The sequence below is a fragment of the Pyrgilauda ruficollis genome, unplaced genomic scaffold (assembly GCF_017590135.1).
Source record: "Pyrgilauda ruficollis isolate IOZ18807 unplaced genomic scaffold, ASM1759013v1 scaffold12, whole genome shotgun sequence".
NCBI classification, from domain to species: Eukaryota; Metazoa; Chordata; class Aves; order Passeriformes; family Passeridae; genus Pyrgilauda; species Pyrgilauda ruficollis.
In genome coordinates this window covers 1,519,516-1,663,694 of record NW_024510321.1, presented here as the reverse complement: position 1 = coordinate 1,663,694, position 144,179 = coordinate 1,519,516, and the positions used below count along the sequence as shown (strand labels likewise).

Genomic DNA, 144,179 nt, shown 5'->3' with positions numbered 1-144,179 from the left:
GAGATTAATACAGCATAACTTTCTAACATAACACATATAGTATTCATTTTAATACTTGCCAAGAGCCAATCATATAATATGCATTTTTCACAGAGGCTAACCCCAATAAATGCTCAATTTTTTAAAAAAACTCATTCCTCCCTCTCAAAACAACGTTGTGCATAAATAGCATTGAAAGAAAAACATTACAGACAAAGAAAATTGCAGCAAGGGTGATGAAGCCTGATGTTTCAAAACATGAAAAAAACATGATTTCCCTAATTCCTAAGTTCCCAGGTACAAGCTTTTCACATTTATGACAAAACTGATGGCAGTCATGCCTCACACAAAAGAAATAATTGAGAGGATGAAATGGTTCCACTCCAAGTGGCGGCTTTCAGTGCAGTGCTTGAAAACAAAACGAGACAAAGCAGCAGAATTATTACACGGTGATGGAAGAGCATCCAAGTGGCTGTTTGCTGTTAAAAACTCCAGTGCCAATAATGGAATGAAAACATGACATTCTGAGTGAGGCTTTCCACACTCCACAGCAGCATTCCCACTGCCAGGCCCTTTCCCTGTGCATGGGTTGAGGTGCTGCTGTTCTCTTTGCTGGGAGGCTGGCATGCACAATGGGTTTTTTTGGGTTTTTTGCAGGGGGAAAAGCAGGAGGGCACTACAGCTGATGACTTAGGAATTTTTAAATTTTTTTTTTTTTGTATTTTTCAGATCCTGTACTGCTTTAGGGTATAGCTCTAAAACTCCACAGCCTGTCAGCTGTTGTTCTCCCATTTTATTCAGACAAAAACTTCCTCTCTGGGTCTGAAACTCAAGGACTATCTCAGGCCCTGAGAGATGTAAACAGCAGTGAACTGGGGGGAGAAAACTTGGAGTAAATTATGGGGATTTTTGAAGGAGTTTTGAGTGAGTTAGAGATAGGACCTCTGAATTCTTTTTGATGATGCAGTTTATTTTTCTCTTCTACATAGGCAGGAAGGGAGAATTCAGCTCACATCTTCACCCCATGGTTCAGAAGGGCACAAGACTCTTAGTTACAAGACCTTTTAAGGATTTATTCACCAATAAAACACTGACAACAAGGATATTTTTGTTATTGACCCAATCCTTAAATATTTTGCCTTATGGACTTTTGCTATAGTGTAAGCTTTCTTAGCCAACCATCTGATGCCACACAAACTTACAGTATTGCATTCTAAACTTCTTGTTTACCTTTGTAACTACTTTTATTTTTATATCTTAAACTCTAAAACTCTAGAGTTTCCTTTACTTAGCTTAACATGTCTCTGGCTTAAACTCTAAATCCACATTATCCCTTCCAGCACCTCAGTTTGGAAGCCTTTTCCAAGGTCTCAGATCAAATCCTGGGTTTAATTCTAAGATTTGGCTTACAGGCCCAACATTCTGAGCGTTCCCTGCATTTGGGATTCCAACAGTAAATTACTTCATTACCTGAAGCTGTAATTGGAGGATTAACCCCTGGTATGTAAATGGACCAAACTTATAATTGTGTGAAAGATTTGTGACCATCATCTATCCTGGGTGAAGCCCCTGTTGGGACTGCCCAAGGTGAACCTATTGAAGGCCTTCAATAGATACCCACTTTTATTCTCCTAATCTTGTCTGGCCTCAGTTTCAGGTAGCCACCCCAAGGCATCACAGCCCCCCAAACACCTCTGCCAGGGCAGTGTGGGGCACAGCCACCCACCTCAGAGCCCACCCGCCCTCCCCAAGGGTGCAGCTCAGTCTTGGCACCACGTCCAGCTTGTCACAGCCACCCAAGAATTCCCTCCTGGCAGGCACATCCCAAAGGGCATAACCCAGAGGGACAAATGCTCCAGACCCCACGGCCACCAGTGACAAGGACAGCATGGAAATGGATTATTTTAAGCACACAGAGGCCAGCTCAGGTGGCTCCTTCTTCTCCCACACTTGCACATGGGTGCATTCACACCCCTCTTAGTGTGAAAAACAACCTCGTGCTTCCACTGGAGGGGAACACCTCTTTTATGCAGCTTGCCCAGGCTCCTAGAGACTGGAGAGTGTCACTGTCATATTTTCTGAAAACACCTTTCGCCGGGATTTCTTCTCCTGGGAAGCTGAGAAGCCTCAGAGAAAAATGAAAACAATAATTATCTGATTGCTTCTCCTGTTTTGCTGATTTGGAATGTGTTTGGAGATTGTTTACCCACAGGTGGTTATTTCATTGGTTTCTGCTGTGAATTGTTTTAACTTAATGACCAATCACATCCAGCTGTGTCAGGATGCTGGAAGAGAGAGTCTGAGTTTTCATAATCATTCTTTGTAGCCTTCTGTCTGTATCTTTTCTCTATTCTTTAGTATAGTTTAGTATAGTATTCTTTAATGTAATATAATATCATAAAATAATAAATTAGCCTTCTAGGAACATGGAGTCGGATTCATCATTTTCCTCCTTCATCCTGGGGACCCAGAAACAACCACAGGAGAGTGCAAAAACTGATGGGTTTGGGAAATGGAGACACCCACATTTCCTTTCCCAGGTGGTGCCTGGCTGAGAGCAGAGCAGGGTGGAAGAGGTCAAAAAATCCCCATGCTAGGGCAGGATGGCAAACAGAGGGAGAAAGAGGCCAACAGGCTGTTCTGGGGTAGCCTGTGATCCCTGCAGCTCCTCAGCAGGGCTGATCTTCCTGCATCCTGCCCAAGCTCCAGGGAATGAAAGGGTGCAGTGTCCATTCCATTCTGCTCCAGCAAGCTGCAGAAACTTAATTTAATAGATTTCTCTTTCTGCACCTGCCCTTCTCTCTCTGTTCTCACTGAGAAGTTATCACAAGGGCACGGGAGGGCTGTCCACAGAATGATGTTCTCATGCAGCCTTGAGAACTGTTCCACCAGGGAACCCCAATCTCACAATTTCTAGTTCACTGCGCCATGCCACAGTTTGAGAGGGTGATAAAGAAGTGCAGATCTCAAGGAGAGAGATTTTTTGTTTCAGTTAGTGCATCTGACGCTGGTTTATCCTTATTTTTATCTTTTCAATTGACTCACTTTCCACCTCATCCAGCTCCCCTTGTGCTCTCTGTGCTCATCTGCCAGCTGCATGGGGCAGGCAATCCCAGTCTGGGCAGTTTTCACACCAAATAACCACACATCAAGAATGAGAACACAGTTCCTGAGGCTCACACTGGTTTTTGTGTCAGGCAGCTCCTGCAGCTTTTCACCAGGGCACAGATTGGAAATTCTCCATTGTCCCATTCTCAATTATTATAAAAAAGTAGTGGAGAGAAGGCAAATTCTGATAAAGGAGCCAGGAGAGCAGAAAAATTAGCTGCTCTGAGTGATTCATCATCTCAGACCACTGATGTAATCCTTCCCAAATTCAATTACAGCTAATTAAAAATAATTCTCTCATCTGAGTTGATCACTTGTGGTTCCAAGTTCCAGTTAAATCCTGCTGTAACAGCGACCATCAAATCAAACACTCCGAGGGAAACTGCAAGGTCTGCTCCTGATGCAGCCAGGGTTAAACCAGAGCACCCTGAGCTGGCAGCCTGCTGGCACATGGGCTGGAGCAAAGAAAGATGGAATTACAGTCCTGAGCATCCTTTTGCTCTCCCTGTGCCCCCAGCTGAGGTCAGATTGCCTGGGAGAAGCAGCACTCCAGAAACTGCTGCTGCATTTCGCACACAACTTCACACGGAATCGCATCATCCCATCTGTAAACGAGTGCTGCTCTGCAAAGGGCTTCAAAAGCCAACAATTCCTCTTCCCTGCATTCAGGAGGATCATGTTGGAGCCCTGGCTGCTGAGAATTTCAGACTCTCTGTGCTGACAGGCCCTGACCCCCAAGAGAACACTGCATTGACCTGAGGCTGTGGAGAAGCTTCCAAAATGGAATGACAGAACTGAAATTATGAGTCTGTAGTTTGAATGGAAGTGTGTAATACCTCATAGTAGAAAACTTGAAGTTTTAAAATATAGTAATATATAAAAAACAAGTTAAAAGTTTCAGAGCAGAAGCTAGTCCTTCTTCTTCACCTTCATCTCCATGAATTTAAGTAGTATTGTGTAATTAAATAAAAAAAATCCACATTACGAGCCACGAGTAGTTAGTTATTGAGTTAAAAGTAAAAATAATTTAGGTGTAATTTCTTAATTAAACAGTTTATCCTTAAAAAGCTTTGTAAAGAAAGAAATACAACTCCTTTTTCAATTTCTTAGAGTGGAACTCACAGTTTGTGAGACTGTAATATAAACAAAAACTAATAAGCATCTAAATCCAAACAAGAAAAACCATCTCACACATTTAATCCCAACCTTAACAAAAAAAGAAAAAAAGAATCCACAGGATGAGATCTCACCCAGGAATCAGACATCCATGCTCTGCACAGCAGCTCAGGAAGCAGCTAGAAGTCAGAAAGCACCTTCCTCTGCTTCCTGCCCATGGCCATAAGTGTTTAACTCCTGGGAGTCTCTATTAGCAATTCTTTTATTGTGTTATGTGGGTAATAAACCAGCTACTCACTGGCTTTTAGTGACAAGAGCAACTACAGGACTTGCAGCAGCAAAACAAAGCTGCCAAGATCAACACAAGGCAGAACGGCAGTGACAGGAAATAAATCACGGAAGGACACGGTTCAGGAGGGAAAACAATATTGTGGTGTTTTCACCCCCAAGCCAAGCAAGACTTGCTAATGACTGACCTTATTAAAATATTGGAAAACGGATGTTTCATCCCACGGGTTTCAGGAGAGATCCCACTGATTGTTTTCTGGGTGTATCAGGGCACAGAAGTGCGTCTCAAAAATGTGATTTTCCCAGGATGTGTCACTGTTCTCTGACATCTCTTCTTGAAGGGATCAGAATATGCTACCAAGAAGGCAACCAGAGTGGATCTCCAGTCCAAGGAAATGACACTTCACAGGGGGAATTTCCTCTGGCTCTTGCAGAGAACAATTACGCCATGTTGCACATGATGTAATTATACACATTTTTGCCACCTTTTGTGTCCTAATCACTATTACAGTATGCTTGGCAAGGCATCACTCAGCAGCTCACAATCACAGCCTCTGAGTGCATTATTTCATTCATTAAATGATGAAAGCAGCCAAGGAAAGCTGCAAACACAGGCTCTGGTTTCTAGTTTCCAAGCACACCCAGCTGACTGGAGGGGCAGGACTCTTTACTCATTTTAAATGAATTGCCCTCAATTAGGCTACACAGCATCTTTTTGGCATGCTTCTACTACAGCTGAGAAAATGCAAGTATCATTCCCTGGGTAGATGCTTTCTTCATTTCTATGGGGTGTTTTTCTTGGTGTTTTGAGATGGGAAGAGGAGGTTCCTGCCCACTCTCAACATGCTGCGCTGACTTCATCCCAAAGCAGAAACAGAACACGTTTGCAAGGTTATTTAAAAAAAAAAAATAAATTGTGATTTTTACATCTTCCATCCATGTTGTCCTGCTCCAAGCAAGGCTCAGTTTCAAGCCTCTCTCAGCTCTGGCAGGGCTCTGCTGTCAGGACCTCTGTGGGGTTCCTCTCCCCCACAGGATCTCCTGAGGCTGGAAGTGGAGTTGGTCTTCTGCACCCACACTGGGGACAGCACTTCTCACAGATTTTCACAGAACCTGGAGGAATGCTAAAGATTTCAGGTCTCTTTCCTGCATCATCTTCTAAATCATCCATCCTAAAAAGGATATTAATGATTAACACATAGGAAATGGAAAAAAAAAAAAACCAACAAACCCCACAAAAAACACTAACAAGACAGATGGAGAAGGACTTTTAACAAGGGCATGGAAAAATGGCTTTAAACTGAAGTGGGCAGGTTTAGATTTTGGGAAGAAATTCTTCCTTGTCAGGGTGGGAAGGCCCTGGCACAGAGAAGTTGTGGCTGCCCAGTCCCTGGAAGTGTCCAAGGCCAGGCTGGACAGGGCTTGGAGCACTCTGGGATAGCAGAAGGTGTCCCTGCCATGGCAGGGGAGTGGACTGGGTGAATTTGAGGTCTCTTCCAACCCAAATCATTCCGTGATTAAGAAAACATTACCTTTCCCAAATTATATTAAAAATATTGTTGTATAAATTGTAGAATAGAATGGAATGGAATAGAATAGAATAGAATAGGATAATAGAATAGAATAGAATAGAATAGAATAATAGAATGGAATAGAATAGAATGGAATGGAATAGAATAGAATAGAATAGAATAGAATAGAATAATTTCAGCTGAAGGTGATTTACAATGATCATCTAATCCAACAGCCTGACCAATCCAGAGCTGACCAAAACACATATTAAGGTCATTGTCCAAATGCCTCTTAAACCCTGACAGTCTTGGAGCACCAACCACCTCTCTAGGAAGCCTGTTCCAGTGTTTGACAACCCTCCCAGTAAAGAAATTCTTCCTCCTGTTCCATCTAAGCCTCCCCTGGCACGGCTTTCCATGTGAAATTGTTACTTTTTCACTAAAGGATTCATAATTCTCTCAAGCACTTGACAGTCCCTGGCACATAAGGCCAGATCAGCTTTTCTCCTGGAATCAGACTCATTCCTCCATCTTCACTTTGCTGTCAATTTATTGTGGTGATGAAAAAAAGGCAATGGAAAGAAATTCAGTCAATGCCAGTGTGATACATAAAGCATCCAAAAACAGTCTGAGCCAGAAATATTTTAGTTTCCCTGGAGCACAGTGAAGGAGAAGGTGGCACCTGGCTGCATCTTGCCTACAAAGAAGATACAATAATCTTACCAAGAGCCCTGGCAGTGGTGAGGTTAGAGATACAACCAGAATTTGGCCACACATTAGGATTCTGTGGCTAAACCTTTCATTTTTGATATTACAAATATCAAAAATATCAAAATGACATCTTTTCATGTTTTGGGGAGCAACCCCAGCTGACACCTGATTTGTGTCTAGGAAACAAGAATTTTTAAAGAGCCCACACCTTCTGAAATAGTTTTTACACCTCTCCACCATTTTGGTTGTTCAGCAGTTCCACCTTTCCCTCTCTTTACATATTCAACCAGGTGAGTGCAGGCCCTCTTATTTTATATTTTACACCAAAACCAGCTGCTTCTCCCTCTTTCCACATCCTCTCAAGTCTTCATGCAAAGCTTCCTCTGCTCCTCCCAGAAGATATATTCATAGCAGAAAATTGAATCACAAAATTATTCCACTCTTGGTTCCAAAGTGTGCTTCAGTATGGTATAAATTCACTTCCCAGTAAACACAGAGGGCACCATCACTGATGTAAACCACAAATGTTTAGACTCAGTTTGATTCTGAGATTGATTGCCAAAACAGAGAGATGCTTGTAAATAAGGAAATTTAACAAATGTTTCTTAATAAATAGTTGGGGGAAAAAATATCTGCAGTTACTGGTCTGTTAACACTCTACAAGTGATTGATTATGGACTTATGATAATGGAAGTTCATTTTAAGAGCCTCCACAGGGACGTAAATCAACTTTAATTAAAAGATGATATGAAAAATCACTTGTTGAAATATGAGTTTGTGAATAAAATTCAGTGATAAATTACATGGCTGATTTAATTGGAAAGAAAGCGCTCTGCCACACTTAATTCAGCTCTATTTATTTTCACACAAATGTATGCACTGAAAGCATTTTAAGGCTAACTCTGGTATGATTTAAGGAAGGAGAAGTCTCAGTCTGCGGCTCAGTAGTGGCATTCAGACAATATGGGGTGATTTACAGGATTTAAAGTGGGGCTGGGGAAGCACATCTAAAATACAGCAGTGTGTTCTGAAGGATTCTCACTTTAGCAAAGACACAGAATTTCCAAAAGGCAACTCTTCTGTTCAAACATTTGGGCTTTAGGAAGTCTGCAAACACCAAGAGGTGTTTTTGGTGGGTTTTTATTGGATTTTTCCCTTTAATTCCAATCCTCATTCTGTGCTAAATGCAGGCACACCAGGGAGCAGCCCCAGGCTCCCAGAGAAGCCCCTGGTGAATGGGCAGCTGAAAACCCTCTCAGTAGAGAAATGCTTCCTCCTGTTCCATCTAAGCCTCCCCTGGCACAGCTTTCCACAAGAAATTGTTACTTTTCCACTAAAAGAATCATAATTCTCTCAAGCACTTGACAGCCCTTGGCACATATGGCCAGAGTAGCTTTTCTCCGGGAATAATTTTGAGATGTAAATTGGAGGACACACGATACAGGGACCTGTGCCTACTGATCACAGAAATCCTGGAATGAATCAAACCCAGCCTTCACTCCCAAAGGAGCTGATTTTTGCCTCTGCTGGAGGGCCTGGGAATTAACCAGCACGGTCAACAACAGATCAGAGAAAGCAGGGAGCCAAGCTGGTTAACAGGGCAGACGTGACCCTCATTAGTATGGCAGACCCTGGAGTGATTTTTTTCCACAAAAGTAAATAAGACCATCAGGGACTGAGTGGCCCTGTTGTAACAGGAAGGATTCTTGTGTTTTGAAATATGTACAATACCTATTTTCTGCAAGTCAGTCCTCCTGGGATAACTGTGCATCTAGGACCTGTCATTTTGCCGTCCATATATTTCATACTAAACACAGTTTTTCAGTTCGTTCTGTTCTGAGTCTGATACCCCAAAAATATTCCTGAGAAAGTATGCAGTCCAATAATGTGGGTAAATAAATCTTTACATGTCTGGGCAGGACTGTTTTTGTGCTTGATTTCCATTGCCATAGCAATTTGCAGTGGGATGGTTGGTACTGAAAAAAACACTGGCTCAGCAGAGGAGCCACCATAGGAAATAGCAACAAAAGAGCTGCAATGTCAGTATCTAAAAGTAAAAACATAGCAGCACCTTGTATCAAAGTGGTCACCGCCTGACAGAGGTCAAGGAGTGTTTGGAAAATGCTCTCAGGCACAGGCTGGGAATGTTGGAGTGTCTGTGCAGGGACAGGAGCTGGGCTCGGTGATCCTGATGGATCCCAACTCAGCTGATTCTGTCATTCTGTGGTTCTTACTTCTGCAACAAGCTCAGGGTCTTCCATTAGGTTCTCCAAAGAAGCTGTGGCTGCCTAATCCCTGGAAGTGTGCAAGATCAGGCTGGACAGGGCTTGGAGCAACCTGGGACAGTGGAAGGTGTCCCTGCCCATGGCATGGGGTTGGAATTATGATCTTTCCAGTCCCTTGCAACTGAAACCATTCCAGGATTCTATAATTTATTTAACTTGCTGTGGAAATATTTGCATCTGGGCCTTTATGCTCAAAAAGCAGAAAAAGCCATTTGGAGTTCAACTTTTGGAGGTACATCCATGATTTGGAGTGCCAAGAGGAAAAAATCCTGATTTTTTTTAGACTAGATCCATCCATCCAGGTGTGGTCTAGTGAAAGGTGTGGCAGGGGAGGAAGGAGATGCTCTTCATGGTCCTTCCAACCCAAATCATTCCTTTAGCTTTCAGTGGAATATCCTGTTTAGTTGTTTAATTGCTTGGTCTGACCAAAGATGCGTGAGAAAACTCAAATGTGAGCCAAGAAGGTTCCGTTTCATTGATTTTCACTCCTCTTAAGCTGGACAGTAAGCTCCAGCTGCTCAGTCAGCACAGTCCATCTCATCGGATCCCAACTATTCTTCCAGGCTTCCATTTCCAGGAAATGGGGAGACTGGCACCTCCAGGAGGTGCTTCATCCCAAATTTTTGAGGTCCTACCCTGGAAGAGATGGCACAAATCCCTCACCAGATCCCACCTTCCTCCTGCACTGGCAAGGCAAACCTAGCTCAGCCACCCAGAAATTCAGCACCTTGTTCCAAGCCAGATGATTCCTATTGCAGGAAGAAACACACCCAGCTCCCAAAGTCACCTGAGGAATTTGAGGTCTCCTCAACCCACTGGACTCACCTTGCAGGGAGAATGCAGCACCTGCACAGTTCTTAGATCTTCAGGGTCTCTTGGAATAAAAGCCTTGATTTGGTTTTGGTACAGATCTCATGGACATGCAGAAAAGCCCATTATTAGTTCTCCCAGCATGCCCATGGAAAAGGAATACTGAAGTGATTGAACACAATAAAATTATGACTCTGTTAAGCCCACCTGGGCTCCAGGATCCCTTTTGATGGGTTCAAAGCAGTACTAAAAACAGTAAGAAATTTAGCTGGGGGCTGATTTTATTGCAAGGGGAACAAAATGCCACGTGTAGGGAGTAACTGGGACCCCTCACCTGCACATCAGGAAGGGACAGAGAAGCCAAAACCCTGCTGTTTGATTTACAACAGCCATTTTGACATTTTACAGTTGTGAGGAGAGTCAGAAAAATGCTTGAGCAAAATGTAACAATGGCAAGAGACAAATTTCCTATAATTTTGTATGTTACTATTTTGTTTTCCAGTAAATGCACTTATTCTAGAGTATCCTACTGTTTAGAGTCCAAAAATGCTGCCAGTCAAAATGAAAGAGGACAGAGTGGATCAAATTCAATGCAGGGTCAATACTGCTGGAACAAGTAGTTGTTTTGAATGACTAGAAGTGGAAAGAAAAATAGAAAAAACCCCAAGAAGTTGGTTGGAAATTCAACTCAGTTTGCTGATAAAGGGCTCATCGAGGTCTTTAAATCATTATTGTGGATCTCCTTACTTGTGTCCTTCCACTTGTCCTACACTTCTCTGGGTACTGAGGGGTTTTATGTTCCAAGCATCTCCAGTTCCCTGTGCTGCTTCCCTGGAGGTGGCTGGGCCAGAATCTAAACTGATTCTTCCCCAGTGCCCAGCTGAACTTCAGGGAACTGTAGTCCAGCTGAACTGTATTTTTCAGACATTATTCAAACACTTCCAGCGAGACTTTCCTTTTCAAGACCTGATTTAAATCAAGAAATCTTTGTTTTTGGTAGTGTTGCATCATAAAATCAGGCAATTACTCTTGTAAATCTGTCAGGGCTCTAAGTAATTATCTAATTTAGAGCAGTTAAAATAAAAAAAGGCAGGAAAATTCTGCTCTCTGGGATGTGCTGCTTAGAGGAATTAACCTGGGAGACAGGGACGTGCTGATGAAATCTGTTCCATGGGGTGACTTGGGTCAGCAGGGAAATATCCATGAATATATGGCCAACTTGAAATGAGTGATCCTTTGGCTGCAGTCACCCTCCTTTCCTGTCCCAATTGCACCAAATTAGAAAGATTATTGCAAGGAATCAAATTCCTGCCTTCAGCTGTCTAGACGAAGGTTATGGGGAAGACGAAACCAGACTGAAAGGACAAGAGGCAATGGACATTAACTGCACCAAGGGGAATTTGGGGAGGAATAAGCAAAAGCTTTTCTCAATGTGAGGCTGGTGCAGCACTGGGACAGGTGCCTGGAATGTCTGTGGAATCCCTGTCCTTGAGGATTTTCACCACTCAGCTAATAAAATCCTCAGGCCAACTGATCTGACTGGGAAGTGTATCCTGCTGGAAACCAAGGTTGGACCAGGGAGCTCCAAAGATCCCTTCCAACATAAATGGCTTTGTCATTCTAACAAGCAGAGACACAGCTCTGTAATTCTGTAATTCTGTCATTAATTCTGTAATTCTGTACTTACAGCCTTGTGATCCAAGCAAGACCCTTCACCGTGTCAAGCTGAAACCCCAGGAACAGGATCTCTCCTGCTGGGACTGTGGAAATCCTTCAGCATCTGAAGATGACATTGAACCAGAATTTATCAAGGCCATGGGTAGAGCAGGTCTTCAGTGACATTTGCAGAGAATCACAGAATGGTTTGGGTTGGAAGGGTCCTGAAAGACCATCTTGTTCCATCCCCTGCCATGGGCAGGGACACGTCCCACCATCCCAGGTGCTCCAACCTGGTCTTGGACATGTCCAGGGATCCAGGGGCAGCCACAGCTTCTCTGGGCAACCTGTGCCAGGGCCTCCCCACCCTGACAGGGAACAATTTCTTCCTAATAGTTCCTCCTAATATCTTTCTAATATTTCTTCATAATATCCTCATCTAACCCTTCACTCCTTCAGCTTAAAGCCATTCCCCCTTGTCCTGTCCCTACATGCCCCTATGAAATTTTAGGCTTTACTACCATGCTTTCAAATAACTGGAAAAAAAAGAGGAAAAAATAACTACAAACATTTTAGAGCAAGGTGCACACTCAGACACCCTTCACCTTATTCCCCCCTCTGTGGGGTGTTCAGTCAACAACTCCTGGGCTCAAATCTTGCTGCAAAACCAGCATCTGACATCACTGAGAGCTTGTCTTTGACAGTGAAGCTGCTGCTGCTGCAGGAAGCTGCCTTCTCCCCATCCATCAGGGCAGCACCAGCCCTACAGCTCCACACTGGCAGCCATACGTACTCCAAAGCATCCCTATTTTTCACAAAGCAGATGCACAGATTCCCAGCCAGCTCTACTTGAGAGAGTCCCTATACCTCCCTCCATCTGCTCCCCGGGCCTACACAGGCAACAAACTGTGCAGCCTTGTATGAGGAGCTTGGCTTGGTGCCTCCACCAAAAAGAAAAAAAAAAAGAAAGAAAAAAAAAAGGGAAAAAAAACCTCCTCCACTTCAGCTAGGTTTAGTATCTATAATTATCTTCCCTCAAAAAAACATGAACATAAGACCGTAGATATTTTTGATAAAGCTTGAGTGATGATCCTAAAGACAGCACAGGAATACTGTAGAGCCACAAATGTTTCAAAGCTTTCTTCTGGACGTTTGTAATTTATAACAGGCTTCTAATATGGAAGGCATGACTTCAGTAGGAAGGGAAACAGGATGAGATATGCTTGCTAGGGCTGCTGGAAAGACAGGACACAATTTCCATTGGAATTTTACCTTTCCATTCCCCCCAGTGAAAAATTTTTAATGTTTCTCCAGAAGGGCAAATTCCAATACCTTTGATGGCTGGGCAGACCTTAAGGTCTTCATTCAAATGAGATGAACATGTGAAGTAGGAACAGCCCTCAGGCACAACACATTTTAAATCCAAATTTTAAATACATCTGAATTTTGAAAGAAATTCAAGGTCCAGGGACAGTCTGTTACAGAAGGGAAGAACAAAACTGACATTGGAGACAACACAAGTTTGATATCATAGAGGATGAATGCTCTTATCAGCCAATTAACATTTTAATTATAGGTTAACTGCAGGGGAAACATTTGGCCTTGCTTCTTCTCCAGAATCTCCATTAAAAATAATTTTTACTTTCCCTTGCAATTTCACTGTACCTAATTTCAGTTGAATGTTCCTGTTGCAATCAATCCGTGCTCCATTTCCCAATCCAAAACCACTCCTGTGAATGTTTTCACTGAACAATCCTGTACCACAAACAAAACCTCCCCACACATCTGGAAGGGGGAAGCAGAGGCTCTAACAATTAGACATTATCATTAAACAACATCACACTAATGAGAGCAGTTGTTCAAAAAAAGGAAGAGCATTGTTAGAGGGGAATAAACACCCCGGGAAACAGAGCAATCAAAAGAAGTGACACTCATGTTAGCAACAACTGTGACCTTCCAGTCATGCTGGAGTAAACAGAGATTTGCTCATGCATAAACATTAGGAGGGAAACGTGCTTCAATAAATAAAGGATTAAACTTTGACAACACCCACAAACAATAGGAGAAGACAAAGAGGCCACAGGCACCTCTTTGGAAGCACGTGAGCAGCGTTGTTCTCCAGCTCTGTGCTTGCAGCCTGCTCCTGGAAGCCTCTGTCACTGGGAGCTTCAGCTCCATGAGGATTTGTCCCACTTAAAACGTGGGGAAAGTGACAGGTGACATGGTAACATCCCAACCAGGCACCTCTTCTTGAGGCTCACCTGTGCAGCAAAACGTGCCTGACGCAGGCTGGTGCAGGAGAGATGGGGATGAGCTATAAAATTCTACTCCAGCTCAAATAATGTGCCCTTCACGGGTCTCATTAAACTCACTCCTTACTCAAATTCTCTGAATCTTTGTTTTTAAGGCACGGATGGAGGTCCTCACCACCAGAACTGTTGTTAAGAATAGAGAATACAATGGAAATGAGGTCTGCTGGGTGTCATTAATATTTGAGAAGAAAAGCAAGGTTTAGCCAGGCCTGGGCACTGCAGATTTTCTTGCTCCTTCTTTTGAAATATCCAGTACCATAGAAACATAGAATCACAGAATGGTTTGGGTTGGAAGGGACATTAAAATTACCTGGTTCCAATTCCACTGTCAAGGGCAGGGATACCTTCCACTTTACCAGACCTGGGTAGATCTAGTCTAAACCCCAAGATTTTATCCTCTTGGTACTCCAAAACATGGATTTAAGTCCAAAAGCTGATCTTCAAACCTGCAATAAGGTCTGGGTCAGTTAATCTAATTCTGAGTCAAACATATTTTAGAAGATCATGTGGGAACTTGCCATTCTGAAGGTTTGTGGTGCAAAAGCAGAGTAAAATTGTCTTGCTTTTGATGGCAGCAATGCTGAGGGCTGAAAAAGTGGCCAGGACAGCAACCACAACATGTTTTTCCTTAAAAACATCTACATACAAGTGATCACATACACAAGGCCTGCACATTTATGTCTGACTTCAGCCTTATTTTTCAATCCAAACATTAACCATTGTCAATTATTTTGTAGTTCTGCAGCTCTCAATAAACTGAATTTTTTACACAGCCTGGGTACCAAACCCAAACAAGTTTGTAAACTTGTTGTAAATTTGTTTGTAAGCTTGGCTGGAAATCATTCAAATTACTGTGTAACAAAAGGCTGGGATTCCTGCAGGAGCCTGGGACAGATAGACTTTGGCTCTCAGCAAACATCCAGGCATTCCTTTTTTTAGCAGAAGTACTCATAAGAAATTAGTTTGGAGTTCTCAGTGGTGCATATTTGAGGCTCCAGAGAGGATCTGTACACACACAAGAATGTGATTCATGCCAGAGCTGCTCATCCAATCAAGGAACGGAAATGCTGCTACTGCTTGTGGTTCATTTACCCAAATGTTCCCAAATGCCACAAAGGAAATTTAGAATAGTTGGGACCACTGTGACAGGGAAGATATTCCAAAAATGCATGATCAAAATTGTAATGTTGCAGAAAAACCCTGTGCTGTTCTCAGAGTGGAATAAATAAAATAAAAGTTGTGTTAAGTGGGTTCCCAACACCTGCAACTGTTAATGGTAAGAAAAAAAATAATTGAATAAGCAGTAGTTGAAGATCTGTAAAATCAGCATTTTGTTAATTCACTACTGAGAAAATTGTTTAATTCTTGTATTAAATTGCAATTAAACTTTAACTAGCCACAAATTTGCTGTGATATGGAGTAAAAAGCAAAATTCTGTTGAAAGTTTCTCTTTTATTTAGTTAGGAGAACATGAGGAAGCTCAGCTCTTCAAAAAAGCCTCTGGAAAAACGAAAACATGAATCAGGAGCTCTCCCTAGTGTTTCAATATCAGACTGCAGTGAGGAGCTAAAAAAATCCTTCATATTTTACTTGGTGTTTTCATAAATAATTTTAGCTGTGCACCTTGTCTGTATAAAAGCCAAAAAAATCCTTCCTAAGCTCTGATTTCTTTCCATTAGTATTTAACAAAAGCTTCCTCATCTGGCTGTCCCATTTTAGAACAAAATGGACATACTCCAGTGTTTTGATGCACATTTTGGTGTCAATTAATTAATATCCATCCAGTAAATTACAGTTTATTTTGCAGGCTCCAAGGACAGCAGAATTTACCATGGGCAATACTTAGCAAATCGTAAGTGAGGATTTTACTCTAAGACAGAAAACTGAAGAAAGGAAAGAGGGAAAAGCAACAGCTAAAAATCTGAAGCATTTCATGTGGAATTTATACAAAATTCTCAATTAATTCATGACCTGGTTTTTAGAAATGAGTCCATTTACATAAATACAGCCTACATGCAGCTGTCTTTCTAATTTTTCTTCCTCTTTGTGCCTTTTAAATTTTAATTCCCAATAAAATAACATATTTTAGGCAGACAGGTCAATGCCAGGGCATGTAGGGACTAAAAAAGGGGGAATGTATGTAAGCTGAAAGAGGGCAGGGTCAGATAGGATATTAGGGAGAAATTCTTCCCTCTGAGGGCACTGAGGCCCTGGCACAGGGTGCCCAGAGAAGCTGTGGCTGCCCCTGGATCCCTGGAAGTGCCCAAGGCCAGGTTGGAGCACCTGGGATGGTGGGACGTGTCCCTGCCCATGGCAGGGGTGGCACTGGATGATCTTTAAAGTTTTGCCAAGCCAAGCCAACTGAACCCAACCCAACGCAACCAATGCAATGCAATCCAATCCAATCCAATCCAATCCAACCCAACCTAACTCAACGCAACCCAACCCAACCGAACCCAACCAAACCAAACCAAACCAAACCAAGCCAAACCAAACCCAACCCAACACAGCACAACCCAACTCAACCGAACCCTACCCAACCCAACCAATGCAATCCAACCCAACCCAACCCAACCAAACCAAACCAAACACAGCCCAATCCCACCCAACTCATCCCAATCCAACCCAACCCAACTCAATCCAATCTAATCCAATCAAACCCAACCAATGCAATCCAACCCAACCCCACCCAACCAAACCAAACCAAACCAAACCAAACCCAACACAGCACAACCCAACCCAATTCAATCCAACTCAACCAAGTCAAACCCAACCCAACTCATCCCAATCCAACCCAACCCAACTCAATCCAATCCAACCCAACCCAACCAACCCAATCCAACCCAACCCAACTCATCCCAATCCAACCCAACCCAACCCAACCCAACCCAACCCAACTGAATCCACTCCACTCCAACCAATCCCTAGCCAACCCAAGCCAACCCAAACCAACCCAACCCAAGCTACCCCATTCTGTCATTCTGGGATTCCATGATCATGTAGACCAGTCTAGAGGGAAAAAAAAAAAATAACCCATGGTTTTTACACAGCCTGTCCCTTGTAAATTGGCAAAGTGACCTTCTTCAGGAAGAGGACAGAAAGTACCAGCAGGAGTGGGACAGCAAACACTTCAATTCCAAGAGAAGTGTCCACTGGGCTGCAAATTTTGAGAGAAAAGGAAAAGATGGAAAGTCAAGCATTTGAAAACTACAACTTTTTAGGGACAGATGAAAATCCAACCCAACCCAACCCAACCCAACCCAACCCAACTGAATCCACTCCACTCCAACCAATCCCTAGCCAACCCAAGCCAACCCAAACCAACCCAACCCAAGCCACCCCATTCTGTCATTCTGGGATTCCATGATCATGTAGACCAGTCTAGAGGGAAAAAAAAAAAATAACCCATGGTTTTTACACAGCCTGTCCCTTGTAAATTGGCAAAGTGACCTCCTTCACGAAGAGGACAGAAAGTACCAGCAGGAGTGGGACAGCAAACACTTCAATTCCAAGAGAAGTGTCCACTGGGCTGCAAATTTTGAGAGAAAAGGAAAAGATGGAAAGTCAAGCATTTGAAAACTACAACTTTTTAGGGACAGATGAAAAATCTTCTGCTGAAAAAAAAAAAAAAGGCAATTCATCACAGGAGTTGAATTCCTTAATAGTCAGAAAGTCGTTGGACTATTTTAGGGGAAGAAAAGAATTCTTGCAGCATGCAGAGCACTGAACAGCCACCCTACAGACACGGTGGGGCAACATTAGCATTTACCTGAAACAAAACTGCTCCAAAGATACAGGAAATTTGTTCTTTCTCTTAAAAAAGGGACAACAGGATGGCACCAGGAAGAAAAACCCTCAGTGTGCCAGTGCCTCAGTGTTACTGTGTATAAACCAAACTGAACAACAACAATTTGGCATAAGGTGATAAAAATTCATCCCTGACTTCAAAACCCACAGGAGGTGGAAAAGCTTGAGATGGGCTCAGAAATTTGAGGGCCAAAACTTTGGGAAGTAAAGGCCTTTGGTTCATTCTTAATAGTGTTTTGATGCACATTTTGGTGTCAATTAATTAATATCCATCCAGTAAATTACAGTTTATTTTGCAGGCTCCAAGGACAGCAGCATTTATCATGGACAATCCTTAGCAAATTTTTAATGAGGATTTTATTCTGTAGTTTAAGACACAAGAGAGAAGAAAGAAAGGGGAAGAAAAGCAACAGCTGAAACTCTGAAGCATTTCATGTGGGATTTATAAGAAAGTCTCAATTAATGCATAACCTGTGACTAAGGTAGGTGGTTGCTCCATCTTAATTCCTTCTTAAAAACCCCTCAGAAAGGAAAAAAAAATCAAATCTAAATCCCAGAACAAAATCTCTTATTTCTATCTCAGTCAGAACAACTGGGCCTGTAAGAAGAACAAAGATTTACAGAAGAGATATAAGAGCAAGGCTAGTCCACAGTGGGGGCCTGACAGATCCCATCCAAGCCAGCAAAAGCATGATGGGGACATGGAAACATCTTATTCTGCTGACAGTGATATGCACAGAAAAAGAAAACATCTCCTGTATTCTTCTGATTCACATTCTTGTATTAGACATAGCTTGTATCTTGAGGGAAAAAACCTTAAAAGAGAAAAAGGACATTTGAAATGTGACTTGACAGCCAGAGCGGGTGTTCTGTCCCTCTAATTTATTCTGCATTTTGTTTATTTCTCAGTCTATGTGCCAAAAGATGTTATTGTTCACTGCTGGATTGGAGTTAATTATTTTCCTGACAACAGCACCAGCTCCTATTTAAATACCAAAAAACATTCTTGATTTTCCACGCAGACACATTGGCTGGTACTGGAGACAATTCAGGAGCAGTGAAAACTCCCCACAAAGTTTCTGTGGGGCTTTGAGGGGCAGAATGTTATAAGAAAAGAAAATTATTTGAGCCACCAAACTCAGAGTGCTTCTGCTGAGGTCTGTAAGAAGTTGGGGCACTGGGATGAGGTTTACTCAGATGAACAGACCATGAAAAATTATTGGATACAACATTGTAAACTGCTGAATAAAAATAACAGTGGAAAAGTAGAGAAATAGCATGGTGAGGGATGGCTGGATTTCCCTGAGAGCCTCAGCAGACACCAGGAAAATCACCCATAAGAGAGGATGGAATAAAAACAGGGAAAATACAAGAGAAGCAGGCTGTCAGCTACCATGGAAAGGCTGCACAAAGAACGAACAGCAAATCCAGCTGCTAGCAGATGCTGTGGGGATGCTCCAAGCACAGCCCCGCTGTGCAGCTGCATTGATTCCATATTTCCAACAGGATCATGGCCAACATTTGTCCATAACTATTTTCCAAGCATTAAGGTGAGACAATGGTCTCTGCCTCCTGCTCCCCAACACCTTGCATTAGCAAATTGAGATCCAAAATCCCAGAGATTTTGACTAAATTAGGTTTTAACTATTTAAAATGCAATGTTCCCAGGGAGAAGACAACCTGATATTAGGAAATAATAACAGCATTGTACCCAAAAGACACACATGTCATTACACACAGGCTATAGTTAACAGTGATTTAGGATTCCAGCAGTTCCTTAACAACAGGGCTCAGGAAGAACAAGACATCCATCATATTCCTACCTGAAATACAACAATATAATAAATTACACAGCTCCTTCCTCTCAAGGCCTTGGATGCAATTATAAAACTCAGTGGTGGTCAAGTACATATTGTTGGCTTTAATTTCTTCTAAGAAGTTTAATTTTTACCTGTGTTCCATAACTTTTCTATAATAGAAAGCTGAGATTCCCATTAAACCAGTCCTCCTTCACCAGAGGAGCGAGACAAAAAGATGGATGAAACTCCAGATTGAAACAATGCCACAGCTCACAGTTTATGAGTTATGCAAAGGATGGTGATGCTGTATTTCAAACTGTGGCTGGCACTTCTGTGGTTACTTGCTTGCTGTTTGTTATTTTGAAATACTCAGAACTGCATAAAGATGCAGCCACGGCTACCACCAGGCAGTGTAAAAATGAAGGGTTTTTGAAGGCCTGTCCTTTGTTCCCAATCCTCCTAAACTGATGGGGAGGAAAGAATGGTGGGGGGAAAAAAAAGGCTGGTGCCATGCCTTTCTTTTTTACAGAATGAATCAGGTTTTTCATCAAAATAGTTCTTAAGGAAATATTAATCAAAGAAGACTGGAGTAATCCAAACCAACATGACACTTATCAAACATGACACTTATCAGGTCTTTTGATTTGTTTTAATAATAGGGTCTATTAACAGAGGCTATAATAACAATAATAATAATGGCTTTAAACTGAAGTTGCTGGGAGAGGGGAACCTCAATCCATCCCATTCCTCACATCCAACAGAAGATGCTCAGTGTCTGCAGAGGGATTACAATCAGCAGGGGAGCGCCTGAAGAGCAGGGCAATGGAATTCCAGCCACTCAGACAGTGAGCCTTCACCAGGGGTCCTGCTTAGCTGGGACTGACCCTGGATCCCTGGAAGTGTCCAAGGCCAGGCTGGACAGTGGAAGGTGTCCCTGCCATGGCAGGGATGGCCCTGGATGGGCTTTAAGGTCCCTTCCAACCCCAGCCATTGCATGGCTCTATGATTCAACACTGACTAAACTATACACAACAAGATAAACTGAATCCACGTGTGGCCCAGGCAGATCCTGCTGGTTTCACTCAGCACAGCAGCAGAAAATTACCTTGATACTGAAGTGTTAAGAGAGTGGCAGGTATTTTAGTATTTTTTTTCCTTAAGAGTGCATTCTTCACATCTCATTGTGACAGGTTAATTTTTGCAGCACTGATTCACAGCAGCATTCACGAGCAAGAAAGCAGTGTTAACAGCTTTCAAGCATCAGCTTAACATCTCATCCTTGAAAAGCTTTATGAAATTTCCTGCCATATTTGTTTTACTCCTCCAGTAATTTCTACCTTTGATTTCCAACAGTTAAATGAAGGTAGCTCTGATAAACACAGGCAACAAGATGATACTTGGAAAATCTTGGAAATGAAATGGCAGATTCTCTGGAGGGAGGTGCCAGAGCAGGCTCCCAGGGCTGGGGCTGCAGCAGCCTCAAACAGGAAAATTGTGCTCTGCTTGAATCCCTGGAGAATTATATATGTTTGTGGTGTAACAGCATGAAAATTTTACAGGAAAAGAAAAGAGTGGAAGAACCCTTGTGACAAGGAATCCCAAAATCTAATCCCAGATTAGCACTGGAACTGGATCCCCATCAGGGCAATGACAGTGACCAGGAAATGCTGAGTACAGAAAGGTAAAATTTTGGACTGAGAGCAGTTAAATCACCTACACCCAAAATGGGTCATCAGCTGCTCAGGATGAGATGCAAACCCAACACTTCTCAAAGAACCTATGCAGGAATCCACAGGAAATATGCTGCTTTGGATTTAGACTCAAGTGGTGCTTGGAAAACAGTTCAAGTGGAATTCACTGGAAAAGCTGTTTTCTAGTGGTGCTCACAACAAAACTAGGTTGCTGTAGAAAAGAGATGAAAAAAGCACAAGATAAAAAAAATGTGAAGAAATGTAACAATGCAGAAACAAGGCAATTAGACAAGAAAATTATGAGAAGAACAGCTCCTAAAGCAGGAACTGTCACACCTACAAACCTGCTAAAGACTACACAGAATATTGGGTTAGAAGGCCAGATAAAACATGGACCAAAGGGGAAAAAAGAAGAAAGAAAATCCAATTAATTTTTGCTTGGCTCAACAGAGAGTTCAAGAGGCTGAAGGGAAAAGGTCAGAATTTAAAGAAGTTGAAAACTTGCCCACATGCAGAGAGCAGAAAAGCATGAAACAGTCAGATCAAAGCTAAACAAGAAATGAAGAGGATGGAAATTAATTTGAACAGCCCCTTACAGTGGACACTCAACTGCACGGTAAGAAGTTCTTGAAAAGCATTAAAGCAGGAGGCCAGCTAAGGAATCACCAGGAATGTTTGATGGAGAAAATGCAGCAAAAACACTCAGTGGTACTGGGCTCTTGTGACACAGACCTTGGGGAGATTCCCACATCTCTGATATACTTTGTAGTGAATTAAAAATATTGGAGCAAACCAAAGCTGTCAATAAAGCCCCAGAACTGATTCTCGTTCTCTTCAATGTGAACCTGACAAGCTGCTGGCAAGGGCAGGTCACCCACCCAAAAACACCTTCCCTCTTTTAATTCTTTTCTTTTTCAGTGTATCAGCAGTAATTTCTTGTATCCCTGTTCACAGTCAGCACAAACTACTGTACATTTTTAAATAATATGTACAATTGCAAAACTGAAATGGAATTTTTTCCAATCAATACCTGCACTAATGAGCTGAGTTCAAGCAAAATGCATCATTTTGCCCAAACCCAAATTCTGTAAATTGAAGGGGGTGTCACAGCCTTCAGGAGCTTAAGCACCACTTTCAAAGACTCTGTCATTTATTTAACAGAGATCCTTCCCTAGTACAATATTGCCAATCTATGTCTCACATCCAAGGTTAATTTGAGGCTTGAAATGGAGCATTTCAAGTACTGTTGCATTAAATAATAAAGAACAGGGAGAAAATTCTTCATGTGAATAAAGAACATGAATCACAGAGGAGGGAAAATTGTATCTATAAAATGCAGACATACAAAGATCAATCCTTTATATGAGGTGACACGAAGCAAATTTAAATTGAGGGTGAAACTATAGTTACATACAGTAATTTATTTATTTTTTTTAAGCAGCAAAGAATGTGGTTCACCATAGATTCTGGTCCAATCAGTCAAGGTGCTACCAAGCCATCCAGAAAACCTCTGTAAATCCACTCGGGTGCATCTTTTCTGTCAATACACTGAGAACCCCAGAATCCCTGTTGAAACCCAGGACATTCCTCTGACTGCCCTGGAGGACTTGAGACCCTGGTAGGGGGCTCAGAGACCTTGGCACAGAGTCAAAAACACCTGTGCCTTTGATTTTAGCCCATGGAAAAAATTACCAGCTCTGTGTGATGATTTATAAGCCACAAGATTTTAAGTAGAATGATAGTGAATTTGTCACAGGGTGAAAAAGTGGAATTTTGGGGGTTTAGAATGGGGGCTCAAGAGGCAAGATGGAGGAATCTGGGTGTGTCCTATCTTTATCCTTCTTTCTTGTCCTCCGTCTTCTGCTGTTGGTTTAGAGTAGAGACAGACTGTCTAACATAGGTGATAGGTGTTGGTAAATCATTGTAAATAAAGTACACGCAGGTTTTAGTATAAAAAGTTAACACCACCCCAAGGGCGGGCAGTGTGCCACAAACTGACCTGCCAGACAGAGCTCTGCAGGTCAGGGAAAGAATGTAATAGATAAGGGAAAATAAACAACCTTGAGAACGAGAACAGAAGAGTCTTGGCTTCTTCAGTCTCGGTGCTGGGAGAAAAAGACTTTCTAACGCCTTGGGGTCATCTCGACCTCAGAGACCCCAGCAAACTTCCCCTGAGTTGGAAGGGATCCACAAAGACTACGGGAGTCCAGCTCCCAATCCTTCCTTCCAAAGACCTCAAATGACCCAGAACACACACAAGGAACACACACAAGGACACAGACACTTCCAAATTCCACAGGAGAACCCATCTCTGTGACATTTAGACAAAGGAAGGTCAGTCCCAACTCCAGGGAACATAGGCATCACAGAATCATGGAATGGTTTGGGTTAGAAGGGACCTTTACAACTCATTTAGTCCAACCCTCTTGTCATGGTCAGGGACATCTTCAACCAGATCAGGTTGATCTTGTTCAACGTGACCTTGAATGTTTCCAGGGATGGGGCATCCATTTCTGTCTGGGGTGTCTAGGCAATCTGTTTCAGCTTCTCTCATGAGGCCTCAAAGGGCAGTTTCATCCCCTTTCCAAAGACATTTCAGAAGCTGGCCAGGAATCAAACCACTTACCTGCCCACATTAGTGGTGCAAATCATTTCAGAGCTCCTGCCTTGGGGTCTGGAACCAGAACCAGAGGACAAAGAACCACCTCCCTGTCCAGGGAGATTCACTCCTTCCCTTGGCCTTGGATCAGGGATGCTGAGGAGAAGCTGCCAGGCTCACCCAGCCTTTGGGTACTTGCTGCTCCCTCACATGGGTCAAGGAACACCATGAGAACATCAACACAAGAGGCCTGAACGACTGGAGCTCCGTGACAGATTGTAGGGTGCAACGGAGGAATTTAGAAATGCTACCAAGGCACGTGGAGATGGTGTCAGAAAAGCCAGGACATGTTTGTAGAAGCTTTTAAGGACTCCAAGAAGTGCTGCTTCTCTCACACCCATGACTGGGGTCATGGCAAGGCTGCTGTCCAGGATCTTTGAACAGTTGTGGGCATCCAGAGAGGTCCTCAGCCACTGATGAAAGATAAAATGTTTCAGCTGCTTCAAGAAGAGGCCAAAACTTCTCCCCAAGGACACACAAACTGCTCAGCTTCCCTTCAGTTTGTGGGGAAATGATGAAATGAGTCCTCCCAGTACAGATTTCTGCATGAAGGAAAAGGTGGTGACTGGGAATAGTCTGTGGGAAAGGACATGGAGGTCTTAGCAGGCAGCAGGTGATGTGTCCTGGCAGCAAAGGCAGCTGGCAGCATCCAAAAGGAGCATGGCCTGTGAACTGAGAAGAAATGCTGAGGGAAATTATTCACCCCCTTGGCTCTGTGGGGTTTAGATCTCACAGGGTCACATCCCCATCCTCTGTGCAGAGGAAATGTCACACACATTTCTGGTACCCTGATACAAGGCAAATAGAAAGTTCAGGAGTTAGAAGGGGCTGGCTGTGAGCAGCCAGGGCTGTTTGTCTTTGTGAGCCAGGTCAGTGCAGTCTGTCCTGTGTGCTCATGAAGCTTTATTTCCAACTACTCTCCCAGGTAAGTTACTCTCTATTCTATGGCCCTGTGTATATTCAGAGGTCTGACTCATCTGCTTCTTTCTTGTGCTTTTAACTCATTTACCCCCTAGCTCTTCTGAACGAGCTAAGGGGTGAAAAAAAGAGACAGGCAATAGAAAAATAAGCAACTGTGGACCAAAAAAAAAAAAAAAAAAAAGCTTTGGCAACAACCACCCAAACCCATGGAGAAGAAGGTGAAGAAGAAGGACCAGCCTCCACCCCAAAACCTCCATCTTGCTTTCTATCTATTACTATATTCTAAACACTTACACTCTGAGTTTCCCACACTGTGATATCACACCCTTCTATTCAAACTCCACACCCACAATCCCAGTTCTGTCATTCCATTTTGGAAGCTTCTCCAGGGCCTCAGGTCAGTGCAGTGTTCTCTTGGGGGTCAGTGCCTGGAAGGACAGAAAACCTGAAATTCTCATCACCCAGGGTTCCAACACAAGGTGATCAGCCAACTTTCTTGTTCATCACCACAAATACCAGCCAATTCCTTTCCTGTACAAGTCAGCCACTCTCCAACCCCACTATTTACAAAAATGCCTTTTGTTCACAACAAGTTGATGGATTTGACATTTAAATTTCTTTTAATGCATTTCACTTTCTGCTGTTACATACAATGAAATGTTCTGCATTTCCACAAAAACCCACAGGAACATTAACTAGACATTAAATAGAGCAGGAACATTAACTAACCTTAAACAGAGCATAAAACATCAAGCTTAAGTGCAATTATGTCCTCCAAAGCACAGAGCAGAGAACAAAGGAGCCGACAAACTGCAGCACACACCTAGCTGTGTATGCTTACACAAGCTATACATAATTACTTTTGTTCTAATTGCTTTGCATTAGTATCAGGCTTTATTGTATTCTAAATTCTCTACCAAAAAGTTGCCAGCCAGCTACAGGTGTCTCTTAAAAGCCAGAGCTGTTATACTCATTGAGTGTTACCCACTTTGGAAAATAATGGTATTTACAGATACCACAATGCTCAGAGAAAACTTTAAAGAGTCTTTCCAGACCTCCCATTTGCTGGATTGCTGGAACTCTTAAATCACTGGAAGTACCTCCCTTAGCCCCTAACCAGAAGAATGTTTTTAGACTGCATATGATCAGCAGCTGGGGATGCTGAACCAGCCAAATTGTCCTGCAGCTGCAGCTGCTGAGTGACAGGAGGTGACCCCACGTGCCTGCCGTGACTGCCTCCCACCCTGGAGCAGGGACAGGGACACTTGTGAGCTCCAGGACTGATTAAAACCAGAAACCCACAAGGCAGCCCCAGTTCCTGTTGATTAACAGACCTGCACAGACAGCAGTGCCACGTCCCCAGAGTGTGGCTGCTGTGCCCTTTGCTCAGAACAGAGATTAGGGAAATGTGGGAAATGTGCCTCAGGAATCCCTCTGCAGCAGCTGGGAAACTGGAGCAGGTGGGATGCAGCTGGTGGGTTAAGAAAAAAGGGATTTTCTTCTCAGTGAAACCATTGCAAGCTGGTTTCTTGTCTGTGGATTACAGAGCATCGTGCTGCCAAACAGGGCTTGCTGTCGCTGACATGAAGGAGAATAATCAAATTTTAGCACCACGGGGATGAGGTGGGCAGGCACCTCTGTGCCTCAAGAGCATCACACCTTGGCAGACGCTGCTACCCAATGCAACCAAAAACCATTCTGAAGGCCTTGGAGAAAGGGAATCTCAGAGAATGGGAATCTCATCTCCAAAAAGTCATGCAGGTGGTTAATACCAAGACTGGAGTCCACCACAGCAGCTCTGCAGAAAACTGAACGCCTCAGACTCAGCTTAACTTGGCAGAAGACTCAGATCTGATGACAATCTGCACAACCTGGCCTCCAGGAGGTCCTTCCCAGGGCAGGGATGCAGCTTGCCGGGCTGGAGGCTGAAAGAAGCAGTGGGCCACAGCCCTGAGAGAAATGAAACAACACTGGGAACACCCACTGTGTTCCAAAACTTTAAGTCAGAGATATAATTGAGCTTAACAACACACCTGGAATTATTTGGGGGGCTCTGAAGGGACACAGCAAGCCAGGTCAGCTACACTGCAGTGAGAGCCTGCGCCTGACATGATGTTGGAGCAGCAACAAGTTCAATACCTAAAACTCAGCCTGATCCTCTGTTCATCAGAGGGGTTTGGATGGAGTCTGTGCATAATTCATTGAAAAAAGTGGAATAAAAGACTTGGGAAGGCTTTATAGGCAACTATTGTGCAATATTGTCTGTGAGGGAAGAGTAAAACACAGAGTAAAACACTCAGATGGAAGGGCTCAGTTCAAGGGGTGAGACAGAACAGCCAGGAGCACAGCAGGGGAAATTTGAAACAGACAGGGAAAATTACCCACACAAGAGGGGCCAGATTTTGGAAGAAGTTGGCCAGGCTGTGGAATCTCAACACCCAGAGGCACAGGGTACTTTAATCAGCTCCTCTGGCCCAAAAATGGCACGACAATCTCAGCCTTGATCACATTACATCACTGGCTAATGCAGGTATAACCTGCAAAGAAAGGCTCCCACCCCAGACCTGCCAGTGTGAGAAATTCAGCTTTATTTAGCAGCTGCAGTACATTACATCACTGGCTAATGCAGGTATAACCTGCAAAGAAAGGCTCAGCTGATCAGTCTCCCACCCCAGACACTGCCAGTGTGAGAAATTCAGCTTTACTTAGCAGCTGCAATATTTTTTCTTTTTTTTTTTCTTCTTTTTTCTTCTTTTTTGTCCTTTTTTTTTTTTTTGGTGGGTTTTTTTTTCTTTCTTTTTTTGTTTTTTTTTGTTTTATACAGCTTTACTCAGAGAGCGCCACTTTACTAAAGGCACACACACGGTTAAAAGTTGAATTAGCACATGACTATTTGACTACAGATAACTATGTATAGTTCATAAAAATAAAGAATGAAATCATCATAAATCCGCTCCCTATCTCAGAGCGGTTCTATATAAATTAATAATATATAATAATTATTTCTATATAAATTAATAATATATAATAATAATTATTTCATATATAAATATATTAATAATTTATATTTTATTATTTGTTGTAATACAAATAAAATAAAATAAAATGAAATGAAATAAAAATAAAATAAAATTCCTAACTATATTAGGATATTGGTCATCAATAATGTGAAAAATGACCAGATAATATTGGCTTTTGCATTTATACATTAGCCTATGCATGTTGTTAGTGATTATAACTATTTAGAAGTAGTACCAATTATAACTCCTTTTAGCTGCATTTAGTATAATGTAATCTATCAGCTTAAGTCTGCACTGTATTGCTCATAGAAATAGGAGTGTAATGAATATAATATCTATGTATCACTTATGGAAATGATGAATGTATTGTGTTACAGACCTGTGCAAAACATAAAGAAAAACAAAAAGGCTTTTGTGTAACTAAAACCTTTTGTGTAAGGCCATGCACTGACCAACCTGTCCAAGGGATGAGATAACCCTGACACAAACCAGAGAACAATTAGAGAATACCATGTTAAAATTCAGGAGCACACACCAAAATCCTGTCAGAGGATGGCAAACAGCAGGATGGAGGCACAAGAAGAAATAAAATATATCGATCTGACACACAGCATGTCATGCAGATAAACCAGAGTGTAAAGAAGTTGGAAAAAGGGGCTCCAAAAACATCAGAAAGTTCCAAAGAATGTTTGAATAATGCATGAAGCACATGAATATGCATGTATGTCAGCAATGTAAGAGTATAAAAATAACATTGTCTGTATATACCAGTGTGTTCTCTGGCTGTTGGCCAGGAGCACCCCAGCTGGAAATATTGTCCCTTTTTTATCCTATTACAATAATAGTAACAACAACAACAACAATAATAATCATCATAATAATCTATAATTATTATTTATTTAATTGTCTATACAATGACTATAGTTAATATAGAATTATATAATAATTAATTATAATATAATTATAGAATAAGGAAATAAACAATATATAGAATTATTATAATAATTATAATGTAGAATATATAATTATAATTAATATAATTTTTATTATTATTATTATTATTATTATTGTTATTATTATTGTTATTATTATTATTAAACTTTTAAAAACCCTAAGCAGTGAATTCTATTTTTCCCAATTATAACTTGCAAAACAAAACTTAACACATCAATACGAAAAACAAAAACTACATTTGGGATTTACAACATAACTTATAATGGAATTCTTTTCTTTCAAATTTGTTTTTTAAGTTTCGTTTGTTTTTTGGGTTTGGGTTGTTTTTTTGTTTGGTTGTTTTTTTCTGTTTGGTTTTTTGTGGGTTTTTTGTGGGGTTTTTTTGTGTTTTTTTTCAGTTTTGGTTTTTGGGGTTTTGGGTTTTTGTGGGTTCTTTAGGTTTTTTAATTTGTTTTTTTTTTTTTGTGTGTGGTTTTTGATTGTTTTTGGGGTTTTTTTTGTTTTGTTAAAATTTTTTGTGGGGGTCTTTTTGCGTTTATTTTGTTTTGGGTTTTTTTTAAATGGGTTTTTTGTTTTTTTTATGGGTTTTTTGTTTTGGTTTTTGGGGTGTTTTTTGGTTTTTTTGATTTTTTTTGCTTTTGGTTTTTGGGGTTTGTTTTGTTTGGGTTTTTTTGTTTGGGTTTTTTTTTGTTGTTTTGTTTTTGTTTTTTTTTGGTGGGCTTTTTGGGTTTTTTTTCCCTTTTTTTGGGTTTTTTTGTTTTGTTTTGTTTTTTGTTTTGTTTTTTGAGCTTTTTTTTTTGCTTATGTTTTTTTTGGCGATATTTTTCTGTTTTTTTTTTCTTTCTTTGTTGTTGTTGTTTCTTGTTCGTTTGTGGTTCTTTTTTTTTTTCCCTTCTCCACAACTTCCCTCCATCCCAAATTTCTCTCCGCCTCTCCCTCCCTCCCTCCCTCCCGGCCCGTGGGAGGAGCTGTCCCCGTTTCCCGTTTCCCGTTTCCCATCATTTCCCCGTTCGTTTCCCTTCATTTCCCCGTTCCCGATGCCGCGGTCCCCCCGGCATCGCCGCCCCGGCCAGCGCAGCATCCCCGCACCCCAAATCCCCTTCTTTGGCCTTAAAACATGGACAGCGCCTTCGTGGAAGCCGTGGCCGCATCACTGGTGAGAGAGTTTCTCAGTAGAAAGGTAAACTTGTGCGGATTCCCTGCGGGCTGAGCCCCGCCGGGCACGGCAGCGGGGAAAAGGGGGATTTCGGGATGCTCGGGGGTTTATCCCGACCCAAACGGGGAGCGGGGGAGGCTTGGGGTGAGCAGCCGGACTACATCTCCCACAGTGCCCTTTTATTGCCGGCCGTGGAGCTGCTTCCTGCTGCTCGGGGGAAGCCCATCCTGACCCACGCCCGCCTTCGAGACTGGGAATTAAAACAAGAAACTTGATTTTTGGTTTGGCTTTTCTTGTTGTCTATTTTTTTTTTAATTAAAATTTTCTTTCTTTTTTTTTTTGTTCGTTAATTTCTTGTTTTTGCTGTGGCCCTTCTGTTTGCAAGGGGCATACAAAGCCTATTTTTTAAAATATTTATTTTTTAAATTAAGGCAGAAGGTAACAGTTTTAGAGAAACTGGTAACATGCATTTTTTCCCCCCCAGTTTTCAGTAACACCTCAGCAGAAACCCCATTTTTTGGCAAGGGGGAAAGGAATTGAGGTAAAGGGAGGAAAGAGGCCATTGTACCTGTCACAACTTTTAATACTATAAAGCGAATTTTGGACTACACAGGCATGTGGGGAGTGTGGGATTGGGCAGACTGGAAACCACCTTCACATTTCCATGTAGCAGCACCTATTACTTTGTATTTATCTTCACTCCTTAGGAAATATTGCTGATGTTGGACCCCCTGTGTCAGGAATGAGTTATATCAGAAATTAAGCAGCCACTGTCCCATTAAGTGTTACACAAACCTCAGTCTCATGTTTTGCATCCTGTATCCAAATTCACATTTTCAAAACAAGGGGTGCTGATAATCCTTTTTGCTTCTGCTCCCCCCCAGATCTTTCATACACATCAGAGCCTGCAGGGATAATGATCCTTTATTTACCACAACTTGCCCTGAATTTCATAAATCCGAGCCAGACACTCTTGTCAGCAGAAAAAGAAATCCTTTGTTGTGACAGTAACCCTCCACAGAAGGAATCAGGGCTTTCTCTCTCAAAATAGTAGCCTGGTGCTGTACCACTTAAATGATTTTGGGATCCAACTCACAATAAATCCGTGTCTCCCCCCAGAGAGTGAGATGCCCGTGGGTTTTGTCTCTGAGGTGCTCATGGGTGCTGACCACAGACTGAAAGTTGAAGTCTGAAGACCCCAAACCAGCTGGTGCCGTGGAGGTCTGACTGATTTCCAACCTGAGGCTGCCTGGAATAACTTCAGCTCAGGGCCTTTCATACACACCATCAGTCCTAGGAGGCTGTTCAGCCGCTGAAGTCACCTGCATAGAGGTTTTTGGCTTTTTCTGCTCAGCAATTTCCATCTCACGTGGCCACCTCAATTATTCTCACATCCATGGGCTGCTATAATTCAATTTTGTACCATTACAGCACAGGTTCTGAGGGTTACCTGCTTACAAACTGCTGCCACCCACAAGTTTCATGTCACACCCAACAAAACCCAGAGTAAAACCTTTGGGGTTTGACGCTTTTCCTTCTCAGGGTTTGAAGAAAACCATCAGCACCATGGACCGGGAGCTTCCCCGCTCTGCGCTCAGCATCAACAACAGGAATGAGCTCAGGAATGTCCTGCACCTGCACTCCCTGTACAAGCAGAACAAGGTGAGGGAATACCTGGCACCATGTGGAAGTGTCCTTGCACGCCCATTTCTATTTGCAGCTTTATATGTGGCACAGCAGATGGAAATTACACTTCTGGTATTTATTATCCTTGGAAATGCAATGTAAACAGTTCACTCATAACTTGAGGCATCACAATCCTTCTGGTATCTTCATATAAAGTCTATAAATTCCACTTCAAAAAAACCTCTCCCAGTGTAGAAAAGGTGCATCCTAGCACACTTTCCACACTTTGGAATGTTTAGCTAAAATGAGAGTCAGAAATCACCGTGACAGGTTGCTTTTTTGTGTCCTGCTTCCTTCACTTAACACAGCAGTACCCTTGAGCTCTTGACCTTCTCTAGCTGCTGTCTTCCATTTCCCTGGATTGTTTTACAGTCACTCCTGGGATACACCCTCAGGTAACTCTAGAAAACAGTTAAAATGTTCAGTAGCTGTACACTGTAAAAATCATGTCCTGCAGCAAGACTAGCACAGTGTTTCAATAGTCACCATAACTTTATTGTTGAATTATTCCCTTTTCTGACCCAGAGCTGGGGCAACTGAGAGGTGTTTTAAACACTTTTATTCCATTTTCAGTCTCATGAGAAGGGTGAGACAACAGAGATGTTATCATTCACACCATCACAATCAGAAGCCAACTATTTCCTAATTACAATACATTATAAATGTTTCTTGGCTTATCAGCTTTAGCCACACCATGTTGTAAATGCCTCAAAGCTAATTATCTAAAATTATCCCTTGTGGGTCTTATTACAATGTATTTTTCATAGTTCTGATTCTCCAAAGTACCCAGTCTTATTTGCAAGGCCATCCTTTGAAGCTTGTTCCTGGTTCCATTCCTCTCTCAGCAATGTCTGTCCATTCCATGGCATTTCTAAGTCAGCATTTCTCATCTCAAGGTTTGCACAGAGATGCACACGCTGTGTGAGCCTTCTGTCAGGCTTTGAGAATTCTCTGCAAATTAATTTCCCCCACTTTCTCTTTTTGGCCAGGCAAAGGAGAACCCACTGAAAACACTGCTGGAAATTATTACTAATTACTTTCTGGAGCACCGTGGCACTTCCAGGAGCTCTGGTTCCAGCTCTGCTCTGGCAGCTCCTCAGAGCAAGAGCTCAGCATCCCACCCACCCGACCTCCTGGATGAGGAGCATGGCAATGCCAGTGCTCTGGATGAGAGCAAAACTCAGGCCTCCAGGTACAGTCTGATTTATTTCTCTTTATTTCTCTTTGCCCTGTGTATTCACTTATTTTTTCTTGATGAAGGAAAAGTTTGTTAAATGTTTTATCATTTATATCTTGAGCTCAACTTTGTTTTGTTAGTTATCCTCGTAACACCAAGCTTAACTTTGCAGATTGTTAAAATTTCCTGTGCAAGCCACCCTTCAAAAATGGTCTTTTATCTTCCCTGCCAATTATGAAGACTGATAACCTCAATTGCATCTTTCAGTCACTGAAGCATGTTGAACTAGGAGATTTCATGCCTTTTACATTGGAAGTACTCAAATTGAAGCAGGTTTGGAGGTAAAACAAGCCACCTGTGCTCAAACTATGAATATATTCATGCCTTACATAGGCAAAAGCAAGTTTTGCTGTCTTAAATTCAGTGTTGTTACAAATAGTGTAGGTTCAGACCTTGCAGAATACCTGAAAATGGCATGTAACCAAGTTTTTCATTTATTGGTGCCTCAGAAAGGATTAACAGTCCTGCACTTCCATAGAAAGCTTTTAAAATGGGCACAGAAGTGTAATTCAGCTTCCCAGCCTCCACCCTCAAGGAATTAATCAGGTTTTGTTCTTCCTCCTAAATGCAACATGCTCAAAGCAGCCAAGTCTGAGCATCAGTGCATGAAAAAAACCTATGAAGTCATTTCTTATAGGGGAAGAAAGCCAAGATGTTTTAAGTTGAGCTCAGAAGCAACACTTGAAAAGGAGGCAGTGCAAAGACTTTTTTCCCCTTTTTTTCCTTCCTGTGTTTGTTTTTTTAATCCCTTTCTCTTTCCCTTTCATGGATCTCTCCCACAGGGGAGTCCCTGACACTGGGAGGGCACAGCAGTGCCCAGTGGTGTTAATGTTGGAAGGACCTTAAAGATCATCTCATACATCCCAGTCCACCATCCCAGGCTGCTCCAAGCCCCATCCAACCTGGCCTTGGGCACTTCCAGGGATCCAGGGGCAGCCACAGCTTCTCTGGGCACCCTGTGCCAGGGCCTGCCCACCCTCACAGGGAAGAATTTCTTCCCAATGACCCATCTACCTCTGCCCTGAGGCTCATCCTCACCATCGCCATCCTCTTTGAGCGAAGGAAAACCAGGGATTGCCAAGGTCAGCCAGCCAGTGCCTGAAATCAGTTTTAATTTCAACCACCTGTGTAACTTTTAACAGTGCTTTCAGGGGTGGAGGTTTAACCAGACAGGACTCTGCTCTGCTTCCTTATTAATGAGTCTGCTTTGCTTCTCACTTTGCTCCTGGAGGTTGCTGTCAGTGTCTGTAACTTAAAGCAGCCTCTGAGCCAGCAGCCCTTGGCAGTGAGGGGTTGGGAGTAGCAGTCCTTACTTTTCCTGATGATTCCAGAGGCAGGTCAGGCTCCCTTCAGTTTACATACATGATGCCTCAGGTTTTAGCTTTTATATTTTCAGATTCTGTGCTGCTTTAGTGTGTGGGTCTGAGCTTCACATCAGGGCATGGTGAGCTCTGTGCACAGAGCAGGGAGACAAAACAATTCCTGCTCCAGCTGGGCACCAAGGACAAATGATCCAAATCTCAGCCCAGGAGCACAAACCCCGTGGGCTGGAGAGAGAAAAACAAGCAGGATGGGAGTGCAGGGGCTGAGCTGGAATTGGACACTGAACTGCAATGTGCACATGGAGCAGAGCTGATCCCAGGGAGAGACCCCGTGAGCGCTCGTGCATTTTGGGACCATTTGGGTTCATCTTGGGTGCAGCCCTGGCTGGGCTCTTGTGCTGCCCAAGGTGGATCCATGGAGGAGATCCTTGGAATAAATCCCTGCTTTATTCTTTAACTCTGTCCAGTCTCTGTTCTAGGTCAGCCTGCACAAGGCATCACACACATTATACACAGCGTGTCCTCACCACATGAGACACACTCTTAAAAAAAATGGGTAAATTAAGGGAACTTTTTTGTAGTACAAGTTTCAACTTACAGAGTTGTTTTACAATGAATTAGGATGGAGGAAAACATCCCAGAGGGAAGAACAAGTTCAGGGATTTGTTTCCTTGTATTAAGGAAGGTGAGTGTTTTTGAGTTACACAGAATTTATAAATTTATAAACAGACACGGAACTGGGAACTACTCAGTAAAATAATTTCCATCACAAAAGTGCTTTTTTTTTTGGACTAAAATAAGTATTCTACAGCTGAACAAAGAGTGAAAGGTGTCAGTGGAGTCAAAGTTACAGGAGAACAGAGGATGTGAGCAAAAGTGTTGAGAAATTTTCATACAGATGGAGACGGAACGAGAACTGCTGGGTGTAGCTTAGGACCTGTGTGATACAACAAATAAATTGTACTTTCTGCTATGGTGCACAGTCATACAATCACAGATTGGACTGGGCTGGATGAAAGCTAGAAACTCATCTCATTCCATCCCCTGCCATAAGCAGGGACACCTTGCACTGTCCCAGGCTGCTCCAAGCCCCATCCAGCCTGGCCTTGGACACTCCAGGGATCCAGGGGCAGCCACAGCTGCTCTGGGCACCCTGTGCCAGGGCCTGCCCACCCTCACAGGGAACAATTTCTTCCCAATATTGAATGTAAATTTCTCCTCTCTCAGTTTGAACCCTTTTTACATCCAAATAAGTAAGCATGGGATGGTGTTACCCACATTATAACCAATTGTGACTCATCATAATGATGGCATAATGTCCTGAAGTCCTACATATAGATGTTTAGGTGAAAAGTGACTGCATTTGTTTACCATTTTGAGATAAAAATGTAACTTAACTTGACAGCAGTGCTCTAATTAGCTGGTTTTATTAATTTACTTGTGCATAACTTTGCAGTTTTAAGCTTTTCCTCTTTCTTCCCTCTAGGTATGATGCTGAGAATCCCCTGGATAAAATCCCTCCACCCAGAAAACATCAGCACAGAAGTGAAAAATGCCACACAGGGACAACCCACAGCAGTAACCTACCCTGTGCTTGGGACAAGAAGTTACAAGACAGTCGAGAGGATTTAAAAGCAGCTGTGATTTCTGAGGAGCTGAAATCCACAGGGAAGGAGAAGTCCAGGCCCAGGGCTGGTCTCATTGCCAGAGGAATGATGGCTGGACCAGTGGCAAGTCCACCAGAGGTGATTCCCAACACTTTACAAAATGTTTGACTTGCCCATGGATTTTATATCCAGCCTGCTGGGATAAAAAAGTCACTTGCAAATAATGTTCAAATGGCTTCTGCATGTTAATGCATTAAATCTGCAGGCTGAAAAGAAGGGGTAAGTTAGGGAAATCCTTCTGCTTCATTCAGAATTTCAGATGTAGCCACTGCAGGCAACCACCCCCTGCACGTCTGTGATCTCAGGTCACTGAATTCCTTCATAAATCTTTCCCATTCTTGAAACCTCTTGACAGATTTGGGTTTCCATTTTCCGATGAAAATTGCTTTGTTACATTCACAGTGTCTGTTCTCTGGTTTTTCCAAGACCCCACATTTAATCAGTAGCAGTTTGGAACTGAAAATTGCTTTCAGTTGAAAATATGTTTCTGAATTGATCAAATCAGACAATATTCCACCAAGAAGTGCTTTCAAAGCACAGTTAAAATTTTCTTGCCTATTTTTTTTTCCTTTATGCTTCTTTTATATAACGACAGGGACTTTTCCAGTGTAAAATTAAGCTTGTGATTATGAGAAATAAAAATATTTAACTATGACATTTAGGTAGTACTGAAGAGCATATGGAAATTCAATGAATTAGTTGGATATTTGTAAATATCTCTGATTTAGACGTAAAGACTAGATACCTATAGTGGTAGATACCAGTAAAATATCTTATATAGCTTGATTTTCTGAGCTGGATCCAACCCCAAAATTAAGTTCTTAGGAGGTAATTTGTTGTTGTTCCTGGTAAAATCATGGAAAACATGTTTTAATGGTAGGTAGCATCTTTAATACTGGTAAAATTTTAAGTGCAAGTGTCTGTCTTATTTTATTACTGATATTTTAAAAAATCTGATTTACCCTCTAAGGTGATTTCTAAAAATGAATGAATAGGTCAGCTCAGAAATCAGTGCTTGAGCTTTCCTTTGGTTTTTGTGTTTATTTAAAGATAAAGGTGAAATTTTAATCTGTGGTTTTCCTGGCTCTTTCTTCCAGGATCCCCAAAAAAGGAGGCTTTCCAAAAGATCCACGAGCATCAGCAGCCCAGCCCAGCCCAGGGGTGAGGAGCACGAAGAGCATGACCTGAGTGTGCCAAGCCCTGATTTGCAGGAAAGCAGAGCATCTCCAACAAAATCCCCCCTGGAATTTGCATCAAGGACTGTGCTGAGCTCACACAGCAGTTCTCCCTCTGAAAAACCAAGGAACAGCCCCAAAGATCCAGAGGACTTTTTTTCCAAGCTGCTGTCTGAGAGGGCCAAGACAGAAGAAAGGAAATCTCTTCCAAGCTCTGGTGCAGACAGCAGTGAAAAAAGCCTTAAAGTGAGTGCCCCTCACAGACATTCAGGGGCTGGGAGAGAAAAGAAGGAAAGATCCCTCAGGAAAACTGAGAGTCGGTTGTCAGGCCACAGGTGAGAGTATTTCTGGGGGTATTATGCTAAAACAGAGTTTTTATTATTTATCTGCACTATTTCATACTATAAAAGTTTTCAAAGTGTCTCCCTCAGAGAACTCCAAATACATATTTTTGGCTTTTCTCTCTCTTATGTTCTTAATTGATGTTTCTTTAATTTTTTTTCTCTTTCTGGATAAAATATAAGAGTGGGATGCATAGCATTTTTTAAATTTATTCACTAACACTGATGTTTTAAAATTATTATTGTTATTTTGTTTTCCAGTTTAATTTCTTATGGAGATACCATATATTGAGACCCTATTGAGAAGGAAGCAATTATACATTAGGTATAAGTACATTTATGAGTTAGGGGCTGTGGGAATTATCAAACTGGGGATCTGCTAGAGCTGCAGATGGGCCAGGAGTGGCACTTGATTCCTATCTGGAACCAAAAATTTGCTGAAAAGAGCATTCCACAGTGACAGCATTCCACATTCGTTTAATTTGTAAAAGATTAATGTGTAATAGGCCAAAGTACCACAGTCTAAAGTCTTAAAACTCTGGTTTTATACAGCTTGACTGATCCTGTAAGGTAGTGCTGATCCTATAAGGTAGTGCTGCCCCATCCTTCCCACTCTCAGGATGATTTTTTCCTCACACTCAGCTTTAATTGAGGTAGAGAAGAAGGCTTCAGTGGCCTTTGGCAGCTCCCCAGCAAAGCTGAGACTATTGAGTGTATTCCTGATAATCAATGAATGAACAGTTCATTATGGATGAGCCTCAGAGGTGAGGTGGAATTCCCTGGATGGAGTTCCCTGGGAGGACTCTTGCTAAAAACCAGTGAAAAGTCTGATACAAACCTCACTTGTCAGCAGCTGGGTCCTACGTGGGGGTCACAACAATCCCAGCCAGCACCACAGCTTTGGGAAGAGTGGCTGGAAAAGCTGCCCGGTGGGAAAGGGACCTGGGGGTGCTCCTGGTGAACTCAGCCAGGAGTGCCCAGGTGGCCAAGAAAGCCAATGGCACCTGGCCTGGGTCAGCAGTAGTGTGGCAGCAGGGCCAGGGACTGTCCCCTGTACTCAGCACTGGTGAGGCCACCTCAAATTCTGGAGTCACTTTTGGGCCCCTCATGACAAGAAAGACTTTGAGGTGCTGGACGAATCCAGAGAAGGGAGCAGAGCTGGGAAGGGGCTGGAGCTCCAGGAGAGGCTGAGGGAGCTGGGAAGGGGCTCAGCCTGGAGAAAAGGAGGGTCAGGAGGGACCTTGTGGCTCTGCACAGCTCCTGACAGGAGGGGACACCTGGGGGTGTCGGGCTCTGCTCCCAGAAACAGGGACAGGCGGAGAAGAAATGGGCTCAAGCTGTGTCAGGGGAGATTTAGTTTGGTTATTAGGGAAGATTTCTTCACTGAAATGATGGTCAGGCATTGGAACAGGCTGCCCAGGGCAGTGATGGAGTCACCAGCCCTGGAAGCGCTCAGGAGCAGTGTGGATGTGGCACTTGGGGACAGGGTTTGGTGGTGGACAGGGCAGTGCTGGTTGAACTTGATGATCTGAGAGATCTTTTCCAACCTAAACAACTCTGTAACTCTGTGGTTCACTCTGATGTGTTTGGACACACTGACACTTCCCAACCTTTGGAGGGCTGGGCTGGAAGGGGGGTGACCCTCAGGATGTGCTGCCATCCTGTCTGTGCTCCATCCCTGCAGGCAGGGAGGGATTGGGAGCATTTCCCTTCCCTCCCAGAGCTGCTTTGGTCTCGGCAGGAGCAGGAGAGGGAGCCCTTTCCTAAGCAGAGCCCTCTCCAGAGTTCATTCCTGCCCGGCAGTGGGAGCTGATCCAGCAGAGCATTGGGATCCCTGCTGAGCTCTGAGCTGCTGGAAGCACCCACAGCACCCAGCAGGGCTGCTGGGGCTCCTGGAGGTCAGAGGGAGGAATAGAGGCTCCAAATAAACACCCACAATGTTAGGTCTGGCTCTTGCAAGACTTTTATTTCTCTTCAGCCAAATCCTTCAGGTTTTGGTGAAAGTGATTGAGCATTTTAAAGAATGAAAAATCACAGTGGTAATGCAGTGTATTACAGTGGTAATTACCAATGGATTGCAGTGGTAATACAGTGAAAAATTGCAGTGTAAATACAGCAGGTATTTGACTGGATCCTCTTCCATTCTCTGTTACTAAATGCTAATCTCAGTATTTAAATGAGCAGGAGAAAACCTCTATAGGATTAACCACAGCTGGCTCATTCACAGCATCTGCAATTCTGGTTTTGTTCCCCATAGAAAACTAAAGATAAATCTTACTCTTCCTTCCATTTACTTTACTTTTTGATTCTCTTTTCTCCCATGCTAAAAGTGCTATAACAGCATGCAAGCTGAAGGCATCCTGTGTAAACATGAGAAAAAATTGGAAGTAAAACCACTGCCAAGCTTTAAAAGAATTCCTGGCCATAAAATATTCTAGGGAAAGGCAGATCCACGGCATTTTGACTCACACCTTTTAATGAAAGAAATTATAGGGGTCAATGATGGTTCTTTATTGCCATGATTGTATTTTTTGCCAAGCCATGAAGGGTTATTAAATAAAAAAATATCACATGCTGTAGAGGTTTTATACCTACCCAGATTCTGCAGGTGGGTTTTATTTTAGAATTGTTGTTTTTAATTAATCCATGAGAAAAGCAACATATAGGTGGCAGCAAATCTTCATTTATCCTCAGCTGTAAGCAGCCAGCAGCCAGTTGAATTTCTCAATTCACAGAGTCCCACAGCACCAGGTTGGAAGGGACCTCAAGGATCACCTGGTCCAACCTTCCTTGGCAAAGGCACAGTCTAGACAAGGTGACCCAGCACCCTTTGTGCCAAATCTTAAAGGTGCCCAGGGTTTGGGAATTCAAAACTTTTCCCTGGGGGATGGTTCCAATGGCTGATTGTTCTTTTGAAAAATTTTCCCCTTGTGTCCAATTGGAATGTCCCCAGGAGTAATTTGTACCCATGGCCTCTTGTCTTTTCCATGTGATTCCTTGGAAGAAGGGAGTTTCCATCTTATTTGGAGCCGGGCTTTAAATGCTGGGACGTGGTGATGTTGTGCAAGCAGTGCACACCCATTTATACAGAAATGTATCAGTAATTCCTCCTTCTCAGCAATTTTATTTAACTTAAGAAATTAAAAGTGGCATTTATGTCTCAGTGCCACTTCAGTGGAGAATTTGAAACCCCTTTCAGATCATTTTGATGCTCTTGTTTATTGTTCATTTTCAAAGGAGTATTCCCCTTTTTTTCTTGAGTCTCTGTTCCTCTCATTTGTTTGCAAGGCCAAATACAATGTGGATTTTTCACTACTGTCATCGGTTGACACTGGCACAGTGCCACACTACTTTATTTATTTTTTTAAGAGATTTTTGAAGGAAATAAAAACCTAAATTTAAAAGTACCCAGCCCAAGTGACTGATCCAAGATTCCACCTAAAAATTGCTGTGTCTGTGGTTTCTTAAGATTTGTAGGAACTTGGGAGAGATGATGTTGAGAGAACATCACTCAGGTCACAGGCAGCAAATTAATAAAGACTTTCCTGAGTCTTTTATCCTAGGTAGAGCCTGGAATGGCTGCAAGGAAAGGTTCTCTGCTTGCTTTAATATCTTGAGGTAGGGTTGGGCCAGGTGACCTCTAAATCATGCTGTGATTCTCCTTGGTGCTGAATTCCCTACTGCAGGGGAATGTTTATCATCAACCTCAGCACACAGAATAAAGAGTGAGTGGAATGGAATTCATGTTCTTTAGAAATTGTAAAGAAATAAATGGGTGTTGAAGTTGATGACTGTCCTTGCATTAAAAACTTTCTGTTGCTTTTCTGGAAAAAGCCCACGATGAATAAAGACTTTTTGGGAAGGTTACATGGGGTTAGAAGGTCAAGATTTCCCCATTTCACAGCTTGAGCAAACAAAATTGGAGAAAGGAAAGAAAAACCCACTTCAGAACAGTTGAGAAACAGTTCTTTTGTCTTGACTACAGAGGCGTGCTGCAGTTGTTGCTCCTGCAGCCCCTGAAGTGTTTTCCTAATTTTCCCTTAAGTCTATCAGTGCAAAGTGGGGTGGTGCTGTGGAAACCCTCCAGTTGTCAGCTGAATAATTTTTGGATGAGTAAATCTGAGCTGGCAGTTCTGCAGTGGGGTGCAACCACCTTTGGCTGAGTTAGAGGGGCAGATTTGGTCTGTACAACTCCATTTCTCTTCTGGTAGTTACAAAGAAGAGCGTGTGATGCTTGAAATTCTGGTTTTCACATAGAAAGCCAACCAACTTCCCTCCCCCAGTTCCACGAAAAACAGCATAAAATTAAAATCAGAGCACTGAAATCAGCAAAAAAGGGTAAAACTTGACCAAGGGAACAAAAGGACTTTGCAGTCAGGACCTGAAGTTAAGGATATTTCCTAGGAACTCCAAGGGAAGGGCTCAGAATCAGAAAGGCACAAAGAACTGGGAGTATCGTGATGTCAAAACAAAAATTTCCTGCTGCCATTAGTGAGCAGAGGGATGCAGCAGTGAATCCCATTGCCCAGAGGCAGAGATGTGTGCAGCTCCAGGAGCAGGGAGGATAATTGATTCTGCACTCATCCTTCCATTGTGAGCAGTCCCCTGGATTACAGTTACCTGATTGTGCCTGGCCACCCGTGCTGGCTGCAGCCTGGCTGTGCTGCTGCTCTGCTGCCTGCATTCTGCCAGGGCAGAGGGCTATTCCAGACACCAGGGACTGGGTTATGGCTGTGGAAGTTGGATTCAGGTGCCTTGTTCTAGCTCAGCCTTCTCAAGGCATCATTTCCAGCCCAAAGCTGAGTCCCTCCCATGCTTTGTGGCTCCACCACCAGGAAAGTGCCAGTGAGCTCAGAGCCACGGTTTCTCCTCCTGCCACGGTCTCTCTGCTGAGTTCACCACAGCTGGGCACTGTTCAGTGCTTCCCATTCCCAAAATATCCCTCCATGTTTGGTAAGAAGCCTTTCCCTAGCAGTGCCCTGTGTTCTAACATGGATAGGGTTGGGTCAGGGAATTGCCAGAGACACCAAGTGGAACATTGTTCATATTTCATAGTGTCTTAGAAATTATGGATGGAAAAGAACTTTTAGGGTCATTTCTTTCTATGGCAGATTAATCACTGCTATGTATATTTATATTTGCTGAAATACTTTTTCCAGGTTTTGTATGCTCTGGTCTTAAATGACTCAGGTGACACCTCTCTCCTGATAATATATTCACTTTCTAGCAGTTCCTGTTATAAGGAATTTTTTTTTGTTGTAGTCACCTTCCATTTGCTGTGTTTTGCCCTGATATCCATAGCTGAAGTTGATTTTATGGCTGATGTTTCTATTCCTTGCTACATATTCACCTCTGTTAAAATACTTTAAATATTTTTCATGTTCCATAAGGCATTTTTTGTCTGAAGCTTGTACTGTCTGCTAAATATTTTTATCTTTGCTGCTCTGAACTTTTGCTGTTGTTTTTCTCTTAGGTTTTACTGATTTGTTTTATATTTCCCCCATGTATTTAGGGTGTCTCTAGCATTGTCACACTGTGATTCTCAGGGCAAGAACTGCCACCTTCTGCTCCTGGCCTGGTCCTCAGCATTATAAAATCACAGTACAGGTGAACCCATTGTGTTAGTGAGAATTCTGCTTTTTCTCTTTCATATATTAAAAAAAAAAAAAAAAAAAGGCCCTGAAAGCTTCTTTATACAAATAGGAAATCCCTAGAGGAAAAAAATACAGATCTTTAAACAAATTCCTTAAATCCTTAAAAATATATTCAGGGTTGTTTAGCTGTTTTGGTTTTTTATTCTTTTAGATATCTGACACTTTCAAAATATTATTGTATAAACATTATAAGGACCACAATGCTTTCAAAATATTATTTTCAAAGTGTTGTGGTCCTTAAAGGATTGATATTCATGCTCTCTGTTATTAACAGGAATAAAAAAGCTTATTTTCCATGGGAAGACTGAGCCAATACTTGTCAATTATAGATGGTTGAGTGCCTAAAACTGTAAATATCCTCTCCCATCTTTTTATCCTGCATCATCCCCAGCCACAATCTGGGCTGATCTGCATTAGGAGATTGGCAGAGAACATTGGCCATGAGTTTCTGAGCAAGTCCTGAGCAGGATTTGGTGTTCCCTCAGTCAGTGTAAGCAGCAAAGCAGAGCACAAGCAACCCAGAAGGTTTCTGGACTGCACTGATAATTTCTTGACAGTTGAATTCAATCCTGTTGAAGGTTAATATGTGAACGTCTCATTTCATAAGGAATACTAATTAATGTTCCAGCTTTAATGCTATTTTTTTAAAAATAAAATTGAATTTCCAACTGAAAGGAAAAATAGTTCCAGCAAAGTTATGTAATGTACATTATTTACCCAGCAGATTTGCTTGGCTTCAGTCATTCCTACTGTGCATTTTGGTGTAAAAGTAGATTTTCTAGGAATATTCTGTATTGTTTGCCTGGTGGGCTGCAATATTTCAGTGTTACTCACAAAATCGGTGTGTGGGATGGGCTAGCTCTGTCTAAAATAATGCCTAGCAATTTGGTGAGTAATGAAATTTTGATCCTGGGAGGTGTTGAGCAGTTCCTAAAGATCCTCACCACCTGGCTAGCCAGTTCTGTGGAATGAGGGTGAGCTCCCACAGCCGGGTCATTTTGGGCTTGATCTCATTTAAAACCAGCCAGAAAGGCCCAGATTATTCCAGGATTCTCAGTGTGTGTGTGTGTGAGCAATGCCTGAGGAATCAAATCAGTTTTTCCCACTGTGAGAGGAAGAGGATGCCTTGGGCTGGGGTGGCGTTTCTAGAAAGTAGGAGCTGAGTCAGAGTTCCAGACGAAAGAGCGGAAAGGAGCGCGGGGCTGGAGCAGCCCAGGAGTAAATTACATCGGTGCTTTTCCTTCCACCTTCGTCTGGGGTCTCTGCATTGTCCTTCGGTCACACTTTGCATCATCTCCAGTGCTTGGAGTGGATTTGGAGGCAGGAAACACAGCGAGAGCAGTGCTGGAGCAGCCCAGGAGTAAATTAGGGTGGCACGTTTCCTTCTGCCTTTGTCTGGGGTCTCTGCCTTGTCCTTCGGCCACACTCTGCATCATCTCCAGTGCTTGGAGTGGATTTGGAGGCAGGAAACATGGTGAGAACAGTGCTGGAGCAGCCCAGGAGTAAATTAGGGTGGCACATTTCCCTTCCACTTTTGTCTGGGGTCTCTCTGTTGTCCTTCAGTCACACTCTGCCTCATCTCCAGTGCTCTGGAATGGATTTGGAGGCAGGAGCACGATGAGAGCAGTGCTGGACCAGCCCAGGAGTAAATTAGGGTGGCACATTTCTTTCTGCCTTTGTCTGGGGTCTTTGTGTTGTTCTTCAGCCGTGGTTTGCATCCTCTCCAGTGCTTTGGAATGGTTTTGGAGGCAGGAAACACGGTGAGAGCAATGCTGGAGTAAATTAGAGTGGCACATTTCCTTCCACCTTTGTCTGGGGTCTCTGCCTTGTCCTTCAGTCACACTCTGTATCATCTCCAGTGCTTGGAGTGGGTTTGGAGGCAGGAAACACAGCGAGAGCAGTGCTGGAGCAGCCCAGGAGTAAATTAGGGTGGCACGTTTCCTTCTGCCTTTGTCTGGGGTCTCTGCCTTGTCCTTCAGCCACACTCTGCATCATCTCCAGTGCTTGGAGTGGATTTGGAGGCAGGAAACACTGTGAGAAAAGTGCTGGAGCAGTCCAGGAGTAAATCAGCTTGGCACATTTCCTTCCACTTTTGTCAGGGGTCTCTGCATTGTCCTTCAGCCATGTTCTGCATCATCTCCAGTGCTTGGAGTGGGTTTGGAGGTAGGAAACACAGTGAGAGCAGTGCTGGAGCAGCCCAGGAGTAAATTAGGGTGGCACATTTCCCTTCCACTTTTGTCTGGGGTCTCTCTGTTGTCCTTCAGTCACACTCTGCCTCATCTCCAGTGCTCTGGAATGGATTTGGAGGCAGGAGCACGATGAGAGCAGTGCTGGACCAGCCCAGGAGTAAATTAGGGTGGCACATTTCTTTCTGCCTTTGTCTGGGGTCTTTGTGTTGTTCTTCAGCCGTGGTTTGCATAATCTCCAGTGCTTTGGAGTGGTTTTGGAGGCAGGAAACGTTGTGAGAACAGTGCTGGAGCAGCCCAGGAGTAAATTACGTTGGCACATTTCCTTCTGCCTTTGTCTGGGGTGTCTGCATTGTCCTTCAGCCACACTCTGCATCATCTCCAGTGCTCTGGAGTGGGTTTGGAGGCAGGAAACATGGTGAGAACATTGCAGCCACACCTTCCTGGAGAGAGGCACCAAACTCTCCTGGAGGGGTTCTGCTCCCTTGCTCCATGGGGTCAGCCTGGCTTTGACTCATCCAACTGGCAGCAGAGGAATGTCTGTCACACAAAACGGGCTCATCCCTGGGGAATATGGATTTAACTCACCCATGGATGAAAAGAGAGGTCGTGGTTGCCAAATCAGGAGTGAAAACCTTCAAGTGCCCGGAGTTGTGTAACACCTTTTGTAACATAATGCTTGGACCGGAAAAAAGGGCCTAAAATAAAAGTTACAAACTATTTTTTTTGTGTGGTGCCAATGGATTTATGGCAGCAGAGCCCATGGTGTAACATCTGTGGGGCTGCCGTTTGCCCTTTTAGTATTTTTCCAGCACTCCATAGGAAGAGGCACTTTGCAATTACTGGAAATGACAAATGGCTTCTGTATAATTTCTTTATTTTTGGAAAGGAGGTAAATCTGGAGAAGTCCAGCCTGTTGCCTGAAATGCAGTCATTCAGCTGAGAATTTGCATTAGAGGATCATGGAGGTGTGTTCCAACTCAAACTATTCCATGACTCTGTGGAATTACTTGCTCCTTAAAAAAAATAATTTGTGTGCAGGTAGCACAAGGAAGTTTTTTTACCCCTATTTACCCCTCAGATTACTTTACCAGGAGATAAAATCTCTGTGGGCTCACCAGTAACCTGTTTTTTGAATTCACCTTTTTTTATAATAAGATATAAGAGAATATCCCATCCTCAGTGTAAGCTTTTATCTCCCAGTTTAACAGCTGATATTAGTTTTCAGGAAGATCATTTATATTGTTACAATGGTTTGGACTGTTAAAAATCTGAGGTTTCTGGCAGGAAGTGGAAGACCACAAATATTCCACATCCTTAAAAATTAAATGGCCTAAGAGTTGAAGGCCCAGATGAGTGAACAGAGCACTCTTATGGATGGTGAACAGAGCAGGGGGTTGGATTCATCTCCAGTGATGTGAATTGGTTGAGTGCCAAAATCTGGGAACCTTTTCCTGTGCTTTATGTAGTGTCTTGTGGGTGCTGTGCATTTGTATTTAGCGGAATTTTATCTCTTTTCTTTTTTAAATTTTACTGATTCTTGTTTATTTTGCTGCCAGCAGTTTAGAGCAGCTGAACATAATGGTGAGCTCACACAGGTGGTACTGAGCTCCTTGGAAATTCCAGTGGGAATTTCACACTCCAAAATCTCTGGTGGAGAACAGTAGGAACAAAGCAGCTCCATTTTTATTATAATTCTGATTTTGTAGCTGGAGATAAATATTTATTCACAGCCAATGGATGACATTTGTGTTCAGGTGAGCCCAACTTATCAGGCACTTCAAACCACCTTGTAGCTCAACCTCTGATTATAGTAATTCTTTCTTTATATACAAACCTTCCCAACAAAGATTGTTGAATTGTCACAGCTAGTAAAATTCAGCAGGACAAATGCAGACTCATGTGTGAGGGAATCTATTTCTATCAGAAGTGACCACTTCTATTAGAAATTACCCTTTCAATGCCAAGTTTCTCATTAACCTGTTTTATATCTGTCAGTGTTCACAAATCTATCTGTCATCTCTTCACCAGCTAATTTTTCATATTGTAAATGTTCAAATCAAATCCAATGCAGGTCTTCACTAAAAAGGAAATTAGGGGAAATTAAGTGCATGAGCCTCTGTTACCTTTGTCAACCAGCTTTGCCAGCATGATAGAATTTATATTAAACCCTCATGACAAGACCTTTTTCCTGTAGAAAAATATTGATTGTGATCATGTCCTTTGTATCTTTACAATTTCTTTTAATAAATCTGATGTTTTAATTGTGCCCCAAAGCAGTGACAAGCTGCACCATACAGAATGGCCTTTTTTACCCTTTTGCAAACAGCAGTAGAGGCTATTTTTTAATTATCTACTCTGCAGATTTTATTCACTATTCCAAGAATATCAGATATGTCTGCCTATTCTACGTCCAGTAGAAAAGCTGTTGTGATCTGGCAATGAAAATGGGTTTTACCACCACAGTCACCTTAAAGCCACCAATGTTTAATTTTTATGCCCCTTTGCTTATTTGACCTCTTGTGAGTGTTGGTGTAAATAGGAAATGGTGGAATGCACATCCATTTTTGTGCCAAGGAGCTCCCTCCCAGTGAGTTCAGCTCTTCTCTGTAAATCCATTTTCCTGCACTGCTTGGAGGCCAGAGAGGAATGTTCAAATATTTAGAGAAAGTACTGTATAGTATGTTTAGAATGAAGCATATTTTCTTCCTGTCCCATTTTCCTGCCATGATGGATGACTTCCCCCTTCCCTAAGTGTTCCAACCAATTGGTTTGACACCTACAATAAATTTTCCTGGAACAGCAGCCCTCTGCTGAAATGGAAATTGCAATAAAAGTCTTGGCTGTTTTGAGAAACACAAGCTCCCCTCAAGGAGGGGAACCTCCACCTGCAAAAATACCCCACTTAGGCAGAAAACACCCAACATTAATCTTGGATGTCAGTGCTTTCCTCAGCTTGATGGGAATTCTCAGCCTTGACAATTCCGAGCACTTTGCATCCCGGGCTTGGTTCTTCCTGGAATGGGTGTAGAACCAGCATCTCTTAGACTTCCCAGAGAGAATTAACGCTACAAAAACTGGTGCCAGGAGAGCCACGTGTGAATTGTACCATGGGTGGCTGTATTTTCATTTAAAAATGGAAACTGTAGTGCTGCATTAAGTGTCAGGATCACAGAATCACAGAGTGACAGAATTACAAAATCACAGAATTCATGGAATCACAGAATGGTTTTGTTGGAAAGGACCTTAAATATCATCCTGCCATGGGCAGGGACACCTCCCACTAGACCAGCTTGATCCAAGCCCTGTCCAACCTGGCAGTGGAAGATGTTAAAAATCTTTTGCAAAATTAGATAGAAATGGATTGACTGGGAAGAAGCACTAGAAAAGCAGAGAGAATAGTTTGCAATCTCAGGCAAAACAAAAATGTGGCTTTTGGTTATGCCTGAGTGACATGACTTGGCTGAAAATTATCTTATGGTGAATTTATTGTCATTAAGACCCTTTCCGTGACCAGGAGAGAGGAAAATAGTAGCAAGCAGCTATGGGAAGGGAATCTCAGCTGAAATTCATGTCAGGAAACACCAAGGGGAGATCTGACTGTGTTGTAAAATACACCACAATCTACTCTATTCAATTCTGTATCACATAAAAATACAGTAATACTCAGTGGGAGCTCAGGGCTGCTTGTGCACAAATTTGCTCTCAGTCCTCTTGTATTTATTGACCTGCTGGGCCTCCCATTTATTTTTACCTGAAGTTCCTAGAATGTGGGTGATTCATTTCCATTCTGCCTGGCCTGAATCAGGGCCACCCACATTTCATTGCCTCTGTCCTTTAACTTATTTATAGCTAAAAAGAGAAGTGTTTCTGTTCTTATAGTATCAAATACTATCTGTGAGAAAGCTGCCAAAATGCCTTTAAACTGGGCAAATCCTGAGTGTGATATGTCTGTGTTCTGGTTTTATTATTTCATACTCTGAAAAGGAAATTAAGCTCATGGAAAGTATGTGACATGACAGCAGTTGTTGCTGTAATATCGTGCATACAAAGAATGTTGCTGAGGAAACTATTCCATTCTATTTTTGAAAGGATTGTCAGTGCAATTTCTTTTTTTCCAAAGCAAAAGTCTATGATACAGTATTGCTTTTCTGGGAAAAAAAAGAAAAAAAAAAGTCAATTTTTGCCATTTTTAGAAGCGGTTATTCAAAAGCGTTCCTTGATTCTGAGTTCGTTTTGGTGTGATTTCAACAGGAAGAATAAAACCCATTTCATTTCCAAAAATCAAATGTTTTATTTCAGCTCTGACTTCACAGCCAAGTTTAAATGCTTAGTCCTTTTAGCAGTTATTCATAAGAATTTTACGCTATTAATTGTGTAATATACAATTAAATCACAAGAGGAGTTGAACAACTGATCCCTCTTAATGGATTAAAAATACACCCTGGTAAAGGAACCAGTCTAAGACCTATTACCACTTGTATTATTTGGGTATTTCAAGTAGTTTAATGATTAATTTGAATCTTACCCTGATCCTGTCAGGGGTTTAAATTTTATTTTATGATCTGATCTCTCATATCACACAGATGAAATGAGATTGATGCTGGAACAGGACTGAAATCCCAAATCAAACACAGGGTATTGCTCTGTGCTGGCTGCTTTTCCTGATAAACTCCTGGAGTGCAGCTTTCTTCCACTGAAAAAGACTTTTCTCCAACACCATTTCTTTCTTACACCATATATTTATTTTATATATAAAAGCACACACACATTTAAAATTTATATCCTTGTGTGGGAATGCACCCTATTTCTTATTTATTCAAAGACCTTTTCTCATTTAAAATGAACATTTTGTCATTAATTTCTTGATTAATTTTCATGTAGGAAGTCTCCAACATCCACTGGCTGTAAAGAAGACCAGATGAAAGAAGTCCTAGATTTGGGTAAGTTCTGTCAAGTTTCAGTTTGGCTTTTGCCATCTTTTGTATTGTTCAGAGCAGCTGTGGCCAAATAAATAAAAAGGAGTGGCTTTTTTGTAACTCTTAGTTGATTTAGAGCAATTTAATTTGCTATAAACTTCTAAATAGACAAAGAAGTCAGTAAGAAATGATCAGACAAAGGCTGGGTTGTGTATTTTTATCTGCCCTTTCTGGCTAAAACTATTTTCCTTTTTATAAAGACAATAAATGTTAATTTTCATGTTGATGAGCCCCTAGCACTGAGTGTGCTGGGGAAAACAATTCTTTCCATCCAACACTTGATTCTTTTTTTCTTTCAGTTGATGTTGAGGATGAAGAGACAGCTGGAGAAGTCAATAAAACCCCAGATCTTTCAACACTCTATATGCTTCAAATAATATCAAAGGCAATTGATATTTCTCTTGCAAAAGTAAGAGTAATTATGGTAAAAGTAAATAGATTTGTGAGGTTGTTATTTGAATTTCTTTAGCCAAAGCTGCAGTGGGTTGCTCTGTGTTGTGTTTTTGAACATGTGCTGTGTTCCTGAGTCTGTTCCTTGTCCAGGTGACAGAGTAATTTAGGGATGCCTAAATTCAGAAAAATACCCTCATGCATCAGCCCACTTGAAGCACAGATAATAGCTTTAGTTAGTTAAGCTTGTATTATTTCTTTAATGCCCCTAGTCAGTTATTCATGTGCTTATTCTCCAGTCCTTTCAACTGACCGTGGTTTCTTATTCCCCTCTCTGTTTTTGCCTTTTTTATCTCCCCTGTTTTGAGCAGAGATGAAATTATTAAATACTTTTCCTTCCCATTCAGACAGAGGAGAAAAAAACCCAGACCAAATAACGAGGGTATCTTCCAATTTAATTTCTAGATCAATGAGCTTAGAGTAACTCTAGCAGCCCTGAGTAGTTTTATTTTTATTTCCTGAGCTCTGCTTTAGCATGAATGCAATTTATTCAGTGTGGCTATTGCTGGTTGTGGTCTGCAGTTGTTCAGGGCCAAGGTCTGGATTTGCACCACCTGAAATACAGAAATCAGACATTTAATTAACATTTATCTTGTACAGGGTCCTTTTCTCCCTCAGGTCACCGCTGGTTGCTCTTCCAGCTGTTAAGTTTCAGGCAGTGCACTGGGATGCTTTCATGGGAAACTCTGCCCCAGACATTAGACATAAATATTTTCCAGTGCTGAGCAGCTCCCAGCATTATGAGTGGAAGGAATATGGCAGGAAAAGGAAAATATTGCTCCTTTTCATTGGGGTGTTGCTATTTACAGTATGGATAAAACAGAAGAGGATGGTTGTACAGTTAGTCATTACCCTTCCACACTCCTGCCTTCTTTTCTACAAATTACTGTGTTTTGGATTTATTTTTAAATCAAGAAATTTTTTTTCTTTCTTTTATAGGAATTAAAAAATCTTCTGTTTGGCTCCAGTCTTTGTTGCTTCAGTGAAGAATGGAAAATCCAGAGTTTTACATTTAACAATATCCCACAGCTAAAATATGGCATTGTACAGAAAAAGGTATTGTAAATTCCTTCCTGACAGTGATCTTTGCTTTTTATACTGACTTTACAAAGGCTGTGTGTTTCAGCAGTGAAAAAAAATTTCTTTTCTAAAGATTTTTCTTTCTTTAAACTGTGGTTACCAGTGGATGTTATCACCTTGTCAGGTCATGATGGGAGACTTGAGATGGATGGAGGAAAATGTGAAAAAACTGCAGAAAGTGTGCAAATGTGTTTGTGTGTGTGTGATAGGGAATTATTCACAGGGAGGAGGAGGAGGAGGAGCCACTGCAGCTGAAAGGTAGTGGTGGTTAAAGAATAAAAGAGCATAAACCAGGGGTGGAGTGTAAGAAAAAAATGACATGTGGGGCCAAACAAATTAAAGATGAAGCTTCATCTGACTCAAAATGAGATGTAGCAAGAGTTGCCTGGAAAATGACATGGAGATTTTTACTTGCTGAAGATACTGGGGTCAGGTGATGAGGTTCATTCCTGAAATAAAAGGAAACAAACACCTTGCAGGCTCCCTGGGACACTGGCACTGCTGGTGGGCTCACCTCTCCTGCAGCCACAAGATCCCAGCTCCTCCCTACAGCGAGGTTTTAATCAATTCCCTGGCAACATCCAGCAGGTGGACACATCTGGAATGTCCAGCAGGGGGACACATCTGGAATGTCCAGCAGGTCCCTGTGGTGACCACAGCTGTGCTATGACTTGAGCCAGCCTGGCCAGCACGTGCCCAATTGTGCAAGTTTGGCATCACAGAACATTAACAAGAAAGACTTCTCTCCCTAAGTGAACTAAAGAAAGACTATTCTAGAGGTGGCAAACTGACTGAAAATTTTAAGTTTTGTCTCTTTATATTGTCAGTAAGAAAGGAGAAGTTGTAGGGGGAGGGGAAGTGTCCTAAAAGTTTTGTTCTGATTCTTATTACTCTTTCTTTTAGTCACTGTTCATAAATTTTTCTTTATACCCTTTCAGAGTTTTGAGCCTGCTTTGCCTTTCTCCTAATCCTACCTCACAGCAGGAAATAAGTCCATTCTAGCACATTCTAGTGAGTGCACTGGTTCTTGGCCAGCACTAAACCCACCACACTCATTGGTACATTGGCCGGGAAATCTAAAATTGGCAAACCAAAACCACTGCACCAGCCCAGAGAGATTTTTTGGTGCTCTCTGATCCAGTGACTCCTCTGAGCTCTCCCTTTCAGCCCTGCCTGAGCACCTGGCTCCCAGACAGAGCTTCACCCCTCTCTGCTCTGTGGGCTCACCTTGGTTTCACAGGCTCAGCTCAGGGACCACCCTCGTGCCACAGGGTCGTGGAGCTGCCTCCAAAATCCACCAGATCCCTTGGAAGAACAGATCCTCCCCTGCTGCTTGATGCTTTTGTGCCAGCCCTGGGGCAACATCCAGCAACATCCAGCTAGGGGACACCTCTGGAATGTCCAGCAGGGGGACACCTCTGGAATGTTTGAGCCTGCTTTGCCTTTCTAATGTCCATCAGGTGGACACATCTGGAATGTCCAGCAGGTCCCCATGGTGACCACAGCTGGTAAAACCACCGTGCCATGACTTGGGCCAGCCTGGCCAGCACGTGCCCGATCCAGAGAGATTTTTTGGTGCTCTCTGATCCAGTGACTCCTCTGAGCTCTCCCTTTCAGCCCTGCCTGAGCACCTGGCTCCCAGACAGAGCTTCACCCCTCTCTGCTCTGTGTTGCTCACCTGGTTTCACAGGCTCAGCCCAGGGACCACCCTCTTGCCACAGGGTCATGGAGCTGTCCCCCCAAAATCTGTCCAAGTTGAGATGGTCATGGTTGAGATGGAGACAATACAAAACAACACTCCATTTTCAGAAGGCTTCAAACCCTTTTTATTATTGCACGCATGCTTTTTATACATTCTTACAAAACTAAGTTTACACTTCACTCATTGGTCGGAAGAGACAAACAAAGTGTTCATTGCAGGTTTCTCTTATTTATCCTTCTCTCTTTCCTGGTTTCCATGGCAATGACCTTGGCAGGAAACTCTTTCAGGGACAAACATGGATCCTCCCATCAAACTTCTCTCTGGCTCACAGAAGCTGCTGCAAAACCTCCTCCACAAAAATCCACCAGATCCCTTGGAAGAGTGGATCCTCCCCAGCTTCGTGATGCTTTTGTGCCAGCCCTGGGGCTGTGCACCTGCTCCTGGGGTGTCCACACAAGGTCTCTCCCCTCAGGAGCAGGGATCTGAGGAATTCAGTAAACACTTGTAGGCTCCTTTTTCCAAAACACTCGTTAAAGCCTCTGCGCTGATGCAGAAAATCTTTATCTGGCCTGGGAGAAGTAGACCCTTACACAGAAATGAGAGGAAGAGAGGCTTTGAGGCAAGGACAATGGCTAATAAACGTGTCATTAAGATGTTTAATTAACTTACCTCATCTAGTTAAACATTTCATTAGGTTGGTGATCTCAGAAGAAAGCTGCTTATCTCAGAAAGCCTAGCGGAAAAAGCAGATATTAAATCTTCATTTGAACTCCAAAAGAGCCATGGCTCTGGTGGTCACTGGCCCACAGTAAATGTTATTTTGGTGTTTCCAGCCTGCAGAAGGGATATCTCATCACTTCCAGCCATTAAATTCCCCACCAGGAATTCCAGTGCAGGAATGGTGTTTTGCTTAGATTGTGCCTGTTTCAGCTCGTTCATATATTTCCTCCTCACTTCCAAAATTCAATTCAGCTGAACAACTGTTCATTTCTTTCTTATGTTAAGCTTTTGTGGTGCTATAAGAAGACAATCAGAATAAATCCTGTAATTTCTTTTTTGACTGGGAGGGTCTCCCTGATAGACTGACACAAACCTTGCTTTTTTCCTTGCTGTATTTCAGATTATTCACTCATCAGTTACTTAAATAAATCTAGAGAGGCAGAGTATGTATAATACAAATGAGAAATGAGAAGGTGTCAGTATGTAGCTATTCTAATTTCCTTATTGCATTTGCCTGCTGGTCCCCTTCTCTTGGTGCTGCACTTAGGACAGTCAGAGAATTAAACTGATCTTTTAATCCCATTGTGTGAAAACACCAGGGCTGGCTGCCCTTCCCCTTCTTCTGCAGGGTTTGAGAGGAGTTTGGAGGGTGGCATTGTGGTGTCTGTGATGTCAGCCTTGTGTCCTGAATGTAGCCCAAAACCAGCTATGAATCCATAAAATTTAAAGTTAATATGGCATTTCTTGGTATTGCGATTTATTACCTCTGAGACTGATAATTGGAAGGATTCAGACTTTCTTGGTTTTCTTTCTCTTCCCCAGTGAGACAGAGAAAGGGAGGATCTGAGAATCCACAAAACTGAAAGTTAATATGACATTTTTTGGTATTGTGATTTTTTTTTCTCTCTCTGAGATTGATAATTGGAAGGATTCAGACTTTCTTGGTTTTCTTTCTCTTCCCCAGTGAGAGGGAGAGAGGGAGGATCTGAGGTGCTGTACTGAAACCTGAAACCTTTGTTTAGTGCTGCAGGTGGAACTCCAGGTTGCTGAGGGGAGGTGCAAGAGCAAGGCTTGTTTTCAGTCCTTGGCAAACTCTCAGATTTGATTTCTCTCTGAAAATTAAACTGCAGCTCAGTAGGGATCAGGAGGTTTTTAGTTCATCTAGCTCAGATTTTAATAAAACCCCACATTTCTTTTGACATTACAGATGTCTTGCTGTTTTCAGGAAAAATAGGCAGGAACCACAAAAACACTTAAAAACCCTGATTTTCATTGGGTTGTACAAAACCCCAGAGCCACAGAGAGCACAGTGAAGTCCTGGCTGGAGAGAGAGGGATGAAAGGATGGCTTTGGGCTGGGTGGGAGCTCCCAGGGTTTTCCCCAGCATCCAGCAGTTTTTTGCTGATGGAGTGTCCCATTTTCCCCCAGGGTGGCCCATGTGGGGTTCTGGCTGCTGTCCAAGCCTGTGTCCTGCAGCAGCTGATCTTTGCAGACACCAACAGGAACAAAGACACCCGGTAAGGCCGTGAAACTTCAGGGATTTTGCCTACAGAAGTAAAATATATATATATATATATAATTTAATTATAAATAATATTTTTATTATTATTAATTTTATTTCTCTGCTGCAGCCACTCAGGAGCCTTTTGAGTTTGAACTTAGTGAACTTCTTTTTGTTTCAGAGAGACAGAGAGAAAGAAAGCAGCTTCTAATTTACTTGTGTTTGCTTCCCATGGAACTGTAGGAATGTACAAGTTGGTGTCTTATTTGTGTAATTGCTTGTGATTAACCCAAGAACCTCTAGAAAAACCAAACAGCTTGAATTGAGGCCAATGAAAATTATTTGGCCTCGAGGTCCTCATGGAAATTGGATTTCAAACAAAAAAGTAATCAAGGTTTGAAAGACCATGAAGTTCATCCAGTGTTCGGCACTAAGAATCTCAACGGGGTTGAAAAATTAAAGTTGTAGTGATTTTTTTTTTCTTGTAACTGCTTTTGATCATTCCTGTTTAGACTCCTTAATGGAATTTGAATTTATATTCTGTGTATTTTCCACTTGCTTTAAAGGAATTTTGTTAGGTGTTGCTGCTGACAAGGAAATTGCCTGGGCTGCTATAATAATGATGTGCTTGTCACGTTGCTAAAGGAACATGGGTTACTGAATTAAATTATGGAAAATAATGCCTCAAAAATTACTTTGTTACCAGTTTTCATGTATTTGCCTCTTGTTTTCAATAAGACTTTAAGTCCTTTACAAAAGACAAATTCCACAAAGCCTCCCTCTGCCTTAAAGGAACAAAATGTTTTAATAGGGAAAATTAAAAAAAAAGGTTTATGCTGCCACCATCTTCTTTTATTTGTGACTTCCATTAGTCTGATTTTGATTTAGTCTGGAGAGAAGCTTTCATGCTGAGATCCTTCATTACCTTGCAATATAAAAGTGTTCCTCTTGTATTAAATTTTGGCCTTAAATACCCATTTTTCTGCTTGGATGTGTGTAGGAAAATGCTGTGGTGTGTGTTGATATTCCTTAGTGCTGTCTGCCTTACCCTTAATGTAAATTCATTGTTTGGGCCGTTTTTCATCAATATTGGAAAGAAACAGGTACCTGTAGAGCATCATTATTTTTCTTCAGCATCCAGGATGGGAAGTGACAGAAGTTATCCTGAAAAAGTTTTAAGATTCTAATTCAGATTATAATGAGGGCAGATTTTTCAAGGTTCTCATCTACATAAAAGAAAAACCTCAGAAACTTTCTTGCAGGGAACTCAGTGCATACTTAGATTTTATGACCAGGAATCTCCACAGAAGAATTATTTCTGGCTGTGAAAACCAAGAATTTCTTTCAGCTTTGAGGACAGCCTTTGATCATCTGCTCCTTGGTCCCTTTGTGTCTCGGGTCATCCTTAGTGAAAACAGAGATGATAATTTCCCTCTTGCTGCATGGTTCAGAGATCATACATGAAATAAAATTATGTGGCACCCAAATAAGTGGATGGAGGCCAGGTTCTTTAAACTGGGTGTCCCAACCCGTGCCATCTCCAACAAATCCTGTTTACTTGGCAGAATTTGCCTCTCCTGTTTTCCTCCTCTTATTATCCACATGGTTTTAAAAGATTTTTGGTTTTTATCCATGAGATAAACATACTTTTCTTATGCTGTGTTTGCCATGGGCAGAAGCTTTCAGCAGGTAGAAGGAAAGGGAAGTCTCTAAGCTTCAAATGAGAGGACAAATATTCCTTTCTAACTCTAACCTGGATTTTCAAATTATCAACCACTTCACAGGAAGTGTTTGGTTTCAGGCTTCTTCAACACTCAAGAAGTAATTGTCATGTCTCCTTCTTCCTCTGCTGCCTCTCTCAGACACAGAAATTACTTGTGATTCCCATGAATTTCTGGGTGTCTGTATTAGAACACAGGCAGAGATAACAGAAAGTTGTGATTGTAATTTTTTTTTTTTTCACTTGAAAACGCTCACCAATTATTTCCCATATCTCACATCCTTCAGAGAGGGAAACATTCTCTAAATTAATATTATTTTCAAGGCAGACCTTGAACTTGAAAGTCTGTTTAATTTTTTTGATGTTTGGTGTTTCTTGTTTAGTCTTTTGAGTTATTAGATCTTTTACTCAAACAGTGGGAACAGGTTTTTTCCTCATCTCCCATGCTGGTAACACTCAAAAACTGATAAAATCTGAATTTCAAAGACTGCCATTCTTGGAGCCACTAGAGACAACTCCAGTTATGTTCTTCCCAGGGGCATGAGGTTTTTGGCCACTTCTTCAGTCTCATGGATATTGGGTTTATTCTCAAATCTGACTCTTCTCCACTCTGGGACTTTCAGCCTCCTGGTTCTAAAATGTTTTAGGTCTTGATTTTGGGGCACATGTTATCTTAAAAAAAAATGCAAGCAGCATTTGTTGCAGATAGTACTTAGGAGAAAGGTTAGTAGTGGGTAAAAACATCATGGTGTAGATTTGTTTAAAAGGGTTAAAAAGTAAAAACTTCAGAAAGAAATGAAGTATGAATGCCTTTAGAAACTAAAAATCAAGTTTAAAACATAAAACAATCGTGTTGGAGAATACTGAAAGCTTTATTACATATTTAGAGATGAATTAGCTTCTCTTGTCCATTATTTGCTAATATGATATTGTTCCCTGAAGCATTTTCCTGCTTTTTTTGTCCAAATAATTAAAAATATGTTCTGTGGAAGAGGAACTCTTTCTTTTAGAAGATCAGGGTGTGATAACAGATCTGTGCTTAGCCAGTTCCTGTTGTTGATCATACCTTATTTACTCTTCTCTTGATTTTCATCCATTGCTTTTAATGATAAAACCAGTTTTATTTTAATCATTCCTTATAAATCAGACACTGCCTTAAGTAATAACCTCCTGGAAGTGCAGACTGTGAATTTCATCACCTAAATTCACCTGTATGACAGGAGCAGTGTCACAGAAGACAGGGACATGGCAAGTTTACAGTTATTTATAACCCTCATTAGGTGCAACATAAACTCATAGAGATCCCTCAAAAAGCAGCACAGAGCTGTTAACACTTGACTTTGGTCAATTGGTGAATTAATTTGGTCAATTTGGTCAATTAATGCCCTTCCAATGCCTGTTTTCCTTCTGACTCGACAAGAAACCCACCCAGTGTGCCCAGTTTGTTCTGCAGCAATCTAAAGAGAATTCTTCTCCCTACTTCTCCCTTCACTGGGTCTGATTATCTCCAAAAGTCCAAAGCACTTTCTTAAATGCCTGAAATGAGGTTTCTCCTCAGAGGATGGTTCCAGGAAGCCCAGTGGTGACATCAGTGGCCTCTCCCTGTGCAGGTGCTGAGCAGCTTCAGCGCGGGGTGTGCCCTGGCTGCTCTCGTGCTCTCTCATTCCCAGGGAAAGGTGGGGTTCAGCTCTACCTTCACCCCTGCAACGTCTCCCCAGTGACAATGCCTCTTCAACTCACAGCATTTTTGGCCATCCAGGTTGTCTCTTTCTCAGCTGTGGAAGAGCTGAGGCACCTAAATAAAGATTTTATTGACGCAGCTCACCGGAGGCTTGTTATTAACCACGATAAAACTCTCTCTAAAGATGCTGGTGTTCTTTTAAGGACAAACCTGCCCTGAATCTGGTTTCCCTCACATTTTGCTGCTTTCTCTCTCCTTTATTTCCTGGACTGCAGTTGTCTCCAGCCCTCAGAAGCTCACAGGACCAAGTGCCTCTCCCTGGCTCTCGCTGACATTCTGTGGCGTGCGGGGGGCCACGAGAAAGCCCTGGTGGCACTGTGAGTAGGAGAAGCACTTTTAGTCACTGCACACTGCCCTTGCACCTCTATCTGTCCCAAATCTACCTGATTTACAATAGAAATGCTTTGTAAGCTGCATTTATGCCACCTAAAGCAGCCTAAGGGGCAATGCATAATGTAATTTCTGCTGCCCCAGTAGCTGGGACAGAATAGACAAAACACTTTGAAGCTGCTGTGAAAGATCCTGGATCTTTATTTAATTGATGGATTGGATTTAACTGATTGTGGGGATCCTCCAAAATCATCTTATTAAGAGTTATTTTTCCAGATGCAGCATTCTGCTGCTGTATTGCAGGATATTCCATTATGGCTGGAATTAAGCTCCTTTTGCTGTGTTGCCTGCTTGGTTTATGCAATGCAATAAATAATGGTTTAGGCTGCTTGTACACAAACCATCCAACTTTTAGATCCCTAGCTTTGGCTGCACTGGAACCTAAAGGAGATTTTTAAGTGAGTCAGATTTTGTGGTCATAATTAATTTCCTTTATTAGATCAACTGAAATAGCTGCAAAATAACAGAGAGGCCTTGGGACACAGAAATCCTTCATAAACCTGAAATAGAAGCAGCAAATTCAAAGACATTTCAAATGATATTTCACATATTTTACATCTCAAACCTGCTTCCTCTGTGGTATTTTACATATGTTCTTCTGCTTGTTTGAATGTCATTACTCTAACAATATTTTTCAATAAAAACTGTCATTAACATCTTAAACTTATATTTATCCTCTTTCTTTTTATGGAGAAACTTGTGATTCATGTTAGACTGAGAGAGCATAGCACAAATAAAGTGTTTGTTTCACTGATAGAAGTTTGATTTGCAGTGTAAACTTATTTACAAGAAATCTTGTTTTAAAAAATCATTAAAAATAATAACAATGCAAATCTTTGGCACATCATTCAGCTGATATAACATGTTGATTTCTCTTTAATGCCATTTTCTTCCTTTTAACATGAGTTTTGTCTGAATATCCCCTTCAGGCCATCAGGAAGACAGCAGTTCACTCCCACAGGGAAATACAAGGCAGATGGAATCCTAGAAACTGTAAGGCTCTGTGTGACTGCCATGCTCCAGATCCTCTTTCTTGCTTTCCCTGTTTCAGTTCAATCAATCTGATTTCTGTTTCTCTCCTAATGTTTTAAAATCAGATTAGTTACGATCCAAAACCCAAGAGGAAATAAAATCCCATAGCCTGCCTGGCTCTGAGTTGTCCCAGTGGCTGTGGGCAGCTGGGCTCTCTGGAATCCTTTTTTTTTTAACCTTTATTTACCTTCCAAACCTAAAAACTCTGCCTGCTTTTAATGACACACACTAAAAATGAAAGTGGCCCCCTCCAATTGACCGTGACCATGAAAAGGCTCTATTTTCTTCTTGTCTTACACAGGATTCTTTGCCTTTTTTCCCCCCTCCAGAAGCTCCAAGTGGGAGAACACTTTCCAGTTATGCCTTGTTTCCACCTGAGGCTCTCTGATGGCTTTGCAAGCAGCGCTGCCTCCAGCCAGGCTTTAGCGGTTGCAGGAAATGTTTTTGGCCTCCTACACGGGGGAATGGATGTCTCCAAAAATCTGAGGATGGAAAAACAGGCAAAGAGTATTGAAGTGAGGGCCTCGATCTGTGAGCTCTCCTGGATTTGGTGTTAAATAGGAATACTCACATTCTGTGGGTGTGGTGAATGCCTCACCAAAAAGGTTCAAACCCCTGGGCCTCCTGCCCATCCTGTGTCTTCTAAAGCTGCAGTATTCCTCTGTCCTAGGGATTGTTTTTCATTGCACAGACAATGCTTAAAACTGAATCAAAGCTTCTGTTCAAGAAACTTAAAAATCATCAAAAAGCAGCATTGAAAAATTCAGAATATATCAGGTTTTGAGGTGTAATTCTATGAAAAGTGACCACAGTAAGAGTTAGATTTCATTAGATCTTTATTTCTTTTTGTTAGTTCAGATCTTTCCAGGCAGTTTGGAAGTTTTGACTACTTCATTTCAGCTTTCAGGTTATAAAATGGAGTTGCTGTTTTTGAAGTCACCATTTTTCCTTCTTGTAATTCTTCCCAGCTAATGCTTCACAGTGCCACAAGATATGAGGACCTGATTGTATTTCTACAGCAGAATATTCACCAGGTATTCTGTTTAATTATATATTAATTAAACAAATTATGGTTCAGCTGCCAGCCTTTGTGTCTGTTACTCTCACACAGTGTGTTCTGAACTGTTTCTGCCACTCCGTGGACATGTTTTGCATTTTAACAAACACAGCAACAAATTCAGCTTTAGCAGAAATCACAGCAATTCCTTCTGCCTTCAGTTCCATTTGCATTTCTGGAGAACTGGGCAAAAATATTTTATACACAACAAACAAAATAGCACCAAAATCCTAGACAAACAAACAAAATAATACCAAACTAACACCTTTTCTTTTTCAGTTTGAAATTGGTCCCTATGGCTGCATCCTCCTGACTGTGTCTGTCATCTTATCAAGATCCATCAACCTGTGAGTGCCTCTCTAGCCTTGTTTCATAAACTGCAAAGTGAGCTGGGAAAAGGAGAAAAATCCGTGGTGTGCTTCAATCTCTGGCCTTTGTAATCTGTCCTGGTGTTTGCCCTGATAAATATGGGGGTGTTGTGCAGATTCACCCACCTAATCTTGGCTTTTCTTGTTGTGTACACACACTTGTGTGTGTGTATAATTACATATATATCTATATTTATATGTATATGTTAGTGGTCAATCCACCACATCTGACATCAAATGCTCCATCTAAACATTAGGTATCATGTCTGAAGATGTTTTTTGTTCTCTCTACCTTGACAGCTCAAGCAAGACTTATTTAAAGGGTTATTTATTTCATATAATTCTGATGTCTTAGATAGGGGGGAATAACCTGTGATGACTTCCCCAGTCTCTGCCAGTGATAAAAGGAAAATCCAGAATAAAATGGGTGAGGCAGCTCATTTTTAGGTAGCTGTGAGGAATGTATGACAAATCTGCTCTCAGTTCATTGCTGTCATGAATATTCTGATTTTAATTCATGGGAAGTCCTCAGAACCTCTTTAAAAACTCCCTGAGGCTTGCCCAGGCACAGTGGCATTTAATTGAGTTTTTACACAGGCTGAAGGTGTTTCTGTGCTGCTGTGAGTGTCAGTGGGTCAGGATATAAAGCCAAATTTTCACGGGTGTGAAAAGCCCCAGGAGCAAGGGGAAGCTGCTCCCTGCCAGTTTGCAATAAACAAGTGACAGGGAGAGAGCAGCTGCACTTGAAAGCAGCACGAGGCTGATTTATGGAAGCTTTTATTTCTTACAGCTCTGCATTGTTTTGGCAAAAACCAGCAACTTAGTCCAAATTTGAGATCCACAATCAGTTGCTCACCTGCTGGGATCCCAGCAAGGGTTTGCAGATTGAGGTTTGTTTTTTTTTGTTTTATTGTAATTTCTTCCTTTCTTTTGCTTATAGTAACACTGCAGCCCTTGGCTTGACTCCACTTTTGTACTCTAACACAAATTATGTGATAATTTCAGGACACATGCCATTTATTCTCATTTTTCTGAGCTGGTTACAACAGAGAGGTTCAGATTAGTAAAGTCACTTGTGCAAGTAATGATCTGTAGATTCATAATTGCTGCTGTCTGCACTGCTTTGCTTGCTATAAAATGATAAATTTTCTTTAATCATTTAAGCAAGGATATATTCTCCCTCATCACCTCCCAGTTCCTACCAGCTGGATTATGACAAGGCCAATCAATCATCTTTGTTTTTATTTGTGGGAGCTGTGTCTAAAGTGAACATGACAATTCCTTTGGGTGCCTGTTTGCATTTTAAACTATCTAAATATTTTTACAGATCTGATCCAGAATTTCAGAAGGGTTTATGAAGTGCAGTTCTGTTTTGAGAAATTGCCATGATTTTCTCACAAAACTTCTTTCTAAAGTACTGTTTCTCCTCTAGCTTGTACTGTGTAAGACACTGCATTAGCACCATTTTTTACAAGAAATAGGGATTTTTCTGGTTTTAAACACAATTAAAAGTGGTTTTAGACCTTTGCACAATTTTTTTTTTTAGAAGTGCAAACTGAATTTTGTTTATGTAATCTTCAGCAATCGATTTAGCTGCCTATGTCACCTTGCTTCTCTTAGCATATTAAAAATATCAAGACAAATAACTCAGTGCTGATATCCTCAAGAAATATGTACCATTCAGAGAGTGTTACCAGCATGGTAAGCAATTATTTACATAACTGGCATAGTTCTGGATGAACAGCTGAAGACAAACAAGAGTTGGTTTAGATAATGGAATTTTAGCCAGTAATAGATCTCCCTGGGATTGTTCTGCCCCAATTTTTCTTTGGTGGGTTTTTTCTTTGGTATTTTTTTTTTTTTTGACAGAAAAATCAGCAGGTTTTTTCAACAGAAAACCCCATGGAAGTTTCTGGATTTTTGTATGCATATTGTAATATCAAGACAAATAACTCAGTGCTGATATCCTCAAGAAATATGTACCATTCAGAGAGTGTTACCAGCATGGTAAGCAATTATTTACATAACTGGCATAGTTCTGGATGAACAGCTGAAGACAAACAAGAGTTGGTTTAGATAATGGAATTTTAGCCAGTAATAGATCTCCCTGGGATTGTTCTGCCCCAATTTTTCTTTGGTGGGTTTTTTCTTTGGTATTTTTTTTTTTTTTGACAGAAAAATCAGCAGGTTTTTTCAACAGAAAACTCCATGGAAGTTTCAGTTGTCTGGACTTTTGTGTGCATATTGCGCTGAAAAGAAAAAAGATTATTTAATTTTAGTTGAGGAGCTGACAGCAGTTAGATTTTTCCAAATTTGAGTGTAATTATCTGTCTTAATGATCTTTATTGCCCAGAGAGGTTGTGGATTCCTCATCCCTGGAAGTGTCCAAGGCCAGGCTGGAGCACCCTGGGACAGTGGGAGGTGTCCCTGCCCATGGCAGAGGTGGCACTTTGGGCTTTAAGGTCCCTCCCAGCCCAAACCATTCCAGGATTCAATTAATTGTTTACTTTCTATGTAAATATTTGCATTTAGGCCTTTAAACTCCAAAAAAGAGAGAAAAAAACCCCATGATTAATTTGACTTATTTTTATGTCTAATTTAGAATGACATAAATAATCTCTGGAAGTGCTTGGTTATCTCCCCCATAAAGTGAGAAAATCTAAATAACCTACTCATAAAGACATTTTACACTGTAAATATCAAGTTGTGAAATAAAATCTGCTTTTTAGTGACAGGTTAATGAAAAATGGGAGGTTAAATGTTAATAATGCAGAGCATTATACATGACAAAACCACTCTTACAACTGTACTCACCTAGTGATGGGCTTTAAATAGGCTGTTACAAAAAAAGGAGAGAAATTCTAGCACCACCACTAAAAATTGAATTATCTGAACACATCAGTTTAATTTTCTGTGATAGACAAGAGATAAATCATGTGTTGAGAGTTGAGAACGGAATAAAAACACATTAATGGATTCATATAAATACATGATCTTCCATATTTTACCTTGCTTGTTGTCCTGTCTCTCCAGGCCAATAAAGTCACATTAGTACTAGAATAAAGTGGAAGACAAAAACAACAAAAACAAAGTTTCCCTTTAATTTGCACAGATTAAAAAAAAAAAATCTTTTTTCTTCACCAACAAAGAGGAATAACTTGGAAGTAATAAAAATTCAGGCACTCATGACAAGGTTAAATACATTATTCCTCAGAGTCCAAAATCTTGGGTGCTCTCAGGGTAGCACTCAGGCTTTGATGTTAAAACAAGCATAATTCTAATTTTTTTCCACAGCATAAATAACTTTCAGTACTGGGAGATGAGGAGGCCAAAAGTATCAAGAGGTTCAAATAAATTTAGAGCAATTAATGGAAGGTGCAAGCTCCAGCATCCCTAAACCCCTGGCCTTGATGTTATCCCCATGTCCCCCATTTTTGTGTTCTGCCTTGATGTTTCCTGCTGCTTTTGCTGCTTTTTCGGTCCAGCTCCATAATTTTTACATTGTTACAGATCTTCCCCTGCAAATGGAAATTCCAGCTTTCAGCCAGGTCTGCTGGGCAGTTGTTCTAAGATCACTGGCAATCTGAAGCATTTTTATTTCAGGGGGACGCATGCCAGGAAATGCAGGAGTTTGTGCTGCTTTGTAGATTTTGGGTAATGAGTTTTTCATGCTCTGAGCACTAATGATCATCACTGCCTGAGCTGATAACAAATGGCCAGAGAGGAGTGAGAATTCCTGAGGAAGTTGCTGAGAACGCGTTGTTGCTTCTGGTACAGGAAGGAATTCTGGTTCCTAACAATTGTTACCTGTTTTTTTTTTTATTTTAATTTGTTGGGTTTTTTTTTAAAACAACCAGCAAAAAATTTTTTGAAAAATCATATTATAGCTGCTCAAGGGACTAATCTTTCTGAGTGTGCAAGGTGTGTGCTGGGATCTTCATGCTCATGAGAGTTGTAGGATATTTTCCATGCATGGGAGTGGGAATGAGCTCAAAAGTTGGGCTGGAAGCCCCCACTGAGCCTCACCACTGAGTGCAGGGAAGTTGTGAATATTCAGGAGTGGTTTTAATGCCAACTCAAGTGATCCCTACAGTCTGACTGTGTGGATTCATGATCACAAAAATCTTTTGTTATAAGCTCTTTTAAGACTAAGCTATCTAATTAAGAAATGACACAGATTATTTTCTTTTTTAACCCAATAACTGATCCCTCGAAGCCTGCAATGTGGACTTTTCTGCCCAATTACAAAACATCACTCAAACCTATGAAGAAGAAAGAAGAAGAAGGTAAAGAGAAACAACTTGCCTCTGCCCTAAAACTTCCATCTTGCTTCATATTTATTTCTGTATTCTAAAACCCCAAACTCTTAAGTTTTCCACCCTGTGATATTACACACTTCTAACCAACTACACACCCGTAATCCCAGTGCTGTTAGTTAATTTTGGAAGCCTTCTCCACAGCCTCAGGTCAAATGCAGTGTTCTCTTGTGGGTCTGTGCCTTTAAGCACAGAAAGTTTAAAATTCTCAGCATCCATGGTTCCAGCATGACTGAATTTCCAGCCTGCAGTGGGAGTGCAGCACTGCTTTCCCTGCTGGGTGCTGCCTCATCCTCCCCAACCCCTGGTCCCTTCCTTGCTGTGCTTACTCATGCAAAGCCATTCCTGGAGTGGGAAGTGGCTCCTTTGGATGCACTCACAGGATCCTCAGCTTTCTTTAAATTCCAACTCCTCACCAGCCCTGTTCCCACATTTTTCCTCCTCACTTAAATAACTTGTTATTTTTAAGACAATATAAAACAACACACTCCATTTCTAGAAGGCTTCAAAGTTTTTATTCTAGCATGCATGCTTTTTATACATTCTTAAAAAACTCCTTAGTTTACACTTTATACTTTTGGTCACGAGAGACAAACAAAGTGCTCATTGGAACAGGCAGTTGCAGGTTTCTCTTATTTATTTATCCTCCTTTCTTTCTTGGTTTCTGTGTCAATCACCTTGGTAGAAAATTCTTTCAGGGGTTAACATGGATCCTCTTATCCAGCTTCTCTCTGGCTCACAGAAGTCACTGTAAAACCTCCTCCACAATAACTTAACTGCATAAAATCATCATTACTGGAACCCAGGAGAGCAAAGAACACGTGGAACAAGAAAATTCCTCGGGTGGAAAACCAGTGTATTGCCATTTTCAGGCTACCTGGAGACAATGCACAGAGCCTGATCTGAAGCACAGGCTCGTTGTGCTGCTCACAAATCAAAATTCCTCTGTTTGCATCATTTTTGTGGACCTGGGGATTCTTTCTCAGTTACTGGTAGCAGGTCACGTGTCACTCTCCAGTCAGGATTGGCCACTGGGTCTTTTTTTCATGTTTTCTCTGAGGTGTTGCTGTGAGAATAAGTAAAACAATGGCTTTAGTTGTGGGAAAAATAAAAAAGGAGACTGATTTTGCAAGTCAGGAGGAGGCTGTGTACTTCATTAAGGTTGGCTGCTCATAAACCTTGGAAAATACACGTCAACATCTTCTTCCTTGCTGTGATCCCACAGCTCTATTAACTGCATTTCTGTAGCCCTTACTGCTCCAGAGGAGGGTGGTCAGACCTGTTTCAGAGTTATTTGTGCTGTTCCCATTTTGGTGTTGGGGAATTTTGGTTGTTTGGAGTTGGTGTTTTTGTGCATTTCTTTATTTGATTTATTTATTTCAATAGCCAGTGTGCATTTCAAAAGCCAGTTGTTATTGTCACATTATGACTCCTTATCAGTGTAGGATTTCTCACACCCAATAACTCTGTCCTTGATTATTACCAATTAATCTCCTTCTCTGAAATCTCTTAATGAACAGTTTTTCACTTGAGGGAATCAAATTATTAAAATTATGTTATTCTGTGCACTTATTCTTCATTCCTGTGGTACTATTTTACCTAACTGGAGAAGTTAAATCTCCTTAATCTGCCATTCTGCTCCATCTTTGAAATAAAAACATGCAGAAGCACCAAATCAGGTTAAATGTTGCCCATTATTATGCCCTTTACCATGGTTAAATATATCTGTTTATCATCTTGGGTTTCCCTCTGTAATCATTTATCTGGTTGCAAGCAATCTTACAAGAATCTTCCTCTTCTGGCCCATTGGCAAACTATATATATATTTTTTTTATATATAATTTTAACAGTTCTGTCTGCCTTACTCATCAAGAGAAGTTTTTATTTTATTAGTTTTTATTCTATTTCTATTCTACTTATTATTTTTAGTAGCAGGAAATGATCATTACTGCAGTAATAATTTTTTTTTTTCTGTATCTTTTCCTATATCCTTTCTGTATCATTTACTGTAAAATAACCTCAATTCTGACACATTACTGGACTTTAAATCTCTTTCAGGACTTCGAAAAGGAAAGTGATGGCTCATGAGCTGTGGGTGGAACAAAGGGTCCCCCACCCTCAATCCACTTTCCTTTGCTGACACCTTTTCCTGTGCCAGAGCCAGTCTCTAATTTGGAGTTCCCCTGAGACTCACCTTCTCTCCTGATGCTGAAGAAAAGCTTTCTGTGAAATATCCTCTTGGCTGGGCCAGGGGGAAAATTCCAATTCCAGCTTCTCATGAGGGTTCCCATCACTTGGGGCACTCTCAGCTCTTGATGGAAGTAGGTTTTCCTGTGAGCCAGTTTTCTGGGAAAACCTTTTTAAAGGTAGTTTCCCCTCCACTTGAGGGTGCCTGGGAGAGCAGCAGCAGGGGGAAGTTGTATCTGGGAGCAGTTTGCACTCAGGGCTTGCAGTTATGTAACATAAACAGGTGTCACCGTGGTTTTTTACAGCTTTTGGTGTTTGAAAAACACAGGGAAGCTGCTGGTTTTGAGGGGAAACAGCTGCCAATTATGTTACAGTGCTAAAAAACAAGGAGCTGGACACAAAAAAAATATTTTAAAAATGTATTTAAGAATCTCATAGCTCTCCAAGAGCCATTTGTGATGTTTCAACATGAGAAAGTCAGGTTAGATTTACCAGGAGCAGGGGGAGGAGCAAATAGGAGAGAATTTGTGGGATCCAGACCTTGGTGGGGAAAAATTGAGCCCTTTTTTTTTTTTTGGGGTGAATGAACTTCTGTGCCTCCTGCTCAGTGGGTTGCATGCAATTCCTAATTTTAAGGATCTTCCCTTCCTTTGGGGTTCTGTTGTGGGAATTGGGCAGAGGCCCTTGTAGCCAAAATGTTCACTGGGCAAGAGCTGCTGGCAACATGAATCAATTAATAAATGCAGAATAATGAATGCAGCTGCTGAAGGTAATAAAGAAGGGAGTTTGCTTGAAGGAATTTAATGTTTTTCCTTCAAAAAAAAAGGCAAGAGTACAGGGATGATCAGTGACAGCCTTAGCAATATTTGTGGGAGGATGTGAGAGCAAGATTTGAAACTTTGTGCTTTCAAAAAGGGAATAGATTGATGTGTGAAATGTCACTTTCTAATAATGCTTGAGAGAGAGGGGACCCAGGCACAAAAGGTGGTGGGAAAAGGGGGTTTGGAAGACAAAATAAAGGAAAGGAGAGTGGGGTCTCACTCTAGAGAAAGGTGTAGGATTTGCCAAATAAAATGTGAATATAAGGAAGCTATTTAACACTGTAAATAAGGAATGTGACCCAAGTGGAAATGTGACCACAAAGGCAAAGAAGAGGAAAGGTTGGATTAGGTTTGAGGGTGTTTGCTGCACTGGAGGACAGGGAACAAAGGTTAGTGGTAAAGAAAAATGAGTAAATGAGATTCAACTGAGAAAAAAGGGGCAGAATCAAGAAGACAAAGATGTTTTTATGCTGGTTTTGTTCGTTATCTTGATAGGTGAGGGATTGGGGAACTGGGAAACAGTGCCAAAAATAATAAATGGGGGAAAACGTGGAGTTTGCCCACTAATTGAGACATGTGACTCCTGTTTCCCTGGTCAGGAAATTCAGGAATTTCAGCTGTGTCACCAGCTGGGTTCACAGAACAGAAGTGGAGAACTAGAGGCTGAGTGACAGCGAGTTTGGTGTGGATGTGCAGCAGGAAGGTCACTTGTGGGAATAAAAACAGATTGCTCCCCTGAAACATCCAGCCCCCTGTGGAACTGATCAGGATAAATCAAAAAGCCGAGGGACTGAAGAAAGAGAAGATTACTAGCTCATTCTCTGGGGAGTTTCTTGACTTCTTGAAATAGTGCAGAGGAATGAGAAAAGTGTGGTGAGCAACAACCTTCTCTGTCATCAGTGGTCTGAGTCCTGGTGTTGGAAAATGGAGAAAAAATGTGGTTCAGATGAGGTCAGACGTGAGGAAATGAAACAACAAATTATTTCCTTATCTTATTAATACAAAGATATCAGGAAAAGATGTGAGGTTTCTGTGAAGAGTGGAGGTGGCTGATACCAGGAATAATGTAAAGAATGCTCCAGGTCTAAAATGTTATTCTGCCTTTCAGTAAGGAGAGCAGCAGGTGCAAAGCCAGCATGGCTGGTTGGAGTTCATGCATAATAACTGCATCAAATTAGTGGCAGGTGGAATTTAACCTGAAAAAGTGATGATGGCTACACAATGGGAAGGAAAAAATACACCGAATTCCTAAATTTATTCAGCACTTTCAAGCTTTCTCTTGCTGTGCCAGACTTTATGAATGGACCTGATCCTAAAAGCTTACCTTTGTCATGTCTTATTTAAATATAGAGTAACTTGACTTGCAGTTATAGAAGCAAATGGAGAATTGGTAGTTAAACTAAAAAAACCCCAAAAAATAAAAAAAAAGATAATAAAATTAGTTAATGGGGACCTAATAAGAGATTTTTATTTGATATGTCAAATGAAAAATCATTTACTGATGTGAAAATAACACATCTTTTAAGAATTCTAAAGATGATAAGGAAAGGGACTCAGAAAAGTGTTGTTAGCGTGGGCAAGGTGACTGATGGAGTTTGTCAATGATCAGTCTGGGATTAAAATGTTTTATTCCCCACATTAATATCAGTGATGAAGAGGGAGGTGGGGACTCGTGTGATGGTCAGAGAATCTGATTTTATTGTGGACTACAAATGCTTATATACTGTTCTAGGAAGGCTAGTGATGTTTACTACATGATTTAAAACATGTTAAAGGTCACATAAACAAACTTAGACATTTTAAACATCTCCTGCTTGCAGAAGTCTTGATGTAATTTTCTTTTTTCCAGTAAATCTGTCTGATTTGATTTCTTACAATCTTGATTTAATCCTCAAAGTTCTGTTTGCTCTTGCCAAAGCATCCTGTTACCAAATCTCTTATGCTTATAAAGTCCAAAGTACTCTCTGCTTTGTGTACCCCAATATCGCCCCCTTTTTTTTTCCACCAAAACCACTCTTATAATGGCCTTACTAATTAATCTCTGCACACATTGAAAGGTATCATGATTAATACAATTATTATCAAAAATTATCACATACATACCTATCTTAAAAAGAATCTTTTAGTTCAAAAACTCCAGCCATTAAAAGGCTCAGACTTGATCTTTAAAAATTAAAAACATTCCTGATGGCAGATGCAGGGGGGGCATCACTGGATTTAGAAAGGCTACCAGAATTAAAACTGCCTCAAAAGGTTTGATTCTTACACACAGGGCTGATAGGGAAAAACTTTTAACATTTCTTTGTGCTCAGAAAGGTTAAAAATTTCAGGGCTTTTTTTTTTTTTTTTTTTTTTCCCCCCCCCCCCTTTTTTTTTTTTTTTTTTTTTTTTTTTTTTTTTTTTTTTTTAATAACATTTGGGACACTGAGATGGAAGAAGGGAGTGGTGTGCTGCTGAAGTGACCTGATGACTGAAAAGCTGAAAGGCCCTGTCAATACAGAGAACAAATCGTGCTGTAAAAAAAAGAGTTGGCTCAGCCTCCTGATGAGGGCAATAAAAAAGGAATTTATTTTCACTACAGAAAGTGCAAGGTTTTGTAAACAGAGCCTGCTCACTACTGTCCTGGGGGGTTCATCAGCTGTGAATGGCAGGATGAGGAGCAGCAGAGCACACAGTGCCTCTGAGCCAGCAGTAAAAAATAGCCTTGGATCTGCTCTGAGGGTGTATCAGAATAGTTTTAGGAGGTGTAGAAATGTTAATGGATTGTGCAAGGCACTGATGTGTCCTTAGAGAAACACCATGGCAGGCTGGGTTCACACAGTAAATCTGAGGGAAGTGTAGGAAAAGCACAGACCAGGGAAGAAGGACTTTGTTTTATCAAATTGTTCGAAAAGAACAAAAGTTTTTATGTTTTCTAGCCTTAAAAAAAGCAAATTTTGAGGTGGGACATAACTGTTTCCTAAAAACTGGGATGGTGGTGGTTGTAAATAAACAAGGAAGGCAGGGAAAGTGATTTAATTTAAAGATCAGTGTTAGTACAGAGAGAAAGTGCATCAGTAAACCTCATCAGAGTGTGACCAGATTCCAGGGGCCTGAGCTACCACTGAGAAGAGCATGGAAAGCTGAGAAAACGACCAAGAAATGTGAATTTCTGTGAAAGAGAGTAACTGGGATGGCTGGGTTTTACCTGCCACAGGCAGAGAACATCATCTTCTCTTCTCCCTCTCCACAATTCTGCTTTATCCCAGTGTGGTGTGTGGCTGTAATCCACGCCAGGGCTGATATAAACATGGAATATTCTTCTGGGGACAACCTGAGATTTGTGGGTTTAGCTGCCCCTTGGTTCCATAGGACTGCTCCTGTAGGATCAAGGCAAGGTTCTGCAAGCCTTGATAGGGAAAAGACAGGAAACTCTCTTAACAAATGCAGTGAAGGATCATTCTGCTGGAATATTCTCCATGGTTCCAGCAGTAATCCCAGGATTTCCCAAGCTGCCAGGTCACTGAGTTTATTAGCCCTTGATGAAACCTGCCCTCCACGAATTTCTCTAAACCCTTTAATCCATTTGGCCTCCACAACCCCTGTGGCAGTGCAGAAATGTGTTTTGTGAAAGAATTTTTCCTTTTTTTCTTTTTTTTCCCCTTGAATTTCCCATTAAGTTTAAGGAGTGGTGTGGAATTCAAGTTTTGAAAAGTAGTGAGGAAATTTTCCTTAATCATCTCCTTACCTTGGAGTCCACCAGTCGTGTCCTGATGGAGTGAAATGATCCTGGTCTCTGCAGCCTCTTCCCACAGGAAAACTGCTCCAGTTTTTTAAATCTCCTTCCTTCTGACCATCAGAAATTCCTCTGACCCTACAATATCTAAATGCTCAGATTCTGTTGAGCTAAAATCTGTAGTAAGCTAACTTAGAGAAATTGAACTTTTAATTGGTTTATCCAGTTGAGGAGTCTTCTTCAAAGAATGGCTTCAGGGTGTTTTTATTTCTCTATCAACCTTATTTCTCACTTCCCAGCTTTTCATCTAAAAAAATTAAAAATTAGACTCAGTCTGTCTTCAGTGCCAGAATATTTATGATTTATCCCTCCAGTCCTTGGTGGCCATGGCTAGGTTGTGCCAGGCTCCTTTTACTGTGTTCATCAGATGGAGAAAAGGAATTTTCCTGAAGTTTCTTCCTCTACTTTGCAAATTACCTGAACAAGGTCATCTAAATTTCCTTCAGGATGTACCAGTTTCTCTCCATGTGCACAAATTTAAAAAATTCCAGGGGGGTTGCCTGTTTATGTGTTCATCTTTAGGTATAAAAAATCAGTGATATGAACCCTGCCCTGCAGTGATTGATCAGCTTTTTCATCTTTCCAACCATGTTTTCTCCCTTTTTCCTTTCCTTTAGAGAATCAAAGCATTTCAGAAAGTATTTTTTTTTAAATTTTATTTTAGGGAAATAAAGGATGTTGATTAAAAGACTGCAGAGGTGTGGAAGAATTAAGTATGATTCTACTACAAAATGGAGCAGTAACAAATAAATTGTCAGATTTTGGCCAAATTTTAGCAGGTTACTTTCACACATTCAGATTATTCAGGGTCAATATAGTGAGACAGATACAGATTTAATATCTTTGCTTGTTCTGTCTCAGGAGGATGTTGCATTCAGTCAGAAAGATAATTTCTTTTAAAAAATGAAATAGTGGGTTGTACATGCCAATGGATGAATCATTTTTCCCATCAGATCTATCCCTATGAAATATAAATACTTCCCATATTTTGTCAGCACAGTAGAGCAGCAGAGCTGATGAATTAACCTGCAGACCATTTTAAGAACTTTGTGAAATTAGCAGGTATGTGGCAAAAGTGATAAATAAAGAATGAAGCCACTTCCTTGCTTCCCCTGGTCTGAATCCCAAACAATATTTTATTTTTTGGTTTTTAGGGGGGCTCTTCCCTTCTTCTTTGAACATTAATTTAAAAGCTTTGCCATGTGCCAGTATTAAAAAAAAAAAAAAGAAATATTCTGGAACATTTACACAATAAAGCAGTCACCCATCCTGTCATTTTCCATATCCCCATTGTAATTATTTGAAATCTTTATGCTTGAAGATGAGTTTTTTCTCCCTGCCAGCCCCAAATCTATTTTGGGAGTAGACTTGTAATTGTGTGTTTGTTAATGTGACTGTCTGTTGCCATGAACAAAGTGAGGTCACCAATTTTCTGTGGCAGCTTTGCCTCAGAGTTCAGGACTGTGAACCAGCCAGCACTTACTGAAATGCACTCTTTTTTCTTTTATACTATTTTATTATTTTATATTATTTCTCTTTTATATTATTTTATTTTGTTATCAAGCCACGTGATACCTATGGCATGAACTGACTCACATTGTGGTAGTCTGGGATTATTCCTATTACAGTTTGTATGGGACATTTGTATTCAATATTTAATTATTTTCCATTGAAGACTTGTCAAGAATTTTTCTGGAAGTAAATTGAGAGTAAATATATGTCAAGCATTTGAAAAACATTTATTTCACTTAGTTTTTGCTAAGGAAAAGTTCATCTGATTGCAGGTTATGTTATATTGGAGATTCCAGTGCTGAAAAATTTATATTTTGGATTTGTATTTATGCACTTTTAAAACTTTATTGAATCCATGCTGATCACTGAAGTGTATTTTATCAATGCACCATCAGTGCTAAGGTTTATAATGACATTAAAGTTTCTTCTTTCAAATGGTTGTTTTGTCCATCTGTCTTTAGCTTTTAGATTTTTTTTTTTTTCTATTTTTATATCCCAGAATGGATTGATATCTAGGCAGATTTCTAATAACTGTCTGGAAGTCAGCAAATGGTGTCAGTATGGCTGTGACAATTCAGAGCAGTCAAAGGTTGGCTCAGAACATCTGTCCACCTTTAGTACTTAACATCCTCTATAAACACATTAATTATAACTTGAAACCAACAGTTACAACCAGGCTGAAGATAAACACAGATTCACCAACAGAAGCATGGAGAGGAAACTAATTTATAGTATATAAAGATATTTTCTGGAAGGACTTTCAGGCATCCCTGCCTTAAACCCAGCAGCATTAAAAACCATGAAAATATAGATATAATTCACACCAGCTGTATTTTGGTGATTTCTGTCATGAGGAGATTTCTCCAGATGCCATAAATTAAGTTTTTACTCTGAAGCCACCTTACAGATCTTTTGGTTTCACCACATAATGTTGTTCATTTTGTGTGATAATAATGTGAGAAAAATGTTTGCTTGCATGAGGACTGAAAGGACAGTGAAGCCTCAGGATAAGAGCTCACAATTACTCTTTTTTCGGGGAGAAAAAAGGGTTTAATACAAATAATTTTTAAAAGAAGGGCTCAGAGTGAATAAACCATGTGGAGCTGAGTTTTGCCGTGCTGTTTAAGTTCTGTGAGCATATTAAAACACCTCCACTTTCTGTACATATTTTGGAATCCAAACTGTCTTCCCTGGTTTCATGCAGGCATAAAGCACATCACACACATTACAACTAAAACTAAAAACCAAGCTGGGAGATTTACAAGTGACCTGAAATTTAGCAAATTCTCATTGTCAACTTTTGGATTTGTGTCAGCACAGGGAATGATTTCTTCTGAAAACTGCATATGCAACACAGGCTTGATTTAAAATCTTTATCCAGGAGAGTCAAAAAATCAGTATCTTGCTTTCTGCCTGGATAATTTTATTTTTTTAAACAGATTTTATAATATTACCAGGAAAGACAAACCCCACTGTTCTGCTCTAGCAGCCAACATTCTCCTACCCATCTCTCCAGCTGGGATATGAGCTATCACAACACTGGAAAATAGTGATAATACAGCACGAGAAAGGAATATTTACCATTTACACTGTTGCTTTTTAGTGTCTGTTTACTGATCTGTGATTCTGTTACAGCAGCACGTGGCGTGTTGGGCTGTAAATTAAAAAGGAATTCAAAATCCTTGTCTGATGATCACTGGGATTATTAAAAGGCTCCTGGCTTCAAATTAATGGGTTTTCTTTCTGTTCTAAAGTGATTTAAAAACTACAAATGGAAAATTCCATGCTGGGGGAGTCATATTAGTGATAATGATTTATAGATTATGTCTGCATTGACATCTGATAGCCAGCACAGCAGAACGAACAGACACTTCAGATTTGAGTGTCCCAAATGAACGTCTCCGCACCGCGGCAGAAAACACCCACAGAATAGTGGCCATCTGATATATTTACAAATCACGAGGTGCACTTGCACCTGAAACACCACAAACACACCTGCAGAGAGGCCGGGGAGCCTTTGGCAGGTGGGAAGAGGAGCCCCAGGCGCGTGGAGCAGAGGTGTAAATCCCGCGTGGAGCGGAGGTGTAAATCCCGCGGCCGCGCGCCTGACGTCGGTTTCCTCAGCAGCGGGGCTGATGGCGAAGGCAGATGTTGTGCTTCTTCTGCAGGAGCTGAGATCCACCTCCAGACTCCCAGATTGTTTGTGCCTACAGATGGAATTAGAGCTTCCTGCCATTGTGTGTGGCGTATGTCCCCTCGTCCCCGACTGACGCATGTTGGACATTCTGCCTGCGGTGCTGGCGAGATGAGGCCGTTGCTAAAACTGAAAAATGGCCAAAATCCAAAGATTTTTATCATCCCATCCATGCCTTGCAGTGGTGCACAAGGGAGTTTTCCATGTCACGGGCACACTTTCCCCAGCCTTTCCTTTGATTTCACACGAGCAAGAGACGTCAGTGGCACTTTGTTATGTCTGACACTGACTTGTGAATTGTCTTTAAGATATGTGTTTTTAAAAGGGATGGAATGTGTTTTTACCAAAGGGATAAAATGCATTTTTCAAAATGGGAATCGTGGTTCTGTGACTTTTTTCTTAATTATTTTAAATACTTCTAGGGCAGTAAACCTCAAAATTGTATGTTACATTCAAAGAAATCCTGTGAGAAAATAATTATCTAAAGTGTAGGAATTGTGATTCCATGACTTTGGCTTTCTTTAAATTATTTTAAGCACTTTTAGGGCAGTAAACTTTGAAATTATACGTTACATTCAAGGAAATCCTATGAGAAAATAATTACCTAAAGTTTGGGAATTGTGCTTCCACAACTGTGACTTTCTTTCAATTATTTTAAATACTTTTAGGGCTGTAAACCTCAAAATTATATGTTACATTCTGATTTTGGCATCCAAAGAAATCCTGTGAGAAAATAATTATCTAATGTGTGGGAATTGTGATTCCATGCCTGTGACTTTTCCAAAATTATTTTAAATACTTTTAGGGTTATAAACCTCAAAATTATATATTACATTCTGATTTTGGCATTCAAAGAAAACCTATGAAAATATAGTTATCTGAAGTTTGTGATGAAGACAGGAAATATCCTGACTTTTTACTTAATAAATACATTTTTAATGGAGCATGTGTGTCAATGTTAAGGGGAAATTTCCAGCTAGCTTTACCCTGACCACATCAATTCAACTCCTGATTTGTCAGAAACAAAATATTTTCATTTTAAAACAAAATTAATTGTGTCAATTGCCAAGAAACATGGATATTTGTATGCATAGATTTGGCAAGACAAATGGGAATGAGGAGCCTGGATATGTGTAGAATAACTAAATTTTAATTGATCATTATTCAGGCATTCTCTCCACCTCAGTAGCAATATCAAAATAAGGATGGAGTCAAAACAATTGACATCAACATATTGGATACTGAAGGAAAATAGCTTTTTTATGACCCATAGAATTAATCAGTGGGTTTTATTGCCACAACTCCCCCAGAACATTGATTTTCCTCAAATCTAGATTAAACATTTATTCATGTATAAAATAATGTTTGCAATTCCATTATATCTGCAGAATAAAAAATGATCACAGTTACAACCTTTATGGTTTAGGCCATCAACCAATCACTAATTGAGTAATTCCAGGAGTTATGAGATAGTGAACTTAGTTTGGGGACACATTACTCCATAATTATGGGCAATGCAGTTTCACTGACTTTTCTCTTTGGTGTCACAACATATAATTAGGGGCCACACAGCACCATTATAAATGTGTGCACCTAGAGGGTTTTGGTTTTTTTTTTTCATTTTTTTCATGGACAATGTAGTGTATAGATTGTATGGATATATTACAAGTATTTATGATAGGAGCAGCAAACAGCAGATCTTATCTGAGTACTGGAATGTGTTGCCCAGGTACTTTGTGGAGTTTGTCTCCTTAGAGAGATTCAGAAACCACCCAGATGTGGATGGAAAAAAATTGGCTACAGGTACCAGACATGGGGTGGACAAAGGGACCTCCAGAGGTCCCTTCCAACCTCGCCCATTCTGTGATTCTGTCACACGAACAGTGCAGCAATTCTAATTTCTAAAATTCTAACTGATGGTGACAATGACTTATTTTCTTCTCTACAGCTGTTTCCTTCAAGCTCTACCAAACTTGGTCTTCCCACAGGTTTAGTTGAGATGTTTTTTTTTTTGTTTTTTTTTTTTTTTGCCATGTAAAAAATCACCTTGTAAGGACTCAAAAATTGCAAGGCTGTATTTATGGTTGGGAAACAGTTTGGTTTTGTTTTTCAATAAGATTTAGAGATGTTAGGCCTAGTGAAAAGATGCAGCTGTATTGAAATTTAATTGGTTTTAAACTTGTGTTTTCCTCTTCAGGGTGCGCAATGACTTCGACGTGCTCACAAACCGCCTGATCGGCAGCCATGGCTACTGCACCCAGGTGAGCTAAAGGTCCAGTTCTGGGGATGTCCTGTGCCTCTGCTGTGAACTGACCTCTGGGAAGAGATGGATTTCTTATTTTTCAGTCATAAAGTCATGGAATCACGGAATGGTTTGGGTTAGAAGGGACCTTAAAGCTTATCTTGTTCCAACCCTTCCAACCTTCCCCTCTCCCAGCTTGCTCCAAGCCCCATCCAGCCTGTTCTTGAACATTTCCAGGGATGGGAATCCACATCCTCTCAGGTCAACTTGTGCCTGGGCCTCACCACCCTCACAGAAAAGAATTTCTTCTTAATATCAGCTAAACCTACACTCTTTCAGCTGAAGGCCATTCCATCACTCCATGCCCTTGTGAAAAGCCCCTCTGCAGCTCTTTTGCCGCCATTTTATTAATGGGGGAAAAATGATTTATGAAAATAAATTGGTGGAGATTTATGCTATAAAATCTCCACCAATTTCCTTTTGTTTTTTTTCCCTTATTCCCATATTGTCAAGCACCTTCATCCTTTTTTCTTTTTCCTCGTGTCTTGGGACATTGTTGTCTTTGCTTTCGGAGGTTCTGCTTTGCAGGCTGGTTTTTTGGCCTGCATGTGCCTGTACCTGTGTGTCCATGTCCTCTCATCTGCCTCTTTGGGACTCCTTGGTTGATTTCAGTGCTGAGATACTGCTGTGTTCCCTCCCTGCCCTCCAGAAAAGTGCCTGAGGTTCCATGTCTGATCCTACAGCTCCTCAGTGATCCCAGGATCCCATCTCTTGCCCTTCTGGCTGCCAAAGGCAAGCTTCATGCTCCTCTCTTGTTGCTAGAGGACTTTTGTGCTGTGACCAGACAATGATTCCTCAAGAAGGTGGTGCAACATCAGTGATGGTGAATAAGAAGTGCTAAAAATATTATTAAAAGCCTATAAACTCTGGGGAATCCTTCAGGAGAAACACAGAGCTGTAATTGTGTGCAGTGTTTTTAAAACCAGTTCCAAACTGGCCGTACCAGAGTTATTCATGTCTTTGGGCATGGTAATTTGCAGTATTTTTTTTTTCTGGAAACTTTCTCTTTGTAATTTCCCCTCCTGGTTTTAGCCATATGTTATTTATTAATAGGGAGCTGGTTCACTGCTGCAGCACAGTCTGCTGTTAGCTCTGTTTTCATGCACCCCAGCTGGTCCTGGTGGGATGTTAGCTGAGAAAAATATCCAATATCTCTGTTCTTGAACTTCAGGCACACTCACATGTGCAAATGCCACCCACCCTCTCACAGGTGTTTAGCCTGTGACACATCCCTGCTTCAACTGGAGAGGAAATAATAAATAATAATAATCAATTAAATAATAAATCAATAAAATAATCAAAAATAATCATTATCTCTAGGAAATATCAATACCTTGGTGATCAGGGTCCATATGGGTAAATGTCTTACTGAAGGAGACTTAATTTCATCCAGAAATAATCAGTGAGAAAGAATCATAATTTAACAAATCTTATCCAACATACAAAATACATCACTAAGCACATATAGAAATGTCATGTAGTACTGGACAGGCTTTGAGTTTATATAAGTCATGCTGTACTTTTCATTGTAGAGAAGAAGGGAAACAAAACATTTTCATTAAAAAAACCCCAAAACAACACTTACATGAGGTGTTTGAGAGTTGGATGTGAGAGTAAATAAATTATCAGCAGTTTGCGTCCAGAAGGATGAAAATTGAAAACTCCTCTAATATTTGGACTTCAGCAAAGCTTTCACTACTGTCTCTCACAGCATCCTGTATGCCTTGAGAAGGCTGACCTAGAACAGAGGCTGGACACAGTTAAAGAATAAAGCAGGGATTTATTCAAAGGCCTCCATGGATCCACCTTGGGCAGCACAAGAGCCCAGCCAGGGCTGCACCCAAGATGAACCCAAATGGTCAAAAAAATGGACAGCCAGTCATGGGGTCTCTCACTTTTAGAAGTAGGGAGTGGTCACAGCCCCAAGGCTGCCAGAGCTCCAGGAGGATTTAGACAAAGCTGTCAGGAACAGGGTGGGATTGTTGGGGTGTCTTGCAGGTCCAGGAGCTGGACTGGATGATACTTGTGGGTCTCTTCCAACACAGGATATTCTATGATTTTATAATTTCCTCATTTTACTTTGGGAGACTTTGACCAAAATATCTGGAATCTTCTTATAATCAATTTTAATCCTAACCATAAACCTAAAGCCAATCCATAAACTGGGGGTCATGCACATGTGTAACTTCACATCAATTCTGAATCAGTCTTGTGCTGATCAACTACTGTTTGGTTTTTGTTTTCTTTGTTTTGGTTTTTTTTTTTCCTTTATTTCAAACATGTCCCAAACAGGAATTGGTGAACTTGCTTTTGACTGGCAAAGCTGTGTCCAATGTTTTCAACAATGTGATTGAGCTGGACTCTGGGAATGGCAATATCACCATTTTGAAAGGCATCACGAGTCGCAGTGATATTGGTTTGCTGTCCTTGTTTGAGCACTATGATGTCTGTCAGGTATGCTTTCCATTAAAAATGTAATTAAAAAGAAAATAATTACTTTTAAGATCAGCTTGGAGTAAGTAAAGCAGCAGAGAAATTACTGGCTTGGTTCAGTTTGTCTTTTCTGTGCTGTAGTGGTGGTTCTGTTACCAGTAAAAAAAAAAATTAAAGACAATTAAAATAGCTGTTAATGCAACGGAATTGTTCCATTTAATTGCTTTTGATAGTCATATTTTAACTGCAGTCATAATGAAAATTAAAAGATAGATTAAAACTTTCAAAGGAGTGACAAGTATTAATTTACTTCAGGAAAAACCTGTGTAAGGATTTCACTAGTTCTCCATCAACAGGAGGACATCTTTCCTGAAGGCACGTTCTGTCATAAACAGCAAATCTTGTGTTTGATCCAGGAATATTATTTGAAATTCTCTTGCTTTTGTTAGATACTTGTAGCAGCCCCACCTGCATTTGCAGCAGCAGCACCTCTATAAATTTTGAAAGTGATTACCAAAGGATGTGTTTTTACTGATCTGATATCTATGTGTGACTGAAAACAAAGCTTGATTTTAACTCCTTCCCATGTGGCTCAAGTCAGCTACATTCTCCTGCTACTGGAAAACCACAGATTTTGTTAATTTTAATTAACACAATCATTTACATTATTCACAGGATTACAAAAGGCTTGAATTCAGTCAAGACAGCTTATCAGTGTACCCAAATCAGATTAATTCAGAACAGAGTGGACTAAAAATAGATAAGCTTCTGTGTCTAGTTCACACTTCTTTTTCTTTTCTATAAACATTGTGACATTTAAACCCTCAAAAAATGGTTATGCACCACTCCAGCATTTTTTCCATTCTCCAGTGAAGAAAATGACTCGGGAGTAGCAAAATGGTAAATGAGGTCAGGGCAGGTAAGAGCTATTTCTTACCACCTGCCCTCTAAAAATAAAATAAGTTACCCAGAGATTCAGACACCATTTTCCACTTATTTTCCAAATTATATGGTAGAGGGGATCTCTTTCCACTGCTGGGCTCTTGCATGGGAGCTGGACTCATGAGCAAGGATCTGTTTTTCCAAGCCAGTGACTTAATCAGTTCCAGAAACTCCAGTAGACACAGTTTCCTTTTTTTATTTTTAAGAGTCTACACTAGTTGGGCATCTGCTGCAGATGGTCCTGCTTTTTATTAAGAACATCTGGGTGTTCTCTGTCTTTCAGTTCAGAGGCAATGTCTGCTTAGGACTGGGACAAAAGTCAGATTCTGGTAGATTTTGGCCCAAAACTGGGGAGTCTCCACTGTGGCTTCAGCATGAGGGGCCAGATTCTGCTTCCTGTTATAAAATTTAGAGCAGTTAAGGAAAAAGAAATGTCAGTGGCAGTTTGCAGAGGTGGAACTGAGAATAGAGTTTGTCTTTCAAAGTGACTCTTTTATTCCTCTCAACATCCAATTACAGTGTGGCTCTGAGCTGGTAACTGAAGCCAGCCATGGAAAAGGACTGTCACTTTTGGTTGAGTTTATTTTTTGTTCCCAGCAGTAAGAAAATCCTGAGTGTGCTATATGGTGAATCATAGACACTGGAGTCAAAAAACTCCCTTTAGGTCACATCCAGCCAATCTCTCAGGGGATAACTCAGGATATTTTTGTGTCCTGTTATATAGCAGAGTTTCTTTTAAAAATCTGTATCCATGAAGTTCCTGCCTTTTTGTTCAGATGGCCATTTTTTCATTGATTTTAGTGCATATAACTGTGATCTTACAGTTCTGCTCATCCATCTCTACTCTAAAACATGAATAAATGCAAATACAGATTTACAGGTTCTTGTGAATTTGGAGATTTTCATATCTACTACACAGCCTCTGTTTGGAAATACTATTATTAAATCAGACTCTTCATTTACTTAGTTTCCTCTAATTATAATTTTGCTCATAATCCAACCTGCCCCCTAAACAATTGATCCCCATCCTCTGGGCATTTGCAGCTGATGTAAGAGTGCCTCCCTTTTTCATCAGCACATCCTGTCCAAAGCTTGTTTTTATTTCCCTGCTCTAGACTTGTTCCAATTTACCAACACATTTAGGACGGGATATTCAAAATTTCAGTCTAGATGTAGTAAATCCACATGGAAGAAGACTTCTCTACCATTTTATCTAATTTTTCTACTGTGGAGCATTTGTGTGTAATCCACAACTCCCTTGGCGTGGCTTCTGACTTGCAGATATTGTAAATTAATCCTCAAACTCCAACAGTGGCAAATCCAAAGAAAATGATCCATCCCTTTTCTTCCAGCCTGGAGAATCCCTCTGTTCCCCATCCATTCATCTCCTCCAGTGGATCCTGTGTTATCTTTGCTGATGAGAAAAACGTGTGCCCCGAGTAATTTGTCTGGAATTGTTCATGTTCAGTCATCACTCTCAGTCCTGACGTATCACCAAACTCTGTGGAGTTTTTGCAGTGTAATTACTTGCTGCAAATTGTTTCACAATGACAGATGGATCCATTCCATCTGTTTCATGTGCAAACGTTTAGTTTCACAGTGAGATTCTGGATTTTAATGGGGGGAAAAAGCTAAAAGTCCAATTCTGCTACTTTTCAGCAGGCAAGTTACACATCTTGGTGTTTCTTTTCTTTGTGCTAAGCAATATCAATTCCATGTGATCTTACACATTTAACTTAGAAGCCCAGATTGAAATTATAGGTTCCCTGGGATTTATTTAGGGCAGGTCAAGCAATGAAAACATTTCCACATGGAATTGCTGGGAGTTTGCTCTGTCTGCTGAGCTGCAGCATGCAGCAGTTCAGTCTCAGGGAAGCTGAGTGGTTTCTCAGCAGGGACAAGACCTTGGAGAAAGGGATGATTTGAGCACAGTTTTAGCACTCTTGGATGAGAAAATCCCTGTGTTTGGGTCAAAGCCTTTGGCCTAAATACCACATTACAATTGCAGGTGAAAAGGCTTAGAATGATGAAATTTTCCTTTCAAAGTGTTTTGAGATGTTAAAAGTAGGAAGAGATGAAAGAAGAAACTCCTCATGTTGATGCCAGGTCATTAAATAACAGCGAAAAAGGGAAAAATAATCTGCATTCTCAGGTAATAAATTTAACAGATTATTATCATTATTATCATTCATAACTTGCTAATTCTTTAATAATATTAACAACCAATTAACAAACACCACAGTGCTAATCAACATGAGTAATTATAATAATAACAATAATATATAACATTTACATGCCATTTCCTATTAGCAGATCTGTGCTTTGCAAGAGTGGCAAGTGTCATTTTCACTTTACACAGAGGACTAATGGGTGAATAAAAGTCAAAGTGCTCATCCCAGTGAGTCACCCAGCAAGCTCCTGGCTGAACTGGGATGAGTACAGGCTGGATCTCTCATTTTAAAGGCAGTGTGGTGCTGGCTGATGAATTTCACCATCTTTCTGAAATGTTTTTTTTTTCAAACTGCTTTAGGTATGTGCTGTTGTATGTGAAAAAATGGAAATATTCAAAGTTATTTGTCACTTTTGAGCCTTCTCTCTGATTTGTCTTTGTTTTCACCAGTTCTCTCCTGCTTTAAGTTGTCCTGTCAGTTAAAACTCCTGTTGTCTGACCTCCCAAATTCACCCTACTCTGATTCCTGACTGTCCCAGCACTTCAAGGGACCTGGTGCTTTTTAGTTTTTGCTTCTCTGAAAATGCGGAGGGCATTGACAAAAAAGCTGCACACATTTTCCCTATTTCCTTTCAAAAAAACCAGAGCAAAGCAACTGAAACAAACAGAATTTATTCATTAAAATTCCCCAGATGGGAAATATTATCTTTGGTCCTTTTGAAGAAACCACTGTGTGCTATGACAAGGCCTGAATGATGAAATTCAGCATACAGGCTCTGTCTCCTGGCACCTCACCTGTGTTTTTGCCCTCCTATAACCTTCTTCCCAGGGAAATGTGTCCCCTAAACAATCCCTTTTTCCCATCAGATGGGCTGGATTCAAGCCAGGCCATTGGTGGGGTTGTGGAGGGGAAAGTTTGGAAAGAGGGTTTTAACCACCTCCTCTGAGGAACCAACCACAAAAACACACCAGTGCAAAATGGAAACTGATGGTTGGCTTCAATTTTCCATTTATTTTTCAGGAATAGGGGTAAAAGTTGTGCCCTGTAGGTGCAGCAGAGGAAGCTGCTATTTATGTAAGACTTCACTGAGAATCACTGTGGGCAAAAACATGGAGTACATTCAAATTTGACTGAAACGAGGCTGACAAAGCATTGGTCTTTGAGAAAATCTGTTCTTCATTCCTTGTTTTTACATCTCCCTTTCTAGCCTGGAACTGAAATTTTCTTTAATGAAACCCTATTGTCCTCTGAGTTATGGCCAGTTGTTCTCTCAGAGGCCAGTCACTGTTGCTGGGGTATTGGGATTGCTTCCCTGTCAACATCCTTCCAAATGAAATAGAATCACAGAGTTTTTATTTAAGACAATGAGGATAACAAAGCCCACATGTTTAGAAGAGCTCTGCGTGCTTTGCAGACAGGTAAAGCAGAAAATGAGAAGTCAGATATTTCCCACATGTCTCTCTAGATTATAAACACCTGCATTTGGATCTGGATTTATCCCATCTCATTTAGGTGCTTTTTAGGATGAAAATGCTTCAGGTAGGAGTTCAGCCAACTCCCTGCATCACTGGTGAATGGGAGGGTCTGAATTTCTGACAATACCCATCTCTTGCTTATTTGATTTTACAGCCAAAGCCCGAGGGCTAACTTGCATTAGAGGGCCTAGAAATAAATGCAGAAGTGTTCTGTGGGCTGAATCCTGCCCTGTCCTTGTCATTGCAGTGATGTAACTCCCTGAAGTGGGCTGTAAACTTTGTGTGTAGTGAGGAAATGGCAAAACGCTGAAATCTGAGGGAGGGTCTGAATCTCCCTCAAGATTTCTTCATTTTTTTGGGACATTCCAGAAAAGCAGCTGAGTGGGACAGGGCTAAAGAAGAGATTTGAGGCTGCCTGGCACCCTGAGGTCTGTTTTCCTTTTCCTTTCCACACCTGCTGCCTTTCACACCATGGCAGTATAAGGGAACTTTAATCAGAAGCCAGTGCTTTCCAGGAGTCTCTTTGCTTTGGGAATCCTAGGATTTAACCCACATCTCTTTCTGTTCTTCTTCAGTCATGTCTTTTTTTTTTCCCTGTTCATTATCAGAAAGATTTCCTTTTCTAAAAAAAAAAAAAAAAAGAAAGAAAAAGAAAAAAAGGATCCAAAGCTGCAGAGAAATTACCTAAGACTCCAGTGTAGCAGTAGTGTTTGCTATTATTTTATAAATCTATGGCTAAAAACTCTTCAATTTCTGTCTCATCTGGCATAGTGCATACTCTGAATGTCAGATCTCATAAACAATAATTTTAGTTTTCTCAATCTGATGGAAATCCAGTATTTGGCAATGGCAATGACTTCACCCTCACCCATAATTAAGTGTCCCTTAATTATCTGCAGCGACAGCAGTGATGTGGCTGAGCTGGTGTTTGAGGGGTGACCTGGGTCAGTGGGGTCACTGCTCCCCAAGGGCTGCTGAAAACGTGGCTGGTTTTACACCACTGACACTTCACTCTGGGCACCCCTGGAACACTGCTCAATATTCATTCAGAAAAGGTCACTGCAGCTGTGGGGAATAAAACACTGACAGGACAAACAATGGGCTGTTGCCTATAACTCTGAAAGCTTGGTGTAATTATCTTTTTGCCTGTCAATCCTACCAGAAATTCCTCAGTTTGGCAGAACCCAGCCCTCTGTGGAACCATTACACGCTGTGATTGCTTCTCAAATAAACATCTGTAGCAGCTGCACTCAGGGAAGGAAACATAAAGCAAGGAGTGATTGATTATGACTAGAAAATGAATAGTAAAGTCCTACATGCAAGGAGGTTAAATTATGTTAAGTGATAAAACTCCTGGAGAAAAATGCCATCAGATCATGTCCAGTAGCCCTGCTTGGTTTTGCCATCACATTCTCTTGTTGGTTTGTTTTGGTTTTTTTTTTTTTTTTTTTTTTTTTTTGGGTTTTTTTTTTTTTTTTTTTTTTTTTTTGGTTTTGGTTTTTTTTTGGTTTTTTTTTTCTTTTTTATTGGTTTTTTGTTTGCTGTGTTTTTTGTTGTTTTGGTTTTTGGGGTTTTTTTGGTTGTTTGGTTTGTTTTTTTTAATACATATGGCAAAAGTTTGCCTTGTTCAAGGGACAAATTAGGGCAGAATGGTGAGGTACCATCCACTCACTCTGGCAGATCTGTTGGGATAATTCTCCAGCAATAAATACTTGTCTGTAGGCTGAATTTCACCATTGTGTGAATACACAGAGATATCAGATGGAGAATGAGCCCTTTGAAGGTGCTTGCTTTTGAAAAGTTGATGTTTCCCAAAGATCAGAATGGTGTTTCTGAAATTTGTGAGCATTCCTGAGGGTTTTGTAAGGGAGAGGATCAGGGTTAGGGAAGTCTCCATTGGAATTGAAGAAATACAGCACGAAAGGACACCTCATTCATTCTCCCCTTACTTTCCTTTTGCCTGAAAATGAGTAATGAGGCTGCTGGAAAACCAACACTTGAATAGTGATAAAAACACAGCCAGTGAGCTGTTATTAAAAACAATATTTCCTAAAAAGAGTTCAAGTCACATATGCCTGATTTGTCTTTGGAATTCAGCCCTGCAGATGTAGGGATAACACTGGAAGGAAGGGGTCTCAGTCAGCTCTGTTCTCTGCCAGGCTCTTGTTGGATGACACAGCCACTGCTGAGTTTGAGGGGTTTCCTGAGGAGTCAGAACACTGGGTGTTCTTCCCCGTCCCGTTTCCAGGATTTATTCCAGTTTTTTTTTCCAGGTTTTATTCCAGGTTTTATCCACTACTACTGCCACCAAGCAGGCTAGTCGTGCAGCTGAGGAAGCCCTCAGGCCTCACCAGCTGGAGCAGTCTAATGAGGGCATAATTCTGTGTATGGGAAGGGTCTGGAGAGTCAGTCCTGTGAGGAGCTGCTGAGGGAGCTGGGGGTGGTGATCCTGGAGAAAAGGAGGCTCAGGGATGACCTTATTGCTCCCTGAACTCCCTGACAGGAGGTGTGGTGAGGTGAGGGTCAGCCTCTTCTGCCAGGCAACAAGGGACAGGACAGGAGGAAACGGCCTCAAGCTGCACCAGGGAATGGTCAGGCAGGACACCAGCAGGAATTTCTTCACTGGAAGTGTGGTCAGATGTTGGAATGTGCTGCCCAGGGAGGTGGTGGGGTCCTCATTCCTGGGAGTATTGAAGAAACCGCTGGATGTGGCACTCAGTGCTCTGCTCCGGTTGTCGAGGTGGCGTTCAGTCAGAGGCTGGGCTTGATGGTCCTGGAGATCTTTTCCAACCCAAATGACTCAGTGATTCTGCTCCACACGACAGCTGAGGCTTGAAGAAGCAGCCAAAGGAATCCTCACAGCGAGGGTTGTCCTTACTTTGTCAGCAGCATGGTTCCATGTAATATTTTGTACAATATTTTCTGCATCTTGGTGTCAAAGGCAGCATCAAATCCTCAGCTGGTTCAATTGATGTGACCAAAACAAAGACTTCTCCCTTCTTCTGGGAGAGGAGGATTTGAGCTACAGTATTTTTAGACTCTCTGAGTTGTCTCAAAGTTCATGCCCTCGCTGCTTTCTGCAAAGATTGTAATTGAAAACTGCACATTTTTGGAGAATGTTCCTGCAGCCCTCAATCATCTGAACAGCTTGTCCTGGCTTCAGGGGGATGGTTCATGTGAGTGAGAGCTGGAGTGGACGTGGCTTTGAAAGTTCTGCATCTCTCTAATCTTTCTCAAATGTTCTTTGATGAAGCTGGGAAGTTCCTTTTGCAGACAAACGTAGGAAGAACACATTTTTAGGAGGAGACTGGCTGTTCTTTTTGGCTTTGACTTATCTGCATATTAAAATATGCATGTTTGTGAGACTGAATCTTTTCATCTGTGTCCCTCTAATTTGCCATCTTTTGTTGAAAATGCGTATTTTCTTTTTTGATAACTCCTGTTACGAGTGTTATTGGAAGCTTATAAAAAATTCTTTGCTTCTAAGCCAAGAATTTACATAAAAAGCAAAACTGTTGTATAAAAGGCTGTTTTAAATAGATATTAGCAAAGTAATGAGTCAGGGAACAGTTACTTAATTAGCTGGAGACTTGTTATCTAACATCAGAAGAAATTCTTGTTGTGGAAGGCAGCTGAATTTGCACTTGCAACACTTCAGATATAAATTCTAAATGTCCATCAAGATGAAAACACAAACTGCTTATCACTCAGGGCGCTGGTTAGAGTTTTGATTACAACAGAAATAATGTTGGCTTCTGCCTTTTGGTTTTTGCCCTTTGCCCCTGTGCCCAGGGTGAAGAACTGAGGGCTGCACTGTAGGAGCTGCATCCACAAAACTATAGCTAGAAATCATGTATGAGAATTTTTCTGTTTCATTTTTCTTGTTAATTTTTTTCAGTGAAAAGCAAAATGACTGAAAGCAAAATGATTCCACTGAAAGCAAAATGTTTCATTTCAGATTTCAGTTTCCCTAAGCAATTTCTCAAAGGTACAAAACCCAGCTGCAGTGCTGCTGGTATCCCCTTCCTCCATCCCTTATAGATTAAATCTCTTGAGCATTCTCGTTTAAAAATCTATGAATTAATAGATGTACAGATGCACATATTACATATTCTCTAAGAAAATACATAAGTTTTTATGTACTTTCTTAGAGAATATTCAGGTTATTTATAAATACACTTTCAAAAGAAGGACTAAGGCTTAGAAAAGGCTTTGGTTAAAGTTTTATTTTCCCATGAGCATATTTCATTTTTAAGAATAACGAAGCAAAAAAATGCTTCTGTTATTGCTTTCTTCTGTAGCTGAAAATACATGTTTGGACTGTGAACTAGGAGGTGATAAAGGGAAGGGAATACATTGCTTTCTTTACTCAACACAAGATTTTGGGCTCAGTTGAGTTGCCCAGGCAGGGATGTCTCAAGGCACCTGAGATCCTGTGAGTCTCTTACCTGATTTCCAGTCACTGTGGAATGACAGCACAGCCTCCCTGTGTTGTATTCCTGTGGTTTTACAGCTGTTGCAGAGGACATGATTCCTGTTGGTTCAGCTCATCTGGATTCTGATCTTTTAACTGTAAGAGCACTACAACTGCATTTTATTACCTGCCACAACTCAAGGCCTAATATTTCCTTAATATGCTCCATGATTCACCAGAGCTGCACTGGTCTGCTTCATCAACAGCCTCTAATGAGCCTTCATTAGTGTTTGTAAACTAGAATAAATAAATGATCTGCCAAGTTTTATGTTTTCCACAATGAATTGTTTCTCCCCCGAACCCCAGTGACCTTCTGCTATTTTGTATTTTTCCTCTAGGTTGGCTGTTACTTGAAGACCCCCAAGTACCCAATTTGGCTGGTCTGCAGTGAAAGCCACTTCAGTGTGCTTTTCTGTTTGGAGAAGGATTTGCTCAGCGACTGGAAAACGGGACGGAGGTTTGATCTCTATTACTACGATGGCTTGGCCAACCAGGATGAAGAGATCCGCTTGACAGTGGGTATGAGCAGCTCCCTGACTCTGCATTTCACCTCTGGGGGGGCAGAAATTATGCTCCAATAATACAAACAGTGATGGTTGCAGGCAGTGAACGTGTGCTGTTGCCTAATTTCCATAATTAGTTTTGGTGATTCATTATATTTCACAAGGAAGTTTTGAGGATAAGTTCCTGGAAGGGTTAACAGTGAGCATGTGTCACTTCATACACACTGGCAAAAATTCCAGTGGCACTGATTCCCAAGGAACAGGTTGTGGTCTCTGGCTTATTCATACTCCCAGTATTACAAAATATATTTCTCTGCTCCCATTCTCCTTCACATCATCTCACAGTAGCAGAAAGTGCAGGTCTCCAGTTCCTCACCCTAAATGCCTGTAGGAAAATGAGCAGAGAGGGTGAGGAAACATGAAATCCTTGCCTCCAAGGCAAGAAGATGCCAGTAATCTGCTAAAAAAGTTTAGCCTCTTACCTGCCTGGGAGCACAAGCATCTTCCAACTTGTTACACTCCTTCTGTCAGGAAACCATGCCAAATTACACAGCTGCTTTTACAGTAAATACTTGTTCAACTGGAAGGCAGTTGGATGAGTATTCTGATCCTTAGAAAGCACCTACTTCAACACATTCTCCACCACTAAATCCCTGTTTGCTAATAATATCCTACTCACCTTCTGTTTTCTTTCCTTTGGTACATTTATACAATCTTGTCTTTGATTCTTTGATAGCCAAATTCCTTCTCAATCTTAAGGAGCCACTCTACTGCAGTCTACTCTTTAGAAATAAGTTTTCTCTCTTCCTTATTTGCACCAACATCCAGGTTTTTGCACAGGGTGCTTGAGCCCACGTGGCAAAGTTGTTTCTGTGCTGGGAGTGCTGGGGGTTTGAGCCCCTCACAAGATTTGCTAGTGAGTTCAATCATCTTCCTGCCTGTTGTTTATTCTCTTACTTTAAAGAGAATCCCTGTCATTCTATCTGCAGGGGTCACATGATATATTAGCTCCAAAAATGATCAATTTTCACAGGACTGTGGTTGCCAGCTGGTTCCCACATCCCAGATAAAAGTGACATGGATGAAACGGCTCAGCACAGGACTAGAGACACGTTTTTTCTATTGTGTTGTACCACATAACATCTGGTCCAAAACAGGTATCCTAATGTGTCATTCCATCACCAGGAATGTTTTCAAAATCAAGAGCTTCCAAGCCCTCTAAGATCCCTGGATGATAAATTTCCCAGAGCGCGTATAAATTTTTCCATTTGCCGTCCAACCTGTCATGGCATTCCTTTGTGCTTCTCCTCAAAGCCAAAACGTGCATGGAGTTGTAGATATCTCTTTGTTGAGGCCATAGCCCCTTCCAGGGATGTGTCCCAGTAAATCCTTTGTTATCTGTGAAATTCTGCAAAAGGCAGTAAAAATGCAAATACTTTCATCATTCCACAAAAGCGCTGCCCTGGTTCTGGCTGTGCAGTAATCCCTTGCTAGGTCTGGAGAAAACTGTAATTACTTTACATCCAAAAAGGTAACACTGGCCAAGCATCTAAACCCAGCACACAGGAGCAGATGGAAATATCAGAATGCTAAATATTGCTGGTATTTCCCTTGTGGAAATCCCAGCAAGAGGTGATGTTTAGGCAGAATCACCTGGAGATGCAGCATGAGGAGCTGGGTATGTCTCCCTGCTGCTGGCTAGCAAAGTTGTTTGCCTTATTTGAGCAAAAAGTTGAATTCCTTAAAATGGGAATCTTGATTAGGAAATTAAAAATTAACATCAAAGTCACATTTCAGGAAATATTGAAGAAATTGTGCTGGGCAAGAAAGGCAAAAAAGAAGAATAGAATTACAGTTTGGAAGTAGCAGCTATTGCTACTTTATATTGAGAATTTGTTCTGCTTCTCATACTTAACCATTTGTCAGAATGTAAACAAGAAACATAAAGTTCCTTCATAAAAGCAGGTTAATGACATCAACATACCATCATAAAGAGAGGAAAATAATAATAAACCTTTCCATTGGGGTAGAAATTTTGGATAGGCAGAGAAGAGCTGTAACAGTGCTGGCACTCAGTTTCTCACTAATTAAGGGTAGAATATGCATATTCCTTTTGTTTTACTCTTAGGTACACCTTCATGATGCTTTCTTTCCTGTTTCTTTGTAGAGAAACACTCCATTCAAACCTTTTCATTGGAAGAATTCAAGTCTAAAAGTGACAAAATTCATCAAAGTTGACCTGAGTGGGAAAAGCAGCCACACCAAGTGCCTGTCCTGCTAGCAGGGCTATGGTCAGGACAGTGGCTTAGGTTGCACCTGGAGAGGTTTAGAGAAAAATTTCTTCACAGAAGGGGTTGTCAAGCACTGGAACTGCTTGCCCAGGGAAGTGGTGGAGTCACCATTCCTGGAAGTGTTCAAAAAACCTGTAGTTGTGGCACTTGAGGACACGGTTTAATAGTGAACATGATGGTGGTGCTGGATTTACGGTTAGACTTGATGATCTTAACGGTTTCAACTCTTATTATTCTAAAATTCTATGTTACAAACTCTTCAAAATTATTATAAAAAAAGGCTCTTTTAAACTTAAAAGATTCCTGTGTGCCTCTAAGTTCCTCAGGATCTAGATGAAAACCACCAGTACTTTATGTACTTTTAAATATTGCCTGTTCCTCTCCGCTCCAACCCTTGCAGTCATCCAGAGTTTTCTGCATGTGTTTGTACCCATCAGATCAACACACAAGGGAGAGCCAGGTCCTCTCTGGGACATGAGAGAGCCAGATAGATCTGAGACTGGCAGCTGTGAATGGTCAGGACAATCCCCTCCCATCCTGTCTCCATCAGTCTCACTGAAGCAGACCCAAATCCTGCACCCTGCCTTGGCATCGTGCGCCATTGGCTGGGCGACAGAAAAGGAGAAAGAAAGAAAGAAAAAAGCAAAAAACCTGGTCTGCTGCAGTTTAAATGTCTGCCTCCAAAACAGGAAACAGCTGAGCAGACTGACATCCAAGCTGGTGGCAGGATGTTTTGTCCCTGGGAAGTTCAGCTCTACTTTCACTGTTGACAGATGCCGTGGCTCAGACAGTGACCTCTCTGTTTTCCCCGGAGCACTGTGATGGCCTCTCCATCCCCAGGGAATGCTCCCAGCCTGGGGAGGCTCCCTGGTGTCCCACACAGCATCTTCTTCTCCTGTCTGTGCATTGCTTGCTGAGCAGTAAAGGGACAACCTTCTTTTCCAGGGTGGAATAGTCCTAAGCCAGTTCAAATTGGACTTGGGGTTTCCTGTTCAAGTGTAGCACCACAACTGTCCTTAGCGTTTGAGTAACAAAATTACTCAGTAATTACAACATCAATTGCAAAATAAAAGCCTCGTGACAGCCCTGCAGCACATTATTTCATTTTCTGATCTGTGGTTTTCCTTGAAACCATCTCTGTATGAGCAATCCAACCTGGCTCAGCCACGGTGGTCAGTGGTGGATGTGGCAGTGGTTGGACTCAAACCATCTGAGAGGTCTTTTCTGTGGGGTTCTGCAGGAAGAAAAGGTTCCCCAGGCACTAACAATGTCTGTTTTGTCTCTGCAGACACAACTCAGGTGTGCCCTGAAAATAAAGAAAATGATCTTACTCCTCCACTTGAGCACTGTATTAGGACAAAGTAAGTGAAATTGCCGTTTTTCGTACAGATACCTTCAGTTATTGACACAAGTAATATATGTGAGGAATGTAAAAAAAAAATATTTCAGCAAGTAAAGCTGAAAAATTAATACTTAAAAATCAGAAAGGAACTGAATGGGCCAGGCTGTGATAATGTATTTTACACTTTTAATTGTGTGCTATTGTAATTAACATTGAACTGTCTAAGGTGTTCATTCTTAGAGGAACCTTCACTTCCATCACTAAGAACTGAGTGATCCAAATTCGATCTGAGAGCACAGCTTGGTTGCAACTAAATCTAAATCTAAATTTAAATCTAAATCTAAATCTGAATCTAATCTTAATCTAAATCTAATTCCCAAAAGTGCTTGATTGCAGAGGTATAATGAGAAAAGGAGACAATTTATTCCATTTTCATCAGTCTTTTCTAAGAACAAAAGGGGGGACCTGGGTGTTATTTTCAATGCATGAAGCCCCATTGAACAGTCTCAGTTTTCTGTGGAGAGCACAGGATTTGTCAGGTTTTGTGCAGTCATTCCTGACAGGCCTTAGCTCATGTTTTCTCCTTACAGACAAGGGTAATTCCTCTCATGCTGGGATTTTCATGGCCATTTTGAGGCCTGTATAAGCAATTCATCCAAATCATACTGAAGTTAATGGGAACATTTTCAGCTCAGTGAGACATGAAAGAAGCAAAATGGAGAAATTTAACTGGGCAGAAAAATTCAGCTTTATATCAATTCCAGCACGGCTTTGGAAGTTACTATCTGAATATCTCTGGAGCAAGAAGTGAAAGCCTCATTGTCAGAGACCATAACATTTGTTAAATCAGCAAGCCAGGCAGCTTCAGGTTTCTCATGCAGTTTCCCTCCTGACCTTGCTACAATTTGCTCTGGAAAAAAAAATAAAGAAAAGAAAAAAAAAAAAAAGGCAGAAAATAAATAAATAAGAACAATGTCTGCCAATGTGTTGATCAGAAAATCACTGAAAGGTAGAAGAGGCATCCTGCAAGGTGACAGCAGTGACATCAGTCCAGCCTTCCTGCACATACAGATTTTATTGATTCCTCATTTCACATCAGCATGACTGCAAACTAAAATAAATAATGTATAACCTCAGAAAGCTCCACAGGGAGAATAATGCATGCAACTACTTCAAGTCTTAGAGTATCTTCCATTCCTGGCGTTGTGTCAGAGTTATACAGTGTTGGTAGTGCTGCTGTTTGTTTGTTTTAAGTTCCCTGCTTTCATCTGCTTGAGAGGTAAATTACCAGCAAATTCCAGTGTCAATTTATTTTGTTTGTAGCATTCTCAGCACTGTCTGATTTACCCTGGGCAGGCTGGCTCCTTGTTTTCAATGTTTTGCTTTTACTTTGAGGGTATTTATTTAAGTGTGGCCTTGCTGCAAAAGGTTTTTCATGTTAAATTTTTTCCTTTTTAAGAACTTCTTTCAACTAAAGAACAGCATATAAGGAAAAGTAAGAACCAACCCAAATAACCAAATTTTTAGCAATTTAGGGAATAAAAAAATGAATGTTTTTTTATGATACAACTGTGGAAAACTCCCCTAAACTAATTTTTAATAAATCAAAGAGCTGTTGCTTATTTTGATGAAGAATTCATGATGAAGACTTCTCTCTTCAAAAAATGCAGGATAATTTCTCAGGCAGAGTGGAGAATTCCACAGTCTGGACAAGCAGAGCTGAGACAATAAGCTATCATTAATGGGTTTTATTGTTAATTGAGAGTTTTGCTTCTATTCACATCCCTCAGTTCTGGTTTAATCCATGACAATGGATTAAATTAAATTGATTAATTAAATTAATTAAATTAAGGCCATTGCTTACCCCAATATCTGAGCACCACCATCCTGTAACACATCCTGATCTTTGCTCTCTTACTCTCTTCTAAAGGGAAAACTGCACTGGGAATAGACTGGTTTTGCATTTAGTTAATAATAATAATAATAACCATTATTATTAATAATATTATTATTATCAGAAGAGAAGGGTTGTTTTCCTTCTGCAGGAGGAGGAGGCTCCTGTTTTCAGTCTCTGTTGTACAAAACATCACAAGAGTTCAGTTCTGAGTTCAGAGCAGGGAACCCTTCAGCTGCCTCTGGAAGGACCAGTCACCAGCAAGTACCAGTGTAACCTGCAGGCCCCCAAAACAAGGACAAGTAAAAGGACTTTTCTTGTGGCTCTCAGCCCCAGACATCTGTGGCAGCAGTCGGATTCTGCCCAGGGATGTCTGGAATGTGCATCCCTGGCTTGTTTTGGAGATGCCGTGCAGACAACTTATCCTGTTCTTCCCTGAGGAATACTCTTATATCACAGTCCTGATCCTCAGCACTGGAGGAAATAACATCTGTTAGCTCTGCCTGAGGGGGACCAAACTCTCATCTGCTGTTAGAAGCTGAATTTAGCAGGATTTTTTGTTAACCCTCTGTGGTAGTGGGGCTGTGGGATCCATGAGTTCACCTGTTGGCTGCGAAGGGGAACACCCAAAGGGGATTTGGTGGATAAGAGAAGAGCAGAAGCTGGGCATTTCACCCTGAATTATTGATGTGCTCCAAAACAATACCAAATTGTCAGCACAGGAGATGCTCACTGAGTGCTATTCCAGACTGAGCATTGTTCAGGGCCTGACCTGTTCCTCTTCAGTTCCCGTTAACTGCATGACCCTTGGGTGAGGTTGTACTTGAGGCAGGTGGGTCAAATGTAGTTTTCCTTTTGCTAATCTGATAAATTATAATTGAATCAGCAGCTAGAAAATGCCTCACATTGCAATTGCACTGTGGCAGGATAGTTTGGGGAAGTAATCACTTTCATTGTCCAGGAAGTTTTGTATCTGTAAATAAAATATTATTTCAGCATCTGTGAGTGAGATTCCTCACTCTGACACCTTTTCTTGTGCAGATGCAAGAGGGGGGAAAAATTTTTGGACCTGTCTCATAGAAGCAAACAGCCAAAGGCTGCTTTTTGGTCTAAAAAATGGTTTGAAAATAAACCCAGGAGATGAGGCTTGTTCTGAAAGTAACCTTCAGTCCTGCTTCAAAAATTATGTTCTGTTTAAGCTCTTTATGGAAAGCCAGTTTTAAAAAAGGCCAGTTCCTCACTGCACAATGATTAACAACAATTTTACCAGCAGCAGAAGTGGTGTCAGCAAGGTGAGCAATCCCACAGGGCACAGTGCAGGCTCATTTGGTGTTTTCTGGCCTCTGTGGATCCCTCTCAAAGCTCTAATCACCCTGGTAAGATAGAAAGTTGCACCTTGGGAATATTGTACTCAAAGATAAGGAATGATCTGATGGCATTACCTGACAAATCCAATGGGGCAGAAGGTGGCAGCTGTTTTTTCCATTTGGTTGTTTAAGGGTGACATTCTGACAGGGACAGCTCTCACCTCTGGCAAATGCCAGACTTAGGTTGAGTAACCCCAGATGAAACAAATTCTGCTTTTAATTTAAGATGTGGGGTATCTCTGCTGTGTATTCCTGCTCTGTTTTCCTGGGATGGGGACAATCTTTCTGCAATTTTCGATTTTAATTTTCTCAGCAAAGTGAAAAACAGAAGGAAAAATTTCACTACAGCCCTCAGATGGTCACTTCCTTTGAGACATTGCCCTGAAGACTGCAAGAATTCAGCTTTTGGTTTTGTTTTACACTTAATTGGCTAGCTCAGCTCAAGGGCTGAGCTGCCATACCCTTGCTGACACATCCTGTCCTCGGTGACAGAAAGAATGTGGCACTGGCAGCTCACTGTTCCCTCCACCCCCTCACCAATGCCTTACTGCTCTGAAACAGATTTTCAGAACAGATATAAATACTCAGCACTGGGAATGCAACAGTTTAGTTCCCAGAAAATGTGGACCTGCAGATGAGAAAAGCCATGGCCAAGGGTGAATCCGTGCCATGAGGGGTGAGCTGACTCACGTCAGGGAGGTGACTGGAGAGCACCATCCTGCTTTCACCAGGTTTTGGGTCAGATCCCTGTCTTTTGGCATGGTTTGAAGACACATTTTGTGGCAGTTTCAGGATTGATGCCTCCTTTGCTTTCAGTCACATTGCTGAGGTGGGCAGCTGAGCTGTGGTAGCCAGTGCAGAGCCAGGAATGAGAAACGTGGAAGGTTCCAGAATAATTCTGTTCTCAGTGTTCATCTTCAGGGTCATTCTGAAGGAGGAATAAGGGCAGAGAAGAGCAGAACCTCAGCACAAGAAAAGCAAAACATCACCATTAAAATGAGCCATGGAGTGCTTGGAGGAGCCAAGCTCAGGACCAAAGTTGCTCAGTGAGGGGATCCAGGCACAGGATCTCAAAGTCAGAGTTCCTAATCAGAGCTAAACAAAAATAACAAAATAAGCAAACTGCGTACTGACAGCTGAGAGTGAGTATTTTTGTTATTTAGCCTGGGGGCCCTCACAAACACCACAATCTTGGGCATTCCCTAATTATTCTGTCCAACATGATGGTCTCTGTTGTGAATCAGCTGCTGCTTTGTTGCCCAGAAAGGCTGGAGGAAGGGTCAGGACAGAGACCTCCAACCTTGGCACCTAAAATTGGGGTGCAATTCCCTCACTTCTGCTCCGTTCCCTTTGGGATGGGATTAGCCACCCCAAACAAGTGCATCCCAATCTCTCTGAGCTCCCCTGGGTGGTTCAGGGGTGTGGGTTTGCCTTTCCAGTGATGAACTGATGGATGTAAATTATTTCATTTCTAGGTGGCAAGGAGCTGTCATCGACTGGAATGGCACAGAACCCATCTTGTGACTGATCTGACCTGCACTTGATTTGGGAAGACCAAAAGGAAATGACTGAATGAGCACATTCCTATTCCCACCAATACAGGAAATAGGGCAGTTTGAGATGAGGAAGAATGACAAGGTTTGCAGGCTGGCAGAGTTTCACCTCAGTCACCTCGTGCTTCAGATACTTTGCTTTTAATATAAACAACACTGACGTAAATTCCTTGTCACTGCCCTCAGCATAAAGCTCCTGAGGGCAGGCTGGGTTCCCACCACCAAATCAAGGTTGCAGATGAATCTCTGAAGTCATCAACGTCCCCTTGAGGTCTCCTGCTGGATCCACTCTGCATCCTGCAATTGTTTGGAAGCATCTGATGGGAGATGCTGAACCCAGATTTCTCTCACTTTACAGCCTTCTCTGTTCTGCCTTGTTCTTCCTTGAAAAAAGCTCCAGTGCCACTGTAAATCATCATCCAAGGCACATATATTCACCTAGTTACCTGGTATTAGCAAGCCTAAATAGGTTGGTGGCCATCTGGGCTTTTTGGGGACAGCCTGGCCTATACCAAGTTCTTGTTGTGTCATCAATTTGCAGAAAGGATTGTGGTTGTGTGTTACCAAAATAATCCCATTGATAGTTCCTACGTGCAGCTGGTGTGTAACAGTGCCTCATGCTGATATAGCTCATTTTTCTTTCTGGTAAGAGGCAGCTGTATCAGTATCTTTACATTGATGCCCTTATTTCTACACAAGGGTTTATTCACACCCAGATCTGGGATTTCCTTCTCCATAAGTACGAGAAAACAGAAGAGTTGTTAGTTTTGAAATTCAAACGGTGCCTATCTGTGGTAGGTACCATGGTTAAATAAAATGCATGTGCTGGAATGAGGTACTGTGGAGAGAACTACTGAGGTACTGAAGCCACAGTCTGATTAATTCTGCTTTAGCAACACTTTACCAAAACTGGGGCAAGTTACTGTACAGAAGGTTGGAAGAAATGCCTCAGGGAAAAAGGCAGATAAATGGTGTTTCTAGAGGTGTTCCTTTCTTGAGAGTGAATATTTCATGAGAGTTCAATAAAGGACTTTTACTTCCTGATGTTTATTGTAGCACCTTCTTCCTAGTCAGTGTGGAAACTCCTCTGGGTCCTAAAAATGAGTGTAAAATTTCCAACAAAAATTCAGTGTTGTTCTGGGTGTAGGGTGCAAACTGACTGTGCAAATGGAGGTCTCAGGGAATTAGCACTGGAGTTAGATTTGAAAACTAACCTGAATATAAGTTACAAAGGAGTGCCAGAAAGGTTTAGATGGCCTTTGGATGAAGATCTGCCTCACCCTTTGCTTCTTATTTACATCAAACTGTCACAGAATGGTTTGGGTGGGAAGGGAAATTAGAAATCATCTGTTCCACCCCTCTGCCATGTGCAGGGACACCTTGCACTGTCCCAGGCTGCTCCAAGCCCCATCCAATCTGGCCTTGGACACTTCCAGGGATCCAGGGGCAGCCACAGCTGCTCTGGGAACCTGTTTCAGGTTCCAGGGAAGAATTTCTTCCTAATATGCAATCTAAACCTGCCCCCTTTCAGTTTAAAGCCATTATATGCAGTAAAGCATCTCAGGGTTGCAGTTATTTTAATTTTATTTATTTCAGCGTAATAAAATCTGTTTGGTTTATTTCACATAGGTGAACTTAAAACTTTGTGAGATCCAGATCTCCCAAAGAGATTCAGCACCAGATCCAGCTCATTGCTGACTGCTGGCTCTGCCATCCCTGTGTACTTAGGGATGTTTGTGCTGTCAGCTGCAGCTGGATTCAATACTGTCTTTAAGACACCTCAGCTTGAGCTTCAGTGTTTCTGGCAAGTCCCAAACAGCCAAAGATCCCAGATGTAAAACCTTTTTTCCCCCTCTTTGAAATTTCTTTATTCTATAGTCCCCACATTGTTTCATGAAGAAAATGAAACCTGCCTGACAGGACATCCATAACAGAACATTTTGAGGGGTGCATTTGGACAGAAAATACCGTGGAGATGACAAATGTCAGAAGATATTTGCAACCAAAAATTTCCTTTCTGGTTTTTCCAGTCCAGTAAATGCACACCATTTATTTCAAAGCCTTAAACTGTGTCAGGTTGGAGATAAGGCACAGATAAGGGTTGGTCTGGGGCAGGAGGAGCTGCTGTGGGACAGGCAGATTTGATCTGGCTGGAATCTGGATGTCTGCAGTGCAGAGGTGTTCAGGGGATCTGTTCTCTGTCCAGAGGAGGGGAGATTCCAGGGTGTGGTGGAGCTTTGTTTTAGGATGACACAGTTGTTCCTACAAAGGGATCCCAAGAGGATTGTCTCCAGTGCATCACATGAAGATGTAAAGATTTTTAGGGAATGAGAAAGAAAATGTGTTTGGAAAATGTGGTTTTTGGGTTCTTGTGAAGGGTAAACAAAAATGAGGAGAGGCCCTGAACTCTGTCCCTCTTTCTAAAACAGACTCCAAAGAACTTTGAAGATCCTTCATCACTGCTTATGGAGAATATTTTTTTTGTTAAAACAGATTTTTCGTACCTGTTATCTGTCATTGTGTCCTTGTATATTTGTTTGCAAAGTCCACTGCCCACCTGACAGCGAATTAACTCCAGATTCACCCAGGCCCTCACTCACAGAGGAGGAAAAAAAGAACGTGAACCACCTCCCCAAGCCCCCAGCTGGGCAGGGCACTTCAGCACTGCTGAGCTCCTTGCTCCAGCCTTGCTCCTGGACCCTGGGAGCAGCAGGATCCTTCTTCTCTGTGTCCTCACCAGGCACAAAGGAATGGCTCCCTGGAAGGAATCTGCAACCAGAACACTCATTTAGATCTAAATACTCTCAAAAAGTAATGCCAGAGCATTGCCTGGTCACTGCCTGCATCAAGATTTGCATGTTTTTATTCCATGTAAAGCACCAGAAATTATGTCCCTTAAGACGTGACAGGGCTTTTTGTGACAATCACATGAGGCAATGCAAAACGTTGTGTGGCAGTGCAAAAACCTCTGCACAGATCTGTGTAAAAACACATCCTGTGCACAACGTGCATCCAATTTTTAAAATTATATTTTCCTCTTCATTGTTTCTCTCTTTTCATTTTTTTTTAATTTCCCAAACAATGTGTCTCCCTGAACTGAACAAAGCAGGGATCATTTGATAATTGAGCTTTAAAAGGCACCAGTGATGTTGGCACTTAGGTCTGCATGGTGTCTTCATTTCATTCCCTTTTCTTCTGTGAAATAAAAAAAAAGTGCACCCTGTGCTGAAAATTGACCCCTTAACTAATAACAAACATGGCTTATTGTGTATGGAGATGAATATGGAAGCAGAGTTACTATTTTGGCAGGGTGTCATACCTACCACCTTTTTACAAAATGTTTATTTAGCTTTGTCTTGTACAGGGTGTCTCATACAAACAAAACGTTTAAAGCAATGGTCAGGCAAAAGCCCAGATTTCCTCCTCATTTTTTAATAATTGATTTGCTGTGGAAATTAATCTGGGAGATTGAGTTGTGAATGTTTCATGGGCCTCATCAGCTCAGTGGAAAAATAATGGCAGGAGTGAAAAATGATGGTTGTGGATAAAAAAATACACAATTTTATAGACCTTCTGATGTTTGTTTTTTACATGGCTGTCCTTATTCTGGTTAAATCTGGGAGAAGTTGAAGATATGATGACTGATCCCATGAATGAATCCCTGCAGTCACTGTGGGTTTGGTTCCCAGGTAAACTAAAAATGACAATTTGAGTATCTTGCTTTCAAGTTTTCATTTTCCTGGGGCAGAATTCTATTTGTTTGTGTTTGCAATGTATCTAATGGGCTAATTCGAAATGGCAGGAAATGGTCACTTCAGTAATCAAGGAAAGCTGAAGAGCTTGGAAGAATGACACCACCATAAGCCAAGTTTTCAACTGAATCTGAGGATTCAGTTGCTGAAAGTGAAGTACTGGGAGAAGACAGGATTTTTTTCTGGTGCTGGTTGAGAGCTGCATTAAAAAACCAAAGACATCAAACCACTGTTTTTTCCTGAAAATACTTGCAACCATCTTTTGAAGCAGTAAAATAGTAATTTTTCAGAAGGTCTACGTGATTTGGGGTATGATTGCAATAACATAATGTACTAAAAAATATGGATTTCAATTCTTTTGGTAACTGCTTCATTTTCCTATCCCAGGGTAAGTTTACTTTGAAGGGAAATGCCCTGAATTTCACATTGTCAATACGTGAGGTATGCACAATTATGTTTTAGATGACAAAAATTTAACCTTCACCAAAGTTTGTCCTGTGATAATTTCTCTCTTCAGTTTGTGTTTTCAGAAATGTCAAAATTAAGAATCAAGCATCAAGGCCTTAATGTGCATAGCTTTATTTTATTTTTTTCCTCAAAAAGATAATGTTGGAAACAGATTTTTTTATGGAATGAAAATGGTTGCTCCTGCATCCTTGCATGATCCCATCTGCTGCACCTCCTAAGGAAAAGTCCCTCCATGAAGGACACTTTGTGTACACTCACACTCTTCATTGATTTGTTTTCACTGGCTATAAAATAATAAATTCAACACCAGCTCTGAAATAAGGAAGCACTTCCTCCTTAGCAGCCTTGTTTATAAAACTAGAAAAGGAAAAAGGGCTTAATCAGGTATTTTATTTGTCATTTCAAAGAGGGTGAGGAGGGATTGTTAGTGCAGTGGAAAACAATTCTAGCAGATTTTGTGACATCCCTCACCAGTAGTGGCTGACTGTATCAGCATAATCAAGGAATCAAGCACAGATTTTACAAGGAAAACACTGGGATTTTTCTAAGATAAATAAGTCAATATTGTTTGTTTCATCTGCTGTGAGGTTTTTTTCTTACATTTCTTAATTTTTTTTTTTTTTTTTTCTGAAGGGGTGATGGGTAACTCCAGCTGTTGATCCTTCAGGAAGTTGTGCTTAAAGACACAACTCAAATATCCATGCAATGATGGCCCTGAGACTCTTCCAGACCCTCACATTATAACACTTTCTCTGATGTCTGCCTCTTGGCCCCAGAGTGAGTTTCAGGTGGTGTTTCAGTGTTTTCCATGGCACTGTGCACATCCCATGCATTCCACGTCCTTGCTCTACACTGATTAAAATGTCCTATAGCAACCCTGGATCTGGATGCCTCGATTTTCAAGGGCAATTTGTGAAAAAATAGAGCACAATGAGTTGGCTGTGGACAGCCTGAGCTGAGGTGGAGCCTTGCAGAGATACCCAGAGGTGATAAATCTGCAGGGTGACTTTGATATGGCTCTGAAGCTGAATTCCAGCTGAGCTGGAGTGAGTCCAGAGCAGGTCCATGAGGATGGTTAGAGGAATAAAACACTTCTCCTTTGAGGAAAAGCAGAAAGATTTGGCGTTTTTCAGTCTGGAGAAGAAAAGGCTTAGAGAAAGGAAGACCTCAAAGCCCCTTCCAGTGCCTGAAAGGGCTCCAGGAGAGCTGGAGAGGGATTTTGGACAAGGGCATGGAATGACAGGACAGAGAGAATGGCTTCCCATGGCCAGAGGGCAGGGATGGATGGGATATTGGGAAGAAATTCTTCTCTGTGAGGGTGGTGAGGCCCTGGCACAGGTAATCCAGAGAAGCTGTGGCTGCCCCTGGATCCCTGGAAATGTCATCATCATCATCATCAAAATATCTCCTCACAGGTGTTTACAGGGTGGACATCTCCATCTAAACCAGAGACCCAGGAATATCTTGAAAGCCACTGGTGGGAAACAGGCACTGGTGGAGTTCAGCCACCTGGCCTGGTTTAGGTGCTACAGAAGGAATTGCATTTTTCTCTTCCCTGCCTGCTGCTCTCTGGATCTCCACAGGTTATACTGATTATTAGAGGAGCACAGGATGACTGATTGAAATGAACCCCACTGTGTGTGAATGATAAAGCCTGAAAAGAAGGAAGTTGTGTTTATGGAGCTTGGCAGAACAAGTGAATGAGATGATGGCTCAGAGACTCCTCCTGCCTCCTGCACCACCCTCACCTCTGGCTTCCACTTCACAGATTTCACCTGTGAGACAGAGAATCACCTCTGTGGAAGAAAACACGGGGCTGAGTAGCAGGAATTTGCCAGCTTTTGGAAAAGGAGTTGCTGATAAATCAGGTTACCCACGTGGGCACACAGGAGCCATCTCAGAGGTGGGACCTGGAAGGTGTCCTGGACGTGAGAATTTGTAAGCACAGATTTCTTGTAGAACAGCACTGGGGCTGTGTCACAACCCTAAATCCTGATAAAACACCCAAGATAGCTGTACCTTGTGTGGGTGTTCTGCTTACTTCCTTATCATCATCTTATCTTTTGGCAAGGCCTTCCGAATTAATCTAAGAAATATTCTGGGCATTTGTAAAAAATACTCCGTGCACTGGAATTCAGCAAATATTTATTAATTGACAGAACACCGGCAAAGAATGTGTAACCAAAAAAAGAATAAAAGTGCTCAGCTCCTCTCTGTAAAGTACACAAAGGATAGGAGGTTAAAAGTTACATTCCACAAACATACCTTTTGCTGAGCTGTACTTGGTTTGGTGAGTGGTGTGGATGGGAGCCAAGGTCTCCAGACCCTGAGTTCTGAATCATTGCTGCAGGAAGAGTGGAAAAATGTCCCTTGTGGCTGAGGGAAGGGAGCAGTCCAGGATCCATCTGTGCAGGTCTGTGGGGGCAGTTCCCCTGAGGATGGATGGGTTTCTGCAAGGCTGTTTCCCAAGAGATGTGAAAATCCGAGCTGAAGATCACAGGTAGGGAGCAGCCATAGGTTGTGGATGAGCTGTGAACATGTCATGGGTCACATTAGTGGAGTTTTGGTAGGTATTAAATCCCAAACATTATAAAAGCATTGTCATGGGGTGGGGGGTGGAAGGTGTAACAGTAAATTAATTTTAGTATCTCAAGTAAGAAATGAAAGTCCACCTTAAACATTGAGCATGGAAGATGATACAAATTGTTTTACTCTGAGGTACATCACCAATCACTTATTTCTGTGTTACTCAGATTATTTTTAATTTGTGATGCAGTTTTAGGCCTGTGCTTCATTTGCCTTATAGACCATTAAAGTCAGGAGAAAAACATATCGAGGGCCAAGCTCATTCCAAGTGTAGATCTGGAGATATTCCAGCACTATCTGGACACAATCCTGTGCCACGAGCTCTGGCGTGACCCTGCTGGAGCAGGAGGTTGGACTCACTGTGCTCCCTTCCAATCTGACCCATTTCTTTTGAAATCAGCTAAACACTGCGTTCAGTGGGCTCCACATTTTTCTCTTTCTGATGGAAGATCACTCCCTTGCGTGCTGTGCCATCTTGGCTGAGGAAAACCTTCATGGTCCATGCCTTTAAGTTTTATTGTCAGTGACACATGGCCGTATTCCTGTTTTGAAGTGGCTGCAGCACGCTGTTGATGCCATCTCAGATCTGCTGTCAAGAATTGTTTACATTTGGTCAATGGAAGCAAAAGGGGAAGACTATCACAATGGCAAATTGCAGCTGGTAAATGTCACTCCCAGGCAGGGTGACAAATGAGTAATGAGTGCTGTGCCATGGCGTGTGAAGAAAGCCGGTCTTTTACGAGCACTTCAATGCAGAGCAGTTTTATTATGACTGACATCCTTCTCAGGGCTGAATTCCTATCACCATATCCTTCCTGAGTCTCTCTTGCTCAGGTCAGTCCTGTGAAACAATCCAGCATTTCTCAAATTGTTATTCCAGTTTGCAAACCTGGCAAACACAGCACGAGCAGCAGAATCTGCTCTGGGTTCCTTGGGGTTGGTTATCTGTCAGTAGTACAGGAATATGATAAGTGAAAATCTGAAAATTAGGCTTTTGGAATTTTTTTTTCACTATGAAATATAGCTCTGGATATGCAGCTGTTGAATCACATCTGAGAGAGAAAATAGTTTTTTAATAGGTGCATTTAAGAAATGCATAAAATCACAGAATCACAGAATTTCCTGAGCTAAAAGGGACCCGCAAGGATCAAGTCCAACTCCTGGCCCTGAAAAGGACACCCCAAAAATCACACCACGTGTCTGTGTGCATGAGTAGCAGGGGCCACAAAAAGAGGAATTTGAACTATAATTATTATAATTTTTAAATTTTGAGTAGAATCTATAAAAGCATACAATAAAGCAATAGTGCTAAGGCACACAGAAATTAATTTTTAACAGAACAGTGAGTGAAAACATAGGGAAATATCATGATGAGTGAGAGGCTATATTGAGAGCTATGAGGAAAAGCTAAAAGAATAGGGATTATCCAGCCTGGAGAAGTGACTTAATTGCAGCCTTCCAGTAGCACCTGAAGGGAGCCTGCAAGAAGGATGGAGAGAGAGGATTTACAAAGGTGTAGAGTGACAGGACAAGGGAGAATGGCTTCACCCTGAAAGAAATCAGGTTTCAACTGAATATTAGGAGGAAATTCTTCCCTGTGAGGGTGGGGAGACCCTGGCACAGGGTGCCCAGAGCAGCTGTGGCTGCCCCTGGATCCCTGGCAGTGTCCAAGGCCAGGTTGGACAGGGCTTGGAGCAGCCTGGGATGGTGGAAGGTGTCCCTGCCCATGGCAAAGGGTTGAAACTGAGTAATCTTGAAGGTTCCTTCAAAGCCAAACCATTCTATGATTCTGTAAGAGCCTCCTCTAACAGCACCAGGCTGGGTTTAAATTCTTGTAACAACTGGTGCTCTCTAAATATACATTGCCCTTGTGCCTCCTCCTTTCAAGTCCTCTCAGCTGCTAAGAGCAAAGAAAGGCACTTTGTAACTTGAAGTTTAAAAACAGCATTAATTTTTACTCTCTCCTTGTTTTTTTTCCACTTCACATATTCTATGTTTAATGTGTAACTGAAATAAAAACCTTCTTTATTTTGTGGACAGCAAAATGTAAGCACGGTGTGCAAGGAGAAAGGTGATTTATGAGGTTTCCAGGGTGCAGGGAACAGGTGACGTTTGCTTATAGGAAAAAAAAAAAAAAATCATGTTCCTAGCTTAAAAAAATAATCAAGTAAAAGTAAAGCCATAGAGAGAATATATGTTATCTACAATCGTTCCAGAAAGCATTTCCTACAGAACAACAATTACAAGTCATTGTGAGTCCCTTGGGAACAGCAGTCAAAAACATCAGCAGTTAATTACTAGAGCTTCCTAAATCAACCTTCTTTGGCATGACATGAAGTGAATGAGAGCAATAAAAGCAAGGAAGTGCATTGTGCTTTGTCCTGTCCAACTCCTGTTCGGACAGGCGTAGGTCACAAGCACTAATGTAACCAGGCATGAATTGTTGTGTGTTTTTTGGGGTTTTTTTTTTAATATTTTAATTCTTGGCCTTGGGTTAAATTAAACCTTGGAAAGGCCAAGGTAAAATGCAGAGCCAGGTCTTGAGGCTGCGTAAATCCTCTGAGTTGTGCCATGGCCACACCTTCAGAGCAGAGCCCCTGCTCCAGTAAAGCATCAGAGTATGGGAAAAATGTGTCCTGGAGTGGCTGGTGAAGTAAAGGGAAAATGGAACAATCTGTTCTTATTGGGGCTCTCAAGGCTGTATATTGGGGTGCTGCTAAATTTTCTGATATGCAGCCCAGGCAGGTGGAACTTTTTGCCCCAAGTGCAGGTTCTGTGGCTGCTGGGGTGAGTCTGGAAGGGATACCCTTAGCTATGGAAAAGCAAAAATATTTCATGTGGACCCTGCTTCAAAATCAATTTTTTTTGCTTTAAAACCAGCCTGAAAGATCTAGAATATTTCTCTGATAAAGAGAAATATTCTAGATCTAATATTTCTCTGCTGGTTTTTACCAATCTCCTCATTCCTGCCCTTCTGTCTCACAGTGGGGTGGAGAAAATGTTTCACCAGCTGATTTGGTGAGTCTTCCTAGGAAAAAGTGCTTTGAGTAGGGATGTGAATGGGGCACAGCTGTCAGCATCACATGTCTTTGGCTCAGAGTGAATGAGAAGGAAACTCAGAAATAAAACTCGTGGCTTAATTGGAGGGAGGGAGCTGCAGGGAAAGGCACACACCAACAAATGGAGCAGAAGCTGTTTATCAGGAAGAGGTTTATAGGATCTCAAATCTTCACAGATGTGGGTAAGGAGAAGCTGCTGATTGATATAGGGTGGCTGAAAGGAAGAGAGCACAAGATGTTCACCAGACAGGGCTTCCCAGACCTTGGGAAATTTATTTTTTTTTGATTAGCAGTTGTGCAAGTCATGCTTGGTGCCATGGAAGGGCTGGCAAGAAAGAGCAATAAACCAGGCAGAATGTTTCCCTAAGCCATTAGCATTGGTGATTAACAGCTAATCACCATAAACCCAAAGGCTCATCAAGGAGCTGAGGAACTACAATTAGGTGGAGGAAACCCCAATATTGGTGCCAGTGGGATTTTCTGTCTCAGTCACACTGGGGCTGGTGAGCAGCTGAGCCCCACTGAGATGTCTTGGCTTGGCCAAAGGAATGCTCCCCGAGGGGATCCTGAGAGCTGTGGGGTTTACTGCCCTCACAGGAACAGGGATGCAAGGGAGGAGCATTTGAAGATTACATAAAACTCACAGTGAGATGATTTTACAGGAGCTGTGAGAGTGTGTGAAAGTTATTATAGGATATTTAGAGAAGGACCAACCAATGTGGCTTGGGGAGGAGCAAGTGTGGGAAAACAGAGAGATAAGGGGATAAAAGCTGTAGAACATGCAAAAAAAACCTGGGCTGGCCTCTGCTCTTGCTCAATCTGCCCTGTCTCCTTTTTAAACTCCATTTCCAGGTATTTTCCTGGGCAAGAGGCCCCCACAGGTTTGTGTGGGGTCTTAGGGCCAGCAGCTGGAGAAGGGGCCGTGGCTCACGGGGCTGCTGTGGCCCAGGAACTGGGGAGAGCAGGCTGTGAGGGTTCCCTGAAGAGCTGCACTCCTGCACACGTGGATGTGCCTGGTTTGTTCAGGGAACTTCAGCCGAGCTGGAGACAAGGGGAGAGGTCTGTGAGCTGGGCCTGGCAGAGGCTGCAGCCCTGGGACAGACGCTGGAGGGGCCAGAGGGTGGCAAGTTGGTTGCTGGAGGGTCTGAAGGTGTCAAGCAGCTTCTGGGGAGGTTGTGGGGTGTGTACACAACACACACATGACCTCACAGCAAGCAGGGCTGAGGGATGTGGAGCTGTGGCCACCTCACATCCACTGGGATCCCAAATGCCTCTGACATCCGTCATCCTGACCCATGGTCCCCCATCGTCATCCCTCTGATCCTCACTGAACCTTGGTGCTTGTGGTGATTGGCTTTCAGTCATGCTGTGAGTCCCCAGGGGAGAGACCAAGCTTCTGGGTACCTATTTCAAAATATAAAAGGGGAAATAAATTTCATGTTAATGCTTTTGTAAGGTTTTAACAGCTCTAATGGACAGCTGCAATCCCCCGAGGACTCCCTGTGCTCTGAATCTCTGGGATGGGAACTTGTTGCTGCATCAACAAACATTCCTGAAAGGACTTTGGATGTTCCTGTAGGACATTGTGTGCTGACTTCAGCAACTCAGGGAAATCTCCTTTGCTCCTTCATTCCACTGCAGATATATATCAAAGTCACATCACCACCACTCTTGGTCTGGGGGAGCTTCAAATTTCCTCTTCCAGGAAATCATCTCTATCTTTTTGCTTACCAAACAATCCAGATGATTTTTTTTCTCCTGTGCTTCTACAGATCTGGAAGTGTTTCAGGCCAGGCTGGAGAGGGCTCGGAGCAACCTGCTCTGTGGAAGGTGTCCCAGCCATGGCAGAGGTTGGAACTGGTGATCTTTAAGGTCCCTTCCAACCCAACTGTTCTGGGATTATGTGGGATTCCATTCTAATTTAATATTTCCTCTCATCTTTTCCATTGTAAAGGTGAACAGTTATGAAATGCCAAACCAGTGTGCTGTGCCCCACATCCAACCCAATCACATCACATCCAATCACAAATCCAAGATTAAATGCCAGGTGTTTGAACCAGTTTTGTTACCAATTTCTAACTCCATGGCACCCAGTGAAACTCTAACACCAGCTTCTTCTTTGCTGTGAGTTTTAATGGTAATTGGTATTAAAATATTCTCATTATCAAAAAATATTCAACATCTAGACAGATACAAGCAAAGAGAATTTGTATTGTGGATAACTTTGATCTGTGATGAAAATCCAAAGGCAAACCACTGCCAGAGCCTTACAGAAAATGCAGATCCACTCTCTTCTGTTCTTTATCTTCAGAAATATTTCATGCTTAGGTGTGCTTACCTGCTCTTCACCAGTGCATGACCTTTATTTCTATCTGTGGTTTGCGCTTTTCAGTTTATTGCTAAGGATTTTAAAAAAGAAATGATTTTTTTTTAATGAACAAGCTCATTAACTGATCTCAGTCAGGGTTTCCTGGGAAAACTCATGGCTAATTGTGCCTTTTGTGTTATTAAAGTCTGCAAATCATACACAAATTTTAAGTGTGAAAACAGAACTGGAGAAAAAAACTATTCAGATCAGGAAAGTGATGATTAGCCAGGAGATTTTATCTGGGCTTAAGTAAAAATCATAGCTTACCTATTTCTTGTAATCACTTTTATGTTCAAAAACAAGTGTCCCAGCTGAAGCAAAGCTGCATTTTGTTTACTGCAGCATGGGTCTGCTTTCCATTTTATACCAAAAATGGGGCAAAACAAGGGAAAGAGCTTTAATTTTCCGTCCCCTCTGACAAACATAAAATTCTCTTGTGCTGTGAGAATGTGTTTGAAGAGCTGCTCTGGTCTGAGCACCCCTGACACAGATTGATACCTGAATATCAAACACTGATTGGTACCTGAATATCAGAATTGTGCGAAATGCTGTTTTCCTATTGAGGTAAAACCTGTCCATTTTAGTTTTATCCTTGAAAGGTTTATTGGAGCTCATCCCCTGCCACAACTTTTAGGGCCAGATGAATTGATGGCCCGTCCTGACCCAGCTTTAGAGTTGCCTTGGGAATACACAAAAGCAGAGCCCAGCACACATGATGAATCATAACTTCAGAGGCATTTTCTCCGTGCTCTTTCTGAGTTTGCAGAGTCTTTAACTGCTTGTTTCAGCATCAGGGTCGGTGTCATTTACGCACGAGGAGCCCTTTATGATCTCAGGGCTCAGCAGGCTCTTTGCCAGTGGGGATTTTTGAGCAATCCCAGGGCTGTGTGTAGGAAACGGCCTCTGGTGACATTTCTCTGCTTTTGGTGCCAGTGCCAACCTGTGCCAAGATGTTTGCTGCTATAACAAATAAACTCAGCCCCAGTGCAGTTGTCCTTTGTGTAAATTAGAAATGAGAAGGGTGAATGCTCCAACATCCTCCAGAACTGGAGTTTAGAACTGATGCTTTATCCAAAATGAGCAGCACTTGGCAGCCCCAATTCAGCCTGCACATTCTTCTGAAAACACCCATGTTGTAAATGACATCAAGTTATTATTAAATTAAAAGTGACTACTTAAAATGTCCTGTCTTCCCTTCTCTAATTTGAAATTGAAATAAAGAATATAATGACATCAGCAATACATGATTGCAATAAGAGAAAGGGAAGTTGGGAGAGGAAAGAAAAACCTTCAAAACTTCAAGCAAATTCAAATAAAATGCCTTTATCCAGTTGTATTTTGTTTACTTCTGTCCTAATATGCTTAACGATATTCAGGGAAATCTTTATTGACCAAGTTTAATTTTTCAATTCCTATTTCTTAACAGCATGGAGTTTGAGAACAAAACTGACATCTTTGTACCCCAACATGTAAAAATAAAAAGCAAAATTCCCCTGTGATTTTGAGTCGATACTGTAAAATTAGAAATGAAATAGTTCAAGACCAGGTTGGACAAGGCTTGGAGCAACCTGGGATAGTGGAAGGTATCCTTGCCCATGTCAGGGGATTGGAACTGGGTGATCTTCAAGATCTCTTCCAACCCAAAACATTTTGGGATTCTCTCGGAATTAATCAGGGAACTTCTGTCTTGCCTTTAATACTTTTCAGCATCTATCAGTATTGTGTCTTAAGGGCCTTCTGTCCCTACTGGCGCAAGATGTTTAGAGTAATTCATAGCAGGCCCTTACAGGCCCAGACATTCACAGAATCACAGAATCACAAAGTTGGAAGGGACTCCCCCAGCTCCTTCAGGGGTTCCTCTCAGGGTTTGTGTTCCAGCCCCTCTCCAGCTTCGTTTCCCTCCTAATTTCTAATTCCCAGCTAACGAATCTGACTGATCTCCACCCATCACTTCTTTGAAGAGAAAAGTTTTAGCATTGGATTGAAGGAAACTCAGTGGGAAAGATAATGTATCCCTTCAAAATGATTTAAAAGCGAAACTCCACTCCTGTTGAAATCAATATGATGTGTTTTCAAAATGAAGAGCATGTCACTAAAAATCAGCTTTGAGGTATCTGGAATCAAATACAAATCCATAACTGAGAATAGCTTCTTGATTTGGTAGCTTCCAAAGCAAAAAATAAATAAATATAATAGTCTTAAACCAACTGACTGTGTTATTCCATTGGGCTGGCCTATTTCAGCTGGAGTTTTATGGCGTGGTGCACTTTCAGTGCTAAGTCAGTGATGGATGGTTCCTCACAAAAATAATCATATGGTCTTTTTCACATTAATTAACTGGGTGAGCAATTACAGATTCCCAGACAAAACATAGCCTTGACTTAAACAGAAAAATTCTGTTCACTTAATATTGAAAAAAAGAAAAAAAAAAAAAAAAAAAGTACAACCATTAGGCTGCACAAAGATCTTGTTTTTTATCTGTTCATTTGGGTTCCCTGTCAGGGAATAAATGTCTATACCCATGAAGATTTTACCAAAGAAGGAAAAATGCAGAGTCTTTAGCCAGGTGAAGATAATCAGTCAGGACCTGACAACTGAAGGACTGTTTACCAAGGTTAGCAGGGGAAAAAAAAAAAATTAAGAAAACTTGGAACTGAAACAACCGAATCACTGATTCAACAGAAAGCAGGGATGTGAAAAAGCAGTGGTGCTACCAAGGAAAATGAGCTGAGAAACCAGCCTGGGCTGGGGAAATGGGACCCAGGAGGGTCATTAGTGCCTAATCACTCCCTCAACATTCCCTGGGAAGCACTTCTTGCAGTGCATGCTCCTCATCTCCTTTTTAGGGAAACGGTGTGGAGTGGATGATCCCTGAGCCTTCTCTTGCCAAGGAGCCAAAAGAATAATTTCTCTGTATTTAATCAGCCTCCCTGGCCTTATTCTGTAAGAGTAAGAACTGAGAAGGGGCAGGAATTCATTGCACGTGGAACGCTTTAATACTGGAATCTCCAAGACATCCCAGCTTCCTGCTTTTAAAAGATATTTCTGAAAGCTTAATCACATTTTTATTTGGTTTTTACAATTTTAGAGCTGTCAAGGTAAGGGGAGCTTTAGGGACTGTTGGTATAATGACAGAACTCCCCTGCTTTGTGACTTTGTGCTTGGAAACAGCAGACCAGGTTGAACCCATTTCCATTTTAACCTCTATTGGAGAAGTCTCAGTTATGATATAGCTGCCTTAAGCTTTCAGTAATGTCCAGAGACATTTTATTTTCAAAAAATGATGCAGAATTCACATTTCCCTCTAATGACTGAATCATTATGATGAGCCAATCATACCCTGGGCAGTGTGGGCAGCAGATTGAGGGAGGGGATTCTCCCCTTTTGTCTCCTCAGGTGAGACCCCACCTGCAGAGCTGCTCCAGCCCTGGGACCAGCACAGGAAGGACGTGGAGGTGCTGCACAGAGTCCAGAGGGTGATCAGAGAGATGGAGCAGCTCTGCTGTGAGCAAAGGCTGGGAAAATTGGGATTATTCAGCCTGAAAAAGATAAGGTGTCAGGCCGACCTCATTGTGCCCTTGCAGTGCCTGAAGGAAGCCACAGAAAAGATGGAAAGAGCCTGGAGTGACAGGACGAGGGGGAATGGCTTCAAACTGACAGAGAGCAGGTTTAAATGGGATATTAGAAATAAATTCTAATGAAGGTGGTGAGACCTTGGAATGCATTACCCAGAGAAGCTGTGGCTGCCCCTGGATCCCTGGAAGTGTCCAAGGCCAGGCTGGATGGGGCTTGGAGCAGCCTGGGACAGTGGGAGCTGTCCCTGCCCATGGCAGGCGATGGAATGAGATGATCTTTTATATTGCTTCTGACCCAAACTCTTCTGTGATTCTGTAAAAGCAGCAAGATCTTGTTCACAGATAGCAGGGTCTGAGTGTTTGGCTTCCATATTTTGAATCCCAGTGTCCCAGATTTTTCTTTTCTAAAAACTTAGATGGGAGTAGGTAAATAATATTCAAATTCATACCAAATACAAAAAAAAAAAAAAAAAAGTACTGGAAACTAATGGTACAGCAAGCCCAGAAGAAGCCTTAAAATTCTTCCTTTTCCATGTCTCTCTGCTGATATTATGTCATAACCAAAACTCAGTAACCACAATCTAAACTACACCATAGTATCCAGCACAGATTATTCTTGTCCATTACTGGCTCCACAACAGTTTGGAAATAAAAAAAAAAATAAAAATTCCCTTTTTCTTCCCATAAATCAATGGTAACTTCTCATTAGGTTTCATTTTACATGTCAGAATAAAACTTGAATGAGGCTCCAGGGTGCAGTCCCAGGCAACACTTTAGTTTTATTAAAATTATTTACATCTGTTAAGATGCATATGAAGATTACTTGATTCTTTTTTTTTTTTTTTCTCTTTCCAAAATACTTGGCACTCAACCTAAGTGATGGAATTTAGAGTTCTGACCCTTAAGACTCCTGTCAGCAAGCTGAGGATGCAATTTGCTTTGGGGTTATCATAGCTCTGAAAATACTGAGCTAGATTTAACCTGGCATTTAAATCAGTTTGCAATCAAATAGAAAAGCAAAAAAAAGTATAATGGCTTATATTTTTTAATGTAGGCATCTGAGATTTTTGGTGTTTTTTTCATCTTATAGATCAGCACTGTTGGAACATTGGAGGGCTTTATAGAGTATTTTCTTTTTCATTTACCCAACAGGTTTGGTCAGAGATGTTGAAGACTTTTGCTAGATATTTCTGGAGAGATATGGTTTGGCAGTTACAGAAGATCTTAGAGGGAGGCCTGAAGCTGAACAGAACTCTGTGTGCAGAGAAGATCTGTCTGTTCCCAACAGGTAGTTCTTGTCAAGGACCTGCAGGTTCAGCTCAGGTGATCCCTCAGAAGTTGATTATTCGGGTTTGAAACTTAAATGTCCTGGAAATCAGCCCAGAATCTGAGTTTAAGGACAAAACAAAATAAATCAAAACAAATCCAAACTTTCTGGAAGTTACTTCTGAGGTGATCGCCGTGTTCTGTGAATTTAAAATAGAACAAAGCTGGCTTAATTGTGTTGACTGGGTCTGAAATACCACGAATCCTACGCCTTCCGCATAATCCTGGCAGGTTGGTGCTCTGTCCGGGCCAAATCTCAGTTGTACCAAAGAAGGAAAACATGTAAGAAAATGTTATTTCACGGAATTAGTCAATTTTTCACATGTCAGGAAAGCTACAGATGAGAACTGAAGTGAGTTTTCATTTGTTCAAAAGTGGATTATCATCAAAAGAACAGAGCAGAAAGAAAAGTCTATTTTCCTCTAGAGCTGATTTTATAACTTGTGAATAAACCTTTGACAACATTTCAGTTTATGTTGAGCTGGTTTAAATTATGTGCTCAAATTTTATGCAATATTTGGCTTCCAGAAAAAGAGAGAGCATAAAAGTGGGAGATAAATTGACAGACAAACCACAGACTCTGCCTAGAAGTGCAGAATGTGCCTTGTGATTTCTGTCAAAGGTGTTTATGAGACCATGTTATGTGCAGGTAATTGCAAGAATCTGTCACTAAATTCACAAAATGACTAATTAAAAATTCTGAGCATTCCATCTGGGTTTGGGGAAAAATGCTCTTTTAGATAAAGTAGAAATAATACTTAAAGAAAAACGAAGCAGCAAAAGCAGAACAGATTGTAAATGAGAACTATATCCCAACAGAACTCCAGCAAAGAGTGCTACAAGCAAACCTTCAGCCAGACTGCATCTCACAAAACACTTTCCCAACTGCTCCCAACTATGTGCTTCTCTGCCAAGGCACATGAAGCAGTTCATTAGGAAGAAATGCCTTTATCTATTGGCCCAGAGTTGGGAATGTAGGTGGGGTTACACCACTGTGTCCCACAGAAGGGGCCAAGCTCCCACAAGAGGTGAGGTTCGTCGTGTGGTTGCCCCTTCTTGTTCCCTGTTGTCTTTTGTGGTCAAACCTGCCACCTCAGCCTCTCCTCGTCCTTTTCCCTTTGGAAGTCACCTCCAGCTATGTCTCTCCTGCAACCCAATCTGTTTTCCTGGTTCCACGCCTCATACTACAGAACAACATTTCATCAAAACCCATTTCTAATTAATATGTGCTGGATTTGGTCCCGCCTCGGAGAGAAAGTCCAACTGATTTGGGTGGGAGGAGGATCAATCTTTGTTGTGTTCTTTTCGGTTAGGAATGTACCAAGATCCTGTGAAGCCTAATCAAATAAAGGGATTTGCCTCTGACAGTCTCTCTGTCTCTCCTGAGTCTTTAGGAGGCTGTTCAGTTCATTAAAAGCACCTTGGAAAATGTTGCTCTTGGAGACGGCGAAAGGAGCAAACATGATTAGCTGCAGATGAGCAATTTCTTTTTAAAGATCAGGAAATTAGAATCCAGGCTTTGGAAATCTTTTCTGCTCTGTGGCACCAGCGGTTCCTTCTTGCTGCACTTGGGAAGGATTATCTGAGAGGTGATTCTTTCCTTGCTGTGTGCTTGGAAGTGCACCACAGCCAAGCCAAGCAATGCACACCAGCACTCCTCTGTCAAGAGAGTCACGCTCTTTAATGACATTTCCACCTCATGAACTGGTGTAAAATATTCTGCTGGAAACACATATTTCCAGGCCTGGAAAATCAAGTAAAGAATGGCTGTGAGTGCACCAGAGCATGTGCTGGATTGTGTAGGGGCTGCCTGCTGCCTTTGAATCAGTATTTTCCTGCTGGGAGGCGCTCATGACCATGATTTGAGTTAACAGAAGCCAAACCAAAAACAAAATTGGAAAAATCCTATTTTTCTTTCTTTCTTTTCTAGTAAGAAAAGACCTACAGGTCCAAATCAACCTTGTGTCTTTTTGTCTTGGGCATGGTACCTTAAGCTGGGTTTACACTGTTAAAGATGACCGGGGCTGGGCCTTCAATCTTCCATAGTGATCTACTCCCTGAAACATTTTCACTCCATGCCATTTTTCTCCTTCCCAGAAAATGCTCAGAGATGGTTCAAATACTAGCATGGGTCAGAGCCTGTTCCCAGGAGGAGGTGTGGGTGAGGCCACTCATTTTTTTTCACATGGACAAAAGTTTAGCCATATGTCCATAAGATGAATCACACCACTTGCCGTCAGGGCCAAGGAACAGGTCCTGGACTGTTTGTCCTGCTTGTGTTGGTGTATCCTTTTGTAATCAGATAAAGGGCTTGCCTTTTAATACTTGCAATCTCAACAGAAAAGAAAATCAAAAGGGAAAAATAAAAGAAATATTATTTTCCAGATGGTACAGAGAGATTAAAGACATGTTTGCCTAGTGCAATGGAGCATTGTGCAGATGTCCTCGAGCTAGTGCTGACCTGTGGTTGATACATGCTCACCACAATGATGAATAGAATATCTTTGCTGACCTGTCCAACTTTAGAAGTCGGCTCAAATTCCATATAAACCAAAGACCACTGAGAAGACAGTCAATAAAGTAGCAAAAAAGATGGTTGAAAGGAGACATAAAAGGAGGAGATTTTATTACAATCCTTGTATTTCATCTGGAGTGTGACTCCAGCACATTTGGTTCCATGCAAAACCTCAACTGCTGAGCAGTTGCCAGTGTCATTTTCTGGTGGCATTTCCCTGCCTCAGAGTTGCAAGTCCCTTCAGCTTTTCATGGAAGGATCATCAGACCACAGCAGTGCCTGTGATGTCCATTAATCACCTCCCTTTTTTATCTCCTAGAATTGTAAGTTTTTTCACCCTTTTAGAGTTCTGAAAGAGTCTGAATCTAGATAGAACAGCAACATGAGCTCTTTAATATGAAAATTGCATGTTTATGCTCATCATGGGTCATTCCACCCTTTTTACAGAAGGACACTTCTAATCAAAGCATACTGAAACATCCCAGCTCAGTTTCCCTTTGCTGTGGGTGGGTGAACTGGGATATTATGACCCCATCCTACAGTAGTTTTAATGCTGACCATACTTCCTTGATTTTTTGCCCTTTGCCTTAACCACTGGTAACTTTCCCTAAAAACTTTCTGGCTGAAGACTTGTTCTGTATCTTGACTGTCCACCCAGTGAAATACTTGTGACTAAATTTATCTGCCTTTTAAGTTGTTTTTAAATTGCCTTTAGCGTGTGATGTTTCCTTATCTTGGACAAGAGAGAGGAAAAAGGAAGGAGGCTATTTCTGCCATCTCTTTCCTCCTGCAAGAAACCCTCCTCCCCCTTCCCTTCTCCCTGCCTTCCAAAGCTTTTGTTCATTTAAAATTAGCCCTTTGAGGTGTTCTTGGGAAAATCAGGCTGCGCACAGTGAGCAACTCCCTGTGGGGAGGTTTGCTGCAGTAAACATGGGGCAGAACCTCAGTGAGTCACCTGGCTGGCGTCCCCCCTGTGCAGGAGGGACAGGGCAGTAGGAAACCCATAAAGAAACATGCCACCACCACCAGGGATACCTCAGTAAAACCATTTCCCATCCCATCCAGGCATTCTACCAGCAATTCCCTGCAAGCGTCAGTCCACTTAGTAATTAGCGGGCACTGGATGCCTGGCTCTGATCTCATTGCCATTGTTTGACCAAAGGAAGGATTCAAAACAAGGCTTGGGGCCAAAAGTAAGGTCTGGAATGCTTTTAGAATTCAGGTTATCTTGCCCCCATGATTTTTTTTTTCCTAATTTCCCTTGCAGCTTAATTTTAGTGACACCCACTGGCCAAGGCTCAGCTGTAATGAATCCCTGGTAGCCCTTGTTGGCTGGGAGAGAAGGTGTTGTTGGCCTGCAGTGCATCAGAGAAGTCTGATCTATCTGTCTGTCTCAGCTCAGCCACCCAGAAATGCTTGGGAGCACTGTTGAACCCAAAAATGCCTCTGCTGCAGCTTTTCCCAATAAAGGCTTTGCAGGAGGGATGCAGCAAAACAAATTATCCTTTGTCAGCCTTTGAGGAAAAAAAGAAAGCACGTGGGATGTTTTATTCAAACCACCTGTCAGGATCTTCCACAGAAGCTGTGTGAAACGGGAAGGAGAAGAAATACACAAAATGACCTTTTTTGGCATCTCCATTATCTGTTTTGTTGCTCTGCAGTGGAACACATGGATGGAGGGTTTGTTTTGCAGGAGAGGGAGGATGACAAATGCTAACAGCCTGTTTCAGGGGCTCTGCTGGGTGGAAGGTTTATAGCAGCTCCTGACAGCTTTGAGGACAAAGGGAAAGGGCTTTATTTGATATTTATTTGGTACCTGGGCAGCTTGGTTGATGAACTTCTTTCCCATTCTCTTGGTTTTCTCTACATGTAGGTCAAACTTCAGGTTCTAGGAATTCCAAACCTCACCTTTCTAATGGTGCAGTTATGTAGATCTTCAGTGCTTGCCTTAAAACGCCGATGACTTAAAGCTTCCTTACATTAATAAAACCTTGTTTTCAACAAGTAAATAGGAATTTTTCCAAAGTCTTGCCCTGCACTGTAAATGAGACACATCTGGTGTCATGGCATGAATTTATCACCTATTTTCAGCTGGTACCTTCACCCAAGCCAGCTCTTGTTGTGGAGGTGGAGCAGCCAGGGCAGCAGAGATCTCAGCATGGGGGAATTGTTCTGCCAAGGGGTGTTTTGGTCTGGCCCATCAGACACTGACCCCACAGGGACGGCATTCACTGCTCGCAGCAAACACGGGCTGGGAACAGGGCATGGCTTTGAGAGGCTGCATAAATGGATGGACTGTTCCCAAGCAAGTGCCCATTCCTGTGACACTGGAAATTTACAGCGCGTGGTGGAGATGGTTATGTGTTTGCTGCCCCACCAAACAGAAAGCCTTTCTTCAGCTGGATATTTTACTAATCTGTTAAAATTTTGTGGTTTTATGGCATGGACATGCTTATCACGAAGGAAAAAACTCAGAATCAGTGGTAGGTCTGATATTTCATCCAGAATGGAGCAGTGGTACAGAACCAGGACATTTCATGTTACATTTTCATCTTCTGTTTTAATAGACAGCTTTAAAATTTACATTTTAAAACCATCTATAAGTTCATTTTCAAAAAAATACCCTCAATGACAAAGCAAGCACATATCACCTGTCAGAACATAATAATGAATGGTGTTTTCAAAGCAAAGATTTTATAAAAATTAATAAATACCAGAGCTAAGAAGTCATGCATATGTACACCACCAGAAAAGTATTTCCTGATTTAATTTTTTTAATAATTCCTTCATTTCTAAAGAATGTTAATTAAAAAATAAATTTAGCAAATTTAGCATTTCCAAAGATTGATCAAATATGATAAAGAGAAACAAATAGAAAGCCATGCCTGAGCGAAAGAATAACGAAGAAATAAAGGACAGCAAATTGTTGTCTTGAAGTAAAACAAACAACAAACAGGGGAATGAACATAAAGAAGAAAACCATAAAGAGTAAAGAAATTCAGAGCTCAACTGTCTATGGGTGAATTCCACCAGATTTCGATTGTGGTGACTAATAGAAGGTAGACTTCTATCCAAAAGAAAATTTCTTCTACCTTAAAAGAATTCTGCTTCTCCTTCCCATATCTGATGGGAGGACAAGTCATAATGTCAGTGTTTCTTCTGCCTAAAAGGTTTTACATAGAAGAGTTGTTTGTGGCTCTTATTCTGATGATCTTGATATTGTGCATGGTAACTGTTAGGACTGTTTAGGAATTTTTAAAGGGAAGTTTTCTCAGCTTTTGGAACATTTGCCTTCCTGAGCACTGAAATTTTATGTAATTTGATTTTGCTGCCCAGAACTGTGCAGCCCTGTATAAGGCAATGAGGAATTCTCTCCCTTTAATATTTGGAAACAAACAAAAAAGCAAAAAAAAAAAGTTTTCCCTCTTCCCACATTTTGCTGAGGATACAGTTTCTATAACCTTTTCCTTTCAGGAACAGACCAGCAGATAAAACTTTTTCCTTAATAGCCTTAATATCCCTGATTTCCTGTTGTATTCTGGTCCCTCTTGAGTCATGGCCCTCTACTGACTAATTGAACAGGATGAACATTGTGACATTGAGCTTCAAGACAACACACAGACAGGTTCTGTTGTTATCTACATGGGAAAGATGAAGTTGAGGGCTGTCTTTGGATTCCTAGTGGCATCACCAAACACTGGCATCAGTCCTAGGAGGGATGGGAAGCTGCTGTTCATAGCTGGTCTCTGATGGGACCTTGTTGTCCTCAATGTGAGCTCCTTTCTCAGCTCACTCTCTTTCCTGGGCCCTGACCAGCTCTTCTGAGCTCTTTGTTACCTCCTGCTCCATCCTGCCTCGCTGGTTTGTGTATCTTGGAAATATTTCCAGGCTAAGCAGTGGATGTGTGATAGTTCACTGAACTGTAAACCACCCACTTAGATCACCTTCTGTATGCCCTGAAATGTCTTTAACAATTTCAGAGGTTTTTTTTCTGAGGAGAGTAAAGAACTTAACCAGGTTGTAGAGGATGGCACTTTATCCAGCAATGTCCAGCACAGACTTCATTTTGAAGTTAAGTAAATACAGGTGCATGTGGAGCTGGTTGCAAAAATACATTATCACAGAAGTATAAAATATGCTGTGTTGGAAGGAACCCACCAGGATCATGGAATCCAGCTCCTGGCCTTGCACAGGACACCCAAAAAATCCCACCCTGGGCCTGAGAGTGTTTTCCAAATGCTTCCTGAAACCAGGCAGACTTGGAGCTGTGCCCCTTTCCAAGTTCAGTGCCCCACCACGCTCTGGGGGAAGAACTTTTTCCTGATATCAACCTAAACCCAAAAATTCTATTTGTCTCCACCCAAAAAGAACACTGGGGGAAGAACTTTTTCCTGATATCAACCTAAACCCAAAAATTCTGTTTGTCTCCACCCAAAAAGGACACTCAGGCAAGAGGACCTCAGTGTTTTAGGGGGGCCCTAGGTCTGCCATCCCCATGCACACCTGGGACACTGGGAACAATGTCTTTGTTCATGGGAACAAGCAAATGATGCCCCCATTCCCTTTATTATGAATCCCCAGGACTCTTTGCTATACATGAAGGAAGGAGTGGGGGAAATAAAATAAAACATAAAAAAGTCCAGGAGCATCTTGAGGACTGTCAGGAAAAATCAGGTGGGACATGAACTGAAGCTCTGTAGTTGCAAGCAAATACTTGTTGCTTTCTTTTTGGAAAATTGTTGCAGATGTTCAAGCAAATTGAAGAAAACTTAGTAAGAGCCTGTGAAATGAAATCATGTCTTCCATTACGAAGCTTGTTTGCTTTTTTTTCTGAGCCCCAGAGAGGATTTTAAAATGCTTTAAATTGTTTGTTTTGACTTAAGTCAAGATTAATTAAGTTTTCCTTGGATATAGCTGGGCATGTCCAGAAACAATTGGATGAGTATGAAATAAAAGTGTACATGGTAGGTAAGAACTCTAACTTTTCACGTAATTTATAAATCCCGAGGCAGATAACTCCCAATTTCAATATTGACTTGAAAATTATTAAAAGAATAGGGAAACTTTTGCTCTCTTGATGCTGTTTGAGCCTTTCTTTGCAAATAATTTTCTGAAAAAAAATAGTAGAAACTGATATTGTCCCATGAATTCCAGAGAAGTTAGCAAGTTCAATAGCTGCAAGGATAGTTGGATTTTAAAGCTAAATGAGATAATTTTAATTATGTGGCTTGAACACTTCCTAACCCAGGCCAGCATATCTAAGCCAGTAATTCCTGTGGTGAGTTTCATAACATCTGGTTGAGATAACCCAAGTGTTTCTTAACTGGGTTTCATAAGGCACCTCTTCATCTCAGCCCTCACCTCTTATCAGTCTATGCTGTTCTATGAAATATTCCTGTTTTATCAGTAGAATAATGGAAGGAATTTTCAGGGGTGTCTCATGGAGCAAAGCCCTTGAATTTCAGCTGACAGAGACTTGAGCAACATGAAGGACTTCAATGCAGGTTTAAAAAGGGCGTCTTCACAATCACGGGCGTGAGGAGGTGGATAATGAGGAAGATCTCCTTTTAAGCCTTTCAAATTTGCCCAGAGTGCTCATTTCCCATCCCTTGGAAAACCTGAACAATATCCTGCAAAGCCAGAACGATTCATTCCGAGCTGTTCAACACTTTTCTCCCTGTTTTCTCCATGTTGTCAGCAGACTGGCTTTGGTTTCAAACCCAAATTAATCACTTTGCAGGCAAACAGGCTGGCTCTGGAGGTTTGCAGTGTTTTCTTCAGAGGGTGGGTTTATTTTGGAGGTCAAGGGAAGAGTTGCCAAGCAGCTGCCAGAGCTGATGGATAGAAGGCAATTGCAGGAATGTCCAGAAATGTTTCATTGTTCTTTAGTTGTTTAAACAAATGGATGCAGGATGAACTCCAGGTTGTTCTGGGTGTGGGCATTGGCCAAAAGAGCAGACTTTGCAAATGTATGTATATTATTTTTTTTAATGGAATTTTGTTGTTATTTCCACTGTTTCTGCAAGCTGGAGAATTCCAGGAATATAATAAGTTTATGTTGCCGTTGTTGTTGTTATTGTTGTTGTTGTTGTTGTTGAAACAAATGATTCGAACTCAGAACCTGGTTTGAGAAAGGATTTGTAAGAAGTTGGGACCTAATGGGCCTAAATCACTTCACTCTGTTATAGTGATTGCTGAAAGTGCTGCTAATACCTCCAAAAAAACTGACTATTATTATCAGAAAACAGTAACTCCACATACAGTGGTGTCTTTATATTAGAAGATTACATGGGCCAACACATGAGCATGCACCATGAGAGAATTTCATATTCTGGGCTGAAGTTTCATACCCAACTGATTCCTGGAAAAAACACCCCTCCAGGAGTTGGGTTGAACTGGAAAAGAAGTGAAAGCACAGCTTGTAAACCTGAAATTTCTCACATGCATAAACTGCATGTGAAACACAAGTAGTTTATCCCCCCATTGTGACGTGGGATTAATTAATTTTGGAGTATTCATTTACAGAATGAAGGCAAATAATGATTGAGGACCACTGAAGTGCCTGGCATTTAAACAATACTTATACTACAAAAAAACACTGAAATTAACCCTGAAATTAGGCTTCAAAATATGTCTAGAAACCAACTGCTGCTGCTGGAAAGAATGGTGTTGCACATCTGGAAAGTCAGAGAGTGTTCAAGTGTTTAAAAATGGCAATTGGGTTATGATTTAGCTCTAAATAAATGGTAAAAAATTCCTTTGCCCCACTGAGGCAGCACCAGGCCTTTATGCAGATTAATTAAATGTTGACATTGGTAATGGCAGATTAAGGGATAATTTGCCTATAGAGGATTTGCTGTTAATAATGGAAGCTGTTACCAGTTACTAGGTTTTATAGGCTGAATATTGCCTAAGTAGGAGAGTGAGGTCCTCTGTAAGTAGACTCATTCCCTGCTATCTTCAAAGGTATTTTCAAACTTTCTCATGTGGTTTTGGAGTTGTTGAAAAGGAATGCAATGACTCTGCAACCTGCAGTATGAAATATTATTCATCATTTTGACCTTTTGAGAACGTTTTGGGTTTTGGGATGGTGTTTTTTGATGGTTGGATTTTTTGTTTTTGGTCTGGCTTATTCCGTGGAAAAAGTGGAGATTAAAAAATCAGAGAAGAAAACAGTGGAATGAAAAATGATGTTTTCTGAAATACTTGCTGTGTTAGAGACAGGAGTTTCTTCTCCACCTCATACTTTGTTATTTGGGGCCGCCCTGTTTTCTTGCATTGACTTGTTCTGAAGATATTTTGGTCCCATTAAGCAGGCACGAGAAAATCAACAAAATAAGTCTGAATCAAGTCTTATCTTGGGGAATATGGCCCTTGGAGTGCCTTGGTTTTCAGTTATCATGTTTCCAGAACCATGTGCATCCCTCTGTGGGCTCCATAATTCAGGGGACAGACATTGTGGGGAGGGAGGTGTTGCTGTCACCTCATTTTGAAAACCAAAGTTTGACACAAAGGTCAGCAGTTTGGGATCCATGCACTTATTCAAAGGAGAGGGATGTGTTTGTGAGAGCCTCTGGAGAAGCCTCTCTTTCAGTTCAGGAGACAAATCACATAACTGTGATCCTCTTCCCATGATGATCAGTCCTGAGGGACCACAGCGTGGGGATTTGCAGCCCAGAAAAGGCAAAACCTGAAGAAAAAGATTAGTCTTTGGAAAGATGACAACTTCTCAGTTTGTCCTGCTGGCATTGGCTTGGACCCAGTCTCTCTGAAGCAAAATTTAAGCCTTGAGTCAGAGATGTTAATTCTTGCAAGGGCTGAGTAAAGAAATGCTGTGTCTGGAGTAAATCCTCGTGGGTGATACACCAGGGCTGGTTGTGGAACTTGTGTGCCCTGTGAAACCTGGATATTGGGTTGTATTAAGTGAAAGAAGCTTTGGTGAGGAAAACTTTCCTTCCTCTGGTGTGTTCTTAATGCAACTGGTCCTCTGATATCCCAAGAGCCTCAGGACTTTCCCTTCTTTCTACTTCCTCTGGCAAAAATATTTTGTCTCTCAAACAACTCACCTGTCTTTAGTTAGCAAGAAGGAGTGGTTTCCTTTGAGATTTACTCCCCTGCTTTGAGGCTGATCCCCTCCATATCTGCATCAATGACCACTGCATTCCCACCTGGTCAGGGGACTGTTCTGACTTCCAGTGAAGCCAACAGGATCCATTTTGTGGCCTTCAGTGGCCAGCTTTGATTATCCTCTGAAGGCCAAAAGACAAACATAAATAAAAATGTTGATCTATCACATCATCCGCAACACAGAGCGAAGCATCAGGAATGCATTTATTTCACATTAGGATAAAACTGTCAGAGAAGCCAGAATCATTAAATCTGACAGGACATTAACAGGCAGGAATGATTTGGAAGAGGCTGTTAGGGAAATCCCAAGACTGAAATATAAATTATGTTGAAACAGTGCCTATTCAGTGATAAGTTAATGCTCAGAAATTCTGCATTAACATCTGCACAGTTTCCTCAGATCCATAAATCCTGAAGCAATTCCATATTAAATTAGAACTTCTTCTATCAAGGCACCTTTCATCTCCTATCCATCCCACTGTTGGAATGGTTTTAATACAGGCACAGAAGATATCTGGAATGACACCAGGAGGTGATTCATAGGCAAAACCCACGTGCAGAGGGTACACAAGTCTGTTTTCTTGGGCAAAGACCCTGCCCTTGGCTCTCTGGTCTGGAGATAGGTGGGTCAGCAGGCATGCACTGGAAAGAAGTTGGAAAAGAAGAAAAAATGTTGTTCCTCTGCCTCATCAATTTTGATTATCTTCCTCCTTGTTTTTCTGAATTTTCCTCATGAAATGATTACGGAATCACAATAATAAGGAAATTAGAATGTCCCTGTTAATGACAGGGCATGGGTCTTTAGAGCAGACCAGATGTTCCTTGGCATTCTGTGCTTCCACTCTTGGCTCCATCATGTTCCAGGGTGACAGGATGATTGGAGTGATCTGGTTTGGGAGGTTGCATGAGCAGCCCTAGGAGCTCTCCAGCTGTTTCCTCCCTTTGCACTGATAGCAAACTACTACAAAACATTTCTTGTGGCTCCTTCAATCCCCAAAGATCTTCACAAACCAGAGATGTGTTTCTGAGGCCTGTTTTCACAGCTTTCTGAAATTCTTCTTACCTTTACTATGTTTCCCAGAGGAGAGGTCTATTAAATGCTCCCATTCCTTGCCAGCACAGGTTTTCTGTCAGTGCACACTTGTTGGTTTGGAAAAAAACTCATGTTTAGTATTTCAAGAAATTTTGTGCTCATCACTTCCTCAAGGGAGTTATTATACAATAGGTTTTGTTGGGAAAGTTTCTCCTCCACCTTGATAATTCATCCTAGATTTTCTCTTCCTAGGCGTGTATATAAAAAAACATATATGTGATATATGATTACTGTATATAATAATATATGTAACTATATGTAATTCAAATAAGTTCCTTATTTCATTCTTTTAACACATCATTAAATCATATCATACCCCAGAGCCCTTCCTCTCCTACAGCCTGGATAAACTACCCACTCTCATGAGCCTTTTGTTAATATTCTTTATTTTTCCAGCTTGCTTCTAGGAAGTCAGCACAGTCCCATGGCTGCAGGTCTGGGAATTCAAACCTAAATTCAGTATTCATCGTTAGTTCTCTTCATTCCTTGTAAGTGCAAATATTTTGCTTGCTTTTCTTTTCCTCAGCTTCATCAAGATTGAATCTCACTTTGCTATTTTCCTGTCTCTTCTTGTCTTCTTGTCCCTATTTACAGTGGGTTCTTCTTCAATTTCCTTTTTTTTTTTTCTTTTTTTTTGATGGCCTTCCCCAAATTAATCTCTCCTATACCTGCAATGGCATTTAAAGGCTCCTATTTTTACCTTTTTTATTTTTTTTTTTAACCTCCCTGTCTCTCTGGGAGGTAAAAAAAAAAATTTGCTCAGAAACATTGATGGTTTTGCCGGAGAAGTACTGCTCCAGAGAGGAGCAAAACTTTTTTGTCTTTATTTGTGGCATGTTTTTTGTACAGGAAATACCCCACTCCCTCACTTCTCATCTGATTCATCCAGTGATTTCAAAGAAAATAACAGCAGATAATTTGAAAGGAGTTACGGCAATTTATGCCTGGTGGGCTTGAGAAATTTTGCGGTATCTTTCCTCTACTTTTGATGAAAACTCTAAAGGTTTCTGTGTGGGGAGAGATTGGCAGGTTGTTTTTGTTGTTAAGCTGAGACAGCAATGTGTGGGTGGAAGAAGGTTTTGTTTGATTCAGTGCTGGGAAATGGGGGGACAATCTTGCCTCCAATATCCTGCTTCTCTCTGTTCAGTGGAAAACACTGGAGTGGGCAGCTAAAAGTCCCTGGGAGCAGCAAAGTGCTGCACAGCCTTGGTCAGCAGCCAAGGACAATGCCCAGAGCACATCTAAAATTGTGTTCTGTGTCTGAAAGCCAAGGAGAAGAGAGGTCAGAAGGCAGCAGCTGCAGCAGCAAGATTTGCATTGCCATGGTTAAGATGTAAATTGGGATATTTTAACAAGGGGAGCCTTAATAGGTCACCACCTTCTTCTTTATCCTGCCTGGACTGTGCAGGTCCCAAAACCTAAATGAGCCAGGAGAATCTGCTCCATGAGTTGCTCATACTGCACACATGGAAATAAATGGAATTCTTCATCTCAATCTTCATCTTAGGTCTGAAACAGGTTACCTGATTTTCTTAGTTAGGGGCCAGAAAAGACATTGGTAAAAATTTAATTCAGGTCCTTAAAAAACAAGAGAAAGAAACACTTTTTGAATCTGTTAGCAAAGAAGGGTTGGCTGGACATGGTGCCCACCTAGTGTGGGCAGGGGTATGGGCAGCAGGAGGAAAAAAGGAAGAAAATGCTTCCTGGGAAGAACATTAACCAAAGAAAGAATTGTATTTTTTCCCCAAAACATGATTTTATTTCACAAAAAGTACCATTCATACTGCAGGAGGACTTTATCAGGCTCTTCACACAATACCAAAGGATGCTCCATGTGGAAGTAGTCTGGGTTAGCCTGAAAAACAAGGCTGGCTGCTTCAGTCCAATGCTGGAATCCTTGATAACTCTGAGACTTCTAGAACATTTAGACAGTTTAAAAGTGTATCTTAAGAGACAGGATGAACTTGAGCAGAAATACAATTTAATTTGAGCCAAAGCTGAACTTTATAAACTTTTTTTTAATCTTGCATGTATACAGGTCTCCTCTCTGGCATTGTTCTATATCTGTTTTAAATTGGTCATCTTGGCTGCAAAGCAGAAAATATAAAAACTTGGCTAAAAGCAGTGACTGAGAAAAGCTTTGGCTGTTTATTTTGTAGTAACTTTGCAGAAAGATGGAGGAATGAAAAAGAATTGTTTAAGGTAAAGCATGGCACAGGGATAGTGGGAATTATCTGAAGAGTAATATATATGTATTTTGAAATGAAATGTTCCTGGCCATGCTTGCACTGAAGTTTGGAAACAGCTTTGTAATGGGAGAAACAGAAGAAAGAGAGGAAGAAGTAACTGTGAGCTGGAGCTTTATGCATTTATTGAAGTCAGAATATGATATGGATTCTTTTTAACAGCAGTGAATTGAATTTAATTATGGAAGAGGTCATGCACCTCACTTCTAACTTCCAAGAAACAGATGCTGGCAAAACCACATGGGCCAGTGAAGAGATTGTGAATGTCATTCACATCCATGCAGAGGAAACACACGGAATGAAAATGTATCTCCCTGTTTTTCTCTAATATTTGTGCTCCAGGGTTGAGACAGTTTAAGAGATTAAGGACAGGATATAGAAGATTTCAGCAGAGGAAAGCTTTTGAAATCAGGCTGTGGTTCTCAGCAAACGAAGAGGCTGCAATGTGTTCAATAAAACTGTGTGGTTATCTCAATCTAATTTATGGGGACGCACATATAAGGCTACTCCTTCATGGCCCAATTCATTGCATTCAGCAAGATCAGAGCAAATTTCTCCATCAGCTCATGAATTTGAAATAGTGGAGTCAGAACTCGAACCAGGCTATAGTTTATGCCACTGGAAAATCACTTTACTCATCCTTGTACTGGAGACTACTGGGCAGTGCCAATTATGGTGACTTTTAAGTCAAATTTAATCCAGCTGTTCCTCTTTGGGTGCTTTGTTTGGTGCGCCTGAGGGATTTCAAGCTGCGTTAGACTTTGTTGGCTTTCATGGTCAGAAAAGACTCCAAATTCCTTTATTCCTACCTCCTGTTCTGTATAAACCCATTCCTGCCATCACAGGAATTTTTCTAGTTCTTCCTGATTATGTTTCTACTGTTTACTAGTAACTACTCCTAGTACTCTGCTTGTAAACTACCACTGCTTTATTGGTCCAGTGTGAGGGAAAAGTCAAAAGTAGAGAAAAGTAGAGAAACTTTGTCTGCATTTTGCAGACTCTGCATTTGTTGCTTTTGAACTCTGGACAAATAGGAACAGAAAGAATCTGGAAATCATCTCTCATGCCCATCCTACCCCTCTCTCTGCCCATCTCCCTCTAATGTCCCACACTGGCTCTGTGAGTTATTAAACCCAGGTGATGCATCAGCCAGACATTAAAGCACTTGATCTTTACTACCTGATATTCATGTTACATAAAAGGAAAAGAAAAAATGCTAAAGCCCCGTGGCCAAGCCAGCTAGAGGAAATGGAAAACCACAGCAGCCTGCTAGGAAGGATGAGAGATTATTACAGTTCAGTGGGGCAGAGCTTCTCCCCTGGAATAGTTAGGAACAAGCCTTTGGGGCAGGAGCTGTGTCATCTGCCCTCCACTGCAGGAGTAACAGGAATCCTCCAAATCAAATGTCTGCCCTGAAGATTCCCACCCATAATTTCTTTTGCTGCCGATGCCAGCTTGATATTGCTGTGGCACAGCTGGATGAATGGGAAATACTCCATGTCATCATCCTAATGCCTGCCCAGGAGAACTGAAAGCAGTCCTGCTGAAAGTCCACAGAGGAGATCCAACTGCAGATCCCACCACCTCATCCTCCTGTCACACTGTCTTGGTTTGAAAAGACAGGTGTCTGCTAAGGAAGGAAGGAGCCTCCCTTGAAATGGAAAATGTAAACCCCTTCCCCCCAAATTATTATAATTTTGAAATTAAGGGGCTCTCAGGGAAAGATATGGGAATAGGAATAACAGTTCTTCATTATGAAAGAAAATAAAAATAAATAAAAAATAAAATAAAATAAAAATAAATAAAAAATTCAGTAACACAAAACAACACTGTCAGAGTGAGAGCAGCAGCTGAGCCCTGTGTGTCAGGGTGGTGGCACAGTCCCATCCCATGGGGGCTCAGCCCTCCTGCAGTGCCAGCTGTGGTTCTGCTGGAGCAGGGATCCTGCACAAGGCTGGAGTTTTCCTCTGCAGCTCCAGGGCTGCTGGAGATGGGCCTGCTCTTCCTCTGGCAATGCAGGGCAGGAGAAAGCTGCTCCTCTGGGAATGCAGTGGGCAAAGGCTGCTGTGCTGTTCCAGGCTCAGATTGTATCCAGGTAGGAATGCTTGGCTCCTGCCCTGGGCGGAGCATCTCCCCATGGGATGCTGGAATTTGATCAGCCCTGCAGGGACACTCAGTGGCCATGGACAGCAGAGATCTCCTGGAGGGAGGATTGGCTGTGGGAGAGATAAAGAAAACTGCCCAGTGAACAGAGGAGAACTGCCCCAGCTCTGACAGATGGCAATGGAATACACACCCCAGCCAGATCTTCTAACCTAAGACACACACCTTGTGGATGGAAACTGCCTGTGTTTGTACAATAAAACTGAACAGGTGCAGGCGCTGGGGTTTGTCTCCTGAACAAAACCATTTGTGTCATAAAGTTTCTACCATCCATTATCTCTAACATTGTGTGGCTGTCTCCACAAATTTTTCTCTGGGAAAGGTAGGCTGATTACTTTTCTGAAACACCAGAGAAGGATTTAAACCCACCAAACTTCTTGGCTGAAGCACTGAAGCTGAGAACCTGGTTGTTACAGACTGGGATGCTGGAGTTCACTGGTTTCTCACCTGAACTATTTGGAAGGCATCCAGCTACATTTCTCCTGGTATTTTGGCCTTAGTTTCCCCACTGAATTTGTAGAGAAGCTGAGCCTATGTGGTGTGATTCACATATTTTTCCTTGAAACAGCACACACTCTGAAAGTGCTGTGGATACTTTTACAGGCACTTGATTTTAGCAGGGCTCTGTAGTCTCAGAGTCACTCCTGAATATGGACAGGAATGCAGAAAGATTTGAAACAAAACGTTAAAAATATGTTTTCTGTCATCGCTTGGGGTCGTGTTCAGCTGAACACTCACTATGATCCTTATTTTCCATCAGCACTGGTTGAAAAGAACAGAAAATAGCAATAGATTATTGATCATGTTTTTCTCTGCATGTTGACAATCAGTGTATTAAAAGCTGATCTCTATGATTATTACCGTGAGTCAGTGAGTGCCATCTGTCTCTTGGCACTGATAACTCAGCCAAGATCAATATCTGCATCATCCTACCTTCATGTCTTTCTTTTAAAAATTGTTTTAAATTGCTCTGAGTGATCTTCTTTTTAAGGACTTTTCAGGCTTTTAGTCTCTCTATGGAATAAGTGTATTTATAAATCCTAGAAAACAGCATTGGAATTCTTACCCATTAAAGAATATCTGCCTTATACATTAGCAACCTACCATGCTGAAAATACAAACAGAATTTCTGAATGTTTTTGCAGAAACAGAGGTTGTGCAGAGCAGTGGACACTGAGCCAGGACTCTTGGATCACCCAGGAAAGGCTCTGAGGGCTCTGTGGGGCCCCCCAGGTTTGTTTTTACAAGAAATCCTTGACTCCAGCCAAGGACTGGTGCACTCTAACATCCCATCCAGATGAGAGTCAGGAACGTGCCTCTGCCAGCCCCTCCCCACCTCGTTCCCCTGGCTGCACAAATTCCCAGTGGTTTGTCAAGCCATTTGTATTTTATTTTCAAGCACAAGGCTCAAGCACTCTGTGACTACTGGAAGTCTTCCAAATACCAGTTAAACCCCAGCCTGAAATAAGCTATTTTCTCCTTATTTGAAACCTTCAAAACAATGCAAGCAATCTGCTTTCACTCTGTATCATCCACAAGGCCATGGATCACTGATTAATTTCTGTTTCTCATCTTCTAGGACTCTGTTTTTTCTCTTATCTCATGTTTTATTTCAGTGCATTGTTATCGTGGAAGATGCTATCGAGACTATTTTGCTATAACTTAAATTTTAAAGATAGTTTGCAAGAAGTGAGCAAAATTAGAGTGTTTTTCACCCTGTGCCAGTCCTAGTAATAATTTAAAAAAGAAAAATGGAGTGGCCCCGGAAAACCAAAGGTTTTCTTCTTAAGCCTGTTTTTTTGTGCCCCTGCAGAAGAGATCTGCTGTTCCAATGTGGATTTGCCACATAGCAAGGAAGGCCTATGGTATATTTTGCATGGTGTGTTGTTGCTCTAAAGAAGTTGTAGATGGCATTTAACCTCTCTGAATACAGGTTTTGCTTCAGGCCACGGCCTGTTGTGGTCAGTGGCAGAAAAACCAACCATGAATCTGCAATTTCAGTGGCAGAGCTGCCCTGGGAAGGAGCATCGTTGGAGAGCAATTTTAGGTTTGAATCAAAGGCCCAGGGCCAAAATCTTCACAACATGGGTAGGGTGAAACTGACAATCCCTTGGAATAAATTGCTGTGTAATGCCCCATTCATCATTATTCTGATTTCTAGAGAACTGGTTACAGCATCACAAATGTCCCATGAGAAGGGAAGTCTCACAGCCCCAGCTCTTTTCACCACCAAAAATGCTTTTTCTCCATTATTCCTTCACAGTGCACCACCATTGTTTTCTTCTCCTGGAACATTTCCATTTATTGTCCTGGGAAAATCTGTGCTGGCAAATAATATCATGGAAGTGTCCTGAATTATTATCCCCACATTCTGTAAGTTCTCATTGTCCACAGGATTCTTGCTTATTCACATGTGGGTAAAAAGGTTCAGAACTAGGCCCAGGACAGTTAAACATCACATTTTCAGGTGGTGAAGGAAAAATGCAGCTGGAAACTGTAAGTTCACCAAGTTTATATCTAGCCGATTATTTTATTCTAATTTTAACATGTGGTAAGCAGAGGGGGGGAAAAAAAGTGGATATTTTGAGTTCACTGTGTTTTTGTTCTCATGAATAGCTGGCATATTGCTTTGCCAAATGGCACTGTGGATCCATGATGGAAAAGGTGATGCAGAACCCCTCATTTCTCTTCAGAATAGATGCAGCTCCTGACAGAAGAGAGCTGGATTTAAAGGTGATGCAAGGCAGAGCTTAGGCACTGAGGCTTATCATGTTTGTCCAATTATGAAAGTTGCCAAGTGTGCAGGAAATATCATAATCCTAAAATACGGGCAGGCAACACACAGAACGATGTTTTTGAGTGCTTAATAATTAAATCTGACATGCCATGGCTGGAAAAAAATTGTTGTGAACTACAGTATTCTAGATGTAAAGCTTCTCTACATAGAGACAGGAGTGAATCCAGAGAAACAGCAAAGGCTATGAAAAGGCTAAAATTGATGAAGAAAAAAGTTTTATAAATAACCTAGTGCAGCAGTGGTGGAGGGGCCTAAGAATAATCTTAAAATCATGAGGCAACAGAGAAAAATGGACCCAGTGCTATTAATGCAGAGGAGTTGGAGCTGAATGATCTTTAATGTCCCTTCCAATCTAAACCGTTCTAGGATTCTGTGAACATCACCAGGAGGATAAAGCAACGTGAAAGAAAAAAAATGTAATTTAAGCTTAATGCAATAAACATCTTAATAATCATGAGACCTGTCAGATCCTGGACCAGTTTTCCAAGGGTAGTAAATAACTCTCCACAATGAACAGATCTAAATTCAAGATGGAGGGAGAAATATAATAATACTCTAATAAAAAGTAGTATAAAGATAAGCAAATGTACAATTGATATATAAATGTTATAACTGAAAGGCAATCAATACATAAACACTGCAATAAAAGACACCCATAATGGTTTGAACTGAATGTATTTCCATTTTCAGTGTTTGCATCCAGGTATTATTTTGGAGAAGTTTCTTGGAACGAGAAGTAAACTGGACCTTTCCATATGACTCTTCAGTTTCATTTATAATTGGAATTGTCCACAGCATTTGGCTGTTGAACAAATCCTAATATATACTGATTTCACTTTCCCTGGAAGATCTCCAAACTTTCTGCTTAAATAACTACGACCAACAACCCTCAAAATATTTGGTATTTTTCTTCTATGTGTGTTTTTTTCCAGCTGTTACTTGAAACTCTGACTTGTCAAGGAATATATTGGGTTGGAGACAGTGAAATTGGAACCAGGCTGTCTAGAAATATGTGACGTGCTTCACCTGAGAGATTAAGACATTTAGATATTTAGGTGTTTACATGGAATTGTGTCCCATTTCTCACTGCAATCTGTGGATGTAATCAGTGGAGTCTAGAGAACAATTAAACTGATCAAATGTGTTCATTTTCCTCAGTGCAGTCTTCAAAATTCCCTGAGCTCCATCAGTTTTACCCCTTGATTCAGTTGTCTAAAGATAGGGTCTAGTGCCATTTGGGGTAAACCTATATGGAAAAGGTGGGCATTATACAGGATCTACAAATTTATGGGCTAGCAACTGATTATCAGATGGAAAATGGAATAGAATAGAATAGAATAGAATAGAATAAAATAAAATAAAATAAAATAAAATAAATAAAATAAATTCCCCTTGACACAAAAAAATATGTTGCCTTGGTACCTATATTAAGGTAACTGAATTAAATCCCAGATCTCATCATATAAGGATCATAGGCACTTAGTTTACATGTAGATGTGAACATTGAGACTTCTGATTTTTTGAGCTGAATGCCACCAGAAATCATAATTATTAAAAAAAAATAAAACTATAAACCATGGTGTTCCTAACAGATTCATGCACTTTCACACTGGTAATGAGTCTGTCAGAATGTAGGTTTGTTTATTTTGGCAGAATTCATGGATTGTTCAGTTTAAGATGTGAACATTTTATCATCTCCTAGCTGGTTTTGGAAGAGAAATTATAGAAACTTCTAATTACAGGAAAATAAAATACTTCAGAAAAAAAATACCATGGAGAATACCATATTTCAATCATAATACTGCACTGTTAGGTTTTACCCCCAGGTTTTATCTCGTGTGGAATCTGAGGGTGCATGAAATGAGGCTTTGAGAAAACAAATTACCTGGGCTTCTGGAATTTACTGACCTTTTGAAATGTGTAACCAAAGAAAACACCAAGATTTGTCTTGTTGATCTTATTGTCACAGAGATTTGAACCATCAGCCCTTGTGGAGCAGGGATGGACCAGATCCCCTCCAGAGGTCCCTTCCAGCATCACCCACTCTGACATTCTGTGAACAAGTAGAGTGTAGAACAATAAAATTGTTCAGAACATTTTAAAAAATAAAATTTTTGGTGTATTAAACATAACTTGGGAAAAAGTCTGAGATCAGATCATGAGAAAATGGAGCAAATAGATGAAGATGTTTGTCCTCACTGCCTGCTCAGATTTTTCTATCAGCTTGTAAATACTAATTGAAAAGAAGATAATGAAAGTCCCTGAGAATGAAAATGGTTTTTCAATCATTTGAATCATTCAAATGATTGAATGATTTTTCATGTGATAGGAAAGGAACGAGATGAGGTATCAGAGGGGGAAGACAACAGATCAATAACTCCCAGTTAAGACTCATGGAGAATTTTGGATTTGGATGTTCCCAAGGCAAGGTAACCGAGATAACAAGGGAAGGTTGTGTAGCTTGAGATCTGAGATAAAGGAGAAGAGATGATAAGAGCCCAAATGAGATCTGCCCTTCAGTGGATGGACAGGAAAAGTAATATTAAATAAAATATTACGTGGAATAAAGTGGGATGACTCATGACATGAAAGTCTTTCCCAGTAACACAGAAACCTTGCAAACTATGGAATTTTGCAGCTGATCTCTAGTTCCTCCAAGGGAGGTGAAGAGAAGAAGCCACACTGAGCAGGGTGACAGCCCTGAGTGCACAGGTCTGTGTGCCACCTGCACAGGGGCAGGAGCTGGAAAATGAGGCAGAGTTGAGAGGTAGAAGGGGAAACATGAGGTAAGGGATGCCGTGAGTCATTCTGACACACCATTAATTATGTTTCCAAGCTTGGAGTGAGACTGTGTCAGTCCTGCACGTTTGTCAAGGTGGAAAGTGCTGGCATGAGCCTGTGTGTGTGTCAAAGAGGCTTCCAAAGGGATTTAGGTGAGGCTGAAGTGATTCCTTGTGGATGAGTTACTTTCCGTCCTCTCCCAGGAAGACAAACGGTACAGGAAAAATGTGCACTGAGCTTGGTGTAAAGCTCAGGATGCATATCACCTTTAGCCATCTGAAGATGAAGGAGTAGCTCCTTCGGGAGAAGTTGGTACTTCCAGGGAATGGTTTGCATCACTTGTCTTGGATGCTGTGCTGGGACAGGGTGCATTCCCATCTTTCAGTACCTTCAGGCCAGAGAAATGTCCTCCTTCCACTTCTCCAGGCTGAACAATCCAAATTCTCTCAGCCTCAGCCCCTAGAGGGATTCTTTATTTTATTTATTTTATTTTATTTTATTTTATTTTATTTTATTTTATTTTATTTTATTTTATTTTATTTTATTTATTTTGTAACACTATTACAATTATAATTGTGTTTAATATTCTGCTTCACCCCTAACCTGCAGAATTATCATGGAGATCACAATTATGGAAAATGGTGCTGAAACATCCAAAGTCTTGCCCAGGCTTCATGTCCTTTAACACATGCACAGATGTAAAGAAACATGGGGCAGATAGAAAATTTTCAAACCAGACTCTAAGATGGTGTTAGAAACCTCTCCGTTTTCTCCTTTTCACCTCTGTAAATTGGATATACAAGTGTTCTTGGGTAAGACTTCCCTGTCTGCAACTAATAGGAAGCATATGTGCAGAGAATACACTGGAGAAACAGTTCAAGAACATGTTATTCTAGGAGAAACATTATTTGTGTGATCCTGCCAAAGACATCAAGACTTTTGGTTACTGGCAATGTATGTGCTCACTGGACAATTCAGTACCCACCCCTGTGCAAGTAAAAGTTCCTACAAAATATCTTTATCATTTAGGACTCTGCCTTAGGGCTTATTGCCCCCTTCTTTCACAGATTGTATAGTTATATTGAGGCACTCAAAGTGTTTATTCTGGAAAAATAATGCAAATGAGCCTTCAGAAGACCAAAATCTGAGCCTCAGCTACACTGTGGGACCCTGAGCTCCAGCCCCTCAAGAGCTTGGATTCCTGTCCTTAGTGTGAGTGAGAGCAGTAGCTGCAGAGTTTTGGAGTTTTGCTGAGCATGTGGAAGGACAGAAGTGTGAGCCTTGGACCCCAGGCAGTCCTCACCCTCTCCAGACCATGCAGGCACAGCAGTGCAAGTCACAGAAGTAATTTCACCATTGCTTGTTATTTAACTTTTGTTTGTAACTATAGCTTTTGGCATAAAGACTCAGAAAGAAAACTTTGCAAAGTCTTGTGTGAGTTAAAAGTGTTTCTCTTCTTGTTGATAATCCTTCAGAAACCAAAGAATCCATGAACTGTTGGCCACCTTGGAAAGGGTATGAAGGATTGAGGTGGAGTTCCTTTGGTTTTCCCAGTGTGGCTGCAGATTGCACCTGAGTGCAAAAGGATCAAGAGACAAGGGCAGACAGCGAGCATGAAAACATTGGGAACCTCACGGCTGGAAAAACAAAGTGTATCTTCAAAATCCAAAGCAATAAATATAATAGCAGTCTGCAGGAACCTTCCACGAAAAAGTTATAGGCATGGACAGATGGAATTGAGAAATTGTTTATTTTAAATGCAGTAGATATTAGACAGAATTGAAAAGGCCTCCAGAACTGTGTGAAGTGGATAAACAAAGAAGCCAGGTTAGTCTTGTGCTGAAACAATAAGGATTATATGTTAAAAATTGGAAAGGCTGGACAGAATTTTTCAATGAGCTAACAGCAGTGCAGTTGTCTGTTCTCTTGATGAGAAAATGAAAGACCCTTCATCAAGAACAGGTAACATTGTGTGGTCAGCAGAAGAGATCCTTTTGGAAGTGACTTGTCCTGACAGCCAATGATTTTTTGCTATCAAGGGTTCCAGAGATCTTTCAAGTTCTTTGGGCTTCAGGAAAGCATTGAAGAGAGGAAAAACTAAAGTTAATTTTGCTTCAGTGCTGTCTAATGATTAGGAACCACCCCATGAGAAAACTCTGTGAGTTCAATTTTCTGGCATCACAAGAAAGACAAGTTAGTAAATAATCAATAGGAAAGGAAGGATTAATTATTCACAGTCCAATCAAAGTTGTTTTAAAAAAGTCAAACTGAGGCTAAAGTGTCTGGGAGACAAGACTGCAAGTTCTGTGTGTGGGAGGAGATAAATTTATCTGGCAAGTGGCAAATGAGGCACTGATAACTTTCTCAATGGGAACTCTAGCAAAATAAAAACCAGTGGAACTTTTGGATGTACATGGAGAACATTCAGTAGAAGTTGGGAAGTGACCTTGCCTTTATAAACTGCTCCATTTAAAACTTTTTAAATTATGTGTCTAGCTCTGGAGCACATTTCAGAAAAGTAATCTAAACAATGGAGAGAGTACAAAGGAGAATCCAGAGCAGGAAAGCAAATCTTTCACTATGAAGCCTAAGAGGCTTAAATTTCTCATCAAGAAAGGTCAAAGAACAACATCCCATGAAAAGAACTGCTGGTTCACCACCTTAATGGCTCTACCTGGAACTGCCATCCCCATCTCTTTGAGAAGGCTGGAAAATGTTGTAGCGTGCTTTATATGTGGCTTTCCAGCAGGTTAAAATAGAAAATGAAAACAAGCACTGCCACGTTAACACCTTGAAGAATTGGAACTCAACTATATTTTGGGGTAGGATGAGGCATCAGAAGTTTCCATCCAAGTCTTGCATGGTATTGGATATCTGCATGGCAGGAGATATTCTAGAGATATTCTAACCACCTCTTCACCTGTATTCAGAATTCAAATTCCTCTGCCTAGGCTGAGTTGATTGTCCTTAGGCTTTGCCTTGTGAGCCTTGTTTCTCAGAATCTCTTCCTTTTTTTTTAAACCAATCTTACGGCAAATGACAACATTTTTCTTTAGAATTTTAATTCTTTTCCTGGGAGTTGGACAGATCAGTGCAATCCTTACGTGGGTCTGTGCTGTTAACAGTAATGAGCACAGGCAAAGCATTTGAACTACTCACGGATATCCTGAGAGCCTCACTGGAAGAATAAGCTTGGAAAACTGTGTCATATGAAAACACACACACATTTCTACAGCAGAATATAAATACTGAGTCTGGAATTACTGAGAGCTCTGCAAACCCTGGTGGGGGGTGTAATTATCCCAGCCTTCAGTGGCTGAAGGGAATGAATGCACAAATTGAGGGTGTGACCCAGCTCTCTCCATGCCACATTAGCCATCGTGGGCTCCTCTCCGACTGCCTTGTCCCATTTGCTAAAGGAAAGTTTCTTCCCAGCTGGCTGAGACACACCACCACACCACGTGCACATCCAAAATCTATTTCTGTCTCTGCCAAAGGGTTTATTTTAAGTTGCTGCCTTGTGGGTACTTCTGAGTTTCCCCTGGACACGGACCCTGATCCCAATTTACCCATGGGATGGGGACTGCAGTGCAGGGATGGCACAAACAGGTCTTAAACCTCCACAGAAAGCTCTACAAGAGCTCATTTTATGGCAGCACCACTGGTTTATGCCCTGCTGCAGCATCAGTGTGAGCTGATGGGAGGTGCTGCCTCACCCTTACAGAGCACAAATCCATAAGCACTTAACACTGGAGTCTTATTTCCTTATGACATCAGGAAGGGATGGAAAAATAGGAGGGAATTTAATAGGGATAATTTGCTACTGCTCAGATGAGAACAGTCACACAACCATAAAACTGAGAGGTGACTTTGAAAAGGCCAAAAATTTTAAAGTTTATTTGATCTCAGCTTTGCTTCTCTTATGGAAAGCTGGGACCCAGTATAACTTATAGACTTTTTTATTTTTGTTTTTTAAGTTGTGCATCTCTGTTTTTTGGCAAACTTTCTATACCCCATGGTGCTGCACATTGATGCTTTTCTGCAAGGAAGGAAAATGATGCTTCCTATAAATATACACATAATTTTTGTGAATGTATTAGAATTCATTTAGAATTACTTCTGCAAGGAATAATTAATCCATTCCAAGTTGTAGCTGAAGGAATAATTAATCCATTCCCCATTTGTTCATGAAGGAATGGGGTAGGTCTTGCTAATAATTGGTGTCACAAACAGGCACTGTACTTTTGTGCATCAGAGTTCACTTTGAGGTAAAAATCTGGTCAATGTGGTCGATGGTGTCTCTGAGCATCCTAAGTGGATTTATAAACAGAGTCACGTGCCAAAAGTGCCTGTTTCTTTCCACTGACTGCCAGGGAGACAAGTAAAACTAACAGAATAGGAAGTGTCTTATGTTAGATGGGGTGAATGCTACTATTTCTAAGGACTTTCTCTTTTTTTAAAGTGATTTTCAATAGTTATCCCTTGGTCTTAGTCAAGCTTTGAGTTTTCTGCTCATGTAAGCAAAGTAGGATGAAACCAGCCAGGATTATGAATTTGCAGTAAGCTGGAAAAATACAGCTAAGGGATAATTATCAATCATTCATGATCAAAACTGAGGAAGTGATGGAGGTACAGGTTGTGCTGGGATCTTGTTCTGGTGTGGTATTTCCCATTGATTTATGGCTGAAGTGATGGAGCAGTGAGCAGGAGTAAAAGTCACAAGCATTGTTGAGTTAAAAGGGGCAGCTGTACTCTGGAGGCACAAGGTTAGAATTCAGATGAACCCTGAGGATTATAAAACTGGTCTGAAGTACAAAGGAGGTTCTCTATAGAGAAAATTCACTGTATTATAATCATAAAACATCAGATAAAGAACTACATTAAGAGAAGACAAGAGAACCAAAAGAGGAAAGTTTGCAAGCAAATTAGTCGATCAGTCTATAAAATATAATAAATAATAACAAAATCTTCAAATTTTCACAATATCACATGTGGTTTAGCTTTTATTACAAGGGAGATTTGAAAAATTTGGTTGTAAACACTGGAATCAAACATCTAAAGGAGTGCAGGAATCCCCCTCCTGGAAGAAGGTCTTTGAGACAGCCCAGAGGAGCTGCTGTCAGGGGGATTAAGTATAATGAAAATGCAGGGAAGACTCAGGAGCTCCCCAGGATGATCCATTCACTACAATTTTCTGGCACAGCTTTCTGTAAGAGATACAAGTGCTCTGCCTATGGTGACTTTGTTTGATTGCCTCATTTCTGCAGCCTGTATCAAATGCTGAATTCCTTTTCTGCTGCAATGTGATCTCACAGATTTGACAATTCCAGCTGACACTTCCCAGGCTGTGGCTGTGTGATAAACCTGACAAAGTTCACCTCAAGGCTTTTTTCTGCTTGGGAAATAGGTCACAAGTTTCACCTCGAGGTCTCCCTTTTATTTTCCCTATCAGTTCAACATCCAGTGCCCTATAACACTTGGCAGTTAAAAGAAATTCATTATTCTGAAGAAGTCTCTGATGTTGAATCAGCACCTCGGACTGTGCCAAAGACAAGCTGTGAGCCTGAGCAGGGGAGCCACCGGGAAACAGAGCACAGAGCACACACAGTGATCAAATCTGGTGACAAAACTCATGGAAATCACATAAAAAACCTCTCTGGAAACAACCAAATCATCAGCATTGTTTTTGTGGAGCTTAGCAGCTTAGGGCAGCAGCAGCTTGGTCTGTGCTTTAAAAAAACAGGCAAACTCTGATCTAGACTGAAAATATTCCTACAGCAATAACAATGGTTTATTCACCTCCTGTGTTTGTGGTGAACTACCAAGGCTTTCATTAGCACAGTCACTGATGTGTCATGCCTTGTATTCCTGGCAGACTTATTAATTTATGTAACACAATGTGCGGGGCAAAAAATAGGAAAAAAGAAAATTGGTCAACCTCCCAGTGATGAACTGGGCACAGGAAATTCAAAAGGACAAT

The 144,179-nt window shown here is 41.3% G+C and overlaps 1 protein-coding gene across 1 annotated transcript; it reads left to right on the top strand.

The window, feature by feature from the left end:
• Nucleotides 1-29,678: 29,678 nt before the first annotated feature.
• On the top strand, nucleotides 29,679-100,385 carry MINDY4 (MINDY lysine 48 deubiquitinase 4). Its single transcript, XM_041490173.1, has 18 exons — nucleotides 29,679-29,807; nucleotides 31,326-31,445; nucleotides 32,459-32,661; nucleotides 35,515-35,773; nucleotides 36,793-37,205; nucleotides 49,936-49,994; nucleotides 50,330-50,439; nucleotides 51,420-51,536; nucleotides 55,411-55,499; nucleotides 59,160-59,261; nucleotides 60,264-60,327; nucleotides 61,335-61,400; nucleotides 61,703-61,770; nucleotides 78,794-78,857; nucleotides 81,191-81,352; nucleotides 90,732-90,912; nucleotides 94,476-94,548; nucleotides 99,266-100,385. The coding sequence occupies exons 1-18, from the start codon at nucleotides 29,745-29,747 to the stop codon at nucleotides 99,312-99,314; spliced, it is 2,262 nt and encodes a 753-aa protein (XP_041346107.1). The 5' UTR covers nucleotides 29,679-29,744; the 3' UTR covers nucleotides 99,315-100,385.
• Nucleotides 100,386-144,179: the final 43,794 nt, after the last annotated feature.

Bases quoted from the DNA above. Each gene is read 5' to 3' on its own strand.
- MINDY4 (XM_041490173.1), top strand. From the start codon at position 29,745: ATGGACAGCGCCTTCGTGGAAGCCGTGGCCGCATCACTGGTGAGAGAG. The intron at 29,808-31,325 runs GTAAACTTGTGC...TTTCCTTCTCAG, and splicing joins GAGAGTTTCTCAGTAGAAAG to GGTTTGAAGAAAACCATCAG. The intron at 50,440-51,419 runs GTAAGAGTAATT...TTTCTTTTATAG, and splicing joins TTGATATTTCTCTTGCAAAA to GAATTAAAAAATCTTCTGTT.